The sequence below is a fragment of the Seriola dumerili genome, unplaced genomic scaffold (assembly GCF_002260705.1).
Source record: "Seriola dumerili isolate Sdu_G_001 unplaced genomic scaffold, Sdu_1.0 BDQW01008603.1, whole genome shotgun sequence".
NCBI lineage: Eukaryota > Metazoa > Chordata > Actinopteri > Carangiformes > Carangidae > Seriola > Seriola dumerili.
The window spans coordinates 2,481-135,659 of NW_019182858.1; the positions used below are offsets into that span (position 1 = coordinate 2,481).

A 133,179-nucleotide genomic window follows, 5' to 3' on the forward strand; every position below is an offset into this window, starting at 1 on the left:
ATAAAGCATAAAACCATCAGAAAAGGTCATAGTATGGCAAGGTATGAAGACGTCAGGAAATAATAAGGCCCTAAAGCAATAAAAACGACATAGTATGATAAAGCATAAAACCATCAGAAAAGGTCATAGTATGGCAAGGTATGAAGACGTCAGGAAATAATAAGGCCCTAAAGCAATAAAAACGACATAGTATGATAAAGCATAAAACCATCAGAAAAGGTCATAGTATGGCAAGGTATGAAGACGTCAGGAAATAATAAGGCCCTAAAGCAATAAAAACGACATAGTATGATAAAGCATAAAACCATCAGAAAAGGTCATAGTATGGCAAGGTATGAAGACGTCAGGAAATAATAAGGCCCTAAAGCAATAAAAACGACATAGTATGATAAAGCATAAAACCATCAGAAAAGGTCATAGTATGGCAAGGTATGAAGACGTCAGGAAATAATAAGGCCCTAAAGCAATAAAAACGACATAGTATGATAAAGCATAAAACCATCAGAAAAGGTCATAGTATGGCAAGGTATGAAGACGTCAGGAAATAATAAGGCCCTAAAGCAATAAAAACGACATAGTATGATAAAGCATAAAACCATCAGAAAAGGTCATAGTATGGCAAGGTATGAAGACGTCAGGAAATAATAAGGCCCTAAAGCAATAAAAACGACATAGTATGATAAAGCATAAAACCATCAGAAAAGGTCATAGTATGGCAAGGTATGAAGACGTCAGGAAATAATAAGGCCCTAAAGCAATAAAAACGACATAGTATGATAAAGCATAAAACCATCAGAAAAGGTCATAGTATGGCAAGGTATGAAGACGTCAGGAAATAATAAGGCCCTAAAGCAATAAAAACGACATAGTATGATAAAGCATAAAACCATCAGAAAAGGTCATAGTATGGCAAGGTATGAAGACGTCAGGAAATAATAAGGCCCTAAAGCAATAAAAACGACATAGTATGATAAAGCATAAAACCATCAGAAAAGGTCATAGTATGGCAAGGTATGAAGACGTCAGGAAATAATAAGGCCCTAAAGCAATAAAAACGACATAGTATGATAAAGCATAAAACCATCAGAAAAGGTCATAGTATGGCAAGGTATGAAGACGTCAGGAAATAATAAGGCCCTAAAGCAATAAAAACGACATAGTATGATAAAGCATAAAACCATCAGAAAAGGTCATAGTATGGCAAGGTATGAAGACGTCAGGAAATAATAAGGCCCTAAAGCAATAAAAACGACATAGTATGATAAAGCATAAAACCATCAGAAAAGGTCATAGTATGGCAAGGTATGAAGACGTCAGGAAATAATAAGGCCCTAAAGCAATAAAAACGACATAGTATGATAAAGCATAAAACCATCAGAAAAGGTCATAGTATGGCAAGGTATGAAGACGTCAGGAAATAATAAGGCCCTAAAGCAATAAAAACGACATAGTATGATAAAGCATAAAACCATCAGAAAAGGTCATAGTATGGCAAGGTATGAAGACGTCAGGAAATAATAAGGCCCTAAAGCAATAAAAACGACATAGTATGATAAAGCATAAAACCATCAGAAAAGGTCATAGTATGGCAAGGTATGAAGACGTCAGGAAATAATAAGGCCCTAAAGCAATAAAAACGACATAGTATGATAAAGCATAAAACCATCAGAAAAGGTCATAGTATGGCAAGGTATGAAGACGTCAGGAAATAATAAGGCCCTAAAGCAATAAAAACGACATAGTATGATAAAGCATAAAACCATCAGAAAAGGTCATAGTATGGCAAGGTATGAAGACGTCAGGAAATAATAAGGCCCTAAAGCAATAAAAACGACATAGTATGATAAAGCATAAAACCATCAGAAAAGGTCATAGTATGGCAAGGTATGAAGACGTCAGGAAATAATAAGGCCCTAAAGCAATAAAAACGACATAGTATGATAAAGCATAAAACCATCAGAAAAGGTCATAGTATGGCAAGGTATGAAGACGTCAGGAAATAATAAGGCCCTAAAGCAATAAAAACGACATAGTATGATAAAGCATAAAACCATCAGAAAAGGTCATAGTATGGCAAGGTATGAAGACGTCAGGAAATAATAAGGCCCTAAAAGCAATAAAAACGACATAGTATAGTGTGGCAGAAAACGACATAGTATAGTATGGCAAAAAACTTGAAAAAATTACAAAGTATAATAAAGCATAAAATCCTCAGAAAATGTCATAGTATGGCAAGGTATGAAGACGTCATGGTATAATAAGGCCCTAAAAGCAATAAAAATGACATAGTATAGTGTGGCAAAAAACGACATAGTATAGTATGGCAAAAAAATTTAAAAAATTACAAAGTATAATGAAGCATAAAACCATCAGAAAACGTCATAATATTGCAAGGTATGAAGACGTCATGGTATAATAAGGCCCTAAAAGCAATAAAAACGACATAGTATAGTGTGGCAAAAAACGACATAGTATAGTATGGCAAAAAAATTTAAAAAATTACAAAGTATAATAAAGCATAAAACTATCTGAAAACGTCATAGTATGGCAAAGTATGAAGACGTCATGGTATAATACGGCCCTAAAGGCAATAAAAATGCCATAGTATAGTATGGCAAAAAACGTAAAAAAACGACATAGTATAGTATGGCAAAAAAATTGAAAAAATTACAAAGTATAGTAAAGCATAAAACCATCAGAAAACTTCATAGTATGGCAAAGTATGAAGACGTCATGGTATAATACGGCCCTAGAAGCAATAAAAACACCATAGTATAGTATGGCAAAAAACGTGAAAAAAACGACATAGTATAATAAGTGTAGCAAGTAATTGTCATAGTGTATTAAAGTATAAAACCATCATAGTGTAGTCAGGCATCGAAGCCAGAGATAACTGAAATCTCATAAAGGGACAGAGAAATCATGATACCTATTACAATTTTATGAAGGTCAGCAAATAATACATAAAAGTTTAGGAAGTTGTTAAGGAAAGTGATATCAAGCAAACAACATAGCATAATAAGGCATAAAAACATTAAAAAACCTCAACGTATAGTAAGATATGAAGACATCATGGTATAATAAGATGTAATAAAAATAAAAATAATAAAAATGTCAAACTATAGTAAGGCATAAGAACTTCATAGTATAGTAAGGCCTGCGGGCAGAAGCTTGGACTTGGATTGAACCCTCGACCTACTCACTGAGAGGCAACAGTTGTAACCATTGCACCACAAAGCTTCCATACAATTAGGTCATAGTATAGTCATTCATAATAACGTCACAGTATAGTTGAGCGTAAAAACATAAAAAAACGTCATAGTACAGTAAGGGATGAAAATGTAAAAAATGTCACAGTATAGTAAGGCATAAATTGGTCTAAAAACATCATAGTATAGTAAAGCATAAAATTGTCTAAAAATGTCATAGTATATAGTATGGCATAAAATGTCAAAAAATGTCATCGTATAATGAGGCGTAAAAATGGCTAGAAAAAGACATAGTATAGCAAGGAATAAAAAGGTCAAAAAACAACATAGTATAGCAAGGAATAAAAAGGTCAAAAATCATCATAGTATAGTAAAGCATAAAAATGTCTAAAAATGTCATACTATAGTAAGTAGGGTTTTCACCAGAACCGATAATTCGGTACCAAGTCAATGCCACATGGCAAAACACAGGACAATACCCGTTTTTGCGTGCTGACACTTGACGAGATTGATAGTCACCCTCTTAGGAAGCAACATAAGATTGACATCCTAGTAAAGGAGGCAGCTGAGTGAGTGCTCATCACGCCTGCTTGCGCATCAGGTGTCATTGTGCACAAGCAGGATTTCATTAACTGTATGAGCAACTTATCTCATGGTGCAAAAGCGTCTTTCCTCAAAAGTGACAGTAATCTACCAAAAACATGAGTAAAAGAACATTAACACTAATTACTGCATCACTGGCAACATTTGAATCACTCATAACACATTTAAGCACAGTTTCTCGGCACATGCTCTGCCTCTGCCAAAGGGAGGATGAGGAGCGTCCACTACTTGGCTGCAGTTTAGCCCCAATAACAAATGGAAGATGGCAACAAGTTCAGGCACACAACTTGGTACTGCTGCAGCACTTCGGCTTGTCGAAAGAAAAAGCCAGAAGAGTCGCATATGGAAATATTTTGCTTTCGAGGATGATGATGAGGGCTTGATTATAGACGGTTTGTGAACGGTGCCTTCGCACTTTCCAAACCACAGTTGAAATGCGGTGCTATAAACAGTTTACTGCCTACATTTTAGCAAAGTATTGTTTACTTTAAATACTTGAAGGCTACATGCCACTGTTCTTTTTTACAGTGTCAAAATCTGTTTCATTTTATTATTATATCTATTATATGTCCATATTTTTTATGTCTCAGACTATTAAAATGCTCTGCAATAAAAAGTTGACTGACTGTATATTTTAACATAGTACTATTTACTTTAAATTCTTGAAGGCTACATTCCATTGTTCTTTGTTTTTTGTTTTTTTTAATTCATATTTTTCAATAAAGGAGTGAAAGAGAAAGTACATGGAATTTATTATGTGTGTTTTGGTTTTTTTGGGTTTTTTTTGCCGTGGTATCGAAATAGGTATTGAGAATCGTGGAATTTCACTGGTATTGGTATTGACTACTAAATTTCTGGTATCGTGATATCCCTAATAGTGAGGCATAAAACATCTAAAAATGTCATAGTATAGTGAGGCATAAAAATGTCAAAAAACGTCATAGTATAGTAAGGTATTAAAACATCAAAAAACATCATCCTACAATAAGGCATAAAAACGTCATAGTATAGTAAGGCTAAAAATGTAAAAAAACGACATAGTATAATAAGGCATTAAAACATTTAAAAACAACATAGTATAGTTAGGCGTGAAAACGTCAAAAACGTCACAGTATAGTAAGGCATAAAAAGCTCAAAAAACATCATAATATAGTATGGCATAAAAATGTCAAAAAAAAGTCACAGTATAGTTAGGCATAAAATCGTTATAGTATAGTAAGGTATAAAAACGTCATAGTGTAGTCAGGCATAAAATGACACAAAAACGTCACATTCTTGATCAAATGCTAACATGCCTAAATCGGTTGTCTTGGAGACGTAGCCTCTTGGCGGGCACATTGGAATGATCTAATATGACTTCACTCCAAACATAGTGCGAATGGGGATAGGGACAATTCTGTTCTTGCAAAATATTGGTAGGTCCATATGCAAACCTACGCCCTTGTGTCATTGATGTGATGTGCAAATTAGCGATAGAAAATGATTGCAAAAATGTAAGAATTTTTCTTTTTCTTTTTTTGTGAGCACCCTGCCACCCCCCAACAAGATGCCACCATGGGCGTCTGCCCATGTTGCCCCTATCTAAATCCGACATTGGACTCACCGTAGGAGCCTCTTCCAGCCATCTTATGGAACTGCTGCCAGGTGAGTGGACCTTGAACATGTTGAATGTTTTCCCAGGTCCGGCCCGTTCTCTTCTTCTGGATGGCATCCTGCAGGAAAGGCTGCAGAGACAGCAGCATGCGAACCATGTCCTGGGACGACAACATGCTCATGTCCACCACTGTGGCAGAGACACACACACACACACACACACACACACACACACACAAAAGGATGCATAAACTGGTGAACGCATGTTAACAAGATTCGATACACAAAAAGAAACAAACACACAAAACACATTAATACATAGTTTAGATAACACAAACACAGCTAAAGCATACATAAAATTTATATTCTCATCAAAGACTTAACAATGTGTAAAGTACAATTTGATTTATGGGAGTTTGTGACATATATCATTCAGATCCTTTCTTCAGCAGCTAAATCATGTTTCTCACCGTTAGTGTGAGGCCAGGAGTGAAGAGCTGTACTTCTGACAACAGCTGGATCTACTTTCCCTCCTGTGGGGTTATCCACATACTGCAGCCCCTGTTCCAAGGCATTGTAACACTCCATACAGGCATCACTCCCATCTGCCCACTGCTTTTCTGACATCCAGCTTTGCAGCAGTGCCCCCTTGCGGCCATGGCAGGAACAGCTGAGGGGGAGGTGCAGTGATGTCAGGGATGAAATCGGCTGGGAGCACTGTTCCTGCAGGAGGATCATGACCAACGGTGAAGCAGGGGCTGCGTCCTGAGGCCGCTTGGCCCTGGGGTCTCCCATAGTTGGGTCCCGCCGGCAAAGAGCCAGCCTCCTCTCTGCTGCCCGGCCCACTTCAGAAGTCCGACCATAAATATCCAGCTCATCCTCCAGGAAGAGGCCTGTTCCGTGGGCCAGCCGCCTGTTCACAATGGCACTGAATCCACACATACAGCGGTACTGATCTTCACAGGTAGAATCTGGGATATACACCCCCACATCTGCTCCTTTGACATTCATATTGCAGGCACAGATACAGCAGCTGTCAAAATTGCGATCCTTGAAGACGTTGAGGACGGAGTCTGAGAGGAGGAGGATAGCATACAGGCTGTGGGCCTCAGGCAGAGAGGGTCCTGGCCGAGCTAGGGGCTCCACAGAGCTGAGAGGCAGGCTGGTCGAGGGCGTAGAGGCTGGTGAGCTCAGCTCAGTACCATCCTGCTTCACCGAACCCTGCCCAGAACTTGCAGCATTAATACCCCTTGGTGTACGAGGGGTACGTGGAGTGGGCACAGAGAAGCGGGGAGTGGCAGGAGATGGGAGTATACCAACAGTGGTGCTCACAGAAGCAGCGTTGGCACTCATCTGGCCATATTCCTGATCTGTGAGAGTGTTGACACTGGGGATGTTTCTGGAAAAGAAACACATTAAAGGAAACAAAAACAAATAGTCAGATAGACAAACAAGATCATTCTAACTCTCTGGGGTGCAGCTCTCGAAGGTCACACTGCTCCTTACACCCAAACAGAGTAAAATCCTTTGAACTGACGGACATTATCATGGTTCGAGCGCTGCACTCTTTGTAGTAAGGCTAAAAAAATCAACCTCACATATTCCTCCCTCAGAAACCACATACTCCAGCACAACACTTTTAAAAGCTTGTGTAAAACTTTTAGAAATGTCTTATAAGCTCATCATAGCTGACTACTCACGTGTATCCATCCCTGATGAAAGTGGTATTTTGGGGATGCATGACTGCGGGGAAATGCTCCATTTTGGGCAAGAGGGCCCAGGATGGACGGTAGTAACACTGCTCAGGAATCTTGAGTGGTGGTAGACTCTGGCTGGGTAGGCAGGATAGTGGGGCAAACATGGAGGAGCCTATTTGTGGCTGGATTGGGAGGAAAAATGTAAGTTTGTCATTTATTAACATTGAGGCACATTTCATTGCACAGAGTATAGCTACAAGAACAGCCACACATAATTGGATGCATCTCCCCAGTACCAGGTAGGAATCCCTTTTGATTCTAAAACTGTAAGCACACATCCCAACACTGCAGGACATCTGAATTAACTAATGTTACTATAATGCTATTTAAGGATAAAACTGGCAATATCCTATATTTTTCTTATTGTCAGCAAATCCCATTAAAAGACTACACATTTTTGTCTATTTAGTGTTGACATTTTTCGGCAGCAGATTAATACACATTTAGCGCCGTCGTGAGTATCTACAGCAGCAGGGCATTGTAGGTGGAGTTGAACTACAACAGACTACACTAAAATAAACTAGAGTGTCCATGTTCATTGTAATGAAGGATCAAATCACCCAGTGCAACATTGTGGCTCATTGATACAATGGAGCTTTATGGCACAGAGCAATAAGCTATTCATGCCAGTAGGATAAAATCATTGTTGACGTAGTGTTTAAATCATAGTGTTTAGGTATATTATGTTCAAATTATGTACTGATCAAATCAAGAAGTCTAATATGTTCCACACACATTGTCCATAGGTTTAAACATTGCATGCTATATTTTAACTGCCAACTAAATATCACAAAAGAAAGCCAGACCTGCTGCACAAAACCAGATTTATAGACTCTTAAAGTATCCAGTGTTGGTGTTTATAAGCCCACTGGCAAACCTCCCCTGACCGCTCTCATTTACATAGTGATATTCCCCAAATCATGTTTCCTATTTACAGAATCTATAAAAGATAGAGGCAGCAGTACAACACAATGGAAATCTATTTCTGTAGCCACAGTTGTCATTAAGTTACCTGGATCCCATTAATTCTAATGTTAAACCTTTCAGTCCTGTTTGCATGTTTCACATATTGAGTTGTGCTAAAAATGCTTGTTGTTTGGAGGAGCTTGTTGTTTTGTGTTAACAAGCAGATGCCCCTAATAGTGGCCACTAAGTGCATTCTGCTATAATTAGCATTTCCCAGCTCACAGAGCCTGCAGTCAGTACAGATGTCTGACTCACAACATGGAGATAGTTAATTAGCAAGCTACAGGTATTAGTAAAACAATTCCGGCATGATATGTGAGCAAGAGCAGCTGCTCAGTAGCTAGCTGCAAGTCAGTCTGCACGTACTTGCAATTACTTGATTACCAGATTTATGTGGATTTAAGCAATTTGTGAAAGTAATTAAACAGCAAGTTATCCTTTTATTTTCCCGGTCCACACCTAAACATGTGATGTGTTTTTACTTTGGCATTGATTCCTCACCTTGATATCCTCCTGTCTGGGACTGGCCATGCTATCATCCATCTCCATCCTGTATTCAGTAAACTGAGTGGAGGCTAAAGGCGCCAGGTGGTCAGCTGCTCCACTGGGTGCGGGTGGCTCTTGACTCGGGGTGTCACGATACGTCATGATAGGAGAAAAAGCTGGGTGCTGCTCTAGAGAAGGTGGGGTGGGAAACATCCGCTGGAGGTCTGCTACTGCTGAAAGCAGACAGAAATGGAGAAAGAGATGAAGAGACAGGGCAGAGCGGAGACAAAAAATTGTACAATGGGATTAAGGAATAATCATCGCAATTGAATGCAGTGGCTATACATAAAAACTGTAGTCAGGTGCCTCTGAAATGTTTTTCATCAAGATTTTACAAGTAAATAAGCATCAAAGTGACTCACTTGATGGATAAGGTACTGCAACTCTCCCTTCCTTCCCGAGAGGCCGATCTTCTGTCGTCACCGGCAGCTTTGCTGAGTGCTGGTTGGGGTAAACAGTCTACAAATTATTACACATAAGATTAGAGGATCAGTTTTATTCAATGCAATATTCTGTGCTTCAGAATATTGAAACATAAAACATACAGGATAATGAGAAAATTATACTATCAGTGCCTGTGCTTCCACAAAATCTTTTAACTTGAAATATGTTACTTTTTTCCTGTGCCAATTACAGTATGTTTGCTAAAATGCAGCTGTGTAAGAGTTACTTTATATAGAACACACACACACAAAAATATAGTACATAAACCATGATGTCTCACCCCCAACTCTTCCTCATCTTCATCAAATATGTTGTCTAGATCAGAGATGTTGACCACCAGATCTTTTTCTCTGGTCAAGGAAGGATTGGCTTTGGCAGCTCCGTCATCTTGACCTGATTCATCTAAAACAGCACAAACCACTTTTGCTCAAATGCTCAATTCATTCACAATACTGTTGAATATGTATACGCTGTTGATGGCAGTGACGGTGTCCAACCTGATTTTGGAGCCGAGTTAAAAATGGACATAGCATCTTTCCCATCAGGCAGTGCTCCATTGCTGGTGATTTCTTCTCCCTGGTGGATCAATTAGAAGAAAATAAGAATATTCTGTTTTCAGTTCCAGTCTAATTTTTAAAAATAAAAAAAAACCCAGAGCCCCCTTTTAAAGAGCTACTGTCTGACATTCTGACATTTTGTGCCATCGATGATTTATTTGGAATTTCTTGCAAGCATAAATTGAAAACCTGCATTTGTGCATTTTGTGAAATGGGTATTTAAAAGTATAAGAGTATCTGTATTTATGTGTATTTTGTGATACATCATTTTTTGGCCAGTTGGGGGCAGCAGAAACCAGCTGTAAACACAACACTGACATATCATCACCATTTAAGTTGATATGGCTGATATTCGCAAACAGCTGTCAGTTTATACATCCAGCAGATATGAAGCAACATTAGCATTCATTTGCCGTGTCTTTGGCCTGCTGACATGTTTAATCCAATATTCACTCTCTTTGAGTTCTGTTTGTGGTTGATCACAAACTGTTGAGGGAAATATTTGTCTTTTTAGCTGCTAAATGCTCCATATGTTCATCAGCTAGTCGCTAACTCTGTCCGCTCTGGTTTGTCTTTGTCTTTTTCAATGAAAAAAGCTGCCTGTTGAAGCTGGAAACGAGATTGACGAGAGTGGTGAGAGTAAATCAAAACAGTTAAGTTGCAAGTCTGAAAAAAAACAAAAAACAAGCTGAAAGTCTTAGTAGGTGATAATTCTCTGTGTGTTCATTAGTGGTCATGTGATCCATATTAATATAAAAATGTTGTTTATTTTAAGTTTTTCCTTAACTATGACTTTAAACTGTATGTGTTGTTTTACCTTGGCCTTCTTGCTGGGTTCTCGTCCTTGACCCTTTAATCTCTTGGAAGTGGAGAAAGTGTACTCAATGTCTCCTTCCTTAAAGTCGTAGGGATCATCCCCAGGCTCCCGCAGTGCCTCCACGCCTGGCTGCTGGAACAGGCCCAAAGTGTGGATGTGGTCCCTCACCCTCTCCTCTGAGATTTTAAATCTCTTGTGAGTCTGTGTGTATAGTCTGGAGGAAACAAGGAGACAAATGCAATCAATTAATCTGTGGTAGCAGTAGTAGTTCATTCTCTGTCTTGTTTTCTTTTGTGTCCTCATATGTCATATCTAATCTCACATTTCCAGATTAAGTTAGACGCTTTCATTGCATGTATCATACATATTAGCTCCAGTGCTACCTGATAAATCCATGCTAAATCCCCATAAATCCCCCAGTTTTTATTGCTGATGTTTTGTGTCTGTGATTCTGGCTCAGGTAGCACTGCCCAGTGTTTCCAGAACCCTAGAATATCTGTCTATATTCTTCATTACTACACTCTTTGTTGTTCCTCTCCCAACTGTACCAAACAGCAAAATACCGTGACTGTGTATCTCTCCTACCTCTTTAGTGGAGCTCCTTCACTGGCTGTCTCTGTCTTCACTTCCTCTGATTTTTCAGAGGGGAGGTCAGGGGGTCTGTAGTCAGTCTTATCAGTTCTGGGAGTCCTGAAGCCTCTCCACCAGCCAGCCCCATTCTCCCTCTGCTTCAACAGAGCTGTATACACAGCTGTCTCGCTGGTGATCACCCCCAGCCCTGAAGCTCCATCTGGACAGACAGGCATATCCACAGGCCCCTCCAGAACCTCTGGGTCCTGCACCCGAGGGTGTGGGCTGAGTGTGGGCGGAAGTGGAGACATCGGCGAATGCAGAAGGGACTCAGGGGCTTTCCTGGAGAGCGGTTTGGGATACTTGCAACTTGGCAGAGCGGCCAGAGGCTCCAAGGGTGGTTCCAGTGCCACAAGACCCCCGAGCTGGGGCCCTCCTGGTGAGTCCTGTTCAAGTGGGGTTTCCTGTGTGACAGACAGCCGGTGGTGGAATGGGATCATGGCTGGCCTCTTGGACTGTTTGTCAGCCTTTTCTGTTTTGTCACTGGTCTTGTGTTTGGGCAGGGAAGGAGGGTATAATGACGGGCCAGAGGACTGAGTGGGGTTGGCACTAGTCTGGACATTGGCAGTGGATGTGGTGGCCAGATTCAGCTTCTGCTGCCTCAACCTGTAGCAAAGTCAAGGAAAACAAAGTTAAAAAAAACACTATACATGTATACCCAATATTAAAATAAAAAAAACACTAAAGGATCAGGTTTAAGATGTTTCTAATCTGAGCCTTAGAGGCAAAATATTAGCTAATTCAATTATTACAGAGGTGTTACTTTAATATGACAATAATGGGAGTCTTTAAATTGCAAAATCTGCATTCAGTTAATCTTTCTTTCCTAAGTCAGCCAGCAAGGCGTTTTCAGACAGCTGTCATGTATTGTTTTCAAAATAAAAGATTCTGACAAGTGACAAAGCATTATCTCTTTTCTGCAGCACAGCAGTAATTTTATTTGATCTTAGACTGTAATCTGGAACATAAGCAACATGTTCATACAAACAATAGGACATTAAAACTTTATCAATTATATTGATATCACAAATGTGATGAAACTTGACATGGATATCTTTTTGAAGACTGTGTGGTATGTTGACATACGTTTAAAAATTCCCTTAACAAAGTTTTAATTGGAGTACCCAGGTGTGCAAGAGGCCTGTGAAAAATGTGAGACAAGGCTCATATACTGTATATATACTGTAAGTACAATGCTGTCGAACAGCTTGGCTGGAGCTCTGGGGTACCTGGAGCAGCTGCAGGGCGCTCTCGCTCCCAGATCGTTGAAGTCCCACGTGGTAACTCCATTTGGCACTTCCTTCTTAGGCGTCACGTCAGATGGCGGATTCAGTCTGCAGGGAATAAACGGGTCCGTGAGGGCGCCAGCTCGACTGCATCACTGCACTTCAATAATAATCACACCAAACAGTGGAAACAAACTGACTTAAACTTACACATGCTGAGGCTGGTTGAGATAGCACTCCCTCCAGGCCTGATGGACCACCTGACAAGTAAGCTTCTTCCCAGAATGCTTTGGGCTGATGCTAGCGACCCCCATGCTGCTGTCTGGTGTGGGAACACTGGAGACGGAGGTCACAAAGCCACTGTCCGCTGAAAAGATGAAAGGTGTAGCAGATGTCATAAAACAGGACTGAGCACAGGATTTTCAACCATGACTTTTAATTCCAGTTTCCATCTCCTCCAAACACCAAGCACCATCTTTATTGTGTGTCCATGGATACGTAAATTAAAACTGTCACACAGAAGTTCAAGTAGAACTTAATGCTTAAGTCGACTGACAAGAGTTACTAAAAGTGTGAACAAGAATCATTTCATGGCGTATATATTTGTATGTTCAATCGTCAGTAAATACCATTTTTCAAGGATAAGGACTCTTTAACAGCAATTATTTGTCAAACATCAACTGTTCAAAAATAGCTTATTGTTGAAAAAACATTAACATGTCAACATGTATGTGTAATGTGGTATCTGATGTCCTGTGTGTGCATGTTTGTTACCTGAGCAGGGCTGCTCTGGTGACGTTGGCGGTGTGAGCGGCACGCTGCAGTGGTTCGGCTCCCTGTTGAGGCCCTGAGCTACAGGAACAGGTGGAGGCTGCTCCACTGGTAGGTCCCCCTGGGCAATCAGCACAAAAGCAGCTGGGTAGGTCATCCTCACACCACCTGGGAAGATACAAAAGGAGGACATTATTTACGGTTATGAAACGAGAGGGTGTCTGCTGCTCACTTTTAACTGCGGGTGGGTTGAAACTGTCAAAAATGGGTACCAGTTAAAGTGAGCAGTAGTTATTTTTTTATTATGCAACACCCACATATGAATTATTGTGCTTAAAGATAACATCCCCTTCATCAACTTCTATATTCATTAATATATTTTGCTGGGTAAAATTATATATGTAGCAGACATCCCTAATAATTGGTGGCAAGTACAGTGGCTATATAGTATATGCAATGCACTTGCTCCGTATCCACTGATGTGAGCATACACTTCCTCTCACTGCTCATATAAAACATCATCTTAAATCCCTTTACACTCACATCTTGACTTTAATTTCAGGCAGCAAAGACTAGACAGGCTTTCCTCTTTAGATGTAAAAGCCACCGGTATCCATGGGAGTTTTGATTATAATCAGGTCAAACCAATGCTGTGGGATCAGACTGATTAGACAAAGCTGTTAGAGTAACTCCCTGCGGCTTTTACTACCACTTCCCCCATCTTTCCTCTCTGTCTCTCTCCTCTCCTCCCTTCCTGTTATTTCCCCTTTACCACTCTGAGATGTGCTGAACGACCATGAGGATCTTTGCAGCGAAGGTACACTTCGACAGTACTCCCACCCACTAATAGCTCAGTTCAAAATGCCAGGGAGTCTACCTCGAGATCGAGGGTAGTCAATGTGAAGTTGATCCCTGTTTGCTTTAGCAACATCACTGTGGTCCAATGTATTTTTGTTGCTCATCTCTTGCTGAAAAGATCTCCAGTGTTTTTTATTATGTACTGCGTGTGATTATATAATATGCAGAACATGTATAAATATTGAAAATGTCCATAAAACAGTAAATCCTGCTACTGGAGATGCATTTTTCACCTTCCACACTGTTTCAAATCCACCAAACTTTTTTCCATACCTACGATGACCTCAACTGCCACGTGACAGTTGCGATCGTAGGCCTGGCTTGCTTCTTCTTTTTCCTTCTCTCCACTTCCCTCTTTTTGCTGGAGCACCATAGGGTAGAAGTAGCTCCAGTCCTCCATTAGCTTCCGTACCGCTGGCTCACTCATCTTGTAGGCCTGACCCGTTAGAGTGCCACTCAGACCGTACGGACTCAGGATCACTGCAGACGGATAAAACAGATTGGAAGGAGAGAAGATGTGAAACATGCTGCAACCTTAAATCGTTTCAGTAAGTTTGCTGTATTTTATTATATTGTGCAACAAAGATACACATTGAGGAGCTGAAAGGTAAATACAGTAAGTTTGTAGAAGGTTACCTTAACTTTGCCTATAATAACATTTTATTTAATCATTTCTGTTTTAGCCAATTACAAATACGAGATAAGCTCATATATTCTTTATGAACTTTTCTACTTTTCTACTTGGGATATAACTAAGAACACATACAATAGCACAATTTTGAGATACTTGTACCCCCTCATGTTCCATGCTGTTTTATACTTCTACTCCACTTCAGTTGAAAAGAACTACTTTACACATTATATTTATCCAACAGCTAGAGTCACTAGTTAGTTTGGAGAAAAGGATTTTAAACACTAAACATATGAGCTTATAAAATATGGAGCACTGTAATAAATTAAACAAAAGTTTCTAAAACTCAAAAGTATATCAAAGTTTACTAGACTATATTTTTTACATATTGATGCATAAGTAATAATAATAATAGTAAGTTATACTTTCAAAGCAAAACTTCTACCTGTAATGGAGTATTTATATAATCTATATGATCTGATTCAGCCTCCACTGCTGCTAATTTGCATGTTGTGTTTTGTGCAATACAACACATTTGCATTATACATGTTCACCAGCAGTGTAATCCATTTCTGGCCGTGCTTCATTGCAGTGCGTTCGTACTGAACATCACTCTTGTTTTGTTCTGTGTACATAAACCATCGAAGAAAACAATGGGTTTGTGGTATTACCTTGCACTGGTGTGATGGAGGTCTGTGCGAGACGGATGTGGTTTTCTGTGATGTGGTACGCAGGCTGGTGCTGGGCGATCTCCACGCTTGTGCACACGTTGCTCTCCCCGTGGAGGAAGAAGGAGAAGGAACATGATAGGTGTTCACTGGGGACAGAAAACAAGCAAAGGTTTAAATCATGAGACCACAGATAGACAGACACAGTACAGGGATGTGGTGGTGTACTTCCCCTGTTGCGTGTGCCGTGAGCTGAGCAGAGAGCAATGTGAACAGATCCCTCTGAGCTCGAGCTCGTGCACAACATAAAAACAAATTAAATGGCAGCATGAGCTTGCACTGTCAAACAGACAAACCCTCTTTGTCCATTTTAATTGCATGTGAATTAACCTACACGACTATAAACATAATTGAACTGCGATTTGAATTGAATTGAAATTACATTTAATTATGTTCAACTTCAGATTAAATAAACCCATGAATCAAATCTATTGAAAAACAAATGCACGATGCGAATGCGCCAGTCTTTCAGGCAGCAGCGTGACAAATGACGAGTGCTTTTCTCCAAATAGCAATTTAGAGAGCATCCTCAGAATGTGTCTTTGTAAAAGCCTCGCAGATCTCTACCTACATTGATCATCTTCATCATTTCCCACATAGGCTCCTTATTGCAGGTATAAATCCTCATTTGCTTATGACTGATTGTGGTGACTACATGTTTACATATGCAGCGCTCTCTTTATTACACAGCCCCTGCACAGTTCATCATGCATTGCTCTTTTTTTAATCACGGAGGAGTAATTGTCCTGGCCTTATTGCAATCTATATACCAGTGGGCGGGCTGGACATCATTAACTATCATCGGCTACTCTGATGTATATTTTTAATCTATAAAGCTCCTTACCACCTTGGTTTATATATATCAGACTGACAATAAAGTCAGCAGGTACTGTAATCGCCTTGTGATTACCCTGCTGCCTATGCAATATCTCCTTTGCCCTGAGGGAGCTGGACCTCCATTTGAGCCGTAATGGATCATCAAATTCAATAAAATGGCCAGTTCCACAGTCACTCATGGGCAGAACTGAACACAGTCATGAGGGAGCCAAATATCATGCGGCGTTAAGCGTGACGGCCTCCAGGTGGCGCTGAGCTCACCCAAAGAGAAAGAGGCCAATTTCTCTGCCTCATAAACATTCCTGATGCTCCCAGAGAAAAAAAACGTACCCTCATAACAGCAGGTGGTTTGAACACAGGTCTGCACAATCACAGGAGGAAGAGCAGAGCTAAAGCACATACATATGCATGCACAAGCCTGCGAGAAAACAGGGACACGAGCGCATGTCGCCTTCACACCTACAGGCACGCGCATGCACGCACACACACACACACACAGATACACAGCACTAGTCCATCATCTCACCAGTTCGCATCTCTACAAAACATGAGTCAAAATGCTTTCAATGTCACCGCCCTCCATCCTTGTCCTCAGTGCATCATTACACCATAAGAAGAGCTATATATAGCTGCATAGGGAGGCTCAGGGGAGCAGCTGCAAGTCAAGAGTACTGGTCCAACTAACTGCCATGCACATTATGCACACACAACCACGATTTACATAAGGATCTCAATTGCAAAATGCTCCAATTATCTTCTGAGGGTAAAGTCATGACCCTGCACGGATAGATGCAACTTCAAGGTACTTAAGATATGTAGGTGAGTAAGTCATAACTGTTTTTTTTTGTTATTATTATTATTTCCCATCTGTTTGTTTGACTGATTGATTTTCTGTATTTCACTATATTATAATTTCTGTTCTGCTTGCACTTACAGCCTGACAGCCTTGCACAGATTACACAAAGCTGTGAAATGAAGCATCCATTAGTATTTATTTCCCTCTCATGTTGATAGTTCCTGTTTATATTGTTATTATATATTTTTTATGAGTTGTGCGTGTACTGATTGGGACTGATGTGTCTACAAAAACACTATACCCTCAAGACCCCTCATAAAACCGCAGCCCTGGCCAAATAGCAGGGAATCACTGTTGGAAATCCTCTCTGCTCTCTTTGTATCTTTATCTTATCTTTCTCAGTTTTAAAATCAGGCAGCAATCCAACAGAATTCCCTGGATCCCTCAGTATTTCAGCTGAACTGACTGCATGCTGATAAAGAACTGTTCGCATTGGTAGTACTTATCAATTTTACCTCATACATAAAGTATATGTTGTAACAAAGCAAAGCCCAACAAACGCTACAGATTAAAATGATTAAAAGTCAATTAACATTGTGTCGAGACGAAAAGTTTAGTTAGGTAAACAATCACATTTGATAACCTATACAAGCAATCAATCTAACCAATAATTAATGTGCAACAATTACGACCTAAGATCTATTATGACTGCAATAAAGCGCAATTAAATGTGAGTCAGGGAAAAGCAGAACTACAAAAAGAGCATCAAACTGTAGGCTGACGCAGCTGGGAGATTGATGCTCCCTGTCCTTTTACAAAGGGCATTTTCCTGCACAGTAAGCGGGTGTGAGTGTGTGGACACACTGGGCTTCTTGCATCCTCCGGGACATTTGTGCAGACAGCAAGCGTGTGTGTGTGTGTGTGTGTGTGTGTGTGTGTGTGTGTGTGTGTGTGTGTGTGTGTGTGTGTGTGTGTGTGTGTGTGTGTGTGTGTGAGAACAGCGGACATAGATGTGAGGCAGCTGTGTGTGCTGGGCTGTATGAGTACAGGTATTAATAAATGAAGAGGAGTGATGGCTGAGACTCGCCTCAGGGCTGACAGTCCTGTTGAGAGATAGAGAGAGGAGAGGAGAGAAGGAAGAGTGGGGGGAGGTGGGGGGGGGGTTGAGAAAAAGAAGTGAGAGTGAGAGGAGGAAAAAAGAGGATGAGCAGAGTAGAAAAAAAAGACAGGGATGAAGACAGAGTGAGCTATAGAGGTAGAAAAATTAAGGGAATGCTGGAATAAGACTGAGACGAAAAGGGAAAATAGAAGGATAGAGAGGAAATTAGGAGGACAAGGAAAGAAAGATACAGTATAAAATGAAGAGTGAGAGCAAAACGAGTATGAGAGAAAGAGGAGGAGGTGAATAATTCAGTGCCACGCACTGCAATTGCTGCACACATATCGATGAGATCAGAGTTTTAATGGGTGGCTACTGAGCACAATTTTATGGCGAAATCAATCAGGGGATGTAGAGCCAGAGAACACAGACACATCACATGCTATCCTTGTGTGTGTGTGTGTGTGTGTGTGTGTGTGTGTGTGTGTGTGTGTGTGTGTGTGTGTGTGTGTGTGTGTGTGTGTGTGTGTGCATATGTGTGTGTGTGCATATGTGTGTGTGTGTGTGTCTACTTCATTTGGCTTCATATGTAAGGTACGTGCCTGCACTTATATGCAGCACAAATTCAGCAAATGTGCAAACACCTTATGTACGTGAGTGTATGCATGTAGAGGGAGACACAGTGCATGCACATAAACCCACATTTATGATGAACACACATATGTAGTACATCATATGCACATCTGAATGCCACTGAAAAAAGTGAAAATGGACTGATTGTTCAGTTCATGGGACAATATGTATCCTTTCACCCCATCACTATGCCACCAGCCAGCCAGCAGGGGAGCTGGTTAATGTCTGACATGCACCATGGACTTGACACACGCGCATGTGTCACACACTAAAAAACAATTGTTATCTTGGTTGTCGTTGCTGCTCTCGTGCCTAACCCAGTGGGAAAAAAGATAAAGAAAGATTAGATTAAAAGAGATGGAAAGGAATAAACAGTAAAACAGCTGTGTGCAAAACATACAGATCTTCTGTTCTCACTGTTATAGGCATCTAAAGCCCATGATCTGATAACTGTGTTTAGAAATCATTAACTGAAGTCATATGCACTAAGCAGGCATGATAGCATTTTCTTAGATTCTCTCAGATCTGGAGGATTAATCTGCTTAATTTGCACCTTAAAATCTCTGCCTGCCACCACAGTAGCACTATTATGAGATATCTTCATCCTTCTAGCTGCCTAACCCTTCCTACACAATCTGAGCACATCTCCTGGAAACACAAGAATGTAGACACTGCTCTGGTGTATGCGGACCGATGCAGAGGATGTTTATCCTCTTGTAAGCTCTTGTGAGCAGCGTGTATACACATGCTCCAAAGTCCTTCCAGTGCATTGGCACAATAACTTTATTCCATACAAACAAATCCTAAGATACACACTCAGGCTTATGCAGGTGGGTGCAGGAGCGTGCATATGCTTCTGCATGCACGCAGTCACACACCACTATTAACAGGAGCATAAGGGGGAGTCAGTCAGCTTGATGTATTATTCAGTGGCCCCCAGTGGCTGGCTTTAGCCAGTGTTGCTATCTCAATGTTTGTGCTCAAACACGGCTCCATTTATATGGATTCACAATGGAAAGGTGCCATGACTCCAAGACATGTGCAAGTGCACACTCATTGCCCTTTCTATTGACTGAAAAAGAAGCACAGGAAAAGTCTACTGCCGTTGAAATTAGATTTGTTGTCAACTATGAAAATTTTGTTACTGGGCTATTCCCACACAAATGCTGCCAAGAGGAAAAGCTTAAGTTGCTCACCTCAGTAAGAGCATCGCTGCGTGCTACTGCATGCTCTTACCTTCATATCTGTGGTCCTAATTAAAAGCGAGGAAAAGGATCTGTTGGAAGGCTGTTGCTGTGATGTATCACCGTCCTCTCTATTGATCTGTGTGCCCCCCCCCTCACTCTCAGTGGTTTTACCTGGTAATATTAGAAATCTGAGGTTCTCTGCTTTTTGTCTCGAAGGACGCTCAATACACATGTAGAACAACACGTTTTAAAGGAGAAAATGCAAATATTTCAGTAAACCAAATATTTAACAAGGTACTTTTAAATGAAAGCGTGGTCGCCCCGGATTTTATCTCATTCCTCTGTAGTATGTTAATATTTTTATGGCTCACAGTGCATGTAGTCAATTAATGAGCCACTGTATAGACCTAGGCTGCTGTATTTAAAGACAGTGCTTATTCCTGTGATGTCTCTATAAAGGTCTTTTTACTACTGATGGACTAAAGCACGTATAATTATAATATTCAGATTTATCAATGACTGCAAAAATGGTATTATGATTTTTAATGTTATATTTTCCTTCAAACATTTACTTTATTTTTCAATGTCATTTACATAACAGCGGCTTTAAGATGGACATCTGAGATTATACAAAATTTTACTGTAGGAGCCAGCAAATCTCTGAAACTGCAGTAGTATGGTGAACAATCCAAATTACTCAACTGCCCTAGTCTAGTGAGGGGTATTACATACAAGAGATGTCTTCTCCTCAATGGTGGTCAGGAAGTACTGAAGTACTGAAAGAAAACAAAATGAAACTAACATAAACTAATTCACTAGACTAAACAAAAAAAAAATCAAACAGCTCTAAATACAAACCCATTAACTTTTATTACAGTGTTTTTAACAACTGGTCTTCAAGCCAATCACAAAGTACTCCAGTCATCCACAAGTCTAGCTGAATTCAGTCAGCAAGTTTCCATCTGCCATTTTTCTTCTCAGTCACTTTTATAACCAGTCGAATAATCAGCTATCTCCTAATTTAAAGAGTAAACGATGTTCATACCCACGATGGGTGGGATCTTACACCATTCACCCACTGACTATTTTGAATATTCACACATAAAACACTGATTTGATGCTGTGTGTGCATATATATTATGGTTAAGATTATAAAAAAAAAAAACTTTTGACTTATCTTTTTTTTTTTTTAAATCTATTAAACTGTTCACGTCAGCATTAGCAGCATACTTCACACAACATATATTGCATGTGATCTTTCACTCATTACAACTTTTTTTTCAAGGCCCTGGAAGCCCTGGGGGAAAAACATTTAACCAAACAAACCAATATGAAAAAATATTAGATCTGTGGGCAATTTTTTTAATTACATATATTTTTTCTTTCTTATTTGCTTGTTATTCTTCAGTTAGTTTCTGTCTAATGTTTATGATTAAACATGGTTGAATTGAAGATTTTTGTAGGCATCTAGCTTCCCTCCTCCCCTGCACACATCCAGTTACTGTAACATGACATTTTAATTGTGAAAACGAATAAAAATAAACAGATGATCTTGGCATCAGTAAATCTATCACACAGGTCTGATGCAGAGGATAGAGGAAGAGGGGTGAGAAAAACAGGGGATGCTTTTCATATTTTTTGTTATTTTTATTTCTGGAGATTCTGTGACCTTGTTCATGTGGCCTAACACCAAATGTCTGTTGCCTAGGAGATGGCTAATATCTCAATGTCACTGCTCCCTGAGGAGAGGAGAGGAGAGGAGAGGAGAGAAGAGGAGAGGAGAGGACTTGGAGTGTATTAAAAAAGCTATTCTGTCAGATCAACTAAGGATTTCTGAGATTTTGAAGTAGTTTAAACAGGCAGTGCAAGTTGTTTTTGTTTCATGGTCAAGCACCAGAGGACATCTCTCTTACGCTGTAAAATATGAACATTATTTATGCATATGGCCATGAATGCAAATGCGAGCACCTAGATTAACAAATATACTGTGTACTGTACTTGGCATGCATAGAATTGACTGAACTAATGAGAGAGACAGGCTCTAATACCTCCATTCACCCGTCTATCGTAATGATTAATTTATGACCCCCCACCTTCGCTGATCCCCACCTCCCTACCACACACACTGAGCCTCCTCCCTGCTTGTCCTCTCTCTCATGCCTCTTCTCTCACACTCTCTCTGTATCCCTGTAACTCTCTCTCTCTCTCTCGCTCTCTCGCTCCCCTCAGCGTCTGATGCAATCCGTTACCAACCCAGAGTGCTTTCCTCCCATTCAGACACAAAGAGAGCAGGAGTGCTGGATTGAGGGGGGGTGGGGGTGGCGGGTGGGGGGGTGAGCAGAGGAGGTTGGTTGGTTGGTTTGGGAATCTTCTCCTGGATGTGCCAAGCCTCGCCATGCCCGGGGACACATACAAGATAAACACCAGATAAGCCTGACAAAGGCAGCAGCGCCAAGGAGCAGGAATTGGCACGAGTGAGGGGGCATGGCATGGATATTAGTGCTGAAGCGCCCCCTGTTGGGGATGAAAGGCACAGTGTGGGAGTGAAGAAGAGACAAAGGAACTGGTTACAGCTGAGGCAGGAGGTCAGTGTATGCCTAACTGAGCAATGTTCCCTCATGGCATGAAAACACTGACGGCCAGGGATCTGCAGGGGTTCTTAGGTCTCACACTGTCAATTGTAGGGCAACACTCCTATTCTGGGAACAAGGGGTGGTGTGTGTGTGTGTGTGTGTGTGTGTGTGGGGAGGGGGGGGGTATTTAGGATTGTATGTGTGTTTGCATGTGTGCTGGAAGCAAGCAGTGGAGATATGAGAAAACAAAAACTGCCATGCTTCACTTACATGCTGTGACACATGCAACAGCTGCAGAGTTACACCAAAAAAAACACACCACACAGTGCAGCCGTCTACACAAAGATTTGCGTTTGCTAGTGTGTGCGTGTTGAAGAATATTTCTCTCTGTTTCTCTTTCTCCTTCTCATGCCTTTCCTTCCAGGATGTTCAATAATTCACAGACAGTACAAGTCAGGATTGGCTCAGCAGGGGGCGTTCCAGCTGGCAACATATTAATACAGCGCAGTCGAAGTGATAAGGAATTACATGATGTACGAAAGGGGCGCACGCATGCAAATCACTGCACACGCTCAGACACTGGGTGTAATTTCAGATGCAGAAGCTCTATACCCACCATATGTCTGTATGCATACAGTATGTACGCAGACACACACACTGAGGGACTGTAGTGTCTTCACACGTTCCTACATCGACCATACGTTATTATTCTCTGCCACTTTTCTCGAATCATTCTCCATGGCTCTGTCTCTGCCAGTGACTCCCCCGTTTAGCAATGTTGGTTCTATTTGGTCATATTTGCAAATGTTTTTTTCTTTATTCTTATAAAAGAAAATTCATAGCCTTTTAAATGGACTATATTAATGAGCAACCTCCACTTGTCAAACAGGATAATGTGTCCGATAAAGGCACAAAGAGACACGGAGAATCTGTAAAAGATGTCACAACCTCTAAAATAAAAGACAAAAAGAAGAAGAGAAATGGTGTAAAGTATTTATAGGACACAAACTTTACACTCACATTTAGTTACTGTAAGCTAATGTACAAGCTATTATAGTTTATATTGCATGTGGTTGCTAAGTGTGTTAGTAAAGATTTGAGCCTCCATGAGGCAGCAGAACAATCTTCAGCGCTCCTTGATATAGATTCTACAAGTCAATTGAACTCTATCGGAGGGATGAACACATTTCTGCTAAAAGAACATTCCCTCGTTGGGTGTTTTTCTGATGGCGGTGGAGAGCGCTGTCGAACACTGAACTCAGAAATCTCCTATGGTTGTTAATCTGGGTTGAGATCTGGTGACTGTTAAGGCCATGACATATGATTCACATCCTTTTTCATACCCATTAAAACATTCAATGCACGCTGTAAGAAAGCGACCGCATTCATTATGTTTCTCCACTCATTATGTTTTCACGCGTGTCTCTTTGTTTTGTTGGTTGGTTCGTTTGTTTGTGTGTTCTTTTGTTTGTCAGCAGGATTATGCAAAGTACTGAACTGATCTGCGCTGAACTTGATGGAGGAACGGGTCACGGGCCAGAGAAGAAGCCATTACATTCTGGGGCAGATCTGGATCATTTGCTATGAATTTGAATTTTTTTTCTCTGAAGTCTGGTGTGTGTTGTTTGACAATGGCCTTGGCAGAGGTCTGCGCTCTATGAGTGCCCCTCTAGTTTATTCAGGTTTTTTCCTTTCATCTGTCACCTGCATGAACCAGTGTATTTCACATTAGACTGCTTTTAGGTACGAGAAAGTTCAGGCTTCTCAGAGCACTAAAAGTATGCAATACAAGTGACACGCACACTCTCGAGATGTCACGCAGTGTGCCTCACTGAGGGACTTCTCTGAACCACCTGCTCTGAGCAGCTAAACCTGAGTTTGCTACAGCACATCACAGCAGACTGCACTTGTGTCAGCAACTTTTCCTAGAGCGAGGGTTTCCTGTGCATCACTTAATTTACAGCGCATTTGAATGACAACGCAATTTACAGCTCTCCACTTCAAAAACTACAAAGTAAATGTAAATACATGGATGATTTTTTTTTGTGTGTGTTTGCTGCCTCTAAGCAATATTCAAACAGATTTCTAAAATGAGCCATTTGACAGTTAAGTGGTTTCCTTGGAGCCATTTACTAGAATACTTAGCATTTTGAGCCTCGCTATGTTAGAGATGTGAGGAATGCTGCATCCTCAGCAGCTGGAGAAGCTGAAGTGGGCACACTGAGCTGTGAGAGGGAACTATAATGGCTGAAGCAACAAGTTGAGCTGCTGTCATCACGCCCACCTCTCTGTCTGTCTCCCACATTGCCTACACAGTTACACAGTGTGACTCCGACACACACACATACACGACCACCCTCCCCTCACCCAGAGGGGGAGAGAGAGAGAGAGAAAGACAGAGAGAGAGAAAGAGAGAAAGAGAGAGAGAGAGAGAGAGAGAGAGAGAGAGAGAGAGAGCTGTGAGAGCTCGACCCAGCTCAGCTCTCACCTCTCACCACCATTCACCGCCCTGGTTTTTAATAGTCTCACACCATGAGCCAGCCGCTGGAACACCGAGGAGAGGAGACACTGCAAATACTGAATCACATGAAAGCCATTCAAACCGCGCAGCTGTGTCACACTTTGACATGCGCACACACACACCCGGTCACACACACGGACTACTGTAGTGTATACACCAATCAGCCGCAACATTACAACAGGTAACTGGTTTTAATGCTGTGGCTGATGGGTGTATTTCTCACGGTCTAACACACACGAAACCTCACGGGCTCAGAGGCATTAAACATGCTGAAGGAGCTCAGTGACAATATCTCAGCGGCGCGTGTGTGTGTGTGTGTGTGTGTGTGTGTGTTGAATGTTCACTTACCTGTTGCCCAAAGACTTTTCTTCCAGTTCGTGTGGCTTGAAGAACCATTTCCCGAGCCGCACAAACCCTTTATCCATCAAACATCTGCAGCAGTAAAGAGAAGTAAAAAAATTTTAAAAAAGAAGAAAAGAGCAAGAGAAAAAGAAAATCATTCACGATACAAAAAAAAAAGACAACAGACGGAGTATGGTTTAACATCTCTCTCTTCTCCTCTCTCTCATCATAAACAGGACGATGGCTGATTAAGAGCAACACCTGAACAAGAATCACGCAACAAGCATTATTCTTGTGAAGCTCGAAGAGCTTTTGATTCAGCTCGGTGGTGATTTTTGAAGCTCGTGGCTCAGTGTTGTATTTCATTACACTGCAGATTGTTTCTCAACAACAGCCTCCATAATATCATTTTCTGGCCTTGATATGAATTTCAAAGCTTCTATGAGCAGAAACAGTTTGATGTGTTTTTATATTTAGTTGACCTTGTGAAAACTGAATCACTTTTTTTTGTATCCTTTCTATCAAAAGCTAAATTGAGCAGCAAGAAATGCAAACAGAATAATATTGACTCTAACTTTGGCTCTTTTGACTGTTAAAACGGTTGTATGATTTTACTTATTCCACATAAACTGCAGCAGGGACTGTCCCTCAGACGCACTTCTGAGTGAAGTGCGAAATGTGAAGTTTATGACGAGCGCACAGGAAAAGTAAAGGTAATCTTCCGCTAATCTGCCTGCCCCCAAAGTGGTGCACGCGTTTTACACATAGCTTTCCAAAACCTGTTCTTTCATCAGATCAAACTCCGATCACATCAAACAGTTCAGTCATCGTCGTGCTCCCTATTTGGCTATTCCACCATCTGTGCACTTCTTCACCTCGTTTCAGCCTCCTTTCACAGACAAAACTCAGCGCCCTCAGAAGTTTGACTTGTCTCTGTGTGCAGGTGCCAGAGACTTCCCTGCTAGATCCTCTGACCCGGGTCGAGGAATTACAAAATGATTTTATGGACTCTTCTCCACTCACACTCCAGCCAGCTATCCAAAGCTGTCAGCCTCTCGCTCTACCATCTTTGGTGCATTCTTGCCACTGTTTTCTTCTCTAACCATGGCTGCTCACTGCCACATATGATCTCTCTATCTCTCTCTCTCTCTCTTGGAAACAATTCATTTTTATAACAACATTAACAAACCAGTTGTATTTAATGCGGATGACGTGGTCACATCACGGGCCAATACAAAACCACATTATAAGGTCAGGATTGATCCCTGTACCGATCCATCATATCAGATCACACTGTGAGAGTGTTAACAGTGCATTATATCAGTGGAGCAACCACAGAGAAATATCTGACGGTTTAGTTGCTAAATGCTTCACTGTTCACTGAACATCAGCTGGTCGCTAACCTTGTCTGTAGCATATAGTGGCTTTAACAAAGCTGAAAGATGAAAAATGCATCTGGGAATGAGCCATAATACCAAAACATGGAGCTGAGACTGAACGACCACACTGAAATATTGATATAAAAACAATGATTAGGGCAGCTTTGAAGAGAGGTATGTTCGGAAGCATGTTTGCTTGATTGACAGGTGTCTCAAGCTATCACACCTGACTGTGTTTGTGTTTGTGTCCTGCTCATCCCGCCTCAGCTCCATCCTGGCACCACCTTGTTACCAAAATGTCAATGTCAATTATCTGCCCACAGTAACTGTCAAAAGTTGCATTGTGCACAAAAATCTAAACACCAGCCTTCAACACACACTTCTCATAAACCTATCTGCAGAGTAGCACGTCTGTTTTTCTTTCCATCTAATTATATCCTATAGTAAGGCACTGTTCATAATACTGGCAATGTATATTATTCAGGGTCATTTGACTAGTGCATTTATTTTGTTAAATATTGTATACATCTTTTGTTGTGTTCACATTGGAAGCAAGCATTACATTACACTGTCATATGCAGACTTCTGAGCTGACTAAGTCTTGCGGCATTGGGTTTCTATAAATCTAACCTCGGCACGAATGGCAGATGTCCAACTTACTTATCTAAACAAACATCAGTCTGTCCAACTGATTACTCTGAGACTTCAACCAACCACAAAGCCCTCACCTGCGCACTGTTATTCCAGCCTTATTCTGAAAAATTGAAAAATAATGAACCATACAACAGTGCTCTCCTGACCATTGCAAATTCAACAACATCCTATGAAATCCACAGTTTATACATTAAGTATTCCACGTAATATTTTGTAATTGAGTCTGAACATTCGTCTTTATTAAGAGTCATTTTGTGTTACTGAAATATTCACAACTGCTTAATTATTTGGCCTTAAAATCTATGGTTGTTCTAAGTACTGATAACCATTTAAAAAAACCAGCCTGTGACAGAGGTCAGTTTCACCTGTACGATATGAAAGAGAGAGTGGTGATCCCTCCTTAGCTGAAACAGTGAGCTATAAAAGGAGTTAGCTTCAAGGTAATAGGAAGGTTAATTCAGCCTGCCCCCTATGATGATCACTGATGCTTAACTTAATAGAGAGCAAATATGTGCTGCTTCATTTAACAGATGGCTCTGACTCAGATAGGAGAGCTTTGGGTACTTGAGCAAGTGATTCCGCACTCAGGTTATAATTTCATTAAGGTGAAGCTTCTGGAAGAAAACTAAAGCCGTCCATCAATTAGACTTAAAGTCCTTTTGTTTGGAGATTTTTTGTGTAAAATCCAAAAACCTCATTCTCGTTTATTTACAAGAGTAAGATAACATTTAATGCAGTATTCTTAATGACTGCTAAAAGTTAAAGCGTTATTTTATCATACTATATATATAAAGTCAAAATCAATTTCAATCGAATAAATCTTTTATTTCTTTAAAGAAAAAAGTTAAATTTAAATTTAATATAGAAGCTATTCTGGTTTAATCATGTGGGTGCATTTTCACTGGGAGAAAAATTCAAATCACTTACTTAAGTCAAAGTAGCAATACCACACTAATTATAAGTCCTGCACTCAAATTAAATGTTACTTATAAAAGTGTATAATTAACAAGTATTAACAACTAAATATACTTAAAAGTAGGACTTTATTTGAAGTAAAAAAGTAAAAGCCCCATCAATGTATATTATATTATTACATCATTGCTGCCTTAGTATGTAAACTGTGTTTAATGTTGTACTTGGATGCAGAGGAACTAATTTGAACTGTTTCATACATCATTCATGAACTGTTAGGTAGTTTAATATAATGGTACTTTATATTTTAAAAACTGGTCATGTTTTGCATGTTTAAAATCTTAATTTGAGGAAGTAACTTAATCTGTCACACAAATGTAGTGGAGTAAGTACAATTCCCTCTGAAATGGAGAGGAGTGGAAGTATAAAGTAGCATAAAATGAAAAGTACCTGAAACTTCTTCTTGATTAAATGTATTTTGTTACATTCCACATCTGCTTTAGTGCAAAAACTCAAAATTTCACCACATTGTGAGTTATATTCTCCATTAAATATGTATTACGTTGTACATTACATCACTATGTAACTATGCCTGTTATGTAACATGTTTTGATATTCTATGTATGTCATTCACATCCTGACTGCAGTCCTCACTGTGCAGCTACTGAAGTGTGACTGGAGAACGACGACGGTTTTACCTCTCCAGGAGGTTGTGTATGGCCTTGAACAGGAGAGTCCTGCATTCGTAGGACAGTCCGCACTCCCAGAGTCCCTCCTCAGCCACTGCAAGACAGGAGGACAAAAAAACACAAGGTGATCAAATTATAAATCTTAATATTTTATCATCTCAATAATGAAAATTTGAATGATATTTTCAGTGACAGCAAAACATCTGCACACACCAGCTTGAGGATAATAAACAACACATGATTCAGTGCGGTGCGTTTATGGCTCACTCAGTCAAAACATGCCGCATGTGCTGATGAGAAAACCTGCACATCATATCAGAAATTACACTTGAAGTCGTGTGTGCAAGTCCGTATTTGTGTGTGTGTGTGTGTGTGTGTGTGTGTGTGTGTGTGTGTGTGTGGAGGACACTTGGCTGTACAGCTGTCAGGTTGGCTGCAGCGACAGCCCAGTCAAACCCCATGCAGTTGTCAAGCTCAGTTAGCTGGAGAGTGAAAGTGTGCCTGTATCTGCGCAGGCTGACACACATGCTTGTGTGCTCAGGTTTGTACATGCATACAGAATTTTACTTCGACACTCGTTTTTCCCTCTTCCCTTTGAAATCTAAGAAATCAGCTGCACTTTGCCCGAGCGTCTGACATGTCAGCAGCCGGTTCACGTGCGTGTCAAACGTGTTGTGAAACAATTCTGCACCCCTCTGATTTCTTTAACCCCCTGACCCTACACCCCATCACCAACCCCCACTGCCCTCCTCCCAAAAAGAAAGAACACACACACACACACACACACACACACACACACACACACACACACACACACACAAGAGTGGCGAGTTAACAGTGTTTCTCTTTGTTCTTTGCCATATACCTGCAGGGCTGCTGGAAGAACTGGAGGATTGTGGGTGGGTGTTGTGTTTGCTTATAGGGTGGTGGCAAACAAACCAAGCATCACAGAAATACACAAGGAAAAAAGAATGAGAGACAGAGGCAGATCGCCTGGGGGATGGGTGGCATAAACCCGGGTAGAGGTTTTCTCTTTCCTCTTCTTTCTCCTCCTTCTCTTATTTCTCTTCCCTGTTTTTTTTTTGTTTTTGTTTTTGGCTGTATATTCCTTTCTCCTCCTCGGTTGCTTTGTTGATATTTCCCTCCTGTGTGTGTGTTTTTTTCCCTTCTTCTTCTTCTTCTTCTTCTTCATACCACAGAGAATGAAATTTCCTTACTCGCCAGAATTACCCTGTAACCATGGAAACGCTGGCGGTGAGAACATGGCGCCCTGGCATTCAATTTCAACACTGGTCCCTCCCGCCCCTCACCCTCCTCCTTCTCCTCCTTCCTCTGTTCTATTGCTTCCAACACCCCTCCACCACCACCACCAACCCCCCCCCCCCCCCCCCCCCCCCAACCTCCCCTCCTCATTTACTCCTGCTTCAGGGCTCAGACAGGAAGCTCGCTCTAGCCAGCTCTTCTACAGAGGAGAGAGATAGAGCGAGCACCATGAGCAGAATGCCAAGTCTCCAGCAAATCCAGCTCATTAGCTCTGACTGTCTCTATATCTCCCCCTCTCTCCCGCTCTTCCCCAACTTTTCTTCTCCCCCCATTCTGCCAATCCTCCACAAGCCCATCTTCATTTACTCTCCTCATGACCAGCTCCACAGTTGGCTCCTGACCCTTATTACTCCAAAACTGTGTCACCGACTCCTCAACCTCACATCCTCCCAACACTCCCATTCAAAAGTTGACACAACAGAACCACACATCCCTGAGCAGACGCGACGGAAACTTTTCCACATTTGCTCTCCTAATGATTTTGTAGCTCCTAAAGGAGCAGGTGAAGCGCATTTTACAAACCCCAACAGTGGGAGCAACACACACTTAGACGCCTGGAAACATGCACTCCACGTTAGATGCTCCTGTTTATATTGTAGTTGTCAAAGAGCCAGCTCACTGCACCATATCAACACAAGGTGTGACAAATCACTCTTGCAAGCAAACAAGGTCAGGCATCTACACGCAGCGCGCACACACAGCCACACACAAACGTTATAAATATAGAAAAAGGAGTGCGAAATAAAACAATGATCTGATGTATTAAAGCAGTGATACCCTGTGGGGATGTAGGAGGCATATACTTGGAGGAAACGCCATGAAACTGTCATTTCACCAACAGTCAGTCAGTAACCACTGCAATTTGAGTTTTTACTGCCAGTTAATCAGAGGAAGAACACAGATGGCCCAAGGGAGAAGCGTGCTGGAGACACTAAATGCACAGCTAAGTGCAATAGGGCTTTAAAGCATCATGATCCATCATTCATCACAGCCTGAGCTACAGGGAACTGCATCATGCCTGAAAGATTTTAAAAGGAACTGGATGTAATCAACCTCGGTCTCAATTAGATTAAACTGAAGGCTCATCATTTTTGGGTTTTTACTGAGCCGCACTGATAAATAGCCAGATTTTAAAAAATTAAAAAAAATAAAAAAAAGGCAGATGCATTTAAAATTTATTTTCACCAAGATTTCCTGCCCTACATAGACCGAAATATGATGTTTGATTCCAGCAAAAGAAAGTAAATGGACTGCCTGATTAAGCACCAGACTCCCTCTAAATAAGTTTCAAAAAATATTTAGTTTGAGGGCTGCAACTAATGATGGTTTTCATTATTAATTAATCAATTCATCTTTTAGACTGACATTTTCAGTTTGCTTGTTTTGTCCGACCAACAGCTCAAAACATGACGATATTCAATTTACCGTCGTATCTGTCAAAGCATATATCCTCACATTTGAGAAGCAGATTCCATGTGATACTTTTATCATGTATAGTAAAACAAAAAATACAAAAAAAAAAAAAAAAAGAAAAATACCACAGGCTAAAATATCCTGGGCTTATATCTGTGGTGGTTCACTCAAAAAAAACAGTGTGTACAGATGCGCATGAATGCAGTGTATTTGTGTATGTGCTGTGTCCATGGGTGCTATCAACATGTCAGCGTGAGAGGAACATCAGCAGGTATCAAAACTATCAGGATCGTGACAACCCGTGTTGCAGTGTGAGTAAGTAGTGGTTCCCAAAGTGCCTTAGTGCACATAGGCAAGCCTGACTCTGCATGTGTGTGAGTGTGTACAGTGAGGTAATGGCCTTACAAATGCATGTTTATTTCACGCAACCTTCCTTCCCCCCTCCATCCCCCGTGCCACAATGCTCTTAACTGCTGCGCCACCCCAAACACAAACAAGCAGTGATGGAACTGGGTCGCCACTACCACTCTCTGTATATTTCCACCTCTCTCTCTCTCCGATCCTCTGTGTCTAACCCTGTCCCTCCACCTCTATCCGTTTCTCTCTCTTGTGTCTTCCTCTTTCCCTCTCTCTCATTTTCTCATCCGTCTTTCAATTCCTCTCCCACCTCTTTCTCCTACTGTGCCGGTCTCACACCACTAGGGGGAGTGACCCACTACAATGCTGTGCTAACAAACACAAAGATAGTATTGATCTGAGAGGGAGAGAAGGCGGGAGTTGAGGTGTGACAACACTCTGTCTCGCACACGATGACACCTCTCCACACTTCTCCTTCCTCTTCTTTCTCTCTCCCTCTTTCTTTCTCTCTCTCCCTCTCATTTCTTCATTTGTCCTGGATCGATAGCACCAGCAGACTTGGCGTCCAGTGGTGTCTCTGCAGTGTGCAGGGTATGAGCTCTCACTGGGCAGTGTGTGTGTTTATGTAACATTGTGTGTATGTGTGTGTGACTTCACACAAAACCCCAGTGCCACTTTACTAATTAGCAGCCCTGCTGCATGTCTGAACAGAGGTTGGTCTCTGTTTGCTGTGTGTGTGTGTGTGTGTGTGTGTGTGTGTGTGTGTGCGCGCGCGCATGGAAACATGCCTTAGTAGATTTATGTGCTTTAACTAATAAGAGAGAGCGAGAAAATGATTACAAGGCCGCACAGATGGATAGAAAGGGGAAGCGAAAGAAAGAGGGACCAGGGATAACGATGATGACGATGGTGACATGTCTCCCAATGTGTTGCCGTGTCCGTGGAAGTGGGAGGAGTTATGAGCAAAATTTATATTGTGATAATCATCTGAGCATCATCCTGATTTCAAAATGTTGCATATACATATAAGTTTCAAAATGAAAAAGTCCCTACATGAAAATTTTTCTGAAACATGATCACATGGTAAGACAATAAAATAAATACTGGGGTTGGGACATTTGACCATTCGCGTGCTGGAGCACTCGACACAGACAACACACATAACCAAGTGTGCACACGTCTGTAAATATGCTAGTGTCAGGTAATGCTCTTGCTTCATTTTTACGTGAAGCCGACATGAGTGTGTTAGTGGTTTATGAACAGCCTCAGATGCTGAACGAGGTTTAAAGATGCTGCACAAGAAAATTAAAGAGCCATAAAAGCTGACTCTTTTAAAAACCAAGAACAGGCTGGGCAGTGAGTTTTAGATCAGCACAAAGAAAAGTAATTGTTGCGTCATTGATATTGATCAACGATGCTATCAAACCCTGCATTTATATTATTTTGATTCAATGCCACAGTTCAGTAGGAACGTTACTCGTCAAGCCTTAAAGAAAGGTTCACTTTTGTTTTTAAATTCATTTATTGATTGGCATATTTAGAGAGTGGAGTGGTTCGACTGTTATTAGCTGATCATTCTGATGTTTTGTATCTCATGACATTCGGCAAATATAAAGAGGGAAAATCCCACGGAGAACAGTGTGATATGAAGCGGTCAGGTCGGCTGTAATAAGCAAACTTCTAACAAGGCCAGTTTCTCACTTAACACTCACACGGACATTCGAATCACAAAAAGACCAGCATGGATGGAGACACAAGAAGCCCAGAAGGGGCTACTTATAGACTTTACATATATATAATTAACACTGTTAATACAGCAATAATATGCTGTATTACCCTGGCACTGGGCCAGAGTTAATGCAGCTAGGCCAGAAAACAGGTAGTACTGTTTATCTGAAGTTCATTCATGGAAAGAAGGGGAACAAAAACCATTTGAGCGTGTAGGAAGTTTTGAGGAAGTTTTTGAAATCAGGATGTTAGGAGAACTCTTGTGAGGAGCTTATTATTCAGGAACTTTACTTCCATTCCTGCTTCCAATTTGGCCGTAGCTCTAGTTTGAGGTGTGGCAGGTAAGCACGAGCATGTCAAATCTTTTGTAGTTCCTGAACTTTGTAGATAATAAACTTTCAAGTTCATCAGTTATTGAATCTTTTTGGTCAAAGAATGGAATCGGATTAGCATCAAGTGCTAATGAAGCTGAAAACACACACCTGCAGTGTTACAGTAAGACAAAGTGTAGGAGCTGTCACTCTATAAGAGATTAAAATGCTGACACCTTTAGCATCACCTTTCCCAGCTAATCCTGGTTTGAGGGCAGGGCAGAGAGAGCACCCTGACCTGTGCTCCATGCAGCTGATTACTTTTATCATACCATGGTTGACCAAGCTTAGGGACTTTTCCCATGTTAGACACCGTCTCAACCTCAGTTCCTGATTAGATCCAAACTGTACTCAGATTATTATCTTCTGGGGTGAAGCAAGGCTTCATTACTCAGTAATTGCTACCATAACTGAATATGGATGCTTCCAACATCTGTACTGAAAAATAAGCTTGTTTGTCATCAGACGTGCATTTCCATGGAACCTATTACCGTCTCCGTCTATTAGCCTCACTAATTCTTCAACGATTAAAAGATCAAAGTGGCTTTTACGTATAGCTACCCCATTTGTTCAATTTCTCTTGAGTATCAATTTGAAACAGCATGACAGTCTTACGTAACAGTATGAGTTTTGTGCTCTGGAACAGCACTTAATTATTTGCATGAGCCCACTCTTTCTGGCTGTCGAAGGATACTGTGGAGTTTAAGTAGAAAGAAAAACTGGTCCGTGGTACATCATGGAGAAGAACTGCTCTACAGGCTAAGGTGGTTTTTTATTACTCACAAGAGCTGACGTGAACGATTGCCTCCACACACAAGAACAAGTTACCGGATCAGGCGAGGTCAATTAAACATCTGATACTTGTGGAAAGGACAAGGCATCTGACTGTGCCGTTTATCCACCCATATGTAAATACTGTGCATTCATACAAACCTTGGCCATTGGCCACGCAGTTAACATTGTGAATACGCGTGTAATACTCAGTTCAATCACGCCAGTATTCAAAGTCTTTACTGTATGCTTTGAACACACAGGGGTAATATACTTGTTGGAACACAATGCATGACATGTTATGGGTTTTCAGTTGAGAGGGATAGACTTTCTAACCTTATTCCTATCTGCTCCTCAGATCATTAAACAGCAAACACCCAGCACCCTCTGCCCCCGTCTGTGTGACAGTCGCCCACACGTTCTCATGCTCTAGTGACACCATTTCCTAAAGTTTTCAGCAACACCTCTCAGCTCAACGCAACAGAGTGTCTGCCATGCCTCTAAACACACCAGCAACGCTCTGCGAAACTCAGAGGGCAGTAAACAGGAAGCTCTGCGGGCTTTTGAATTTAACAGATTACAAATTTTTATAACCTTTAAACTGGAAGCACATTGTTGTCTATTGCTTTTATTTCAGCCTAGAACAGGTTAGATTTACAACTTCTGGTTAATGTCATGAATGCTGGCAGTGTGCTTATCAAATCCCTATAGACCTCCCTCAGCTATAAACACTGCAGACACCCTAATGTGAACTTAAACTTGCTCTCTTATCGAGTCATCTCATCCGATGTTGTTAATCATATTTCAATAAAGATGGAATTCAAAGGATGTAAGAAAAAAAATGATCCAGTCTGTACCAGAAATATTACGTGAAAGGAATTAAGATGAGGAAATAACAAAAGGGAACCTGTTAACATGCACACATTTTTGGGTTAATATAGGCTATGTAATGGCGAACAAGCTGAATGCACACATGGCAGGCACAGAGACCTGAAGAGGCCAAACAGATGGACAGAACAAGGGGCAGCAGTGACAGCGAGGAGGAGGAGGAGGAGGAGGAGGAGGTGATTCAGAGAGACTGAAGGGATGAGGGGGAAATCTGGAATCAATTAGGTGACTGAGATGGAGTTGCTTGCATAGTTGTGGGAGTGAGTCAGGCAGAAAAGCAAGAGAAGGGTGTGAGTGTTGTGCCATGAGTGTATGTATTAATATAAACACGAGCTCACAAGAGCAACTACACCATATCCCAGTTAAGCATTCGTTAAGCAACTGTCCACGAGCATATTCTGTCTATCTACATGTTTTTGTTCACAACCCCCCCCCCACCCCCACCCCACCCCCAACCCTGGACAGCACTACTTGGACAAGCGGAGTCGAGTTGCAGCCAGAAAAGCCCCACCTCTACCGAGCTGAGGTCAAAGTGGAGGGTAAGAATGGGTGGCTGGCACCGACCCAGGCCATGTCAACACAGCAGCTCTCAATATTCCCTTACACAACTTCCCCTCATTACTGCTTTGCACACCAAATTCACAGCACTTTTGTTTTCTATCGCTGGCTCTGACGATAGGGGAATTTGACTGCAAAAAAAAAAAAATTATGAATAAAGCACAAACAGGAACTGTGAGAGCACATGTTGTAGAAAACTGGCTTAAATGTCACTGTGCGTGCAGCTGAGGTTTGCAGAACAAATCTGAATTTGCAGACATATGCACAGAATATATCATGTTACAAATTTAAGTAACACAGATTGCAGTTCATTCACATGGGCTCTGCTATTATTGCTACACAGCATGTCGCTCTGCCTCCAGCGATGACCTGGTGTGAATATTTGGAGCCTGGAGCACCTCTGCTGGCATGCATGAGGAATACTGAAGAGGAGGAGGCGAGGGCAGCGAGGTGCAAACAAGAAGTGAAAACATAAAGCGTGAGTGTTACTGTATATGTGTCAGCTTGTGTAAAACAGCAAGATTAAGAGGAGATAGAGAAGAAAGAAGGCACAAAGACAGAGGTATAAAGTGACCAGTAGGTGTAATTCGCAGAGGGGTCAGCCTCTCCATGTGCAAACGGGGATCTATTTCACAGACAAAGCTGCACATTTTACACACTCCCGGGAGGGCGCGGGGGGTGGGGGGGTGCAGGAAATAGGGAGGGAAATAAATGACTGAACAACAGAAGTGGAATCATTACATCCACAATGTTGCACCACTATGCTAACACAAGAAAACACCAGTCACTTACAGCTCAAATTTTCTCATCATGTCAACAGGACAGGCAGCACATATCACTCCAGGCCCTTGTTCAAATTTAATTTGTGGTGTTACACTCATTAGAGATTAAATACTTTTTTTTTCTCTGTATTTCCACAAAATATTTTTCATTTATTTTTAATTTAGTAAACAGAAATGACACATAAGCTGCTTTATTTAGCATCTCACCAGTCAGCCCAGTGCTGATGCCGAGTGATACCATGTGTGATTCCAGAGATTGTCATTAGTAAGAGCATGCTGACAGTGTAATTTATAATTTACAGGATGTTTATGGTACTAATACAGAGTCAATGGTGTAATTAGAGTGACTGGAGAGGATCTAGCTGGAGCTATTATACCAACATCAAGAGCAAAATGAGATTATTCTCTAATTTAACCTGCTATAATGTGTGTGAATGTGTGTTTAGAGGTTTGAGTTGTGTGCTAGTGCAGAGGGCAGTCATAAAGAGATGAACAAGCGGGAATAGTTAGTGTAAAAGAGGGAAAAAAGAGTAGTAGCAAAGTCATGACAGATAGGGTAAGGAGACAAAAACCGGCTCTGTATGATGCTGAAAGTAAAAAAAAGGAGTGTCTGTGGGTGTGGGTGTGGGTGTGTGTGTGGGTGTGTGTGTGTGTGTGTCTGTGTTGTGTTTTGGCCATGTGCCAACCCTGACAATCAAAAAAGAGCCAACTGTGCAGAGAAAAGCCAGCAGAATTATCCCACACCCTTACGTAATTTGACAGTCACTTAGCTCATTCAACCCAACACACACATACATACACACACGCACGCACGCACACACACACACACACACACACACACACACACACACACACACACACACACAATACACCACACACAAATCTTTTGATGTTTGGCATGCTGCGGATGGATGGATGCTAAGTGCTAAGTGCCAAGTGTTTTCCCATAAGTCAGTGGGAAATAAATAAATGAATGGGACGTGGTGTCTGAACTGTTTTACACACATTGTCATGAAAACACACTTTGTCTCTGTGGTCTCATATAATCACAATTAGCTTCTTGGATTTCAGCACAGAATTAAAAGTAAAAAAAAAAGGAAATTAAACTAAAATTTGTAAGCATCCATTCCCCTGCTGAACAAGATTAAATGGATATAAACCAAGAGAGAAAAATGCTTATTTTGCAAAACAATGAAATATTCCTTTATATTCTAGTGTTGACTTCGACCTTGTGATCTTGCATTCGTAATTTTATAGAACGGAAGATCTATTATAAGATATATAATACTCATTGTAACATTAGAATTGGTATTACTGTGTTTGTTTTCGTATTTTTACATGTCCTTTGTGCTCCTTTAGACATCTTCTGCATAAAGAGCAACTTAAAGTGACTCTCTCAAAGAACTGTGTATTCAAAGGCACATGCATATGTAACCTTTAACCAATAAAATAATTATGAGTCCGCTGCATTGTTATAATATGTATTCCCTGTCTTATTTTGAGTTTTATGGGTCCCAAACGTCAGCCTGAATATACTATCAAACTATCATGTTTTCCTGAATTTTCCTCAGCAGTCACTGTCCACCGTTTCCTCTCAGAATTAATTGTGTTTGTCTAAATACACAGGAATTAACAGCAGCTGTTTATTTCTGTTTACATAGCTGAATGGGGCAAGTACAACTTGTATTTATAGTTTGCTATTTATGTAACCAGATGTTTCTGAGTGACTCCAGTGGTGGTCTGCATGACGGCATCATCCATGTATGTTTGGTCTTTTAATACCTGGATCTAATGTTTTTTTTTTGCTTCTTCTTTAATAAAATCAAATGACTCTGGATGGATGTTATTGTCAGATACACTGTAAATGTGAGTGCAGGAGAGGAGAGGAGAGGAGAGGAGAGGAGAGGAACTACAATATGTCCATTCCTATCCACCTGCTTGTATGTGCATTTTAAATTTTGGCATAAAAAAGTAGAAATGCCAAAAATTCAAAAAGGTTTCAGCACCCCAACTGTTTATTTCTATGAGCACCAACTCCTAATACTTGCATTACAGCAGCAGATGGAAACATGCATTAATTCGCGTTTTTCTTTCACCGATTTTCAGGGAACTTAGCTCATGAAAGAACAACAACCAGATGATTGAGGCATATAGTCACAGTGGGAAATGCAGACTGGATATAAACCGTCAAAGATAGCTGTAGAGTTAAACATAGGGATGAATGAACGCACAATTACCGGAGCTGTACAGCAGCAAAACAGCTGCACTAAATCGAAAACGATACAGTTGGAAAATATTAAATAACATCAAAAGGGAAAAAGACCTTAAACCTTCACCTCTCCACATAAAAGAAAACACACCTCCTCCTCTTCTCTTCTCACTTTTACCTTCTCATAAGTTGTTTCTTCTCCTTCTCACCAGCCATGACATCAACTTAACACTGAACTCTGCCCGTGCCTGTTCATAAAGTATCCATGTAATTAAAGCAAGGTGGACATTATTTTCTCTGGCACTGTAACCGGTGTAACCATGCCTGTACTCGGTTCACATCAACGCGTCATCAGGGAAGGTCGTTAACAGTCGATCAAAAACAAAAAAAATAAAAAAAAGTGTTTGACTCATCATTCGAGAGGAGGAAGCGTTTGTAAAGTGGGAGAATAGAGAGTGACAGCAACTAAAGTGGCTTTTGTTTGTTGTCTGCAACGCTGTCTCAAGTGTGCGAGACCTCTGTTGGGGATCTTGATATTTTGAGTGTTGCTCAGGTGGAGTGAAGTGATGCGTCCTTTGATGCCCATTCATTTGGTTTGTCTGCAGCTGTCAAAATAATGTGTCGAGTGTCAAGCAGCTAGTGGCGCCGGGACATGCACGTAGCGAATTACAGCGCTGGAGTAAAAGAAAATAGTTTACCTTTTTGATTTTAGAGAGCCACCTGAAAGTTTAATATATGGAAATATTCTGAATCTAAAACCATGTAAGCAAGCAACAGAAAAAGATCATGAATATTCATGACGACGTTGTCTGACAAGCATTTTAACTGATGCACATTAAAATGAAACACTAACAGATTAAATTAAAATATAAGAGCATGATATCATTAATCACTTTAGCATTTTCCAGAGTGGCTGGAGCTAGCGGTGTAAAAGGGCCCATTTCTGTGGTGTTGACCCTCATGTTAAGCCACAGACACTTGAGCACCTCATTAGAAGTGAATGGGCCTCGAGGTGGGAGGCAGGGCAGCTATTGAGAGGCTTAGCGGGACTCCACAGGGCTTCCTAACTGCCACTAGAGGGGAGAGGAGAGAGAGTGAGAGAGAGAGATTGACAGCAAAGCTCCCTCTCTTAAGGATGAGGGAGAGATGGAGAGCTCTCCTCTCTCTCCAGGCAGACCGAGCAGCATTTCATTCATGGCAGTGCCTGGCGTGTCTGTGTTGGTCCCTAATCTGGTCCCTCAGAGCACTCATAGTATGAGGACACATTTTTTAGTCAAGTCTTGCACAGCACTGCAGAGATCAATAGTTAGAAGCAATGAAAAAAAACAGCCAATCAACAGAGATGTCTCGCATCACCTATAAGTATGTGTTGAATTTAATCTCTCAGAGCAGCCACATGTGTTTCAAATGAATACCTGGCTCTGAAGCACCGGTCCTTTTATCTTCCAAGGGAATTCACCTCCGCTATGTTTGTCAATGTTTATCTTCCAGCGCAGGCCGGCACCGATACAGCACTCACAATTCTGCACAAGGACATCTGCTCGTTTCAGGCGGCTAATCCAGAGGCTGCACTGAGCATCACAGGGACTTTAACAAAGCAAATCTAAAAAAAAAGTTTTACCAGACTTTTTCCAACACATCACTTGTAGCACTGGGGGTGGTAGTGGTGGTGGGGGGGCGGACCTTGGATCACTGCTACACAGACTCATATAAAAGGCGTCTCCACACCAGCACTTGGAAAGCAGACCATGTTGTCGTTTTCTAATGCCAACATATAAACAAAAGCTGAAGACGGAAGACCCGGAAGAGCCAGTCAGTCACTGGACTGCCCAATCAGAGCCCGGGCTGCAGGTCTCTCTGGATGATGCGGACTGGGAGACATTCTGGCGCAGCTCTGATGACATCAATCTCTTAGAAGCAGTTCTCAGCTACGCGCAGTTCCCAATAGGGGAGACTGTACCTACCGCCAGAGTCAGAGCTTTCCCTAACCAGAAGCTGTGGGTGGATCGTTCCACTCGCCAGGCTGTTAACGCACACGCTGCTTCCTACAACACAGGGCTAATGACCGGAGACATGGAGTATTATAAGGCGTCTTCCTGCAAACATACGTAATGCAGTGTAGGAAGTAAAGAGGAAGTACAAAAGGAAAGATGGAAGCCCAGTTTCAGCAGTCGGATACCAGACGTCTGTGGCAGAGTATATGCAGACTTTTATAGATTATAAGGGGAAACCCCTACCCACAGCAGACGCTGATGTCTCCATGGCGGGCAAGCTAAATTCATTTTATGCTCATTTTGAGGCTAATCCCACCACCACAAGCCCCCAAACAGCATGAATGGTGATCCTGCTTGGGAGGCAAGCATGCTCACTATCACCCAGCATTACGTCAAGAGGGTGTTTAAAGGAGTAAATCCAGAAGGCATCCCAGGGCATGCCCTAAGATCATGTGCCAACCAGCTCGCGCCAGTTTTCACCAACCATTCAACCTCTCCCACACAAAACCCACAATCCCCACCTGCCTGACCTGGGGCTGAACTCCTCCATCTTGAGCTGGGTTCAAGACTTCCTGACACTTTCGGACAATCTTGAGTAGGAAACCCAACATCCTCCTCAATCACAACTCAACAGTGGAGCCCCTCAGGGCTGCGTCCTCAGCCCCCTGCTATACTCCCTGTATACTAGCGACTCTGTGGCTCCCAGCAGCTCCAACAGGCTGGTAAAGTTTAATGACAACACAGCAGCAGCAACAACTGCTGCTGCAGCAACAACAAGAGGCCCTTCCTGCATGATGTGGAGAACCTTGCCTCATGATGTCAGGCCAACAACCTCTCCCTGAATGTTGAAAAGACAGAGGAGCTGATTGTAGACTTCAGCAGGGTGCAGACCAGGGACTACAGCCCGCTCATCATCAGCACCAGTGGAGAGGATGAGGAGCTTCAAGTACCTTGGTGTCCAGGTCTCAGAGGTCCTCTCATGGACAAACCACATAGACAATCTGACAGTGAAAGCACAGTAGCACCTCTACTTCCTGCTCTAGCTGGAATGGTTAAGGGTGTAGAATATCTACACACAGTGGTGTAGAACCAGGGCAAGGGGGGTAATTAAGGGCCCCTGTCACCTGGACCAGGGCCTGTTATCAGGGCTGAGGTCAGGCAAAAGATACCACAGCTTGAGGAGGAGCTTCTTCCCTCAGGTGATTCGGGTGCTAAACGAGGATAGTCCTCAGGACCTGAACCCCTCAAATTACTTCAAACACCTGATAGACAAACACAGGCTGTCCATATGCTTATTTGTTTACGTTTATAGTTGTACGGCTTATATAAAGTCACATCACACTATCTAACAAATACATAATAACATATACAGATACATAGCATATATATAATACTTAATACACTTATATTTATACTAAATAACATTTCACTGCCATTGTCTTGATGTTGTTTTTGTGATGACTAAAAACTTTAAAATTAGAACTTGCTGAGGGAGCAGCAGAAATGTAAACACAATAGTTTAACAACAAAGCTATTTACAGCACTGATGTTGCATTTTGTGGTCACAGTTCAAAGCATTAACCAAATTTGCACCACAGTGGAGTCTTGCCTTACCGCACATTTGTTTACTGCTGCAGAAACAAAATGTTCAAGCCACCAATTGCATGTAAAGAGCATGCCACATAAAGCAGAACTCAATCATAATTCAGTTTTTTTTAATCATGTTTTTCTACATTATTTAACTACACTAATATAGTTTGTATGTAGGCTACAACTTTATAATAAAATCTTGCTCATATAATTTAAATGTACTTATCATTGTAGCTAAGATATGAATGAAAATGTGTCCAGTCCAAGAGGAGAAACAATCCAGAGGTAAAGTTTTTACAGTCTTGTGCAGGAATCGCTCAGAAATGATCAGTTCTGCTTTTGGCTACACAGGGTCTCATTATCCCAGTTTTTATGACAAAATTCTTCAGCCTTCTGCCATTTGAGCCAGAACTGTGGTTACAGAAGATTAAAGATAAAAAGATACAGATGATGAAAGCACTGCCCATTGTAAAAAAAAAAAGAGTGTGGGAATTTAGATTTCACTGGCATCACCAAGCAGTGATTTTACTCCCAAATGGTTACAACAGTGGAGAGCAATGCAAAAGAAAACAGTTACTTTTTTTTTTCTTTCAAAAAAGTAAAGCTCCACTGAATAAACCAGATGACTACGAGCATATTCACTACTCTGGCCTGTGTTTAAGTACAGACTGTTACTGCTTTAAGTGAAAAAATGTGACTGAACACATTCCTGATAGATAGGAAGAGGTTACATGTCAACATGTGGAGGCTTTCAGTATCCAAAAATGTAATTCTCATAATTGCTAATTGTTTTAACAAACAGCAGTAGCCCCTGTAGGAGAATAGCTGGCTATTGTGGAGACATTGATTGTGTGGTTACTGCAACAAAATCAGCATTTCTATGCTGGTGATAAAAACGCCAGGGGAAAAAATCAATTTGGCCGTTGTAGTCACTTGATGCAGGCTGAGAGGCCTCACAAACTGCAGATATCAAAGGCAGCTGGCTCGTCTTCAAAAAGGAGGATGGAAGGAGACAACAACAGTATTCAATCCATTTAATCCTCTATCATTTATTTAAAAATATATGTATATATAGCTTCATTTCTTGAGTCATTTTTGATGTTAAACAAATTTGGCTTTAGTCTGCGCATCATAATTCTTATGTCCTGAAGCAAAATAAACCCAATCTTAAAGTCAGACTGAAATAAGACGTGGAAGAAGAGAGAAGGCTATTTTTACTTAGAGCCAATATGTTTTTTTTTGTTTGTTTGTTTGTTCTTGTTTTTAAGCTCAAAGTGTTCTTTTGTCTTTGATGTTTTTTTTTTTTTGACACGCACTTTAAACTGCTGAAAGCTACATCCAAAAAGTGCTGCATACTTAACTAATGCTGGATAGTATCACATGATGACATATAGTCAAGCCAAGTCAATTTTATGCATGTAGCTCAAAATAAAAAAATTTTAAAAAAAGAAATCACAAAACTGCCTCAAAGGGGCTCTACAGTCTCAGCATGACACCTCCTGTGCTTAGACAAGGAAACCAAATCAAATAAATATTTGCCCGTATATACAGTGTAGGTTCTATGTTTCTTATACTGTGATCACAGTCGACTGTCGGGCTGCTTTGGTGCTCTCAACTCCTTGTGCTCGGATGCTCTTAAATTTTCATTGCACATTAGGTTATTGTGGGCTACAGTGTCAGATGAATAACTAAAATGTACTTGCACTTGCACTGGAAATGTAAAATGGAAGAGTACTGTGGGTGTCAGCCTTAGGCAGCGTTAATATCAGCCCACAATCACCTGTATGTGTGGAACATTAATCCGTCATGCATGCAGACATATCAAAGGCAAGAGTTGAGTGATTTCCTGTAAGCACAAGCACATTTCTGTTTGTTGTGCTTCCAAATCATCCCATACAAGGGCTGTTATAGTTCAGGACTCCTTTTTTCTAACTTAAACATGAAACACAGCAGCTGAACAAAGCTGCCTTTGTAAGGAGCTGCAGAGGCAAAATACACAAGGAAAATACATAAACAGAGTCTATTTGTATTTAGGGTTTCCCATAAACCTATATTCCACATAAGCACTAGATTGTTAATGTTCTCGAAGGCAAAACAGAAGTGTCATACTTTTTCTTTCATTTCCCTTTCCTTCCTCATTCTTCCCTCCACCCTCCATCTCACAGTTTGCCCCACCCCTCAACTATGTTTCCCACATTTTCAGAGTCGCACACTTCCATACTCACACAGATTTAATTCCCTCACAACCTCTCTCCTTTCTATCCTCATCTTCTGCACTCTTTCCCTCTCTGTCCCTCATTTTGTCTCTCCATCTCTTTCTGTCTCTCTAAGTCACACACACACACACACACACACACACACACACACACACACACACACACACACACACACACACACACAAAGCTCTCATTCTTTCAGTTTGTGGCTTTTCTTTCAAAACTGAAAGCTTGCGAAGGAAAAACGTACACCCCCACCCCTTCTCCGTGCAGCTGGGAAACTTCACCCCTACCATCTCATCTCTCTCTCTCCCTCTCTGTAACACACACACACACACACACACAAACACGGTAAAGGGTCAGGAGGTCACAGGCCACGCCCTGACAGCCCACAAGGGGTGGAGAGAAGGAGGAGGAGGGAAGGTAATCAGAGATTCTCCGTCCTTCCCCACAAATTTACAGACAAGTAAACATGACTGAGGCAATTTTTTCCTCACTTCTCAGTCTGCTTCCTTCATTCCTTGTTTCCTAGCTCACTTTTCCTCCCCTCTCCGTGGATTTCTGCCCCTGTCTGTCAAGGCAAAAGGTTTATTTCCCTCCACACACACACAAGCTTTTTTTTATCTTTGCACTGTGAATTGGAAAGCGAATATGTGACAGCGCACTCTACATTTGTCCATCCCGTCAAACAGTCATAGCTGAAGAACAGGCTGATACTTTCTCACAGATATGAGATGAGAAAGATGTGAACTGGAGGTGTGAAGTGACCAATTTTTCAAAATAAGTGTTGTTTTTTTTCTGGCAGGAAGGCAAATAAGAAAGTAAAAGAAACATGTGCAGAACACCACACCAGCGGCATATCCAAGTGCCCAAAGAGAAATCGCAGATGTTCGTCTCTCCCTCCAAACAAACCACTTCTTTTCTTCTTTTTGAAGCATGAATTCCCATCACACACACACACACACACACACACACACACACACACCCCTCCCTTTCTCCCTCTCTCTCTCTCACTACATGTATCTCTCCCTTGTCCTTCCCCTCCCTCTTCTTCTTCCCACTCTTCCCGCCCCTCCTCCCCTTCATGTTTTCTTTTTTTTTTTTTTTTTTTTTTTTTTTTTTTGCTATCATGGAATCGCCGCTTTCCACATGTGACTCACTTTTTCACTAGCCAAAGCCAGACAGGAAAAAAGTCAAATGCTTGTGTCTTCTCTCTCTGCCTCTCTGACTCTGTGTGTCCTTCTCAGTGGGTGAAGCAGCATTCCTTCAGGGGGCTCTTATAACCTCCATAGGTCCCCCTCTTTCAGCGAGGTTGTTCCCTATTGAGACATGTGTCAGCCAGCGACCTAGTTCCCGATTCAAGCAAAAATTGGGAGGCTAATTATTCATTCCCTCTGTTTGAGTTTTGCTTCGGAGAGCTATTCCTAAGACAAACCCTGGAGGAATAAAGAGAAGGAGTAGGCCTTGATTGGCAACCGCACCCCCCACCCCCCTTTCCCTTCCCCACCTTTTATTTGCCAAGGAACTGAGCGTGCTCGCAGGCATTCACCACCCTAACATCACAGAGAGCAACCCCAAAAACAAGGGAGGAGAGAAAAAAAATAATAAAGCACCACAAAGCCTGAAAAGAGGAGGAGTAGCAGGAGGAGGGGGAAGGAGAGGATGGAGAGAGGGCTGGAAGAGGCGAGCGTCAGAGGAAAGAATGAGTGCCAAGTAAAACTTGTTGACACAGAAAAGGGGCTTGAGAGTCATTTTAGATCAGGGCTATGTTTTTTTTTGTTCATTAAAAATCTGATTAATAGAAAAAGCTCTTCTAACATTTCTGTTAAAAAAAAAAAAGTGTCATCATTGCTCACCTCACCTCACTGCAGTCTTTGTCTTTTCACTTTTTATTCCTTTACATTTCAGTTCAACACACAATACAACGACATTAATGCATCTGTGGAGAAGGCCATAGATGAAGACTATGATCTTTGCACTCTATGAAAAAATATTACTCACAGGTTGTTGTTCTTAACGATGGATATTTCTCTTTGAAACGCCTCTCTAATTCACAGAGAAGCCTCTCACTTTCATTGAGTCTCTTTTACTCACTTCCTGCCTGCTTTATTTTTACCCTAATTGACCCGCGTGGTCCTTGTCTTGTTAATCTTTAATGCCTTTCATCCAGTTTCTATTCTCCAATTTATGACTACAACTCATACCCTTAAGAGGCTTTCTAATGAAACCTGTGTGGAAAGAAATTGCCGCTTTAACCCACATCATCAGGTCAGAAACACACTTTTCCTGTCTGCGCGCCGGCACCTGTTCTCACCGACAGCATTCGACATGCATCCTGGGAGGATCGGTTCGACGTGTTTGCACACCGCTCAACACTTCTGCTGTGCACGCAGGGATCGTATTGGCACAGAGCAGAGCAGGGGGGAGCAATGCTGTAAGCTCTTGTAACATGGCCTGTGACAACTTCTCCTCTTCACTTGTTAATTTGCCACTGTACAGTATCATTATGATGATGTTAGTAACAATGGCTGGGTAGGTGGGGTATTGACAGAAGAAGAATGGGGTGAAAAAAAGAACAGAAAGAGAAGTTAAAGGGGAGGGTAAAGAAGGATTATGAAACACACCCTCAGATCTTAAATTTTTTTTTTTTTCTTATTGTGATGGACCTGAGAAGAATAAAACCTCAAAAGGCTAGATTTCACAGGGTAGTATATTTAGCTACTCACTCTCATCATCAAAATGATCAGGTGGTTAAACTGCTCACAGTAAATCATGAAGAGCTAGCCACTTTAGGATCACCAGTTGGAATCCGGCCTGCGGTAATCACAGAGGTGAAATGGACACCGGTGTCCATTCACTTAACAACTGCTGCTGAGATGCACTTCAGCAAAAACACTTAATCCGTCACTGATTCATGGAGGGCCATAAGTAGAGAAGTGTGGCTGCACTGCACAGGAGATGATAACGCTATTAGGTGGATAGGTGTAAATATCTGTCACTGTATGGGCTGGCTTCTATAAGCTGCACACCTACACTGAAAATCTGCACTACAAAAAAAAAAAGAAAAAAAAAAAAAAAAAGACATTATTATGTTGGGATATACACGTATTTGTTTTCTTTCATTTTGGTAATTGCAGCTAGCAGCAGGTTAGCCTAGCTTAGCATATAGACTGGTGAACCTCTAAAGCTCATAAACATGTTATAACTGTAGTCCTACCAGATTGTTGAGGGCAATACTGTTATATGAGAGCTTTTAAAAATAATTTAATAATATATCAACCAATAGTATTTTTTTTCAATAAACACATAACATAAACAAAAGCTCTTGATACACATCACTTAGATCTTTTTGGTTTTTTTTTTTAGTTATTGTGACCAGAATACATGCTGAGCCAAACATTTCACTCCGTTTACTTTATTCCTTTGTGAAACAGAAGAGTAACAACCACAAACGTTTTTAGCTGATGCCTTCCTCTGTGTGCACGCTCAGTGGCAGTCACAGTCCAGCCTCTTTGAAACATGGGAGCAGCACATAATTTGAACAAATCAAGCACAAGCACTTATCTGATGCAGGCAAAGCACTTTCTCAATGAGGTACATGAAACACTCGTCGTGTCAGGAAGTCACGCTGCTCCTGCACACACAGTGGGAAGTACCCTCAGTGACACCACCAGCTACATGCTCCAAGTGTAAAATGCAAATGTGAAATAACACTGGTGTTTGATCCTGTTTTAAATAGTAAAGAGTCAGGTAAGGTCCCTAAAATAAACAGGGAATTATATGTACAGCACATTAATATCTGAGCATCCTCCCCAGCAGATTCATAACAGCAATAACCTCAATCTAACCTGTATTTCTGAAGCAGGTGGCAAGTGGTGAAGAGGGTTTGTCTCCACAGGCCAGATTATGAGTTCACAGCCAGACGTGGACAGATGGAGGCAGAGGTTAGCCCTCCCTCCTACGCTCTGCTACACGCACGCACACACACACACACACACACACACACAGACACACAGACACACACACACACACACATTTGGCAACCATTTTTTCACAGGACAATTACCTTGCGACCTCTGCCAGGTCTCTCTCTCTCTCTCCCACACACACACACACATACTTGGCCAATTATGGACACACACAAGAAATGATAACAGTCACAGCAAAGCCACACACAAACCTGTCATAGTGTGTATATACACACTCCACAACCCCTCCAGTTCCACAAAATATGGCAACCAGCTCTGTTTCTGAAGGGCACAGCACCCAGCTGCAGCTTTCAAACACAGAAGACAGACAAACTGAGACTCTCCCCACACATTTGGCAGAGATTTTTTTTTTTTTCGCCTTGTTTAAACCCAGCGCCTGAAGTCATGTCCAATTCGCTCTCTCTCTCTCTGTTCTGTTAATTCCATTATCTCTGATTATTTTCTCATAAGCATTGCTGCTCTAATCCACTTGTTGGTCACATATCTTTGTTGCACCAGCCAACCATTGAGCTGATAATGGATATGCACAACCCAGGTTTTTAATTCACGCCTATCTCACTTTGCTCTTACATCCACTGGTAACTGTGATGACAGCACAAATACACTGGATGACGCTGAAAATCATTTCAAAGTAAGATAATGGCAAAAAAAAAAAAGAGCTTTGCAGGTGAATTTGTTATGGGAATGTAAAACAATGCATTCACAATATGGTGTTTACTCATCTCTCAACTGCCGTGTATGCCCGTGATATTTAGTTTGCAGTCTTTAAGATCATTTTTCAAATTAAATATGCACATAATTTCTCTGAGACAGTGTGGTTAAGACTCCCATCTCTGGAACAACATTCACCCCCAGCTAGGATTGATTCCAGTCAGAAATTTTTTCTGCTGGATTTCCCCTACTTTGTATTCCTCTCAGTTTTACTACAGTTTCAAGAAAGGAAAGGAAAACTCAGGGTGGTGGAAGGCTCGCTCTTCCTACAAAAAAAAAAAACCCATAAAAAACATATAGATATTTTGTGTATTAACTTCCGATGGAGGCTTTAATATGAGCACAACACAAACATCTTAAATGCTTTAAAAAGCATTTATGTGGCACGGATCTGATTGGGATGCACATGATAAATATTACAGCAACCTTAGATGAAATTATTCTGATCTTCCAGCATAGATACATGCTGCTACACGTCGTTAAGTGGAGGGCCCTCTAACTCTTCCTCCTCCTCCTGCTCCTGCGTTCACCTTGACCAGTGTCTGTTTTGGTGGCACACAGGAGCACCGCCTATGGTGTTATCAAAGTCATCAGCCCTTAGTTTTCTGCTGTAGGAAACTCCTTCTATCTAGATACTGCTACACCCACACACTCATCAGCGAATCCAAAAATCAACCTTATTATGGTCTTCTCTTGTCATTGAGCATGTTTGTGGGCTGACAAAACAAACTGACATTTCCATTTTACTGATCCAGCTCATTTTGTTCAGAGTAATATGTGATTAGTGCAACACCAGAATAACTTGAAATTCTTAAATCACAAACCCACAGTAAAGACTGCAAGGTTCAATGGCCACACAGCACGTGTTACAGTTATCACTGAGTCCTCATTTTGTGATAAAGGGCATCTGCAAATTTAATGAAAGCTATGTTTGAGATTTTAACACATTTTTGTGCTATTGGAATGGAAAATAATATAAAAACAAAACTCTCTGAAAAAGAATCACAGAGCATCTAACCACTACAGCTGCATATTTCACTGACTGAAGGTTTTTTTTATAATATAAGAATCTCTAGAAATCCTGAAATAAAGACTGGATGAAGGGATGGGAAAGGTAAGAGGTTTATTTAAATAAAGAAGCAGATAGATAGAGACTGAGATATGACTCAGATGTGTGTTTTGAAGTTGTTATGGAGGAGAAATAATGGTTCATCTAACTCAGGTGGGAAAGTCACTCCTCCACAGGGAAGAAAGGAGACTGCAAGGCCACTGCAGGGAAAGGGGGTAAATAATTGGACAATTGTACCAGAACAGAAAGAGCATGGACAGGAGTCTAGGTCATGACATGAAAGTATGAGTTTTGTTTCAGTCAGTCAGTGTGTAGAGCCATGCGCACAGTGCAGGAGCAATTTGACAGGAGACATTTAGGAACACTTAAGACTTTAAACTATTCTGGCCAAAGCTTCTGATGTTGGTAGTTTGTGGCTATTTGGGAGATGTGGTGAGTTCACATTATCGTTGTGAGATGGGGCTCCCGTAGCAGTTTGTTATCTAAGTCAGTGCAGTGTTGTCAGTATTGATGGGGAGGTCTTGCACTGGGTTTGCCAAAAGAAAAACAGCAGCATAGCCTTGTCAAGTTTGAGCTTAAGGTGGTGGACAAGCATTCGACTGGAGATGTTAGGGAGGCAAGAACAGATGAAAACCGCTCGGCTGAGATGAAACTCTATCAGTGCCCATGTGTCATATTCCCAGCTGTCAGGGAACAGAGTGTAAAGGCAGAGGGTTGCTGGTCTCAGAGCAGCCGAAAAAAAATGGTGGTATGAAGACAGGTCCAATGACTGTAGAGTCTAGAAAGAGAAGCGGGGGAGCCCCAGTAGTAAACCCTGGGGAATCCCAGTGGAGACAGTGTGCATTAAAAATAGAGAACCTCTCTGCAGTCTATCAGGTTTCCATCAATAATTTGGAAATAAACACCTAAAGCATAAAATAAGAAAGACAGGAGGCAATGAAGAAAAAAACATTTTTTCTTACAGTCTATCCAGCAATGTTTGTACATATACTGCTTATGTTTGTCTAAAGAGGTAGCAATATATTTCATAAATTCTTCCAATTTCCATAAATTTTCATATGTTAAAACACCTTCATGTGTCCCAGATGAAGCCTTGCACACCAGCAAATGCACACTGAGGTAGTTTTGGTACTTTCCAAAATCATGTTGTCGGAGTCCACTCCTCATTTCAGACTCTCTACATTGTCCTATGTGATCTGTTAGCAGTGATGTTACCACAGTGTCATCGAATTTCCATTTGTAATAGGTTAACTACAAATTATAAACAAACCCAAACCTTGTCTCTGCCCACACTCCACTATTTTTTTTTCAAACTGGAAAAAATACATTTTTACTTTGAAGGGCTCAGTGGACTATCATTTGGCCTTATTGTGCCAGCCTTTGGTCGGTATGATGTGGCTGCTGACTGTGTGTCTGTACGCATCCAGCTGTGACTAAAGCCTTGTTTACAGCGGATGCGACTCAGACATATTTTTAGTCATTCGTCTCCCAGAACAGAAACACCTTAACTTTGACCAATGGTGCTGTCTGCAGCAGCCCTTCACAGGTTCCTGCTGCATCACCCTTACAAACACACCACACTGACATGTGCAGATGTAATAACATTAATAATGGCTGCAGAGCCAGAGCTGTGGTACAAAAGACTGACTGGGTCGTTTCAATGGAACAAAGCCGTCATTAATGTTACTGCTGACACCTGTGCTTTTCCTGCTGTGACAAGTCAAAACTATCTGGCGTGAAAAAGACCTACACACCTACTTCGACAAGCCAATAAATAATTTACCTCTTTCTTACACCGATGTTGTCATGGCGACAAAGCAATGAATGGCACTTTGTGTAAAATGTTGTGCTTCCAGTATAGCTGCTACTGTCGATAATTACATCAAGACATAATTCTGAAAGGCAGTTGTGAGAATTAGAAAAACTTAAATAATCCCTGCAGGGAAATTGCTTTCTTACAATTGCTCAAAACTCAGTTTGAAAACAGGAACAGTAAGATAGTTAAAGCTACTATGTAAAATAGTAAGAATAATAGCAAACACAAAGTAAGTGAACAGAAAAAATGTGCAAATGCAAATGTGCAAATAGTAAAGAGTAATGCAAGATAGAATAACACAAAACCAGTAAATTACCTGTAATTTAGTAGGTCCAATGACACTGAATACTGTGCACAGGTCTATCCATGCTTATTGATGAATTATAGAACTTGTGCACACACACTCATCAGTACATTAACTCAAATCAGTCGGGTATATTCTCTTCCATGAAGCGGGAATATAGTAGTGATGATGCATTTTACATGATATATATAATATATATAATTAGTTAATTGTACTGTTTAAATACTCAATTAATTGATGCAATCTTTCAATGTATGTGTGCGTGTGTGTGTACATGCTGTGATGACACTGCAATGGATGACTATACAGTCTGTGTATGTCTCTGTATGTCAATAAATCTGCTGCATGGTATGTGAGTCACACTTTAACCATTTTGTGTGTGTGTGTATGTACTTCATGTGCATGTGTGTTTATGCATTTCTACATGACAACTTGCATACGTGCTTGTGTGTGTGTGTGTGTGTGTGTGTGTGTGTGTGTGTGTGTGTGTGTGTGTGTGTGTATGTACTTCATGTGCATGTATGTTTATGCGTCTCTACATGACAACCTGCATACGTGCTTGTGTGTGTGTGTGTGTGTGTGTGTGTGTGTGTGTGTGTGTGTGTGTGTGTGTGTGTGTGTGTGTGCATTCATATTTATGAGTCATGTCCAAAATATGTCACTTTTTTCCGGCTGTGCTGGCAACATGCTGATGATTCAGCCCATTCAACACATGAATCCTGTTTCCTCGCAAATTGCGCTCAACCCAGACTCTGATTTAATATGCTGTATACATTACAGGTCAACGTCATTTCAGTTTAAGAAAGCACACTACCATGTGTTGGACATGATGCTTAACCACTTGTCATTGAACCAAAGACAATATCAGGGAGAGCTGGAGTACAATGAGAGAGCAGCAGAGAGGTTACACTAGATCATAGCTGCTCATGCCGCTGGCGCTATCTCAAAGGCATGATTTATTTAGACTAAACCTCTGGTGCAAAGATTCATCACCTTCAAACAATATCAAGACGTTCACAATCAACATTTGTACAGCCCGGTCACACTGTAGCATTCATGGATTCTTCATGACAATCACCACCACGCTCAATAGATTTTTTCACAAAATTTGTTTTTTTGCAAAAGCTTTTGTGCTCGTTATACAAAAACGAATGCCCTTAGCAAAGTCAGCCAAATCTCCCCCATCACCTTAGATCAAATGGGGATCAAATGGGCCGCTTGGTGGCACTGAAAAGTGAGTAGTTAGCGGGACAGTCGCATCAAGAGAGGCATTTGTCTCTATAACAGGATGAGCTTGTAGTGGTGGCCAGCAACGGGCCAAGCCACTGCAAATGCAGTCCGGTCAAACACTTATCCTCCTCTCTTGTCTGACTGTGTAAACATGTTAATCTGTTTGCATGAATAATAACCAACCAAATATGTTACCACATCTGATGTTTTCATTTTCTAGCACCACTGACAGCCGCTGCAGTGTAGCAGAGCTACCACACTGCGCACAGCCTTCATGTGTAACCTAAGTGCAGCTCATTTAAATCATATCTTAAAAATTTTTATGAAACTTGAATGGGGAAGTTGTTAAAAGTGGTTACCCAACACTTTGTTTGACTGACAGACTAAGTGCCCTATGAGGTTGTGGGTCATTTCTGAGCAGCTTTTGTGTAATGCTGGGTAAAAACATCTGTCAGTGCACTTTTGTTATTGTTGTAGGAAAATACCTCAATGGCAATTTTGGAGTTCTACATAAGTAAGAAAAGGGAAATGCTGGATAACTTTTGAAGGCTTTAAAAAGGGTAGCTCAACATTCTGGGAAAATACCTTCATTTCCTAGAAGTCAAATGAGATGTCTGCTCGGCACATAACTTCCCATAAAGCCATAACCTGTTGCTTTTACAGAGCAGCAGGAATAAAGGGTAAAAACAGTCACCGTGGATTAATTATTACATTATGTCAGGTTTTCTAATATATAATTTCTTAACAATGATCTTTACTCGGGTCCCAGGTTGATATCTGCACCCTCCTCATGCAGCTAAACTGACTCCCACCTGTTGGAGTGCAGGCTCTGTGGGTAAATATCTCTCAGCTTCACAGGTCACAACAGTTTTTATTGTTTATGTCTCTCTAATAGCTGCCAGCGGGTATACTGGAAAATAATGAATGTAGTCTAAATATAATTAAGCTTGATTTTTCTACATTATTTCACTTAAAAAAAAAAAACATAAACAACAGTTTAATGAGGTGATTTCCTGAGCCAATGTATTTGTTTAGTGCAAATCACCATCCAGGTTTCAGTTTAACCTCACTGTGTATTTTGTAACATTGATCAGAAACTGTGATTAAAGCTGTTTTGTTTTTCTACTGGATGTGACTGAAAAATTGTATACGGAGTCTTTTACTTATTGTTGTGTAAGGGATGTTAAGCAACATCCTCTTCTTAACTATTACATAGCAAACGTACCTTCAGAAAATTCATCCATTCACTGGCAGGCAGATAATGTAACACACGCCAATACACATACTGCATATTTTCAGTATGACTCAAAACATAATTAACCTGCTGATTATTCACACTAAATGTGCCTGACAAGCTGACAGCTTTAGCTGTTCAGTCAAATGTGTGTAAATCAGCATTTCTGAACGGATGAGTGTCTCCATTGGCAGAATAAAAACATGTTTTGTTTTTTTTCTTACTACATGGCTCTGGCATGTAAAGGCTTCTTGGTATATCAAATCAACAAACGTTCTGACGTGATGAACAGACTACAATAAAAAGCAACTGCTTGTCACATACCCTACCGTATATTACTATATTACTATAAGACTGTGACTATGCAGGAGAGCAGCATTGGTGTACAGCTGTTGGTGTATTTAGGGGATTTTTTGAATGTAAATGTTGGAAAATTTGAAAACTTTTTAGCAAGTAAAACTAATTTGTTTCTTCTACTGAAGTCCTCCTTATTTATTTTCACACATAGTTTAGAAATATAAGTAACTACAATATTTACAGTATTGCATGTTGAGAAAAAGAGAGAAAAGAGAGGGACAACATGAGGGAGAGATCTACAGGGGAGAGAAATCTAACGCATGAATCATTCCCACAGTGGACAGAAACCCAGGTGAGCAGGTCTTTAACACTTGGAAAAACACTGATCTTCCCTGTGTTACAACTGATTCTAATTTGCAGGAACTCCAGTGTCACTTTAATTACAATTATCAAGTGCTATTTTAAGTCCTGAATAGGAATTGTACAGGGAGACCTGTGAGATTTTGCAGAAGTAAAGAAGTCTTATTATCATAATTGTATGCATGGTGTGTGTGTGTGTGTGTGTGTGTGTGTGTGTACGTCTGTTGAGCTGTAGAATATTCCTCCGCAAGAGTCCTTCCACACTAACGCAGTATGTATGATGCCAGTATGATGTTAAATTAGTGATAATACTGACGGCAAAAGACATCCAACCAGTTGAATTTTTAAAAAAAACTGGACCAAAAATTGCTGTTAACTTCTTATTGTGAGCCAGGCAGACAGTTAGGTAACGGATTAGTTGTAGCTTGAGGTATCAATTCATTGTTTATGATATTTTTCAAGCAAAAATGTCAAATATTTGATGCTCCCAGCTTCTGCAACGTAAGAATTTGCTGCTTTTCTTCATCTTAACATGATAGTGAATTAAATATCTTTGGGCTTTGGACTGTTGGTCTGACAAAACAAGAGAAGAAGGTGAGTGAGGAATGAAAAAGAAGCATCACCTTAAGATCGTGATACTTTTTCACAGTTTTCTGATATTTCAGAAACCAATTCATGACTTGATTGTGAAAATTGAAGGAAAATGGAAGGAAAATGATCACTGGTTACATCTCTAAATCGGACAAATAAAGAATCCCAACAGCAATAATGGCAAAGACCAAACAATTTCTAATAAAATGTAAAAATGTAGTTTGGTCTGAGCAGTCACAATTGATTGTTTTGTTTGTCGTGTGTTTTTTCTGTTAAACTTTATTCCCCAAAGATACCGACTTCACTTTGATTAACTGACAATTTTCCCATTTTACATGTATTAAATCGAGACTTGAAGACAAATATCTGGTTAACAGTCATTAGCAGACTACATCTCCATGGTGTGAGTGGATATCCAGCATAGACAAATGGTCTTTCACACTACAAGCAATCCTGCGTAATCAATACTCTAGCTATAAAATGTAATTAAATGAGCTAAGATTATTATTAACTTAATTAGAGCTCAATGTGCTACACAAAGGGAGTCATAATTGATGGTTAAGGTTGTCATTAGCAGCTTACAAACGGGTGAGGTAATGCTAATATGTCACACAGCTACATATTTGTTATAAGGCCTCAGGTGATACATTATTGTTCTGAACGCCACTCTCCCCGTGAGCACCTCAATATAAAAGTACATGGCGAAGACCTCGTCACATGAATCGTGTAAATAAAGTATATATACATGTAAATTACCATTAGAACACACAGTGCAGATGAATGTAGGTATGTATCAGCTCGAAAAAAATGCTCATGAGATGCAGCGAAAAAGGTTCTCTCAGCCAGTGTTTATGATGGAAAACACAACTCAATTGAACTGTACAGTGTATTTTTCTCCATTACAAATGCTTGAGCAGTCTGAGTAAAGGACGGCCTCCAGCCCATGCCCAACCCCCCCCCCCCAACAGCAGGAAGAACATCTGTCAGATATCTACCGCAGTGCCTGAAAGGCCTTTTCACGTCAAGTCGGCTTTAACAGGTAACTGAAGACTGAAATTCTCTCTATCGCTTCAACCTCTCCATCCAATTTTCCTGCTTTTTTTTCCCCCCTCCTGACTGTTGTTCTGCTAAACCAAACCTGATATAATCCCTCTCCTGTTTCCTCCTCTCGCCGTCTTCCCGAGGCTTAGTCGATATGTTAGACTTCTACACACGTGCGCAGCGAGATAATGCAAATGTTTCTATAAATAGGGACAATAGTGCTGACAGTAGCACTCTCTCAAGTGAGATATCTCAGTGTAATTTTCACTAACATACACACACACACACTCACGCACACACAGTAAATCCTGGCAAGAAAAATCTACCCTATTGCTGTGTGCTTCATCAACAGCGATAGTCCTGAAGCAGCATATAAACACGAGTTGTTTTTTTTTTTTACAGGAAAACAGATTTCAGATATGTTCTATATGAGGCTCAAATATAAGACGACTCCACACCAAACAGATCAATGTTCCCTACACATCTCAAACAAACAGCACACGGCTGGAATCTGCAGCCGACTAAACAGCTTGAATTTACATATTACTGAACCCTGCTCTATCTTAGACAATACAGCTCATGTACAACACACATCGCGCTCTGCTTCACTGTACAACTCCCATTTATCTGCCACTTGTACAACTCAAATTGATGTTGTACATCGAGTTGTAACACACAACACATATTTCACTAACTCTCAGTCTGTTTTACATAAAATCCGCTAAAACCATACAACAACTGCAGTCATTCCCCAGTCTCTATAATCCAGTGCAACATAAAAAGCGGCCATAAAAATGACACAGTCTGTAGAAGCCTCTAACCTGAACTTTCAGCGCATAAACAGAAGCTAAGGTGAAGTGGAAAAATAATTGAGATTGATAGAACAGAGAAGCCACACTCATCCTTCATGTCAATTTGTTGTCCTTCTCTCCTCCTCACCTTCAAGCTCATGATGGATGACGTCGGAGAGGTTGGGCTCTTCGCCCCACCAGAAGATCCACAGCTCCTTGGCATCGGGCTTGATCTTGCGTCGCCACACGCACAGCAGGTTGGCCTGCACGCAGCGCATGAAGCTGCGCAGGACCGGGTCGTCCTGGGCCGGGGCCGAGATCACGGGCCCGTACTCCCCGCCACTGCGGAAGCTGTAGCAACGCCATTTAATGCCCGTCAGCTCCGCCTGGGAGAGAAGAGAGTAATGATGAAAAGATTGTAGCTGTAAGCAGCCCATTTAACAACCTAAAAATTAGCAACACAGCATTGTTATTATGTGCACTGATTAATAAAGTAATTTCACTCTCTGTCTTCAGTTGAAACATGATTAAATTTAACGTAAATGCTTAAACACTTAGTTGATTCACTGATTCAAGTCAGTTCAATAATCTGCAATCATTTTTCAAACCAAAAAACACTTAATTTTTTTTTTTTTTTTGCTTCTCCAATGTGAGAATTTGGATCTTTTTTTTCTGTTTTACATCATTGTAAATTTAACATCTTTGGGTTTTCATCGTCTGGGACTCTGACAACTGGTGACATTTATAGACCAAATAAATTTCATTCATTCATAATCCATTAGCCAAGAAAATAATCAGCAGATTAATTGATAATAAAAATAATCATCAGTTGTGACCATGAATATCATTCAGCATTGTATTTTTTCTAATAATTGTTTTTCAAGGAGCACGTGAAGCATTTGTAATTGTATTTTAGCAGGTTATTATTTAATAGCATATCCTATACCTTTATATTTGAAGGACATGGATATTTAAAAAAATATCTATCTCATATGTACGTAGGTGAAATTGAACAACTATTACGCATAAAATCCATGATGCGACTGCACTGTTAGTGCAGTGTTAATCATGAAACACTGCACTACAGCGTACATAGATATTGTGTTTCACATAAAAGACCATCAGACGATGCTGATATGATCAATAACTGCACAGACAGTGTCCAATTATGTTATATTTTCACCAGCTTCCTGTTTACGCTGCTTTGATCCTTGTGTTAATGTTTAAGTACATTTAATGCCTCCCCGTTGCGTCGTTACAGCCGTATATAACTTATACCTTCACTCGTTGCCACTGTAAAGATACGATAAAGTGTGTGTGTGTGTAACTACTGCGGAGAGAAGAAGTGGAGAATGACAGCGAGACATAAAGGATGGCCTTGAGTGAAATACAGGGAATGAACTACTACAGGAGAGACAGCATTGAAATATAGAGGGAGCTACAAAGAGCGAGAGAGAGACATGAGAAGAGGAAATAGCGCCGGGGTCAGTGGTTGGAGCCCGGCCCAGCAACTGACATCTTCTCCATTTAATCTAATGGGATGATACGCGTTTATGTTGCTTATTGCAGACTTGAGCGTGGAGGCTCTGTGCCATGATACATTTAGCGATGAGAAAAAGAGGCTCATATATGCTTTGGAAACTTTTTTTTTTTTTTTTTTAAATGTTTCTTTGTGTCCTTGTGTTTGTATTTGTGCATGAATGAGAGGAGTTCACAAAGGCACTGTTGAACAGGACGAGGAGATTCTCTCAGTGAGTCTTTGCTACCCTTCTCTCCTGCGTTCACCCAGCTGTGAGGATCATGTTTGGCACACTGGCCCAGGCTCCAAGCCATCCAAGACCAGCTGAGAGAAGAAAAAAAAAACACAGAGGCAGGTAGAGAGGAGCTGCTCGCAGCAAATTAAAGCCTGCAGTGTCTTTAAGTGGACGAAGAAAAGGAGGCTCCGCAGCTTTGATGATGGTGGAGAGAGGAGCCAAGGATGCTTGTGTGGGTTTTCAGCAGGTGTATGGAAGTGTAGCAGGGATGTGTCCATGTCAGAACTAAACTCAAGCCAAATGCATGCGTCTCAGGGAGCCTGTGCGCGCACTAAAAAGATATGTTATGATCAACACATACACCGTAGCATCTTATAAGCGAGTGCAGACTGAGGTATGAACATGACCCCCAGGAACATCCTGACTTCGGAATGCACCCATAATTACAAGCATGTCCCTCCTGTAATGACAGTGTGTGTAATGGGAGATATAAACATTGGCGCTGTGATAAGCCAAGCCCTAAAATTAGCCATGACAAGGTCAAGGATGCCGTTTCTCCCAAAGCAAAGAGGAAGACATCTGCTTGCACTGCCTCGTCACTCCCAGTCAATGTCAAAAGTTCCCTCACTGTTTGACACAGCTGTCTGCTGCTACTGAATCAGGAGCGGAGAGGAGGAGATGAGGAGTAGTGAAATGTCAGAAAATATATTCACAATAGAGGCACACCAGTTGTTTGCTTTACACGCCTTACACAAGATCCCCTACAGACATGTTTTAAGACATATAAAAATACTCTGGTTGGAATAATAATTTGTCTGATATGGTTTTTAAATAAATAGTTTACGAGTCTACAGCTATGTTAGCAGCTCTGTGAGGCTGTATTGCTCACATCAGCATGCTACCATGCTGACAGTGACAATGCTAACACGCTGATGTTTAGCAGGTGTAATGTTCACATTATTCACCCTCTAATAGCATGTTAGCATGCTAAAATTCAGCTCATTAGTTATGCAGGTTTTTGATCGCAAATTAAAGTAGCTGATGATGCTGCTAGAGAAAATGTCAGGGGAAATCGCCAAATCATCCGGTGGGGGCTATAAAGGCAACTGCATGTTCCACCAATGACATAATAAAGTCTGATTGGCTGATATTGCTATCCATAGATCCATGATGCTAGTGTGGCTAAAAATTCTTCAACATACATCCACTCTCTCTCCTTCGTTGAAAAACTACCAAGATGCAAAAAAATAAATTCCTGTTTGTCCACATTCTAAATTCAGATTTAAGATGACAACACGGGAATTTTCAGCTTCGACAACTGAATTTGAAAACGGTGTCCTGGTGTCAGACTCTGCACATACATCATTCTGCATAGTGAAGTTAAACACTGAGAGCAAGTAAAATGTGCACAATTTCTAGTGCAGAAATAAGGCTTAAGATGTCTTTGATAAGTTGTATTTAATGCTGAAATCCTGCACTAAACAACCCCCCCCCCCCACTAGCCGAACACCCTGGTGAACTCCTGTGGAGGATTAGCTGTGGCACAGTTGCAGGACGAGGCACAGGACCACAGTCACATGCTCGCAAGCAGATCCAAACACATGCCTGCACACACACACATCACACATGGCAGTTGTGATGATGTGCAGACCAGACGTGCTCTCAAACACTGACATGCATCAGGAGTCAGACATATTTTCAGGCTGATGTCCAGTTATTTTTCAGCAATGACAGCTAAGATCTGCCTCTCTCTCTCTCTATCTGTATTTTGGTGGTTGTCTCTGCGCTGTATGTGCACATGCATCCATATGTATGTGTGTGTGTGTGTGTGTGTGTGTGTGTGTGTGTGTGTGTGTGTGTGTGTGTGTGTGTGCTGGCCTGTATATTAGGGCTGCACTCTTACTGATTGTGCACTGGATGGCTTCAATTTCTCAGCGCACTTCACCTTCACTATCAGCCCACTGAGGTCAAAGTAATACCAGTGCTAACAAACAGCCAGCTCTCAACTTTATATGAATATGTTATCGCTCGTAACAGGGAAGAGGGAGCAGAGAAAAGCTGTCAAGCGTGTTGAGCAACTGCAACTTTGGTGACAAATCAGTGTCGTGAATGAAATCCTGCCATAAAAACTTAAGCTATTATTGTATCCTGGTTAGTCTAAAAAGAAACGAGAAGTGTTTGGTGGGACAAATCTATATTTGTCAAGATAGCAGGTAAGGAGCAGAGCAGTGATGCATCCGAAGCGGCAAGTTCTTCGCCATCCACAAAAGTATGAAAAAGCAAAGCAACGATTATTCTAGGCAGCAGTCTGCGTCTCTTTTAAAAACTACCACAGGGGTAAAAAGGCGAAGGGGTCAACGAAAAGATGGGGGATTTTGTTTCACTGTCAATAAAACCTGCACTCCTCCAAGCCCCTTGTTCTCCAGGTTGGCTGGTTCAATTTCTGATGGAGCGCAGGACCAAAAACAAGAGTTTTTCCTTCCCTTGCTAAGACGGACCAAAGCTTTGACCTTACTCTCACCTCTATTATCTTTCTTGTCTCCACTCTCCCTCTCATCTCTCAGCACTCTCTCACTGTCACGGATGCCTATTGAATACACCCAGGACTATCTCACGCTCTCCCTCTCACTTTTTTTTTTTTTTATTCCTCTCTTTATGTCTTTTTGTCTAGTAAACAGGGGAAAGATAACAGCTAACCATATGTTTCCAGAATAGTACTGTGTCAGCACAGGGGAGGTGGAAGATTGCGCTCTATTTCTGGTATTCCATTAAAATACCTCTTCTCAGCCTGCGTGAAAATCTGTGTTTCCTCCACTGGGATTGATTAGTTTTTTTGTTTCTTTAAAACATGTTTATGTATTTTTGATAATTGATTTTTAAAGAGAAACCTAACTTAAAAGCGGAGAGTTAAAAATAATTTCCTGACTATAAGGTGAACTGAGCCCAGGCTTGGAAAACACAATCTGTATCTCAACCAAAGGTCAACCTTGGTGCACCAGACATGTGCTTGTAATCAAAAAAAAAAATATGGAAGTCAGGACTTTAATCTTTAGCATGCAGTGCTCGAAACAGAAAGTAGTGGATAAAGTCTGAACCATGTGACTTATGTAGAAAAGAGGATCCCATTTCCAGGATTTGAAAAGGTTTGTCATACCACAAGTCTCACAGACGGACGCATTTGCACAGTATATGATGGATATTGTTAAAAGCTCAGGGGGCTTTACAATGCAGAGGAAACCTTCGTTACTTAGATAGTAGAACTGAGAGGAAAACATACTTGACATGCACTTTGCAGGAATGCTTCTGCAGACTGAAAATATTTTGCTGCTCCTGTTCTTTCTCAAAAACTTGCGGGACCTTTTAAGCGGACCTCTTGAACTTCCCAACATGCAGCTGAATGTGTGTTTGTGTTGTACTTCAATGTAGGAAAACACACACTGACACGCACACTACTTCTACATACTTTTTCCAAACATGAAGTCGGACAAGGCTTTTTGCTCCTGCCTGGAACAGAGAAACGTGTGTATTAACAACGTATTCAAATATATCTTGCAGAGCACTTCTTTTCTCACTTTCATGACAAAATGAGCGGCGATTAAAAATGCATGCATTTACAGAAGAAGAAACAGGAAAAATAACATTTAGCCTGGTTATATTAAGATGCTTGATTTTTACTAAGGACACCTTTCTATCAGAATTGCAGCTGATGTGAACACTTGAGCCTGCACCTAAGTGGATAGGTGGCTGGTGCTCTATCAAAGCTGACAGAACGCGCATGAGGAGCGTCATCTAAGAGAGATGCCGCTTCTTTAGGAATCTCACAACAACGTAAGAGCCTCACAGTCTGATAGTCTGACAAAGGAGGCACTTTAAGCAATTGAGAGACGGCTTGTATCAGCAGTTTTACCTACTCTGGCACAAGTGAAACACTTATTCTGTTAAGAGTGGCATGGCTTTCTCATCAACGTCAAATCTGTTTAGACACTTGACAAGCTGCCAATATTTGGGGTGTGTTCAGAACGCTTGTGATGCCTGTGAGTCTTTAGATAAGACTCGTCTTTATCAGACACATGCAACACTATCTATCTCTCTTTGATTCAGTGTCAAAGAACGGGGAGGAAATTTAATTATTTCTAACAGACACTGTGAAGTATGACTTATGTGAAGTTCCAGCAGAAACACTCTTCATGTAAGTTATAATCCCTTATATTGTAATGAAATAAAACTCTATTTTTGTACTATTTGTGATCATCATTTTTCACCAATTGACATTTAATGTATTTACATTCTGTATATGCCACTCTATATAGCAATTTTCATTGTTAGTGGCCCCCATTCCCACACTCAACTCGAATTGCATACCTACACGCAGGAAACAATGCATGTATGTAATCAAGCATTTTTGTAATTCCATCTCATTGATATAAGCCTCACTGTTTACTGCTCACTCTCTCACAGTCGTATCAGAGCTAGTTCACATTAAAAGCATTCAACTGGCAAAGCACAGGGTGGCTTTGATCATGAAGCAGTCACAGAAAATTAAATGCATTTGTCACCATGGTTAGTGCTGATCGTTCGACGGAAATGCCTCTACAAAGCAAGAAAACAGTCATTTTGAGTATTTTTTTGGCAGCGGATGAGTTTTAAATAACCAATTAACACCTTTTACCGTACTCTGCTGTTGTGTGGAAAACCACTCATGCTGTACGCCGCATGAATTCATGGTGCATGCTACTGTTCATGGCATGAAAGGAAAAGGCGAAATATTGACTGAGTTCTTTATTTAAACGACATGAGTTTGTTTGGCTGCACTGTAAACAGACTAGTTGATCTTGTGTTGTAATTCTGACAAGGTAGCTGCTCAGCAAGTGTTTGTTGCAATATTAAACCACACTTGATGTTGCCACAGTAACCACGGTATCATCACATCAACCAGGAATGAAATCTTAAGAGTTACAACTTTAACTTTAATTAATTTTCCTTGAACGTATCAGAGCTGCAACGTTGAAGCAGTTTGATGAAAAATCGTATTAGTGTAAGAAATAAATATGGACAAAGACAATGTAGATTAAGTGGCTGTGCTACTAAGTCAGCAGTAAGAAGTCACCATTTAGAAGAGCCAGTGGCAGAAATCAGAACAGGCAACGACTCCCCCTTCATCAATTAACCCACTGAAATCAAATTAACCCACAAGGAGTAGCGCTCCCCTCTGGCATTTTACACCACAAATGAAGAGCGATGCACATTACTGCACTTGTGAGGAAGCGAAAGCGACACAAAAGCACCAAACAGGTGTAGAGAGAAGGCCTCTGGGGCTGCAGACACAAAACAGATGCTTTTCCTCTGCCTTCTGCCGCCACCTTTACAAGTCCCTACAAAACAAGGGACCGTCATTTGATCTGTGTTCTGCTGTAGCATCCGGCCCTGGGAGGTGAGCAAGCCAAGCGACCTAATTAGAGCAGCGAGAGTCCCCAGGGCTGAGTGACGGATAGACCTGCCAATCACACCGCGGAAAGCCTCCATCAAGCCATGACTCCTCACCTGACACAAAGAGAGGCAGGAGGCGACAGCAGTGGAAGACCAATAAGGACATTGAGACATTGTGTACAGTCGCACTGCCGCATCGAAAAGGGCTGACAAGATCCTCGGCCTTTTGGCAAAGAAAACAACACAAAGCTGCAGCGTCAGGCTGCTTTTAAAGCATTAAGGGACAGGCTAAAGCAGTGGCCCAGCTTAGCCTAAATTATTAACATGCAAATAAATAAACCAGTCTGTGCTTTACTGGTGTCTCTGGTGTAACTTAATTAAACTGTGACAGGCCACAGGAATGGAGAAATGAGAAAGACACAGACAAAGACAGAAAAACTGAGACTCACAAAGAAGGGAAAAACAGAAAACACAGAGAGAAGTAAAAACAGTTGCTAGGCAACATACAACATCTGTAGGAATTCAGCGAGGTATTCCATTTTTGAGATTTCTGTCTCCAGGGTTACAGTGGAAATATAACATTTCAAGCACCTCTGTGTCCCTTGCTTTACTCTAAAAATCACAAAGGAGTGTAACTCTATGTCTGTGTGTCCCCTTGCAGCTGGAATCCATGAGCTCAAATTTGGCTTAAGATATTATCAAGCATGTCATACATGCATCACCAAAGTCTGAGGATTACCAGAAGCAACACATTAACATTGCGGTATAAGATTACTCAGTGAGTTTCTTTACTGAGAGAATGATTTGAATTGTATTTTTAAATTATTCAGCCCAGTAAATGTACAATTAGCACTGCATGGAGGCTTCTGAAATGCCTACAAGTAGTTAATAGTCTGATTGTTCCTAAAATTGGGCAAATGGAGCATAAGCAGTATGAAAAATATCTCATTTGGCTTGTAATTTCCTGCATTGATTTTTTTTCCACAGGGATGCTATTTCAGATAAAATGACAGGGCTGCATAAGTCAGCATGACTTTTCCTTGTTTCGTTACACAGCAGATAACCAAAGTATAAGGGAGGAAAACTGGAGAGCAGCAATACCTTTGTGTTTGTGCATGTGTGTGTGTGCAAGATGCAGGCAGGGCCGGACAATTAGTTATCATAGGTCACACCTGGACAGGTTTCAACCTGCAACTCACCTGGCTGCTATCTCTAATCTATTATTTGCTTACAAAGTGGGAGTGGCAGCCAATCAGCGCTTTAACACTAGAAGTCTTCTCCACCTCTGCTAACACGTTCTACACACACACACACACACACACACACACACACACACACATGTAACCCCACTGGAGTCCAAGTCCTCCTCTCCTGTCCATTCACTCTTTTCAACAGATACAATGGTACCATGGCATGTTCGTATCTTTCTTAACACCACCCTGCCTAAACACTTGCTCACTCAGTCATGTCTGGTAAACACTCACTGTTATACAGCAGAGGCCATTTATTCTATGAAGCAAGCCAGGACTGAAATTGAGCTGTACAAATTTTCATTAGCATCTGAAAAATCATGGGTGTCTGCCTAATTCAAGATGAGAGGGAGCGTCGTTTGGCAGCGCAGGGCGAATCAATGCACCACAACCGGCTGTGAATCAACAGTCTGCGCATAATGTGTTTGTTCTCATCAAGTACCCGTCTGATTGGTCACAGATAATCTCTCAATGGAACATGAACACATGATAATTAGAATTTGCAACAGCACAGCAGACAACATTAATGTTTTCCCTCTCTCCCCTTGTTTTGCAGCTCTAAAAGGCACCCTTTAACCTAAGTGTGCTCTAACTGCAATTGAATCCCAGCCAACCATGATATTGGCAAAGCTGTCTGGCTTGCAGAAAATATTTGCCCAGTTACAAGCAGGGCAATATCTCCCTTTAAAGAAATTCTCTTTGTCAAGGCGTCTGCAGTCAGGTGAAGAGACCGCAAACAGATCTCCCCCGCGAGACGAAGCCCAGGGACTCCCGTGTGATGGCACGGGGACCTGTAGCATTACATTTATCTGTTTCAGGGATTTATCTACCAATCAGACAACGGGCCTCACAATCTTTAGTTTGAACCAGAGGATCTGTGGTGACACACATCCAAAATATAATAGTTTATAGGAAAGTGGTGTTAATCTGTAGGGAAAAACAGCCGCATTAGGGGGAAACATGTCTGAGCCAGGTGGAGTGTCTGTTGAAGATAACAAGAATACCTTCAAAACAACTCAACACATTCACTTGAATAGTAAACTGAACCACAATTTTAAGGCACTTCCACTTGAACATTTTCACTTATACTCCACATTTCAGAGGGAAATATTGTACTTCTACTCCATTCATTTAACTATAGCTTTAGCTATATTACATCTTTACATACAGCACACACACACTGCAAAAGTCTCTGCCTTTCCAAATAGTTCCTGTCTGTTCCTTGATTCTAGCCATCATCTCTCTTATTCTGCATTCTTTCAAGATTCTCACAGATTTCTAGTAAATTCCTGAAACAAGTTCATTTCTATTGAAAAAAAGAAATGATATTTAATAATATTTTTTTTCCAAAATATGGTGGAAAAAAAGGACTCAATAACTAATAAATATATCCATCCACCCATTTTCTTCCGTTTATCCGGGGTCGGGTCATGGTGGCAGCAGGCTAAGCAGGAGGTACGCTTAATGAATATAAATAACTAACAAATATATCCTGTTAGGATGATTTTTTTTGTAGCACAAAACATATAAATGATCATCACTTAACTGTATGTGTAAAGTAGATACAATTAGCTCCACCTGAACCAGCTACAACATTAAAATGCTGCTGATGGCTGATGCATAGGTAATAATAATCAAAAATGTATCATATGTAACAAAGGAACCATTCTGCACAATGAGTCTATCTATCTATCTATCTATCTATCTAGCTATCTATCTATCTAGCTATCACAAGCACTTGATGGTACCAGCTACTACCCATTCCTGCCAATCCTCCTATCCCACTCAGCCTTCTGTCGCCCTGCACACATGCAGGAACACCAGTGGGCGCTAAGAATAGAACACAGCTGGCACTGCAGGGCTTACATATTTCACACTCAAGCCACCGTGCTCCAAAATACTCCTGCCCATCCCATCCCATTTCCAGCTCCAGGACCAGCGGTGGTTCCCTCCCTCCCTCCCTTCCCTCCCTCCCCTCCCTCCCCTCCCGTCTTTGAACTGTTCTTCACCTCTGTGGCAGGGCCCTGACAAGCCAACTGCTCAGATAAGATACATGACTACACTCGGGAAAATTTACCAGAGAAAAGAGATGTGTCGCTCCCCTCCCTCCCCTCCCTCCCCGCCCGTCTTTGAACTGTTCTTCACCTCTGTGGCAGGGCCCTGACAAGCCAACTGCTCAGATAAGATACATGACTACACTCGGGAAAATTTACCAGAGAAAAGAGATGTGTCGTAAAAACAGGAGCACGAGAGAGGAGAGTCCCGTCTTCCTGTTCCCAGCCCGTTCACCGCCCTATTTCTGTCAGCGGCTAACCCGTGCTTATTCACAAGTCGTTGTGTTATGGCAGAAAACTATTTGACAAACCTGTATGTGTGTCACTTACATACAGAATGCCATGTTCACACCGGTGGGCCACTGCCTGGTCGAGTCCTATTGCGATGACAAGGGATTCCCACAGCAGTGACAGGGGCAGATTAGTGGGAGGCGCCGCACACAGACTCAAGGTGAAGCCAGTGCTAGCTGTCAAAATTGCGAGCGAGCGGAGCCAAAAGCACAGGTTGGGCGTAGGGGGTGGACTGTTTAGTGAGAAGTAACCAGATGGAGCTGCTGCATAGGGCATGCAGCAGAAGACTGGGGCTGCTGCCTTGGAAACCTGGACTGATCCTCTCCTTGTGTAAGAGGACACTGCCGTGGCTTCAGTGTCATCCTTAGATATCTCAATATGAGCGACACTGTCATAGATTTACACAGAGTTAAAAGACCGTGGAGTATCAAGGGCTGACATCAAACCGCTGCATTCATAGTCCTGCTTACTCATTCTTCATTAGTTTCCGATTTAAAGGATGAGTCTAGTGATGATCTATATTTTTCTTGTTGTCAACAAATCCCATGAAAACAAAAAAAACAACAATAAATTGATCCAACTATCAAGAACTGTATGTGCAGCCCAAACCTGAAATCTCTCTGTGCCATAGAGCTTCACTGTAAACTACTAAATTACACAGAATACAGGCACTATCATTTATTTTGAGTCAATGCTACTTGCACCACTCTGAGTATTTATGGCAACTAAATCCACACATGAAAATACTCAACAACAAATTCTCTATTTAGTACTGTTTGTATAACATTTGCTAAAAAAGCTACAGTGTCCTGCTTCCTAGTAAATTATTGAGCCTTTTTTTAAATGAAAATTTATATTTTTCATCTCTGGTCTTTTTATGGGAATTGCTGACAATAATAACAATCACTAGCTTTATCCTTTTAAATAAAGTTTGACTAATTGTAGACTATTTTTGTACGACCTTAAGTTTAAAGCTGGACAGACTGTCATGGCAACGGTGTTTTATATATATATATATCAGCTGATATTAACTTAGCCTCAAGTTACCATTGAGGTTTTAGTTTAGACAACATTTAGGATTTGAGAACTTCAGTTGAGAACTGGCTTTGTAAAAGGAAAAATGTTTATTTCTCCAATTCAGGTAAGAAAAACAGAGTTGTTTTGTTATCACCACCAACACTCAGGTATCATATGAACACTAACACTGAAAAAAAAAAATCAAGCGATACACAGCCCTATTAAACTCCGACTCGGCCAATTCCTCAGCTCAGCAGCTCATGACACACACTTCATCCAGCCACTGCCTCTTTTTCATCCCTAAGCACTCCTGCAATATCCACTACCATTAATAATGAGGAAATGCAAACAGCCTATATTAAAAAGGCACCATTCCTGATTACCTGCTTCTTCTTACAAGCCTCGGCCACTCACCTGCCATAAATCAAGACACTGCTGTTAATGGTATTCCCTCAGCCACATCTCTTAGCACTTTATTTCCGTGCCAGGCAGTGGCATCATTATTATACATGCAAGATCTCTATTGGAATACAGTTTGGCTAATGAGCACCTCTTAGTTGATCACATTAGACCTTCACTTGAGGACACTTAATTACCAGTGTTGCACGCCACACGCCTCTGTGGAGGGGACAGGAGAAGTCCTTTAATTAAGGCCTCTGCAATCTACCTGTGTTTGTACAAGTCTGCATCCTTGGGATATAGGTTGCAATCGCAGCCCTTATAAAGGCGATAAAGCATGTGGTGTGTATGTGCATGTGCATGTGAGTGAGCGTGGGTGGAGGATTTAGTGTGTGCATGTATTTGTTGCATTTGCAAGACATATGTTTGTGTGGGTATGTGGGTGTTTATTTTTTTAATTTTTTTTTCCTGTCTCCACGTCGATGCTTGTGTTTGTGAATGCACCTGTGTGTTTGTCTGTGTGTGTGTGTGTGTGTGTGTGTGTGTGTGTGTGTGTGTGTATGTGTGTGTGTATAATATGACGAGTGTTTGAAGTTTGTCTCCTGGGTCTGGATGGTTTACAATGTGCACAGGACACACACACACACACAGACACACAGACACACACACACACACTCACACACACACACACACACACACACACACACACACTCGCACGCGCTCTGAGGCTTCCTGTGTCGTGAGGCTCTTAACTGTCTCCTCCTTGCATTTCATAATCAGGCTGGGACTCATTGTTATAAGAACCTGCCCAGTCCACAGAAAGATGACTGTTCTCTCTCTCTCTCTCTCTCTCTGTCTGTCTCTGTCTCTCTCTCTCTCTCATTGCGTTCCTCCCTCTTTAATTTTCTCTCTTGCTCTGTCTCACTCTTTCACTCTTGGTCTCTCAAACAGGCTGAGGCTAGCAGTCAGGAAATGCACATCAGTCATAATACTTTCCTAAAATGAAAACAGATTCCGCTGCAGTCCTTCAGCCGCTCTCACTCTCTCTTTCTCTCTCTCTCTAACTCACTCCTTCAGCTGAAAACATTCTTCTGTTTCTCCTCTCGTCCTCCACCCCTTCTCCTCCTCCATCGCTACTTCAACTTAAACTCACCCGCTCGGGTCTCGTCTCCCACTTACAAGGGTCTCGTTTGCTTCCTGTCACAGATGGATGATCACCGGCACACAAGACAGTTGTTTTGTGGGTTGTGTGATCGCAGGCAATTTCGAGTGTCTGACACCGGGGCCTCACAGAAGGCATGACAGTAATCTGCCGTGCCCCCATAAAGTCCCACAGTATGGGCACTTACGCCTTCTAAAGGTACTTTCTATTGATGCAGGTTGCTGTAACAGCCAGTAAATCAGTGCGAGGGACGAGGTTAGTGCATGTTGGAATGCTGTTTAACAGGCTGTCAGACCAGAGCGCTCACTAGTTTACCCACAAGACCTTTATGTAAGCACAGAGCCAATATGACCTGGAGGAAAAGGTTAGGAAACATCCCACCTTAAAGGCTGTGCTGCTCATTACTGGGATTGTAAACGGCCAAGTTAGAGTAATGAATATTATCATTAGCAGATTTTTTTAGTCTATAAAATAATTCCGATCATAGTTTCCCATTAAACAAAGCTCACATCTCCATATTGCTGCAACAACAGTCAAAAGGTTTTCCATTTACAGTAATAACACAGAGACAATTCTCACCTTTGATAAGAAAGAACTAGTGAATGTTTGGCAGTTTTCCTTGACAAAACTCTGCAATTATTGATAGATAATCAAACCTGTTGTTTTCTCTGTCAATCAACCAACTGTTTAAGCACTAAAGGAAGTGAAAAAAAAAAAGTGGGAAAATGCAGGAAATCATATGATATTTTTTCATATAATCTTTTTGCTGGATGAACAGTCATCTGATTTGATTCCTTCACTTCCAGTGGTAATAAAAGTGCCTTCTTTGGCCGCCACTTGTTAAGCTTGTGGCACACATCTGTCTCATTCTCAACATCAGGATGCAATCTGCATCCCTGTGTCTGTCTCCTCTGTCTCTTTGTCTCAGTCGTACCCTCTAACCAGGACACTCGGTGTGTCATTAGTGTTTCGCTCTGTCTTGGATTTCTCTGTCGGAGACCTGCCAGCGAGTAACCGCTGTGGCACCAGCCAGTCATAAATATTCTCAACAAGCCAGCTGATGGATGCTCTCTTTCTCCCGCACTTTGAAAGGGATGTTCACAGGGCCAGCACGACAGCCAACAAACGCCACGGCGAGTGAATGAAAGCTTTTTTTTTTTTCCTCTCCCTCTCCCTCTCTCCCCTCTCTCCCTCTCTCTCTCTCTCCCCTCTCTCCCTCTCTCTCTCTCTCCCCTCTCTTTCTCTCTCTCCCCTCTCTTTCTCCCCTCCCTCCCTCCCTCTCTCTTTCTCTCTCTCTCTCCACAAGGGAATAACCTCAACTGAGACACTGATAGAGACGTAATCTCTGTTTTCAGCTGTAAGGTGACACACTGAGAGAATTTCAGACGTCTGATACTGGGGTGCTGGTTATTTTGGTGTTAGTCCACAGCAATTCAAACATCATGCTTTTGAATAGCTTGAGATACTATTTTAATTTCCTTACTCCCTTCAGTCACAAAATGACTGGGATTCTTGAGAAGGAAGAACTTCAAGTGCATGTGTTTGAAATTTAAGAGATTTCTGCAATCTCATAAATCCACACCATGTGACACTTGTTTATTTGGCTTTGGTGTTAATGTGTAATTCAAGAAGGTCTGGCTGCTGTTGCTGATGGACAACCTGCATGATCACCTTTATGGAGAGAAAAAAAAAAAAAAAAAAGCCCTCAGGATTCCTGTGTTGTTGTGGTTCTCAGCAGCCTATGCCTGACTTCAGTCGACCGCATGCCTTTCCACTTGGCTGCCTGTTGTAGTAGGACAGTTAACTCGCTGATTGCAGGATGAGAACTGTGAAAAAGCGCTGCTCAGTCTTTTCCACCCTCAAAACCAGTGACTTCTGCAAAAAATGACACTGCCTGCGGAGTCAAAAAACACCTTTTTCAGACAAACTGAGTGTGAAAGTGCTGTTTCCGCTGTGTGCTTGATACATGTTGCCTTCTGTCAGAATCTTATTAACCTGCTTTTCTCTGTGTGACACAATCATATTATCAATTTTTTATTGCTGAAAAAAAAAAAAAAAGAATGTTCCTCAGTTTCACATACACACAAATATTTCTCCTCCACTCATCCAATTTATAACCTCGTGAGCAATTAGCTCAACACATTACACTACTGTTTGCTGAAGATCAGAAAATCTCTTTCTCTGTTCTCTGGCTGCAGAAGTATCTGACAGAGGCAGCAGTACGCCTTCTTTCCAAGTTAGTTGCTTGGCAATGCAACAGAGTTCCAGCTACATTTCCAGTGAAATGATTATTTAAAAAGGGGAGGAGGATAATGGCCATGATGGCGAAAATGAGTGTTTACCTGTTGTTCATCAGCTAAACCCATGCCAAAACTGCAAATACATGCCAAAATAATGGGGCAGTTTGCTTTGGGAGCATTTGCTACTTGTATTTTAATCATTATGGGAGATGTTTTGGATTGAAATCAGACAATAAAGTCTTGTTATTCATGTGGATTTAAGCCTCTGGGCTGAGATATTTTATTATAACATGCTTAGTAGTGGAAAAATGGTGCTTTTTCCCCGGACCACTAACCCGTGTTAATGATTGCCTAATAACAACACCAGCAATTGGTTCACCTTTGTACAGCAGACACATTTAAAGCGTGCCTCCCACGGTCTTATGTCGATCACAACTGGCTGGCGTGACTGTGATTGGAGCATGATTTATAGATACTGTACCAGAGAGAAGATGTTGGAGTGGCAGTCCTCAAGGCTTGCCCCGTTAGCCACCCAATTCGCTGTTGTAGTCATAATCGTCCGCCGTTGGGGTCGTCAGCGCTGGGCATGTCGAAATCCTACATCGGTATCCAACACCGAGCAGGGGGGGGGGGTAGGGGGGGGGCTGACAAATCGGTTCCCTTACGAGTCTGCCAAAACAATCAGGCTTATAACCTCACAAGAGCTCCACATAATAGATTTGTCGGGGAGAGGGAGGGAGGGGGGGCAGAGGAATGGGCGTATTCAAAAAGAAGTGCAGAATGCATCCATAAAGCCCCCAGCAGATCTATAATGTTGTGATGTTGTAAATCCAAGCGTGTGCGGGGATCAAAACATTGTTACAATCCAGGTCAGGCGGTTCCAAATCTGATCATTGTCAAAGACGGAGAAATGCACTATATCCATTTCAATCCACACACGGAGGAAGATCAGTCTGTTTCCATATCAGTCTTTCGGCTGATAGTTTCATCACTAAATGAGCATAATCCATGAGAAAATCACTCCTTTCTTCCGCGCAGAGGAACAGCCCCAGAAGAAGAAGAAGAAAATGGGAAATCAGAGTCAAAACTTCTTCTTTTTCTTCCAAAAAAAAAAAAGATATATTACACGTTTGCCGCTCTGCAAAACAATCAAGTTAGAGCCGAGACATTACACGCAGGATATCTGATTCCGTCTGCTCCACAAGCTGATGCACCACTTGTGATAGTTTTCGAGAATTGCATGAGCTATTTATAGCCTTCTTTCTTACCACAACCGTTCCTCTCACAATGTAGCCCCGTACTGCCTCACACAAACAGGCGCTGCGAGCAGGAATGTTTAATCCCTCTGTTGCTCTTGAATTAAACGGACCGCAGAAGAGGGGGATCTCTTAAAAAAAGAAAAGAAAAGAAAAGAAAAGAAAAGAAAAGGAAAGGAAAGAAAAAACCCCCAGTGCTCCTGCTCCGTGGCAGGGCGGACGAAGTCGAGCGGGTTCCCTTGTAAAAAAAAAAAAAAAAAGAAAAAGCCCAAATCATGAGTCAAAGCGTTCAGGCAAGAAAAACTATTCTTATACTCCACCGCCAGGAAAACGACAAGCAGGCTTCTGTAGACGGAGGTTTGAAAAAATCCTTCCTTCCTTTCAGTTTTATACCATTACGAAACGTCCTCTCGCGGCCACAGCAGCGTCAATCTTGCACAAAAAAAAACAGATCTCATGTGATTTTTTTTTTTTTTTTTTTTTTTTTCAAATGCTCAGTTCAAGCATAAGTGACAGTCCTTGTCTGGCGCCGATGTTTGACATAAAGACTGTGTTGCATGCCGCAGAATCTTTCTTTACAAACCACCTCGACATTTAAAAGCGTGTCCTCCTCCTTCTCGAGAAATGGTTTGATTATTGAATTAAATCCTCAATGTGTGCATGGTGTCCTCCGCGGCGACTCCTTCCTCATTGTTTATCTCTCAGGTCAGCGTTATTATATTGGTAAATAAGTGGAAGTGTGCGTGTAACCTGCCTGTGTCATTCTCAGCCTCTTGTGTCTGTTTGCTTTACGCGAAGCGCCGCTGTAGCATTTTTTTTTCTCTTCGCACACGATCGTCCAGCCCACCGCGCATTGTAATGTAATGGCGGTCGGAAGCGTACTACCGAGACTCGCCTTCCCATTTGGCCAAGTTTGTGCTCACGTGATCAAAGTCTGGGATTACAGTACTGTTTAGTGTCTTTGATATGAGACTGGATGCGACGCTGGAGACGTCGTGCCAGTCGCGCGCGCTGGCAGTCGTAGTGATTTCTTTATTGTTACACTCTTTGTTATTATAAATGTAGCCTGCCCTCGCTGTTTCTGGTCATCTGTCCGTTAAAGTGCTTGAAGAAAGATTGTGTTTATATGATGTTTTTTTTTTTTCATCACTGCAGGGTGTCATTCTGTGATGCATTGGTTACATAATGTAACTGTGTTCTCACAACAGAGGATGTGACAGACTAGAGGTCAGAATGACTTACTGGGCTCATACTGTTTCATAAGAGACATCTATGTAGGTTAGTCTTACACTCCCTGACTGTGTCACATAATAACACTTGGTGGTCTTTATTGTATGAAAAAAATATATATATTTGATGAATCAGTCTGAATCTTATTTAAATCAAGTATTGTTTGCAGTTATCCATATGCAGGGCTGTAGTCAGGATTTTTGAGATACTGAGGTCATGGTAAGGTGAAGTCCCCCTAACAACCCCGCACCACCCTAGACACCAAAAAGAAGGTCTCTAATGTTTTTTTTATTATGTTTATAAAAATAAAAAAGTAGGAGTAGGCTGTCAAATTATATTATATTTATGCAAGTTTTATTTAAAGCTGCACATTTCAATATTTTAATAATAAAACATGGGAAAAAAATATGTTTCACATGAATAGGGTCACTCAGAGCAACAAATGTACAAAGAATTATCACCCACTCTGAAGCTTTGTGGAGCTTTTTAACAGTTTTCAGCTCGTTGTTTTGTTTTAGTGGCCCACAGCTTTACTGTTTTGGTTTATTCTCTTGGCTCTCATCAGCTTTGTTTCCAGCAACAACTGGCTGCTGTTTTCTGTTTGCAAAAACGCTCTGGTAAACCCACTGTATGCTCACTATACCGACAAGCGCCAAACAACAACGAAAGACAACGTTAGAGACTGGCCTGTTGAACATGTTGTTGCTTTTAGCAGCTAAAGAGCCAGACATTTACCTCAGGTGTCAGTAGAGAGCAAAGCAAGAGGGTGAATTTTGGATTTACTTTACAAATGAATGAAAGTTGACTTTATGTCAGTGTTGTGGTGTTATCTCAGATTTTTGCCCCCAAGTGGCCAAAAAAAGAAAGCTATGCAGGTTTGAACTGAGCATTTCTTCCAAGAAGTCTAATTCACCTGTCCCAGAACTGTGTTCAGATTTTCCCTGTAATTATTACCAGATGACTAAATTCTTTCCAGCACGTTATTAGGAAATTACAGGCTGTAAAATACACCATTACAGTCATTTCTGCTGGAGAAATACTGAATTATATTGTTGGCCTATAGGTAATGAAATTTAAATGTACTGGAATCAGCCTTTAAAAAGAGCAGCGTGTGAGGTTTTAACTGCAGAATATAAACTTCCCACAAGCTTGCTAAAGCACCCAAATACTCAGAAAAAAATAATGAGGTAGGCTATGACCTCAGTGAACTCTATTGTAGCCATTTAACTTTATTTGATCTCAATTACATTTTGAAATATCCAGTAAAAATATTGTTACATCCTTCCTACTTTCCAGTCATATAATGCACACCAGCTTTGTTATATCTGCATTAGCTATAGGTATATGGTAGGCTACTGTTGGAGGTCTTGCTTACACCATCTATAAAAGTTGTTCTTTCTGTTCTCCAGTATTGCGGTTGGTGCTGTTTGAAGCTGAAGAGCAAAGGATTATTATTTTAACCACAGTTTCCACAGAAGAGACCACACAGGAGTCAGTGCATGAAATATTTGTGTTCATGTATCAATCATTTATCAGACACTGTATGCTATATATGCACTATACTGTATGTGCTTGTATTTTCTTTGTTTGGGTTAGAACGGTAACTGGATTATCTCTTTTTGGTTTTAGCTTCAAAGCTTACTGTACATTTCCTTGCATTTGCTACCTTGATTCTCTTCTGACCAATAAGGGAACATTTTCTTTTCACTTGGACTCATCTTGCAAACCAAACTACAGTGACTATGAAGCTACAGCTCAGAATGCTTCACCACCAATATAATTTTAGTCATGAATAAACAGCAAAATGAATAGTCAATAACTACAGACCTTTGTACATGGTTTCCCAGAGGTCTTTAAAAAGATTCAATAGTTTATTCAATCTTTTTACTTTATATTTATCAGTCAATAAGCTTTTTATCCCTCAATCACATTGTCCCTTGCAGAGAAATAAAATGTATCACATTGAACTGAATAAGTCTTTTCATTTGAAGCCATAAAGCAACAATTTTTTAATGCCCAACACTCCGTGAAAAAGACCCAACCATTTATCCCATTATCAGGCTCTCTTTGTAAGGATTTATTCTCCATGTCAGTGTATCGGCATGAAGATTCAGCAGAGACTATGTTTAAAACTTAATTACTAACCGACAGTGACAAATGAAGTTCAGTCATAGCCTGTGCAAATAATAACACTGCTCTTTTGAAGTGAGATGTTGTCTTTGGAGCAGCAGCAGCAGCTGCAGCAGGTAAGAAGAAGTGTCATCAAATGAAGAGCTCCTGTGTCAAGAGCTCCTGCACAAGCTAAGGATGCAGCCCAAATGTAACTGCAGTTTACAGGAGAAGAAAGAAATGATGTCAAAATTGTTCTGTACAACGCTATTTGTAAGATGCAAATAGTTGCTAATTAATGACAACACAGATAGTGAGGTATTTGACTGTCATTGTTTAGCTGACTGATATTTTTTTCCAAATAATTAAATGGCATTTGAGTGAGTACAAGAGGCATGACAGTGAGGTAAATGATGTCAGAGGACGTTTATTTTCATGTTGCAGCACTGGGAGTTGTACATTTTCTCAGGGAGACGTTTGAACGTCAACCCACCATCATGTGAAGTGTAAACGCGGATGCACAATGGCAGTGGTTTGATTACTGTTTTATAATTTATAGGTTGTTCCAGCCTGAATGCAAAATCATTTCTAGATATAGCCCATGATATGCTACCTCTAATTGTAAATCTAAAAGTGAGCTATTTACAGACAACTGTATTTTCCTTTTGCAGCTATATATCCATAGAAAAGATCATCATACACTGACACATCCAGTCACATTATGATATAAGCACAACTCTTACATTAATCACTTCATACAGCTTTATGTATGTGAGGAAAGAGCTTGCAGCTGGTACATCTTGCCACAGAGAAGGAGCCTTCAGTCCGGTGATTCCTCTTATATCTGAGAAGCTGGAGGGAAGGATATGAATCAGATGGATGAGCGAGGGCTTAGCCCGGCGGTTATTGATCCCTTTGCTCCAGGAATGATCCAGGCCTCATTTGAAAACTCCCCCACCCCCTTTTGTTCAATACATCCTTAACGGCTTTGAAAAGACTCTCACACACAGTTTGGCACACTTGGTGTGGAGCTGATAGGATGAGATGCTATCAGTTTGAATAAATCTATTTCAATATGCCACACATTTCCCCTCATCAAGCCCCCACTGGCTTGATCTGTGTGTGAGGAGAAAAGATGCATTACTGCTCTGATTGGAGATAATATGTTTGTCTAGACAATGTATTTAGACTTGTTCAGGATGGAGTGGATGGATATTTGTGTGTGTCATGGTGGGGTGATTATGTACATTCATATATTCAGGCCTTTTTGTGACACATAAAACATGTTATTCACAGTTTTAATAGTTGTTTTGTAAAGTTTTCACCATGTTGAAATGTTGGTTTGTGTTGTCTGCTGGTTTTTTAAAGCCCCTGAAAACTTTGTGACAAATCCTAAATATTTCTCTTTATTATTAAATATATCTGATTAAAGAAACAATAAAAGTCAAAGTTTGGAAAAAAGAAAAAAATGTCCATGGCTATTTTACTCTAAAAAATGAATCTCCTTCATTAGGACAAGCTGATGTTGCATAGCTATCTGACAAAGCTAAGATTAGCATGATAACAGATTACCCATTTAGAGTCAAGAGTAAAATACACATCAGAACTGACACTGGATTGAAATGCTGTTTATTACAGATGTAAACAGGGAATATTTTAAATAACATTTCACAAAAACAACACAACATACCTCAAATTAAAAAAACATTACACCTATAACAAATGATTAGATGTTTCCCATCTACTCTAAATTATATGAATACATATACATATTTCTCCATATATGAATAAAACAAATACCAAACGACTGACTCAAGTTCAATGTGGCTTCTTAAAAGTTTTTTTTTTATGTTACAGCTTGTAATGCTAATATGACTTCCTGTTTACATAGTTGATCACTTTTGATTTTACAGTGCTACAGATGTCTATTAGAAAGCAATTTACACTTTAACTCAGTCACGACACACTTTGAGTTCTAATGGTGCAACCAGATTTAATCACTTCACGTCTGAACTTGCCAGTAGCTACTAAGGAACTTAGGAAGGACTTTTCGCACAAACTATGCACCAGCTATTACAAACGGCTATATTACAAACGGCTGGTGCAACCCACTCCAGGACACAGGGGGTCAGGTTCGACTAGATTTGGAGTCTGGCAACATAAGCAAGCAACCCCACAACTGTCATCATCACCAACCCTGACTGGTGTGGGAGCGAATGTGATGGTACCTTTTTCTAACTGAGCACCGTCCACTTCAAACTGAGAAAAGGCAAACATATAAAAAGAATAAAATAAAATGTAAAATAACGTGAGCTGTTCCACATTTTGCAGAAAATAGAACATTCTTGTCGGGTCCCATCACTCATAGTCAGAATTTGATTTCAGGGCCTTTAAAACATTACAAATAGGCCATGAGGACAAACACTGTTTCTACATGTTTCTCTAAATGTTTTGCATTCAGCTAACTGTTGGAGTGCTCATTATTAATTCAGGATGAGCATGTTGCACGGGATTATGCTTGCACAGACATCGAAGTGTGTTTATTGTTCACACCCAGAGAGGAATGTGTCTCTTTCAAGAACAAGCAGTGGCCTCACAGTATCTTCATTAGTGATTGATGGATCACCGTGCACTAAGTTAACACACACCTAGCAGCAAATTCTCTCCATAAAATCAGATGAGAGTTTCTCCTCTCTCTTCGCGGCTCCAATACCTCTCTGGCATTTCCTGGAGCGCGGAGAGTCTGGCTGAGAAGAATAGATGGTGTGCATTGTAATGAACATGGGCTGACACCGCCTCATCCATCATTCCACCCAGGAAAATTATAGCAGTGCCAGAGAGAGAGAGGGCGAGAGAGACTTTAAATCACAGAAAGTCTACAGGTCCAACTCCTCTTAGACTGTCATCAGCTCATTGTTGTTTTTTAACTGCCCAGTCCACTTCTGGTTTTGCTCTCAGAAAGCTACTGTCTGAGTGTTTGTCTCCCTGTCAGTTTACTGTAGCTCTACTCTAACTCTCTTAGTGTATGCTACCTCGAATATGCTTTTATCTGTTTACAATTGCATGCTTGTTTTTGTGCCTATCTGCTTGTCAGCCAGACTGCATTCTTTTCTTTTCCTGAAGTTGAAGCTGCGACTAACAGTTATATACATTATTGAGTCATTTGTTAAAGGAGCTATTTGTAAGTTTTATTGCTACAGCATTAACATCTGTTTACGTACCAGTCTTGGCGAGCGCTTCAGCCCATTGTTGTGTTTACAAGAAGTTATGATCATACGTCTTCCGAGGAGCTACTTCTTCAGGGCAGACTGGACGCTGCAGTGACTTGGTAACGGAAAGTGACGAGACAGTCCAACGGGGCCGGGGTTGGTTGGTTAGCATATTAACTGAAGTACAAGAAAAGAAATAGAGGCAGAGCAAGAGGGTTTCTTTCCACGACTGGAGACAGGTCTTGGAGGGTAAAGGAGTGTCTGATGAAGTTTGATGAAGAACACGCAATGTTTCGTCTAGACTGGTAAGTAAACAGCTGTAAATGCTAACGTTGGGTATGTAGCAATAGCAAAACTTTCAAATAGATTCTTTAATTACAATTAATCAGTGAGTCTATGTAATGGCTGGAGGCTGGGAAATTCCTAGTTCCCAGAGCTCAAGTTGACATCTTTAAAATGCTTCTTTTCGCCAACAGTCAACAGACGCAGGTAGAAAGGATCTTGGGTGTTTCCAGCAATGACCATGTCTCTCTCTCTCTCTTGGTTGGTTCACACCTTTGGTCCAGACTGAAATATCTAAACAACTATCAGATGGATTGGCAAAATTTTGTACAGACACTCATGGTCCCCAGAGGACGAATCTTACTGACTTTGGTGATCCCCTGACTTTTCCTTTAGTGCCATCATGACATCTCCACGACTACTGGATGGATTTATGTCAAGTTTCATACATTCTGTGATTATACTCTGTCTGTTGGCCAAGGATACACTCCACTGACCATGATCCTCCCTCCCCTGTGAGCCCACTACACCCAGTATAATTCATCCTGATACTGGTTTTGCTCTTGTGTGAGTTTATGCACATTTCTCAGTGTGCCAAAGGTTTGTCTCCAGGCACTGAAGCATAATTTAATTACACTGAGTACTCTTGTGCTTTTTGGGCTTTTGAATAAGTCTTGCTACAACAAAGGTCATACTGGAGGTGACAGTGTGTTTCTGCATACCTTTATGTGTGAGTCTCTGCCTGTGTATTTGGGTTTGTGTGTGTGCACATTCGTCTGTAATTTGGAGTGATTCACTCCAGCAGTGTGAGGACTGTTGCAATGGTGTTTCCACAGAATATTGATTTCACAATGAGCAGATGATGTCTTTGTAAGATGGCTTGAGAGATGGGAAATTAGATGTTATCTCATAACAACAGAGGATGAGGAATCATGTGGTGTGTTATCTGATTTTGGAATTATGTCAAGCTGTCAAACTCACTGATACACAGATGACGTGTCCTGCAAGCGTCCTCTAATGCTGCAGACGAGGATGATTACCACAGATAGACTGAGACTAGTGAATCAAGTGCAAGAAGGTAAACAAAATATAGATTTTAATTTAAATTGCAAATAGCAGCGTAAAGTTATGCAGGGTAGGAGACAGCCCGAAGGTGAGAGCAAGGCCTTTAATCCCCTGTTGCCCCAGTAAACCTCCTCTGTGGCTACTATAGAAACCTGGTTGTATTGCATATTTCAACCTGCAAGTAGGAGAATATAGACCAAGCCGTGTGCGGCGCTTTCATGTAGAAAGATTACCACAGATAGTGTGCTTTAAGTGACCAGCCAGCATTTCCACTTGGCTGCACCCTCTGATGCCACCTGAACAGAATTCACTAGGAGCCTTCAAGCTCCTCATGCATAATGTATTGCTGAAGGTCTGCTCAGTTTTCATGTTCTCCTAATTCATTTCACAAAGAGAGAGAGAGCTCTGCCAGCATTCAGAGCACACAGCCTGAATCACTGTACACTGTCAAATCAAGAATCACCACGTCACTGTTGACAGTTTCTTTGTTGAGACAAACGCTGTCGTGTTGCTTTTTGTTAGCCTTTAATCTTTAGAGAGGGATATTAAGCCAATACATATTGATCCACATGAATCAGAATCCTTCCATTATTTTGTCAATATAAAAGGCTGTTATATCCTACTATATAACTGTGGGTGTTGGTTTTCTATTCTGTATATTAGTTATATTATCAGTCATTTTATTAAACTTAATTGTATGTATCTCCTGAGTTGATTACCACACTGCTTGATTCTGAATTTTTACCTTAAATGCTGTATTTATCATCCTTTTGTTTTGACAAGTTTTGATTTATTGAATTAATGGAACGCTTGCCTTTATTTTCTAGGATTTCAGAATAAATCACAAGCTGTACAATGGCGATAATGTGCTAATTTTACCCCCTTCAAGAGTAAAGACCTTGATCAAATCAACATAACAGCCTAATCCAGCAGAATTCTCCATGCTCTTTGTCCTCATGTTACAGAAACTGATATTTATTAGTTTAATGCTCAGTGACACAGCTCTAGCCTTGCCCCTCATTTTTTTTTGTTTCCTTCCCTTATTTCTTTTGTGCCGTGATTTGATGTGCTGTGATTGTCTTTTGTTTCTCTTCTGCTCACAGCATAAAATCATTCATGAAAATCAATCCAAACACAGCCCGCTCTTCTGTTTCTCAAAACGTAGCCTTCTGCTGACCTCAATAAATCGACCAGTGAGCGTTAAACATTTCAGTTAGTGCCCTTAAAGTGGCCTTTCCACAAACATAGTCCTTCACTAAAGCGGGGGGAATGAGAGCTGTGAGAGAGAGTTAGAGAGAGAGAGAGCAGCATAGTAACCACTTGTGTAGTATAATAAGATTATGGCCCATTACTAATGATTGTGGCTGATCATTTCAGTTTATATGATTTTAAGGGAAAGGTTCCTGCCCAGTCTGCTTTTTTCTTTTATCTGTTAGTCAAAGAAAGAACAGAGTCAAGTCCAGATTTTTAACTGGAGCTCACAGGCTTACAGACCAACAGCTACAATCTCTGTTTTGTGGCATTTATTCACAGGTAGTTAAATTACAACTAGTTACCGATGCTTCTACAGTAGTTGTGAGTAATAATAATAATAATAATAATAATAGGCTAATGATAGTAACTTTATTTATATAGCAACCCTTAAAAATACAGTTTACAAAGTGGTTTGACAACAAATCAAAAGCAATAACAAGAAATAGGCTCAGGAGGTAAAGTTATAGATAAAAGACATACATATGAATAAAAACAAATGCAGAGAGTAGACATATTAAAAAAGCAATAAAAAAACATTAAAAAGACAATAAAAGCATAAAAGCAAGTCTATAAAAATGGGTTTTAAGGAGTGATTTAAAAGAAGTCACTATTTCTGCCAGCCTTCTCTCCTCTGGCAGGTCGTTCCTGAGCTGTGGGGCCCTGATGGCAAAACATGGTCACCTTTGGATTTAAGCCTCGACTTTGGAACGGCCACAGGGTCCCCACCCGAGGATCCAATTGTGAACTACTTGGAGGCGGTTACAGGAGTTAAGTCTTGAGTAGATAAATGCGTGCATAACTTTTTCCAGATCATATGTTCAAAATTCAGATTTCAGTTAAACAGTACTCCTAGATTTCTATCAACAGATTTCACATTAGCAGACCCGGGTCCAAGGGCACTCTGAATGGGAATGATGGGGTTTGGTGGACTGAACAATACTATTTCTGATTTTGGGGTTGTTGAGTTTTAAGACATTTTTGTGCTATCCAACAGTTAATATTATATAGCTCAGACAATCTAAAACAACAGATATGCTTTCTGGGTCACCTGGTCTTATGGGAAGGTATATCTGTGTGCGGTCCACATAGCAATGAAAAGAGATATCGCGGCCGCCAGTGACTCGGCCAAGTGGAAGCATGTAGATGGAAAATAAACCAACTGAGTGCAGTATCTTTCATGCCAATCCAGGCTTTAAAACGGTGGGTTAAAATGGCATGATCTACAGGGTTATATCTAAAAGAATTAAAATTGCGCTCTCTAACCTGTCGGCTGTTGAAAGGTGGTCACTGGTTACCTCCAGGAGGGAAGTTGCTGTGTTATGTAAAGCTCTAAAACCAGACTGAAACTTCTCAAAGGTGTCACAATGACACATAAAAGCTAAAGGTTGTGTTGAAACCACTTTTTCGAAAACCTTTGATAAAAAGGGAAGTTTAGAGATTATCCTAAAATTGCTAAGAACAGGTTTCTTTAACAGAAGTTGGAACAGTGTTTAAATATGGATGAAAATGTCATGGTTTGCTATTGCAGACACCTTTTGTTATTTTTGTTTGGACTTTTTGCACTTCCTGTTTTATTTTGTAATTGGTTTCCTTGTGTGTCAGTGTTTTTGCTTCCTGTCTTGGTCCTGTGTCTGTGTGGTGATTGTCTGCCCCGCCCTAATGTGTTTCACCTGTGTTCAATCATCCTTGCCTCCCTTGTCTATACAGTCTTTGTGCTCCCCTTTGTCTGGGTCGGTTCGTCTGTTGTCTCACTGTTGTCATTGTTGTCTCTGGGTTTGTCCTTAGCCTGTTCGTGTCTGTTGATTTCTGGATCTTCCTCAAGTTGTTCAAGTCTGGTTTGTCTTCAGTCCGTTCATGTTACCTGTTGTCATCCCCTGTGGTTCCCTGTGCGCGTGTTAGTTTATAAACCTGTCTGCACCGTCTCCCATGTGTTGGCTGCATTTGGGTCCAGCCCTTACCCCTCAAACCCTGACAAACCCTGACAGTTGTGACAGAAAAGGTTCCTTCTGTATAAAAGCTATTAATAATCAATAAAACACTCTGCCCAACTGTGTCAATAACATCTTTGTAGTGGGAATAAATGTCAAGGTTGCATATAGTTGATTTTATTAGGGATATGATTTTGGATTTAAAAAAGAACATAATGATGAATTATATCCCAGCATGCACTTTAAGCCAATGGCCCACATCAGTCCAGCATATGCACACCTCACCTCCAGTATTTATTCACCAGGACGCCTGCTATTTGCTCCTGTTCACCTGCTCAACTTTTCACAAAGTCATCTCCAGTATTGTGCACTCTCAGGCAGCAGGTATTATGTAGTTACTAAGTAGATCCCATTTTGTAATCAACACACAGCACAGAAGCAGCAAAGAAATCAGAGCTCTGTCTTCTCCATTGAATTGCCTTTTAGCACCTGTTTCTTCAGTGGGTCGGGTGCCTTTGAAGGGGCAGGTGCTTGAGAGAAACAATGGAGACCAAAGACTCAAAACCAAGAGCGTGCCCTGCTCCAACTTACAGGTTTACAAGCTTTAAACACCAGGTTCTGTAAGAGGACACAGAAAAGTTGTCAGACAGTGCGGCGTTCCTCATTGCCAGTACTGAAATTACATTTTTGTTTGTTATTATGAGATGCTGAGCAGCATAGCAGGCCTTACATGTTAATCTATGACTGAAAACACAGGGTTAAATGAAATATAATATTTGCTAGAATCAAGCCCAAACAAGGCAACTCAAATCAGAGGTCTATTTAAAAGCCAGGCTCCTCTGCTTTGTACTTATATGGGCTTCACAGTTAAGGCAAGAAAAGAGGATTACAGCAGACATTATGAAAATAAATTAAGGGATGACATGACTTTCTCTGTGTTGTGAATTATTTTGTTATTTTAATGTAATAGAGTAATACATATTAGCTCAAATAATTTCAATTTAACCTCATAGCAAAACCGAATATGAATATGGACAATAAAATATGTACTTTTCTGAACATTTTTATTGGACTCACTATGTTATTATCAGCAATAGATAAAATTCAGTTTTGTGTTGCCTCATGGAAAGAAAACATCATTACATTTTATTGTATTATGGCAAATATAGGACTCATTTTTAATTTTTTTTAAATTATATTATGTTTTGTAATGTAATCACACACCTTTTGCAAAATTTTAGTTGCTCCAATGTGCTCACAGTAGTTTAGGGAAATGCTTGTAAGCCTGCATGCAGTCATGTTGACATAACACAGGATTGTGTATCTAAATCCTATCTGAAATGCAAACATTAAAAGTTACAATGCAGCCCAACAAACTGTATATAAAACAAGGAAACAGTGACAGATATTTATGTTTGCTTGTCCTGACTGAAGGCTTGTTTTTCTGCATCTAGCTGTATGGATATCACTGAGGGCTGTGGGGGTGGAGGCAATTGAATGGCTGGGAATTCCTAAAAAAAAAAAAAAAAAGCAGTGAGAAGAGTGAGAAGGAGAGAGGGAGGTCTTTTGGCCACTTGTGGCCTTCACAACCCAGGCACAAATCATAGAGGGACATGGCAATCGGAGTGACAGATGAACAATACTCCCATTTTCCAACCCCCTGTGAACAGGCCCATCCATCACGGGAGGGGAGATTAATTCAATTCATCAGCTTTTTGTCTCCTTGGGCCCCCTAATGCCACCTGATATTGCTCAAGGGGGACTTATAAATGTTTGTGGATTTGATCTGAGCCTGCTTGCTTGACTTTGAATTAAAACATTACTCTTTACTCTTAGCTGTACACTGGTTTTGCCAACAGCCTGACGGCCAGTTCTGCCATAATTCTGATCAAGATGAATTCTTATGAAAAGGAAAATGTTTGCCGAAGGCAGCGAACAAGAACACATACTTGAGTTTGCAAAGTGAGGAGAGCTTTGGTGAGAAGGGGCACTGGTGGTTTCAGAGGAGAATAGCGGTCCTGTAAATCTTTCATAGGAAAAGCTTTAATGAAAAAGCTGAATCATCACTGAAGGGATTCAAATTTTATTTAAATTCTAGCAATGCACAGAAGATGTATAGCACCTTTAGGCATGTTAGCATATTGTCAGACTATTTACACAATGAGCACTTTATATAGCCATGTTGAACAAGTTTGGGCAGTTTATCTCCAACAACAGAATGTGCCGTTTCTAAAAATCTACACAAACATGGCAGCAATATTACTGCTCTGGTAGTTGGCCAGAGATCTGCTTATTATCTCAAATGATTAATCCCAAGTTATCATTTTCAAAGTTATGCTCTAGAATAGAGAAAAAAAAAAAATAAAAAAATAAAAACCATAAACCTACTGTATAGTGCAATATAAGGCCCTCAATCGTGCATAGATGTGGTCCTGTTAAGCTGGATAGGCAGAGCACGGTACAAACACAATGCTAGTAATGACCTCTAGTGGTCATTACAATAACTGACTAAAGGATTTGTCTGAAAGACTGGAACGAAAGCCGTGAAGAGCAGGTCAAACAAAGGCGACATCCACCTCCATTTATCCATTTTAAAAAACACAAAACATTCGGTTTTGCAGTGAATTGTGTTCAAAGCCTCCAGAGCAGCTTGATTTGTGAATATGATGAACCACTGCCTTTGCCAAGATTAACATTCACATATACTGAGGGGCTGTGAAGCAGAGGAGAGTAGCTACTTTTTTCAAAACTTTTTTTTTTTTTTTTTTAAAAAACAAAAAAAAAACAAAAAAAAAAAAAAAAAAAAAAAAAAAAAAAAAAATATATACCACTATTTTGGTTCCCAAAAGATGCAAGAAAACAGGTTAAGCAAATCTTAAGTACAGCTTTTAATACATTAAGTACAACTTACTGTTATTCTACACTAGCATATGTAGACTACCGAGTAAACAGTACACATACAGCCCTTATTTTCTTAAGCATAAAGGAAGCTTCTGACACCATTGCAGAAGCTTTGGGAAGAGAACAGTATCTTATCAGGAATAGTGTGTGAACGACAGTCCCATTAATACCCAGAACAACAAATACTTTGCCTAAACCAGTCAGTAACAACCCCAACTGGGGAAAGAGAAAAAAAAAAAGTTAGGGTAGTTCCAACTTGACACACACACACACACACACACACACACACACACACACAGTGTTAGGCCATAGTTCAGGTCATAATTTCAGGACATGCTCATGCAGGTTAGGTCATGTGATTTCAAGTGCAGATACAATGACAAAGTAGTGAAGGACTTTGCTGCATTAAACTTACAGGCCTCAACAACTGACTTTTATGACTAAGCGAAAAACTGTCCCATTATTTTCACTTCCGACTTTTCACACCACCACCACCCACTTCCTGATGAACTCCTTTGTCAGATATGAGAGCAAATGAGAACATTTTTCATTCGACACGAGACAGCCTCACGTTAAACAATCCATTTTAACTTTCAAAACAATTGAGGAATGAGACCTTGGAAGTTTGCTTCTACACAAAGTTCACTTTATTTGTATTTAAGCATAAACCTGCTTCTGAGGCTGATAGTGAATCCTGCCTCCTCTCCAGACACACAGGTAATAGGCCGTGCTCAGAGATCCCACTATGGACACCAGCAGGACGGCTGCCACCAGGGCAATTTTCCACACTGCCGATTCTTCTTGTTCTTCATCTGAGGAGAAAAAAAAAAAAAAAAAAACAAGCACTCATTGAATATATATAGTCTGGAACAGGTAGCTCTAACAAAGAAAAGACGATGAGTTCTCTTGATGATCATGTCACTGACATAGATGTACTACTGTCAACAGCCCACCTTGTTCCTTCATAACATATGGCTCCGGAGTAGTCAGCAAGTTCTGCTCCTCCACTGTCACCTGGGCAAACACTTCTGGTGGGATGTCAGGCCATACGCTCTCCTCTGCTCCTAGAGAATGTCCATCCATGTCTTCATACTGTAGACTCTCATCGGTGATAAGCCACTGGCCGTGGATGTATCGAGGAATTCCTGTAAAAGGTTAATATGTCAGGAGGATGACACAGAGGATTGTGTGTGTATGTGTGTGTGGGGGGACAGGTGCAGTGTTTTCAGCTCAGATCCTTCACAAATGAAATTCAACCACACTGATCAAACCTTCAGCTACCAACACAAGATAAATGTCACACATCTTTTCTTACCATGCTGCCCAGTGGATGCAGCCAAAACAGCCAAAAACACAAGATTAAGAACAAACATGGCTGTATCTACCGGTGGTTGGCTGTGCTTTTATGCCTTTTATGTGGGCACCTCGTCTGTAGAAGTGGCATCAGCTGTGATCTCCTCACTCAATCAAGGTAAATTACTGCAACCGGGCTCTCAGATCGCCCGGTCTGATGCGCTTTTGAGTGCTTCCATGTCATTGGTTAAACCATCTCTTGAATTACACCCCTTTCATCTTAAAGTGCCGGTACGTTGCTCAGGAAGTGGAAACTGTGCCCCCACAAAGAGCAAGTTGTAATGCTGCCATTTGAAATCACACCGTATAGTGAGGTGTTCTTAAGGGAAGCCCTTCATGCAAGACTGTGTTTAGACAAGGCTTCAAAAAATTCTCCCGAAATGGAGCCGTCAGTCAAGGTTCCCCAAAGCTACAAAGTGGTTCTGACTTACTTGTTGTCAATATAAAAGATGATAAAAGCAGAGGAAAATACTTCAGAAGGACTTGACAATTGTATCACTACTGATTCATGAAACGCACAACAAAAAAAAAATCAAGACATTTCTGTCATCGTATAATTTATTTCTCTACAGATCTTTCTTTCTCCAGTGTTTCAGAAGTTATTACAGAACAAGAGGATCATTGAATATTCACTGTCCATTGTAATGAATGGAGCTTCAGCTTTCAACAGTTACTTTCACATAAAAAATTATCTCCACCTTGTGAACTTCAGACAGAACAGAACAAAGTTTTTTATTCAGTTAAGGCTGAAAATGTGACTCATAGAACCCACTTCCAAACACACTGCCACTAAAGAAAACATCAAAGAAATGTTCAAGTAGGTAAACCATTCCTTTCCTTTTGCAGCATGTGATGATAAAAACACAGTGAAGTTATGTGTCAAATCTGAAATGTAAAATTGAACATAAATACACACATACACATATGTGTATATATATATATATATATATATATATATATATATATAATGTAGATTTTCACTAGAGATGCACCAATATGCTTTTTTTCGGTGCAGACATGTCATAGCAGGAAAAAAAGGTGTAATTTATAATTAATAATCAATTAGGGTGTCAATACTTGAGCTTTATTATATACAAATGTGCTTTTCCTGCTCTGACAAATCAAATGGTCTGACATGAAAAAGGTTTATTCCCTTATATTTACGTAAAGGTAAAAGTCTGTGCTTAAGTGGATGAAAATATCCAATACTACACACACACTGGAGCCCTGAGCACACATGCTTCAATCATTTAACAAGCCAAAAGAAAAAATTCACTGTTTAAATGGCCTCGTGACCCGATCTGTTTATCAAATACTACTGAATAGGCTGCATCGGTACCAGCATGTAAAAACATGGTAATTGGTGCATCCCAAGTTTTCACAATCTTCCCTTTCAGCATATCTCTCTCCATGACAAAGTCAACCACATCCTTCATAGCAAAGAGAATATGGTGTGACACATTAAACCATGAAACACAAGTTATTCTAAAATGGTACACTGGTGTATACTGACAAACAAACTGGCAATGATAACCATTCCCAGTATAGTAGTTCTTGTATTTGTCTTAAAGTGACTGCTCATCTGAAGCAAAAGCTACATTTTGTATCAGATTTCACTTTTTTTTTAATTTTTCTATATTTTTTATTTAGAATATTTAACATTATATAACCACTTATACCTTTTCCCTGTAATTTGCAAAGCTCATGTATGTACACAATGCCTAATTTCCCTTGCATAGTTTAGCATGAGATACAGTATATAACGTGGCTTCTCAAAGAAACGCCTTGGCAATAATATACAGACAGTAACTGTTTATTTCTAAATGAATCCCTTAAACCATTCCCTGCATAGACACACTGACCTTCACAGGTATTTGAGAAGTGCTGTACTGTCTCAATAATCTAAAGCCAATAATCTAAAGGATGAACAGCTTGTTGTGTCTAATATTTCCAGATGTTACAGTATTGTAAACTAATAATATCTGACTACAAACTCCGTAACCAACAGTTTTGATACTGGTGAGAAATCATTAAAATGCTTGTGAGGTCCACAGCACAAGTGCTACCCAATGTTCCTACAAGTACTCTTAGTTTAATAGAACTATGTACCACACTATACAGTATAGTGTAGGTAGAATCATACAGATTGCAGCTAGGATGTATAAAATGCTCCCGCTGCAAATCCTGGCTCCAATGACCAACAGTAAGGTAGAATGAAACAATGGAAAAGTGCATTAGACGCTCCTGAAACAGCTTTTCCAAGTAACAGATATTTTTGTTTTCAGAGAGAAGCAAAAAAAAAAAAAAAAACAGTCTAAGACAAACTTAAAGGAAGTAATGAATAAGTGGGACATCATGGCAAACTGGCTCTTTAGCCTGTACAGTACCACTGAATATGGCTGATTTGGAATTAATCTCTTGACATCTAGAAATGAGGTGAGGCTCTGCAGGCCAGAGAAATGGCTCACAACTCTACCCCATGAGGGCAACCCTGGAGGCTTTCTTTGTACTCACTATCACTAGAATGTAACAGTAGACTGTATCTCTGCCGAAGAATACTTAACAAAGCAGCAATACAGTTTTCATACTGTTACATTCCTATTTAAACTATTTTTTTGGTGTTGCTACCCAGGTTGCCCTGAGAGGTTACAGTTAAGGATCCCCAAGGGGATATTTCACAAAGTAGGATTTCACTTTTAACAACTAAACCTACCATTAAACATTTTATCATTTAGATATAAAATAATTGTATTACGTGTGTCTTTGACTAACTGTGAAATCTTGCTGCATGAAATCCTTCTGTACGCATGTTTAGTGCTTCACAGTGGTGGATAAACAGCACAGGTCTACGTAGACTGGACTCCTCTCTACCCAGGAGGGGACAGTGTCCAGCATGGTCCCTCTTCATTCGTGCTTCTCTCCCTCATTGTAGACTTTCCGAAGGCTCGAGTCAAGCAGGAAATCCACTGACCTACGGGGTACAGAGAGTGGAAACATTGTGATGACACATAATGTCTATGAAGCACTTCTGACAAAACTTGTGTCTCTGGTACATACAGTATTGAAAAGCCCTGATATCTTTAAATTAAGTGGCATTAAGTTGCTAAACATAAGTGTGTACGAGTTTTTCTTAAGCTTTAATATTATGTAGTTTATACAGCAGATAAATCAGTGTTTTGAGTTTGCTGTCTGCACTGACTTTGCACCCACTGCACCCACTGAGTGGTGAGTGCAGCTGAAACTGCTCATCATGTACGAGCAGCCTAACCCTTAAAATCAAAGCTTACATAATTGGCAACTTACATAATCCATGTACAGTATACGAGCACATATAGAAACACAGACACAAACGTGTGCCAACCTGTCTATAGGAGTGATGATGAAGGGGATGGTGGAGAGGCCGATAGCTGTAGTGGTCCACTTGCGGACAGGCAGAGGCCACTTTGTAGTTCTGCCCAGCAGGTAGAGTGACGCGGCGCACACACGGTTAATGGTGAAGCCTGGGATGATCACAGAGGCGAGGGCTTGCCACACAAACGTGTCCACCACTGCTACCGCTACCCGTGTCGTCTTCCCTGGGTTGTCCCCGTGGGCCTTTAGGAACAGATGGAGGATCAAAAAAATTGAAAATAATACCCTGAAAATTATATATCCCAATGTATTCCCAGTGTTTTTGGATTGTGACCCGGGCTTATAACTACGTTGTAACCAGTTTGACCAAAGAGTGAATTTTCTTACTTTATTTTAATAATTCCTAGACCTGAAGCAGTACAAGTGTAATAGTGTAACAGGGAAAAAAGCAAAGCTTAGATGAAAGCCTGAAAAATAAACACATGGCATAAATATTCATCTCTCTCTCTGATCGCTCAGATTTCTCTTATTACTTGGGCTGCATGTAACAGTTATCAATCATTTTTATTATTAATTACTCTCTCAATTATTTCCTCAACCAACTATTCAGTGTATAGAATTATCAGAAATTTGTTTTACAATGCGTATTATACATTCCCACAGTCCAAGGAAATACATACAAATGTCTTATTCTATTCGACCAACAGTCCAAAGATCTGTTCAAGATCAGTTTACTGTCATACACGACAAAGAAAACCATTCAATTCTGACATTTAAGAAGCTGGAACCAGCAGAAGTTTGGTATTCTTGCTTTTTAAAATTACCAAAATGATAAATCGATAATCTAAATAGCTCCCAATTAATTTCATAAATCGATTGTTGCAGCTCAGATGATGTTGAAGATTTATTTATAACCCTCTATGATTACATAGGAAAGAAAATTTGATCATATGGTAAATAATGAAGACAAAACATACTAACGGTCATGTCTTACCACAGCTGCCTTCTTCCCTTTGTCCACAGCATCAGCAGTAACGTACGCAGTGGCCACAGCATAGCTGCCCCAGACCAAACTCACTGGCACCAGAGCACGAAAGGCCTCCCCGACCTCATTGGCATAGCCTGTGGGCGTACACCAGGAAGAACCCGTTAAATTGTGGGGCAGATCCAGATCATTTACTATGAATGTTTTTTGTTTTTTTTTACTGTGAAATCTGGCGTATGTTGTTTGACATTGGCCTTGGCGGAGGTCTGCGCTCTCCCAGTACTGTTTCAGTTTGAGGTGAAATATGTTCTGTCTGTATTTTTAGCATTACATTCTCCAGTTTCCAACACATATATCCCGAAACATACAAGAGGTCAATAAATCTCAATCTCATCTGACATTGTCCTGGTGAAAATGCAGAGCAACATTTTGAAAAATTATTCAATATCCATTCCATGAGGATGAAATGGCTGAAATGTCCTTGATCTCTTATTAAGAAGTTACCTGCGGCGTACGCCACAGTGCATGTAAATCACTGGTAAAATTAACTCCAGTCACACACGGAGCATTATCTTTGGTTCAATGACAATAGAACCATCAGAGCGTGGTGGAGTCAAATTCTGCTGCTTCTGCTGTATGTCTCTATCACTGGCACTGCTGACAAAACTGAGGCTACTATGCAAACACTGCACTTTACTGTGCTACCTGCGCTGAAGGAAACACTTATGTTACGAGCGATAATACTGCAGCCAATGAAACACAGCTTGCTAACAATTTATCATCTCCCCAATAATGGTCTTTGGCTAAATAAATAAGACACAATCACTAGAAGTCATTGTAGTTCACTCTTCTCAGTTCTGAGAGAGAATAAGCTGGATCAGCGCATCCCAACAAGATGCATATTTCATATGTTCATATGTTAAATTACTGTCATTTCATGCATTATTTGTGGGGTACAATGGACTCCATCAGGGGCGTACAGGAAACATGGGTTTTAACATAAACACACAAGTACTCTGTACAATTTCTCTGTATTTCGACACATTATAAAGTTTGCTCAACAGTTTTTCCTTGTCTGCTTTAAGAATTTAATTGAAATCTAGGAATGTGTGAATCATGCATCCCGAGCTTCAGTGAATGAGCAAATCGCATGACTTTGCATTGTTTATTTTCCAACTGCCTCTAAGCAACAGCCCAAGATTACATCAAGCTCTTTAAACTCAAAAATTAGTTGTTGTCAACCATGTTTAGGGCTGAGCAACACACCCGACAGTGATAATGAAATCCATATTAGGGACATACCGTATTCAGGCAACTTAAAGTGCTCATAATTTCAAATTTGAGTTTTATTGCATCAAATCCAACATCCTGATCAAGAAAATATGTGTACCACAGATAGAGGCACTGTAACCCTTATGTTCTTGCTTCACAATTCTTCACAAGAGAATAAGGACTAGAAGTTGATGCTTACATCGCACAAAGTGATAAAAAAAAACCTGGAAAGTGAACAGGTATAGTAAAAATATCTATTTAGATATGCTGTACTCAAAACAATAAAAAAACAATAAAATCTTACAGAATAAATCTTTAAAAATGGAAAGTTAAAACACAATTTAGAAGGAAAAATATGATATTAACTGTTGTTCATATCCCTAAATGCTGAAATTTACTGAAAGCTGGCAAAGGATTTAATACTATACTACTTTAATGCAGTGAAATTCACAGTAAAGTTAAATATTGATCTGGAGCTGCAGAAGCACTTGTGAGTACAAGGTGATAAGAGCTCCATTTGTATAATAAAGTTTGATAGCAAGGGGAGCCTAGATAAGATTATGTTCCAGCAGGGCATTTAGTTAATAATAAAATATGCTTTGCCCTGCAAAATACACTGTTGCTAGTGAGTGTAGGGTTCAGATTACTCTTTGTGATTCACTATTTACTCAGTGCCCAGCAAGGCGTGAAGGTCTGTTAGGAGAGTGTGTTCACAAGATGTTGATAGTAGGAGATTCAGAAAGAGCAGAGGTAAGGAATGAAAAAAAGAGCAGGGTTAGGTGATGAAATACAGAGAAGCCAGAAAAGAAGAAACATAAAGACAAACTATGATCAACAATGATATCCATTCTCTGATCTACAGATCACCACTTGTGCTGTAGTAATTACCAACAGGGGATTTTAAGAGTAACCTGACATACTATATCACTATAAGAAACAGTCATCTACTAGAACATCAGGCTCTAATGTTATTCACCTCCAATTACCATGCCACTAAAACACTTTGATCTAAAATGGTTACACCAATTAAGCTGTTGGGCCCACTAATATATTAAGTTAGGGTGCTAAAAATTCCTATGTCAATGACCTGTGCCCTAACATGAGAGGTAGTAAACTCTTCAGGATGGCTGCCCAAATTTTACACAAAGCAAAGCAGCCATGTTTCAGGATAAACCCAGTCTTTGTTGCATAACCACGATTACAGTTTCTCCAGAGGAGTGAAAAATAAATAAATAAATGGTAGAGATCTGGGGAATCCAATGTATCCAAAATATGCATACTGAGAATTATTATAAAATATTAATATCTAAAAATGACATGTATACACTGATGTATAATCTGTATCCAACTCTCTATGTAGTCCTACATTGTTTTAAAAAATGGTTCACAACAAAAATCATACAAATATCAGAAACGATTGTAGGACCATGTTTTTCATTTCAGAGATATAGATATGTGACTGCATGCACAGGCAGGATTAAAGATGGGAGCACACAGATTATGATTTTATGAAGGGGATAAAGTGATTCACATAACATTAAGTGGTCACTGCTAGGGGAAAGAGCAGTGGATTAAGGCATGGAGACCAGGGGGGCAGCCTGCACAGTCAGGACTGCTGCAGTGTGGGTGCCCTTCACACTGGCTGCTGTAAAGCCAGCAGCTCATTGGGTAATCAATGACCCTGATGTTTCAATGAGAGGAAGGCAACACTGAAAACAGGCACCGATACTAAGTTGTATCTGGTTGTATCATCCACACAGTCATAGTGTTTCAGTTTTCAATCTAGTCCTGCCTACGGGCGTTTCTCCGTGGTTTAGTGAGTCACTGCCTCGACTTGCTTAACAACTACCTTTACTGAGACAGGACTGACTGAGCTACACAGACAACTCTACCAAACTAAAACGTTATGGAAACATGGCATGAACAATGCTTTTGTAGTACAGTCTTGGACGTCCATTACGTCCTGTGGTAACAAAATGACCTTCAACAGCCAAGTTTTCTATAAATAGATGTTTAAAAACATTGGTTAGCTAGCATTAGCTACAGCTAGCTAGCGCTCAGCTCCGGGGTCATGTCGGCTACAGTCTGTTCAGTATGAGCCACCGCAAGTGCTAAATGTAACAGTACGTACCAAGGAAGCGGACCCACGTATCGCGATAAATGTCGACCGCTTTGCTCGGCTTTTCTTCGGTGGTATCCATGCTTTTCCTTGCTTTCCCTTTACTCCATCCCCCGATGCTATACTAGCGTATATGCTCGGCGGTAGAGTGTAGGAAACTGACACTCAGGAGGGACAGTGAAGGGGGCGTGATTTCAACTACAGCACCCAACTAGCTGCAGGAACGTATCCCCCCTCCCTCATCAGTCACTTGATTGAAGATTTGTATTTTCAAGTAGGCCTAAAACAAAATATATTACTGTGAGGATTCCGTTTCCTATATGCTATTATCATTTGTGTCCTTCAGTTTTATGTGGCTTATTCAATTAGCAAAATGATAATTAAAAAAAAAAATCACTGCCATGTTTAGTCTACTGTGTGTTCTGTAACTGAAAGGTATTTTAGGCAATACAGTGCCTACATAAACAATGCAAAGAGAGTGGCAGGCTACAGTTCAATTTTGCCATAGGGCCCCATTTGGGTCTTCTGGAGTCATGCTGTATTTGTAGATGCAGTGTAGGTTAGGCAGCAGCTGATAAAACCATTCGGAGAAAAACAGGTTAGATCCTAAATGAAAGACATACAAGTTGGCTCTCCAGGGTTTAGGCCAGTATCACACCTTACACCCATACCAACAATTGAGCCCCAAATTTTTCATACCCCTTCAATTTTGTTGTGTTGTAGCCTTATTCCAAAATTTTAAAAAAAAATCCCATTTCCCTCATCAATCTTCACTCAATACATCATAATGACAAAGTGAAAACAGAATTTTATAGGGGCCATGTGATACAGTTATCTTGTGTCAGGTAGGCCTGCTCATAACTGTCTTGTTACTGAATTGTACAAAACTAAAGGTGTTTTGTGCAAGCCGTTTCCTATAAACTTTTAAACTGAATGAGCGAATTGGGATTTACAGTGTAGGCTTCGCATGAAGCAATGCAGCTCAGTTTTTGTGTGTGTAACTCAACTCACTCATACAATATGAATCACATTTAAACTTTTGTCACTGCTTACACTACAGTTTGAATTCTTCATCCCTTCTCCTTTTTGTTCATCTCTTAATAGTAATTTCTTTATACAAATTCAAGCCAACAACACAGTTTAGCCTCAGAGGCAGCAATCCTACTGCGATTTCTTGCATTGCTAAATTGGTGCGTGGTACTCTAAACCAGTAGTTCTCAAACCTCCTCACATCAGGGACTCCTAAACTAGCACAAATTAGTCCAATAAATTAGATCCCCCCTCCCCCCTTCAAGATCTTGTCCCAGGCTCCCCCATTTCATGAGATTTTTGCTTATAGATGTTTTATTACAGAACATCTTTAAAACCCATGACCAAAATATTCATACTTTCCATTATTGGTTTACTTATGGATGGAATTATGGTGAAAATAAAGTATCCCCTTTCTTGCTTGGGACCCCGAGAAGCCTCCTAAAGGACCCCTAGAGGTCCCTGGACCCCGCTTTGAGAACCACTGCTCTTAACCCACAAATAAGGGCTGCTTTGTTCTGGTGTCCTGAAGAATACCCAGATTAGTGTTAGGATTATTAAGATTTCATAATACAGCCCATTACAGCTCTGCTATAGTTGCACACTTCCAATTGAACTGCTTAATTTTCATTCTAGCCATTAACCAAAATAACCAATAAAAAGCGTGCATCCTAATTGACAGTCAAACAGACCAATGGTGACGAGCCATGCAACACAGCGGCCCAATGAGAGGGAAGCTGACAATTCTGTGAGGTGAATATTGCTCTACGATGGCCGCCGCCAGCAGCAGCAGCAAACACCACAGAGACTTCGAATCACCGTTCAGTCTCATTTCCAGAGGGAAGATAATGCCTTTTAAATCACACTGGACTTTCGCTTTCCTTATCCTTGCTGTGAGCCGCTGTTTTGCCGACGATGATCACGAAATGGAAGAGTTTCTGAAGCGGGAGTATTCCCTCTCCAAGCCTTATCAAGGTATCTCACCCGTTACAGGGACACGCCGAGGGGCGAGGGACAGATGTTTCCAGAATAACGTATTTAGCGATCAAATAGTAACATGTGCGCTTGAGCTCTGTCTCTTCTAATAAGTGTTTATTTGAACGTTTGCATGCCTCAGATAAATCCTACTGCAGCCAAACAAGGCGTTACTGTGTCATATAGAGTGTATATGTGTGTATATATGCTACTCTACTTATTGCCGCACATTGTGCTTCACTAAAGACCTTTATTGTGTCTACGTTTTCTTTGACTCAAATAGATGTTTTGTTTTTAGACAAAGCACAGCCGTTTGGTCGCCAGCCTCATTCAGCCGTATTGTGCTGTGTCAGCTGTGTCATGATGATGGTATTGTTTGTGTGCTCAGGTGTGGGATCCTCAGGCTCCTCCCACTGGGAGCTGATGGGGGATGCCATGGTAACCACCGAACAGGTGCGCCTCACACCTGACATGCAGAGCAGGCAGGGGGCAGTATGGAGCCGCATTGTGAGTATATGCTGTACATCTCCTGGTACAGGTAGAACTACAGTGCACTGCATCCTGAGCATTGGAGTGTTGTCTTCAGTGCTGCAACTAACGATTATTATCATTATCCGTTAATCTTTCGATTATTTACACGATTCATCATTCATTGTTTCATCTATTGAATGTCAGAAAATTGTGAAAAAATGCCAAGTATAATTCCCCAGAGCACAAGGTGGTCTTCATATTACTTTTGTCTGACCCACAGTCCAAAACGCAGAGATACTCAGCAACACAGAAGAGCAGCAAATCCTCAAATTTGAGAAGCTGAGTGTGTGTCATTTTGGCATTAGAAAAATGGCCAAAATATCAATTGATTATCAAAATAATAGGTGATTAATATTCTGTTGGTCGTGTACAGGATCAACTGCCTAATTACTTCAGCTCTACTTGTGATATCCCAGTTTGCTATTTCACAAATGGGAGCTTCGAGTATACCAAGCACACTATACGTGTTAGAAGAAATACGAGCTGTGCAGCAGCCTGATGGTAATGGTGGGTGCATTTCTAATGATTGTACCTCTCAGAAGCGGATAATAACAGCACTCTTTGGAAATGTGCTGGTTATATTTAGTCTTGAGAGGGGATGCTATATTAAAGTATGGGTTCGGTGTGGTGGAGCACAGTGAGAGGAACTATTTCTTGTTTCAGACGGAGCCTTGCTGCCACTCAGCAGCTCAGCTCTGTGTGTCTGTGATTTGTGTTCTCTTTTAACCATTAACTGTCAACCTGGCATCAGCCCTAACCCCAGTCTGTCGTCTCTGTAAAATAACCTCTAATGCCAAATGAAGCAGGGAAACCAGAAGACTAGTCTAGGTGTGGTCAGGTCCTGGTGAGATTGGGTTTGCCTCTTATTATCCTCTTATATGTTTATTGGCTAGTTATTGCAGTAAACACTATATATTTCACTGGCTTTTATTAGGTTTTTTTTGTGTTTCCAGCCCTGCCATCTGAAGGACTGGGAGATGCAGGTACATTTTAAGATTCATGGGCAAGGAAAGAAGAACCTGAATGGTGACGGGCTGGCCATTTGGTACACTAAGGAACGCATGCAGAAAGGTAAGAGCCGTATTTACCCAACCGTACTTTTTTTTTTATCTCAGAAGGAAACTCATTTTTATACGTCATTATCACCCTGTCTTCAAATTCTTTTACAGGTCCTGTATTTGGAAATGTGGACAACTTCACTGGCTTGGGTGTGTTTGTGGACACGTATCCCAATGAGGAGAAACACATAGAGGTATGCTGCAGTAGCACGGCTTGGATCTCACCTGTTCCGTGAAAAGTAAAGTGAAGGGTTTAATGGACAAGTGCTCTTGCAGATTTGTGTAAAGGGGCTGTGTTTGTGTTCTTTTGTGCAACCATTTGGAGACAGGCGCAGAAGAAGAGATACACTCCTCGCACACAGGTAACCATTCCACCCAACCCTATTTCTAATCTCATTGTACAGTCTCCAATGGCCCCCGAGCATGCTTCTCTTTTTCTTTGTCCCTGCATGGTTGCTGTGTGGTTGTTTTGGGGTCTTAGTCAGAGTAATGTAAAATTCAAAATGGTTATAAAATTAAACAGCAAAAGAAAAAATCTAATATTGCCTGAGTATATTTGATATGAATAATACTACAAAAAGGCATCAGTGAAACAGTCAATGCATGTTTGTAAATAGGAATAATGAACAGCATTGCGTCTTTATGCCTTTTTATCTTTGTGTCTTTTAGAAAACCTTCATGTTCTAATTGCAAAGCATCATTGTCCTCTATTTCGTTTTTTAAATAAACAGCAGGGCCTCCTCTACAGCCTGGTTCTAGTTGTCTGAATTGTCAAGGAAGTGGTCTGAATTTTTTTCAGCAAATCAAACAGTGGCTTGAAAATAAAAGGGCAATTATCAGGCTACTTCTATGTATCTCAGTATCTGCTTTTTTCATAAATGATGCTGGCATGTCTGCACTATATGTTTTGACATACAAAAGCCACATAAGGTTTTGAATAGAAACGTCCTCTGTTTACATGACAGCATAATGTGAAAATGTAATTCCTGTTAAAAAACGTTTCTGCATGTGTTTATGTGGCTTAGCTGCAAAGTGTGAGCAATCACCATCACCTCTCAGTGCTATAACAGTACATGATAACTGACTAATTTCATTTCCTTATTTCTCTCCTTTCCCACTGTGACCATAAGAGGATTTTCCCCTTCGTTCTGGCCATGGTGGGAAACGGCAGCATCAGCTACGACCACGAGCGAGATGGTCGTCCCACAGAGCTGGGTGGCTGTAATGCCATGGTGCGAAACCTCAAACATGACACCTTCCTCTTCATCCGATACATCCGCCGCAGGCTCACGGTGAGAGAGACGCGCACGAATAACACTGCTGGCCACATGCAGACACTTTTTCACGTCCTCAATAGATAAATACCACAAATTATTACTTTGTCATATAAATGCAGTATTGAATTATGTAATATCTTCTATTAGTGAACTTAAGATCAGAATGAATGGAAGCTGAAGGGCTCAAGAGTTTGGGCAGCAGCATGTTTATACTGTAAATTGCAACCTCAGTTGTCTACATAACCTTACACATAAAAAGTGTTTATACTCAAATCCAGTCCTAGGTTTTACTTGCAAAACAAATTCAGAGAACTCAGTAAACCTGCTCCCGGAAAAACAGATATTTTTACTCTGTGACCTTCTGAAAGTCACCGCAGCTTCCTGATTGCGTCTGTTCCTCAGGTGATGATAGATATCGACGGGCAGCATGAGTGGAGGGACTGCCTGGACATACCTGGGGTGCGGCTGCCCCAAGGCTATTATTTTGGAGCTACAGCCATCACTGGAGATCTCTCAGGTAAACAGCTGTCACCATCCCAAACAGCTCCCGCGTAATGGTGACTGTTGCACCTCAAGCACCACTCGGACTATTTTTAGCCCTGCCTCTGTGACCTCGTCACACAACACTGGGTGCCTGGCATACTGTGAAACTGTATGTATTTCTTTGACTTTGATGAATCTGATGTTGTACAGATGTGACGAGACAGTTATTACAAATATATTATTTTGCATAAGCAAGTACCTTGTATATGCAGCATAACACAGTTAGAGTCTGTCATCTTTCCTACTTTCAAAGTCTGTTTTATCTAAATCTGAAACAGCTCGGCTGTGTTTGCGTCATTGATTTAGGGTAGACAAACAGCTTTTCACAAGATACAGCGATCACTGACACGAGTATTGGTGTATGGCTGTATACTGTAGGTCATCATACTATGACCAATAGTTAGAGATGGGATTAAAATTTGGGGAAATTGATCCTTTAAGTAATCCGACTGGATACACTGTGATAAATGCAGAATGTAGAATATAACTCATGTCAGCTGAACGTCTTTTACGAGCACACATAAGAATGGTGACAGCGCATTCATTAGAATAAAATGTTTTATGTTGCTGACAGTAGCACTTCAGTCACTTCATACCATTCATAGGAAATGGTTATACAGTTTTTTTTCTCAGTTTCTCTTGTTCTCTAAATGTAATTGTATTTCCTGGTTCTCGGTTTACAGATAACCATGACATAATTTCCCTGAAACTCTACCAACTCACTGTGTTGCGGAGTCCAAAGGAAGAGGAAGAGGAGGAGGAAGACGAAATAACCATACCCAGTGTAGATAACATGGAGCTCCTCAGAAGTAAGACACACACACATATTACTGCTGCTTGTCACTTCTCTTTCCTCCATCTCTTCTCTCCATAACACCCTCAGTATTACCTCACTCCCTTTACTCTGCCTTGTCCCTCTGTTTCTTCTCCTCCAGTGGGCGAGAGCGAAGAAGGGATGAGTGGAATAGCTATTTTCTTCACCGTGCTCTTCTCCATGCTGGGCTGCATCTTCCTCATCGTCATTGGCCTGGTTGTGTACAGCCACTGGAACGAGAGCCGACGCAAGCGCTTCTACTGAGGAAGAGGAAGACGGAGAAAGGGGGATGGTGATCGTGGTAACTACTGAGGTCCGCGGACCCAGCTGCACAAAAGTGAGACACTGCTGTCGGCCAGTAGAGCGCAGTAGCTTCTTTTATCCTGACAGGAGGTGGAGTAGATGTATCACCTGCGACACAAAGCCATTCTCCAACTCTGCCATTGGTAGTCATGAAGCAGTAGGAGGACTTTATTTTACCCTTCGTCCTCAGCCCCTGCCTGACACTCACCAACTCGGCCTTACCATCTCCACCTCTGTACTCGTTACACAGCAGACGTGCAGTACAGTGTATTACATGACTTCTTGTGAGCAGCTGCTTTTTATTTTTTGTTACCTTTCGCCACATTTGACGAATATGGGAAAAAAAAAAAGTTTAGTTCACTGATGTTGATTTTATTGCTTAGAGAAATATAAATACGTAAGTATCTGATTGTTCCTACTCAAGACTCATGAACCAAACAACACTAAAAACCACTGATGCCATCTTTACTGAACAAAGATGCATCTCTACTCTTCGCATTAGAAAAACCTCTCAGTGCTCTGTACTCAATCATTTTGACTTTGTGTACTATTTAACGTACTATATATTATTATCCTGTAGTTGCTGTAGTATGCATGACATCCGTTGAGGTCATCCCACTGTTTTTTTGTTTTTACATTATGCTTTACTGCTTGATGTGTTTGTGTGCAGCATATGAAAAACTGACCTCTGCCTCATTGGTGCATGTGCTGATAGCAAAGATTTGGGTGTTTCAGGGATTAATTTAGTGTAAAATTAAATGGAATTTTTTATTTTTTATCAGTATTGGTTTCCCACAAAATGTTTATTTATACTTTAACAGTGTGCATTTCCCCTAATTTGAATAATAATAACGTATTTGAGGAAGTGGATCAAATTTCTTGATCAGTTTACAGCAAATTCCTCTAAAGAGATTTTAAATATGATACATTTAAATTTTAGAAATGAACCTTTGCACTGAAGGGAGGGCTGAGGGTGGTTAAATAGAATTTTAATGACTACTCATTTATCACTTTTTTGTTTGTGTTTCTTGTAACATGTAAACACATTACCTGTTTTTCTGTTAAATGTGTCACACAATGTATGTTTTTGCAGTGAACTCACGTGAACAAACGTGCTGGTTGGGCCTCTGGTGTTGGCCAGCTGTTGTTGACTCATCTTCATCTTCCTCTATATGTTCTTCCTCATGTCAACATCATAGATCTTTTATGTAGTGCTTTGTTTTTGACTGTGCAATTTATGAGGACACCCTCGTTTCCTCATTTCCTGTAGCCACTTTTACAGCCGCCCTACCTTATTTATACTCTGTTGTTTGTTTCGTATGAAAACTGTGCCTCATTATTCATTCAGTGGCCCACAAATGATGTTTTATAACCATTTTATCTCGTTTCTTCCTTCAAACCTATTTGAATTGCCTCATCAGATCTACATAGATATTGTTTATGACCTCTGGGTTCTACAGTGGGTTATGTACATAACAGTAACACACAGAGTACTTCAAGTAACCTTAGTTGTTCTACATTTATGAATGAAATACTCATGTTTCTAGCTGAAGCACAGAGAAAAAGGTTTAGGAATAGACCGCCTTTTTCATATATATTCTTACAAACTGCAATACAGAAACCTCATGATCAGACTTTTTGAACTTTTAGTGAGTTAGGACAAGAGGTTGTGTGTTATCGTAATTATTGGATGACACAACATCCCGTCATTAATTAAGACCAACTGCCTGAGGTGCTTCTCCCAGCCGTGTGACAGTCCTCCAGATCAATTTTTCAGCTTTGTCACATGCTGAGGTGGGGCACCATTTTCACTCTGAAGTCCATAAAGTCCATCACTCTTTGAGCACGAGATATGACGAAGCTTTTTTTTCTCAAGTTTTAAAAATGTTTAAGACAAAATACAAGGATCCTGCAAATGGCTACTTGTAGTTAAATGCATGAATTCAGAACATTTTATGGCAAGAAATAGCAAAAGTCAGTCAGTTGAGTGTCAATGTTTGTTTTATTAAAAAAATAAAATACAAATGATGACCCAAAGAGTACACAGCAGACTTCTTACTAAAACCAAAGCATTTTATGTGTATTTCAGTGCTTTAATTTTTTTTTTCTTCTCTTTTTCCACTTTACTCATTTTGGCTTTTTTTTTTTTTTTTAATTAGGATAACAATGTAGAAAGAGACTGGTGTGTGTTAGTAGATACCTGCTTCCTTCTCAAACTATGATGTTCCTCATTTTGGCATTAAAAAAACCCACATAGCTCAATCGCGGCACCTCTATCTGTTTGGTATTATCTATGGTTGAGGATAAAGTAGTTTCCAGGTTGCTTGACAGAAACGATCACACTCATAATGAGGACATTTTTTCTCATACAAGTTCAGAGTTGAGGGTTCCACAAGTCATTTCTGTATCAGCCTAATGTGTGCTGGTCTAATGCGAGCTGACTGTGTTCCATGTTGAGGTCTTTCATATGCATAATATATAAAAATTCAGAAACTGATGGTGTCATAGTAACTGTGGATTAAAAGGCAACAGTTAAATATTAAGTCAGTGAATATTTATGAAGATGGAAAAAGAAGAACACTGTTGTTTAAACTGAGAAACCCAACACACTGAATTATTGCAACAAACAAGAGGGATGGAAAAGTTTGAAAAGAGACCATAACATATCAAATAAGAATTCATCCAACAAAAACAATATATTCAACTTTCCTTCGGCTTGTACAACTTTATAATGTGGTTTATTCATACATCAGGAGTAAGAAGTGTTAGTGGTTGAGGAGGCAAACAAGAAAAAGCCAACAAGAGGGAAAAAAAAGAATACATAAACTAGAATGGCTTTTTAACTCAAAGCCCCTCAGCTGACACTGAAGCACACATACTCACCACATCACTGTAGTAGCATTACAAGTATATATATATATATATATGTATATATATATATTTTACAAGTTTTTTTGTTTTGTTTTTTTTACATGTACACAGACCAACCGATGTAGATTACAGTACAGTGCAGTGCCACAAGTACTGAGAGTTATATTGCTTGTACTGGTGCCCACAGATAAATGACGGAGAAAGTGAGAGAGGGGTCGCAGCATATAACAGTAGGTTTATGTTGTTGCATAGCCTAGTTGAGTAAAGTACAATACACTACAGAGATGCGTGATGCAGAAACTAAGACAGGCAATAACCATGAAACGACTGCTTTGGCTTTATGAGACTGGTGGGTCAAAAATGTGTTAATTTATAACTCTAGCACTGCTCGTTAAAGACGACCCTGAGAGTGGGAAACCAAACAGACCATCGTCATGCCAACAACCGCACACACACAGACACACACATACATACACACACACACACACACACACACACAGAGCGGTGAAAACAGCGATGATCCGTGTAGCGTGGAGATATCAGCGACTTTGGTAGATTATTCTGTCGACACTTCTGCATAGGCGGATGTGCCCTCCTGTTTCCAGGGGTCCGCATGCAGAGCGGTGCAGATGAGAAAAAAAAAACACACAACAACAAACAGCTACAGCATTTGCTACCGTTTCTGTTACCAAGACAGAGCCCGGGTGGAGGGTGGAGTCACGGTCCACAAAGACCTGACGGAGCAACGCAAAAACATGCAACTAGTTACATAAGGAAGAATTGTTCTCCCTGGGCGGGGAGGGAGGCTGGGGGGATGGGGGGATGGAGGGATGTCGCATCACGCACCTCCGTTGAGGTTGACAAAATCAAAAAGGCAAAGTTAGAGCCTATAAAACAAACATTTACAATCAGCTATTGTTAAATATGAGCTCTGCCTGAACATTAAAGAACATCCACATCCAAACACTGACCATGTTCACATTGCAAATTTCTGACCATGTTCAGATGGTGGATCTCGGCAACTGTGGCTTTAAATGAACAGCAAAGAGCAGACGAATCTCTCAATGAAATGGATGGATGGATGTTTGTCCACAGTTGATGACTGATATAGCCCTTAATCTCAGTAAACATGTGAAACCCAGGGAGGCGTAGTTGTTTGGCAATGGGAAAACTATGCACCTCCAGTTCATTCATGCAAAAAGTCATTCTCTCATTCCTCAACACCCTCCATTTTGTCTACATATGTATACAAATAAGCAAAACTGCACCTTAGTAAAAAGGTTATACAGCAATCTCTTGTTGGGAGTTCATTTTTGTTCTCCTACCACAAAACACAAATTGGATGAATCAAAACCAGAGCATAGAAAACTAAAATGAGACTTTTTTTTCTTTTCTTTTTTTTTTTTAAACTTATTTTCCTCATGCTTTTGAGTCAGTTAATTTCACAAACTAATTGCAACCAGATCCACGGAACAAAAACAAAGTGAGAACAAACTCAACAATCTGATCTTCACAAATTCCATCAGTGCCACTACTAACTAAGATACACAGTATTTTAAAATTCAACACAACCACCCCTCACATACAAAAGCATTCTAAGTTAAACTACGGAACATCTGAATCGTGTGGCTTTAAAAGGTTTATAAACCACATCCTTTTCTCACAAAGCGAGCACACTTTCTCGGAACAGGCTCAGATGCTTTTCTCTGTTGATACAAGAGCACTGCCCCTGCTCTGAAGCAATCATGCTTGGAACAACACATGTAATACCATTCAAAAGAAATCCAGAACAAACCCACTTAACTACATCTACTCTAGTAAGGCAGTAGCACATCTGTTCCCGCATACAGAAGCTATATTTTATTGTGCAATTACATAATCAAGACATTTGCTCTCTAGGGGTGCAGCAAGGCAGCTTGAGGTGTGTTGGTCAAAAAAAAAAATGTCCTCTATTACTTCTGCTAATGGGTGTGCAGTCATGCTCACAGTGTAACAGCTCCTCTGAAAAGGTCATTGTCATGTTAGTATGGCTTCATATTTAAACACCTGCTGAACTACGCAACACAAGGACTGCAAACCTAACACTAGTGCAGCGCAACTGGCTAACAGCATGTTTGATTGACTAGGCCTATTTAACGAACATGAGACAAAATCTCTCATCTTTCAATTTAAGCCTCATTTGGTTTCACTTTATATGTAGACATTAGGTGCACTGTACCTCTTGTACTGGTTTTCCACAACAGTAAGTACTCTAGCTCAAATGGTAGAGCACAGACACAAAATAACACAACCACAACCAGAACAGAGCTCTGGGCTGGTAGTTGGAGGAAAGATGAAATGCTTTCATGTGCCACTGAGCTGCATGGGTCCCAGAACATTTATGTGTCATGTCTTGTTAAGAGGCCAAGAATTTCCTAAATGTGTCCTTGTCAGAGTTCAATCAGTGCTGAAAATAAAGACATGCCAGGCAATTTTAATGTCTGAATAAATATATCCAACAAGCATGAATCATTCGCATTAACTCCCCACTTAGCAAGCTTGAAATTTATGATCTTTATGAGTCTGTAAAGTGACAACTGGAAGTTTAAAATGCTAATTCAACCAGGAGACTGTTTGGGGCATTCTTACTTTTGATGAAGTAATCTAGATCATAAAATAGTAGGAGCAGTACTTTGTGAGCGTGCATGTTTTTGTGAAGCAGATTGACTGACCTGAGTCTTTACACTGTGCCCACTTCGTCACACAGTATGAGAGCAGACAAATAAAACGTTGTTGTTCCGAACTAAATTCCCAATGAAACATTAACTGACTTATCAGTCACTGCTGGTCTTGCACACAGACTTTTATCTTGTGATGAATAACAGTTTTGCTTTGCGGCTGTTTTCCTCTATGACAACACCCAGTTCAACTTCTATGCCTTGAATTCATACTACAGTATACTGGGCAGGCAACATGCAAGGCAGAGCAGCATGCAGTTAATCACAATAGATTCTGCATCTGTGCCATCACTGACTAGACTGCAGAGCACAGCCTGCATTCACCTCAACTTTCTAATGCACCCACCCTCTGCCTCCAATGGAAAATACCACTGCAAATCCCTCACACTGCCAAGAGCTACAGGGGCCACAGAGAACCGAGACAACACCAGCTAACTAGCTACCAGTTCAGCATAACAGCAAAGAGCAGCTCACATGGTCGTAACAACACAAGGAAACCGGATCCAGGGCATCTGAACTTAAACCTCAGTCCATTTCTTTATCCTAACATCTGGGTATGGAGTTGCCACTGTAGCCCACTGTCATTTTGACAAATAGATGAGCAAAGCAAGTAGCACAACCGCTAGAAAATGTTAATTAACTCAAATATAAACATAGAAATTCATGCCTCATGCAAAAAACCAGTGCTTCAATTGTTAACCCACCTCAGTACTGAGTAAGTATTTCAACCAGGTACTACAGCACTAAAGATATACACACACAAACCTTTCCTACTGCACTAAAACACCCAACTCACTAGTTACACACTTTAGCAGCCCGTCAGGAGCTTTGTTGCGATTAATGGTGACACCTGTGGCATTTACTGAAGCACAGCTGGTTATGAAATGAAAAAGAAAAGCAAGTACATCCTTCATTATTAACATCAACAACTATATACTGAGCAATACAATCGCTCTGACATAATCCTAACATAGAGCCACCACAAAGCTTTTTATTGATTACAAAATTGGTGCTATAGCCCTCCTGGCTATTTCTATCAATTAAATGCAGTCAGAAACCGGAGTGGGGAGATCACTTGCACACAATCAATAAATCACAAAGAGCTGATCACTCTTTACCTACAGTCATGCTAATTGGTGACCACAGAGCTGTGGAGACCCCAGTATGGATATCAAAAAGGAAAAAGTGCTGGAGGGAGGATGTATGTCTTTTAAAACCCAGAGACCAAATGAAAAAACTCAACTCTTTCCTGCCCCTGCCTCTGCTATTTGTGGGTGTTTAGTCTCCCCCCCAAATCTAGATGCGAAACATCCCACACAACAGAGGACACCAGATGCTGGTTGCCATGACCTCAGAGCTGACATCACCATGCAGCTGTTCCCTAGATTTCACAGCACACACACAAACTCTCATCAACATACAGCTCCGGGCAAAACAAAATGTGTGCTCATGTCAAATTCATCCAGTATCGTCTTAAGTTTTCAAGAGGTTTGTTTTTGACTCCTCTGCTTCGTCGTAGTGGGGACGGGGGAGAAATGTTGTTGACCGTGTCGGTATGCTCCAAGCTGACCATCCCACCGGAGGTAAAATGTCAGATGGAAGGATGGCCGGAAATGTTTTGACCAAGGAGAGTGGCGAGACAGAAACGGAAACATGACGGCAGTGCTCAAGGATAGGGTAGGAGCAAGGGAAACAGTCAATTCTGATTTCAGTCACAATCAAATGCTGCCTTCTCACTACCCGATGACATTCTCTCACTATTCACTAAGAAAAAACATACCAAATGGAGCATCAACATGTGTTTGCTGGTTTCCCCACTAAGGACAAGCAAAGCAAAAAAAAAAAAAAAAAAAAAAAAAGAGGCCAGGAGTTTGTACACGTAATGTGTTATTCATCTTTCCTAATCGGGAGCCATTAAAGATTAGTTATGATCATCATCTTATAGTCATGCCTTTGTTACGCTGTGAATCACACCATGTGGTCTCCAGTGCTGGTGCTGGTGCTGGCGGTCTGGCTGGGCAGATCAGAGGTATGCTCCTTGGGTCTGAAGGCTTGCTGCTGATGCCCGGAACAGCAGTCTCCGCCGGTGACCTTGCACATCCTGTGCTCTTCATCGCTTTCCTCCTCAAGCCCCGAGCCCTCGTCTACATCCAGCTGGCAAACACACACCTCAATCCCTGAGTCGCCGGTCACATGCCGACGCCGAGTGACAAGCTCCTCATCCTCCTCTGCTGGCATCAACGAAGCCTCCACGTTCTCCGCTTCCAGACACTGTGCTTGGATCGGCATTGACACTGCTTCCTGAACTGATGATGAGCCTGAGGCCTGACTGTCCGCCCTCGGGTCTGCCTCGGCCAGGGGTTGTGGCACTGAGGCTGCGTCTGGCTGGCGCAGTTGTGGAGGGAGTGCTGGAGCAGTCTCAGGAGGGTTTTCAGAGTAAGGGGGGGGTGGTGTCGGTGGGTGGCCTACCACCTCTTCATAGTCAGGAAGCTTACAGTCGTTCCAGAACCCTGAAAGTCAGCAGATACACAAGCTTTAGCTTTCCAACCATCATCCATGGCTGCAACAATTAGTCATTTAATCAATTAAATGATCAACAGAAAACAGAAGACTATTCTGATAATCATTTAAGTCATTTCTTTATAGCTAAAATGTCAAAAAACAATTTCAGCAATTACCACCAAAACACACTTAAAACTTTTGGTGAGTGAAGCTTCGGTAGTCCCCAGACACAGTGTGTTATTTTCTCTCAAATAAAGAGGACAGATAGTAATTACAACAACATCAACAACATCATCAACAACAACAACAACAACAACAACTAGCCACTGACATATTTTGCAACTGAGTTCAGTTGCAAAATATGTCAGTGGCTAGTTAATTTGTTATCTTTCCATAAAAACAAAATGAATACATTGTTTTGCTCCTGAATTAATCTGTACAGTGGGGATCTCTTGTTTTGTACAAATTCCTAGAAAAGTGCTTCAGGTAAATATCTAAAATGTATTTTGCAAATGACATGATTTCCTTTGCTGGGGACTTCTAACACTACACAAGTAGACCAGAGGGATGGAGGTTGTGCAATGGCTTCATTAATGGCCAATCTAATATATCATGGCCTACATTTTTGTGTTAGCACTAAGGATCACCTTTCTCATATCTCAAAACCTAATCTAACCACCCATGAGAGCACCCATTGGGATTCAAAGTGAAACCTTGAGTAAACCGGTCGGCCCCACAGAAAATCACACTGTGATTTGTTGACGAATTTCTGAACATACTGTATTTTTCTCTGTTGTCTATTTCACAAAATTACACTTCATACTAATACATTAACAGAAATGAGTAGAAGACTAGAAAATATGCTGTCTCGGGACTCAGTGAGACATGAATACTATCTATGAAGACACATTTAAAATAAAGATAAATTTAGGGTTAACACGTACACATCAGGGTTGCAGGTTTAAAGCTGCAATGTTGGAGGATATGCCTAAGAAAGCTAAAAAAAAAAACAAAAAAACACAACTTACCCACAGAGTAAAAGGGTAGAGTATAATAAATGTCTTATCATATCCAGTAGAAAGAGCTACAAGAGTACATGTAGCCAGGGTATCTGTGTGAGTCACTGTCTGTGTACGCTCCCAGTCAGAGTTGTGTTCGCATTCTTGACATTAAGTCAAGCATGTTCGCTGTGGGCCTCAGACTCTGTGTGCACCTTGTCCCACTCCTGTTTGTGATATTACTGGACACGATATCAAATTTCAGCGAGGGTCCAGAGTGACCACTGACATTAGGGACATCTCCACTGGTTGCTGTTCTTCTTGCAACATCAGATCATGATCTCCAATATACATTCCGATAATTTACAGCTGAGTATGACAAGAATGTGACAGGGATCAGCACCTCCATTTCTAAGGTAACAACTCTTTCACTGAAAGAGCTGCTCTGAGGAGAGTTCAGGTATCTTGTGAGTCTGAAGACAAATCTTCTGGGTCAGAGTACTGCAATAAAGATGTTGTATAGAACCTTTGTGGTGGAGAGAGCAAAGTTCAAAGACCTGACCCTTACCTATGGACGTGCACTTTGAGTAGTGCCCAAAAGAGGCTGCCAAAATGAAGCACGCAGGATGGCTAGTCTCAATTTTTCTAATAGGTCCAGCAGAAACTGAATCTCTCACCAGGTTCAGGAGCACATGAGGAGCCCATAAGAGCAGCTAGAGGATGTTACTGGGGAAAAAGATTATCTGGGCTTCTATACTTGCACCACCACAACCCTGTTTTTAGATCGTAGTCTGTATTCAGGATACAGATATCCATCTGAGAGTGCCTTCTCCATCTGATGGAGTGCGTGCAAAACAACTATCAAGGTTTTTGAGAAACTTGCAGGCCACATAATGCTGTAAGATAACATAGAATATTGAACTGCAAATAAACAGAAAACTGAAATTAAGAGTATATTCACTGTTGAATTCTGGAAGGCATCTTTAATGTCCCCATAGCGAACAAAAAGACTACTCACTTAGATTGAGTGGTGGAGGGGAAATGAAGGAGCTAGACGCTCCTTGGTAGGCCATGAGGCTGATCTCACGCTGACGTTGCTCTTGCTGCAGGCGCATCTTAACCCTCCGGTGTCGGTACGCACAGCAGCAACTCAGCATGATGATCAGGGTCCATACTAACCAGAACCCTAGGAGGGAGGGACAGACTCAATGTAATCATTTTATCATCATAACCAATCTAACTAATCAGCACTTTGCCTGACTGTAAACCGGTTAAAGGTGATAACTCCATGATGAGGAGTTAGGTATTCAATTTTACTGCAAAATTAAGGTGGCGTCATAAAATAAATATTAGTTTAAGAATAAGCATTACTAAAATATGCATTAATATAAAACCATCCCCTTTCTGTACTTAAATTAGTATTGGGCTTCAAATGTCATAACAAATCAGTTTTAGTTGAAGGCTTTCCAGGACATGTTGGTGCATTTTAATTTGACAACTACACAGTATTGAACTTTTGAAACTTGTGAACAGTGAAAGTGAAACCAATTAGAGAATAAAACGAAACACATCAAACAAAACCAATCTTAAGAGTTAGATCTCCAAAATTGGAAACAAATGGACAAACATACAGTATGAGATTTATATGAATCAAAAGTTGGAGAAAAAATAAAAACAATCAACTGTACTTACACCAGAGCTCGTAGTAATAGGTGCAACACTCTGTCTCTCCACAGCAGTACCCCATCTCACAGCGGTACTGTTCATTGTTTACCCCAAAACAGAACTCCTTTGCCTTAAATACACACAAGAGGTACACAAGTGACTGTCTGAGTCAATACTCAATCACACAAGTAAATAACAAAATGGATAGCAAGCTCTTGATAGGCTGACCTATTTAGCCTTTGTCACTTCAGTGTCACAGTGTTTGCACATTTCAGTGCCAATGTTCTGTACATTAACACTTTTATTAATTCAAGTTAGTTAAAATCTGATTTTAACACGTTAACATACCTGGGCAAGGCCACAACTGAAAGTTACCAACCGTACAGTACAATCAAAACACGCAACAAAACAATATAGCAGTATATAGTATAGTACGTATAATGGGGTCCAACCAGTGACCAAAACAAGGAAGAGCCCAGTGGCATTTAAAAAATATATTAAAATGTCTAAGCTGGGGCATTTCATTTTAAGACATTTTGTCATGTTTAAGATAATTCTAACAGCAACACTAATTAAAGGGATGACGCTACAGTTACACTGTCGAACAATGTCAATGTAATTGTGTACATAAGCTGCTTTATTAGCATTGCAAGGGTTCATATCGCTCTCTCTTTTTTGACGAAGGTTAAATTAGTGATTTTATCTGGAAAGCAAACTGGACAAACTGAGGCTGACTGGCCTGTCTGGCTAGCCAATAACAACAACTATGTATACACACGTCAATTTGCCGGGTACCAGTTAGCGACGGCTAACGTTAATCTTGAAAGCCTCGATTCAAACTGTAAAATGATGGTAGTAAAACAAACCAGTGTATCTTTTCGGTTTACAGCCTAAATCTTTTAGCAAGTGATCTGTCGAAATATAAATAAAAACTTTGACCAACTGACGTCATCCCCTGTATACAGTAGCAAACCGTCCCGAGTTTCCTTTGTGGAGGAGACAAAAGGGATCGACAGAAGGCCTTCACCCAGCCCAGGAACCGCGGCCTCGGCTAGAGCGGTCCACCGACCCCGGGAGCGCTTGCGGTGGCTTACCTGCACCAGACAGGTCCCGGTACAAAGAAGACCTACAATGGATCCCAGTGCTTTATGCGGCATCTTTCTGGGTTGACGGCCGTTAACACGACGGGAATCATATAGCAGTCGGTCGAATCGACGACTTGTCGAGGTGACTGCAGGTGGCTATTGCTAGTTAACGGTTCAGCCTGTCGCACTCAGACGTGTTTTTGCTGTTCCTTGACTCAGAAACAGCCCTGGCAGTAATACGAAACGGAGACTTCTGCTGGACTCTAGGGGGCGCTGTGCATGCGCCTTTGAAAAGCACATGATTTCACATAATACAGGTTCAAGTTCAAAGTAAAATGACCACTTATTTCATAGTAAATAAATTCTTTATTCTTTATTTAATTATGAGGTGACGTTATCACTCAGTTGGAGCAGCAGTTCTCACCTTTATTAATTTATAACAATCAAAATGTAATGATCTCAATTAAATTCTAAGTACTTTAAAACATAAAAGGTCAGTGTAGGTTTTAACAGTTTGTGGCAACTAAACTTGGAACAACATAATAGGGAAATGCAGTAGTTATATGTATTTCAACACGCACTAGAAATGACATTAGAATTAAATTACATCAGTAAATTGCACAGTCAAAAACTTCCATTTTGCTTATTATAATAATATTATATCAGTGAAAGTGAATTTAGCCTATAACACTATATCACAGTGTACAGTGCACCATATATCAGTGATAAAGTGCTTTACAAAAGGCAAATAGTAAAGAACGGAACGTTCGCTGACTACCGTCAGTAGAAGAAGCCTACTTTTAAATTTTTCTCAAAGTTTATTTTTGTACGTTCCTGGAACATTTGTTAAAGGTTATTTTTGTGGAACCCTTCTCAGAAAGTTTCTCTCTGTATTTGCGTGGAAATCATTAAAATCATTTTGGGCTCACTTTTTCTATGGTGCATTTGTGGACCTCCGTTTTTTCCGGCGTTGTGTCAGAGTTGTTTACGCTGACGTCACTGTTTCCATGGCAACAGAACTTGACAGCTGTTCACCCAAGAAACAGGGGCAGGAGATGTTAATCCATTCAGCCTGACCAAGTGCCACAACACCAACACCTGAGGGAAACATGGTGAGTCATCACAGTTAGCATAGTAGCTTTGGAATTACAAGATGAAACTATAGATAATTGCTGTTTCTGGAAATGTGTGTGATACTGGAAACTTTTGGCTAAGTCTGGCTAAAAGTAAATGCCAGTGAATGGAGAACCTAGTTAGGAGAGATAACATACTGCTTTAGGTTTTGGAAAGTTGTTTGTGTATGAAAATGTCAACAACAGGTTGATACTGAGGGTGACGATGATAATATGGGCTGTCACTTAAAATGTCAAATTGTCTTGTTTGGCAAGTTGTAGTTTTAATATAACAATTAAGACATCCTTTTCGTGTGGGGAAGCAAGCAGATTTATAGTGCTTTTGAAAATAGAAGTTACAAAGTGCATTACAGTCCAAGAAAAAAGAAAGAAAGCGAGATAAAGAGAATACATAAGACAAGAAGTGATAAGTGTACAATCCACAAATGATAACGTTAAAAAAATCCAGAAAAAGACAAAGAGAGCAAGATGTTTTTTTTTAAAGATGTGCACTGAAATGTTCTGAAAATATTACGATATGTAATGATTTGCCTATCGACAGGAAATCTGTTGAAAATCATTTGATTCCAGTTATGAAGGTAGGACATATGTTACAGGTTACAGAGTGCAGTGACAGCTTTTACATCTTATCAGAACACACTGCAAGGTAAATAGCTTGAGCCAAAGCCTTCCTTACCAGCTTTTGGACACAAGCCACTAATTGTGCACATGCTTAATCTTGGCTGAACAATGAGAGCTTTTGGCCCGCTTCATGTGTAGGTCATGGCAAGCGGCTAACAGCTAAATCCTCATGCTCAGGATGATTCTTGCTATACCATGAGGGTTTAACCTCCTGTACGCACTCAGATTCGTTCATCTGCCAGACCTTGCGACCAGGCTGGCCTCTGTTGACTGGTGCAGACTGCATAGGGTGCCAGCCAGCTTCTTAAATTCCAGCCTTTACCTGATACAGCTAAGATTATGACTCTGTGACAAAACAGTGAGAAAATGCTCCCTATATGTTATGCCATCCTGGAACCTGCCATTGAAGCTCATCACCTCTAACTTGTACTCTGATCCACCTGCAGGGCCTGTTGTCCATTCTTCGGAGGCTGAAACAGTCTCCAGAACAGGAGGTGCGCTTACTGTTGTTAGGTCTGGACAACGCTGGCAAGACCACTCTGCTGAAACAGATGGCAGCTGAAGATATCAGCCACATCACCCCTACTCAAGTAAAAAAAAAAAACACACTCTTACAAATCTAGTATTTCAGGTATTAAAAAAAAGCATTAAGCATCCATGTTATCTTTGAACAGGGCTTCAATATAAAGAGTGTTCAGTCTTCTGGCTTCAAGTTGAATGTTTGGGACATTGGAGGTCAGCGCAAGATCCGCCCCTACTGGAGGAACTATTTTGAGAACACAGATGTACTGGTAGGTTCTGTTTGATGTATTTGACCTGCTTGTTACGATAATCAATAACCAAATAGATTCAATATACACAGATAGTAGTCCTATCAGTATTATCAGTTTGTTAATATCTATGACTGTATTCTTTGCAGATCTATGTGATTGACAGCTCAGACAGGAAAAGGTTTGAGGAGACAAGTCTGGTGAGATTCAATAAAAGATTGTGATACTAAAACATTTTTAGTGTGATTACTTGTCATATACAATTACCACAGAACATTTTGAAGGTTACAAAATATTTTCATTGTTATATGCATTCTAAAAGTTCTCCTTTTACCAGTGTTTTCTGATCATATTAGATGCAATTAAAGCCAAAAGTCACTAGAATCATTCAATTTTCTGACTTAGACAAATGAATATGTTGCCAACGTGTGTGTCTGTTCCTCCAGGAGCTGGCTGAATTGCTGGAGGAGGAGAAGCTTGCTGCCGTGCCACTGCTAATCTTTGCCAACAAGCAGGACCTGATGACAGCCACCCCGGCCTCTGAGCTGGCAGAAAGTCTCAGTCTGCACACTATCCGGGATCGCATGTGGCAGGTCCAGGCCTGCTCAGCACTCACTGCTGAAGGAGTTCAGGTGAGTCCATTACACACAGTCAAACACACAACACGCATTCACTGGTAGTGAGGGTTGAGGCTGCAGAGTGGCACTGGCTCTGGAGTCAGTTTGAGAAATCACAGAATATTTTCATTGACTACTTTATTCAGATTTAAATAGTGACACTTCCATCAAATTGACTAAAGGGAGGATTTAACCTACAGTGACAAAAGCCCTTTTACTGTATTTAGGACAGGCCAAGGGATCAATTATTTCTGTTTATCATCTATAGTGTGTGAATTTGCAATACCATATGGGAATTAATGAAAATTCAGGTAAATACATTTAACCCTAAACACACATGATCATATATTTTGTAACCAGTGGCAGAAGTATTGAGCAACACTGTTTATACATATAAAATCAGCAGCAAATGATAATACCATAATCACCATAATTTGTACATGACGCATTAAAGCTCACTGACTAACTAGTTCTTTACAAATATTTACTTATGCGCAACCCTGCAGTTATTTTCTTTTGTAATCAGCCGACTGAAGGTGTAGAGTAAATTAAACTTTGTCATACACACAGAAGTATAATGTGTTGAAGCAGAGAACTCCTCTTATAGTTCAAGTAAAACATGTTATTATCTATCTTAAGAGGCTTTGCTGCTATTCAGCCTCGTATGACCATGTCATCACCAGCCTTGATTCCTACTGCCTGTCAACATATTATATGTCATCATTTTGCATTGATTTCATGCCTAATTTTACTAGTAGGTATTAATTAGAGGTAAAAGACACTGAGTGCAGAGAGGCTATAATACAGTTGTCTTCTTCCTGTCTTAAATGCATAATCAAATTACCAGTGGGCTGCAGTAAAAGAGGATATTCAAACAGCAACAAAATATCACTTTTAGACATGTTTTTCTTTAGGCTCACATCAATTTCATCTCACTAATTTTTACAGCACAATCACGTTGTCTGTGTTTTTTTTTTCCAGGATGGCATGACCTGGGTTTGCAGAAATATAACATTTCGGAAGAAATAATTCAGGAAGCAAAATATCCGTGAAGAATTGCAGTTGCACTTTACATTTGACCCATCCAGTCATTTTATGTCCAGGACAAGGAGGTGACAGATTGTGTTATTTTTCTAATGACTATCACCTCGAATATTCTGTCTTTACTTGAAAACATTACATAGAGATTGTCGATAGAGTGACGTTAACTTCCTGATGATGTGAATGCATATCTTGAAATGTAAATACTGTATAAAGGCTGTTTTATTCAAAGTGCTATTTCTGAATGCATGTTTTTGTAATGTGGCACTTTTAATACCTGGGTATGTAGACAATGTCTGTCTAAATAAACATTCTTGTGTGGTGGATTTATGACTGATAGGTGTTGGATGCCTGTGAGTGTCCCTAGTCATGGCTAGAGGGCGACCTTGCACTAGCATTGTCTCTCACAACCTAATGCACAATTATTAAATTCTTTACTTTCCATCAGTGAGGTGGCATCCTGTGCCATATTTGATTTGTTCATTCATAATCACCTTCTTTTTTTGTACTCAATACTCAAGACAAGATTCTAAGCCATACACAGAGCAGACATTAATCAAGAGTAATTAGTTTAGTGTTGCGTCAACTATTTGCTCATTCGTTTTTTTAGTGACTAATATTTTCTTGATTTCACTTCTACAAAGGAACAAACAATAAGGAAAAAAACAAAAGAAAAAGAGAAAAACACAGAGCTGCTTATGGCCACACTCTGTTCTGCTCAGGTAAAAAATCTGTATCATGCACAAATTGACCATAAAACATGAACACTTGCACATGCACACAGGAAACATACCTCACGTGCATGCACAACAAACCATACAGAAACACCTTGGCCATTCAATTACTCAACTTCTCACCTTGTTCACCATGATTTACCACAAGGCAATTGCATTTTCTGCCTGTTTTTCTATTTTGTCTTTTGCAGCACATTTGCCACAAACCCCACTAATCTGAACTGGCCGAGTGCTCCGCAGTGCTCCTATAGGGCATTTACATACAAACCTTTTCCAGGACTAATAGCTCTCCAATACAATTTGCATTTATATAGCCCCCTTCATACTAACATGATTTGGAGCCTTTACCCATGATAAAAATAAACCTCCTGCTTTGGCCTTGAGTTACTGCCCTGCTGCTGCTGCCGGTGTGTGTGTCCCTGTCCATATGTAGGGTTGGCTGATTTTAATATGTCAGAGTTGCTTGATCCTCCGATAGAGGCTGAAACAAGTGCAGAAAGCCTCAAAATGGACCTCATAATGATTCAGCTGTCAGTGTGGGCTTTGGTCTCATGCAGGAGTGTGTTTTCTGCTATACAGGACATTTGAATATTGTTGATACAGCAGTATGGGCCACTTGACCAGGGCAAAGAGTCACAAGGAAAATAATAAGCCATAACAGATCTTCTTAAACGAACTGAAAAAGGAGACCTACATTTTTTCCATTAAAGCTGCTTTCAATTTGCTCATGCAAATGCTTTTACAAGGCTCTGTGGAGCATACATCAAAAAAGAAGAAAGTAATGAATGAAGAAATGAAAGTCTACCATGTGAGACAGACAATAAAAGGCCTCCTCTCTCCCTCTGGATTGCTTAATCATTAACATCTAATCCACGTGATAATCACCCAACCCGTAAAAAATATAAGCAATTACACATAGAAGTAGTCCGATAAATCTTTCCAATTGTATCTACCAACAGCAAGTGAATCAGATGGCGAAGGCTGTGAAGTGCTTTTCAATCCCAAATGAATAAAATTGGATTTGCCAAATAGAAGAGAAGGTTGGAGCAACCACTCCTCGTTACCTCTGGCTCTATAATCGCTGAGGTGAAAGGCAGTCAGGCCTGCAAAAGGCCATAAATCATGGGACTTTCCCAGCTACTCAGGCCAGCATACCGGCCTCCCACACAGGGGAAACGAAGGGCAGAGTCTGATTGACTCACAGAGGCAGAGAGAGAAAAAAGGGCGGAGAGAGATCCTGTGACTTAATTAAAGTGTTGTGTATCTCACACACTGTAACTACGCTTCACTCACTTTAGTGCTAGAGCAGTGGTGAGGGATGCATTGGTGTTTCAACTCAGATGGTAACTGATATAAAGAAATTATTCCGACATCAACCATTCCTTAAGAAAAAGACATTTATGGGATATGATATATTGCAAGGCAGACATCTACAAATAGTAATGTATCTGTGTAACTGAGGAGGAAAACATACCTAAAACATGAAATGGTTCAAAAACAGGAATCACTATATACTGTATTCGCTGCATTCATACTGCTGTGAATTGGGAAACAATTTTTAACAAAGTGCATCAGGTCTCCACAATGATTCAAATGTAAAACAGTAAAATAAAAAAGGTTGTAGTGCCAGAAATCAGAAGTGTTCCAGAAATAATGTCTCTCTAATGGAAGGAAGAATATCTGATTCCAGCTGCTCAAATATGAGAATTTGCTGATTTTGTTTAATTGAAAATTAAATATCTTTTGTTTTATACCTTTTCTCAGACCATACAAGCATCTGAAGACATCACCTCCTGCTAAGAGAATGTGTGATGGCAATATCTCCACTATTTTTTTTTTTTGGACAATTCATAAAGGATTAATTGATTCATCAAGAAAATAATTGGAAGATTACTCAAAAGTGAAAAAACATCAGTAGTTGCCGCCTTACTTTCAACCATATGTTTAATGGAAACAATGATACTTGGTGTATTGATGATGTATCATAATATTGTTAACCATGTATCAATAAAGTCTTCCAAGATAATATATTAACTGGTTATCTAATAGACCCCTATGCACCCCAACATAAAAGGAAAAGTGTATTCTAAACTAAGGATCATAAATAGTGCTCACTCAGGTGTGTCTTTAGTAACAGGAACAGTCCGTCCTTTGCCAGGACTTAATGTTAAAGTAAACATTGGCCTCTCTCTGTTCTGTTCTTCTGCTCTCTCTTCACATAAAACTCCCATGTACCTTGTAAGCTGCTGTAAGCACATTGAATCTGGCACTTCCCTCTATTACAGTGTTGGGGATAGTTTGTTTGGCCAGCACAGCGTCCCTCCTGCCTCATTCCCAGGCCAATCCTTTATGATTAAGCAGATAAGTGCTGGTACTGGATGATAAAACAAACAACAAATGTCCACATTCCTCTCATAGCTCCTTTGATGCATGTGTGTGTGTGTGTGTGTGTGTGTGTGTGTGTGTGTGTGTGTCTCCGGGGCTCTTACCTCTCCAAGCCCCCTTTGCTATAATCAAACTGCAGAGTCATAAACAGGGAGGGATGGGGACTGTTAAAATGATCGGGAGGCTCTATCAGCTGGGGGACAGAAGTTCGCACCTCAGAGCGGGTCAGTCTCAAAGCGTGGAGGGGGTCAGCGTGGGGGTCGGCCCGGTAGGGGGTCCGAGGCTCTGTTTGATGTTGACAGAAAGCAGAGAGGGAGAGATGGTGTCAGGATGAAATAAGAGGTGGCTGTGGTGATACAGTGGGATGCTACTAGACAAATTGACTGACTTTTCATGGGTATATTAGTGTTTCACCTAATTCTGAGCAAAGTCAAACTATAATATGTAAGGATCTGGGAGTGTGTACATTCTGTTTCAGACTATGATTCTTATTCAATCGGTACTGGGAGTTCATCACTTTACACCAGTTCTGGCCACCATGGTGTTACAATGATGGGAAACTCATTTCATTTAGGAAAACATTTCAGCTTTGGAACAAACTTGTAAATTTGCCAGAGTAGCAGCTCAATAAAAAGACATTTAACTGGGACAATTTCCATGGACATCCCTGCATAAGCAATCTTTATTTTGAGGGATTTATTAATTTTTTTCATTTTTCAAAACAGGTTACAGTGTACGGTGTCTGTTGATGTTTTTGACAGACCTGAATTAGGAACATATTGTCTCATGAGAAACAAGCGCAGTGAAGAATTTCACATAGGGCTTTTGGTATCTTATTAGCACTAAAATTATAAAAAAAAAATATCAGAACTGAATATTTTGGAAGTGCTTTTGATTGTGTGAGGTTGTGTGCTCTGAGGTGTTTGAATGGTTGTTTTCCATGTCTCTGGTACTCCATTGCTTGTTTTTACACGCTGATCAAGTCCTTGTCACTCCTTTGTGTTTAAGTACTTTCACTAAAAATCACTACAATTGAAAACCAATCATGTCCAGTAGATAATAACATGTGTAAATTGTGAAGACCATGAATCAATAACTGACTGACTGTTGTCTCACTCTTCACAAGCAAGAGGTCAGAGGTTATACTCTTGACCCCTTGCTGACCCTTGACTCCACACTGCACTGGGAGGAAATAACACTTTCCATCGTGCAAAACGTTCTCAGATTGACTGATTGCCCTTATCATTTGACGGATCTGGTCCAATTCTCTTTTCTCTGTCTCTGCTCCCCCACACTCTCTTGTCCCTCCCCAGCACTCATAATTTGACTTTTTATCACCTCTTGCTGAAAGAGAGACCCAGCACCATCCGTCATTACAGCACACTCTGACAGCTCCTCACACATGCATGGATTTTTACATTTGACTCAATCCAGGGGCTTACTTTACTGTAACCGATTCAATATTCCTCAAATGAGCGAACGCGATCTATACACACGCCACAGTGGATGGGATGATCTATAGCATCGCCTTAATAGATTTCCCAGGCCTCAGAGCCTGGCTAGTTTAGGGGAAAGGGCATAATTTGTGCAATAAAAACATAATTATTCATTTGACTTGCTTGATAATTTATGTTACTCACGTGATCTTCGGCATTACAGCTAATATGTGTGTGTGAATTTTGTGTGTGCGTGTGTGTGTGCGCGTGTGTGTGTATGTGTGTGTATCTGTGGGTGTTTTATTAAACCTCAATTAATTAATCCATGACTGTGTTTGTGCCTTCCTACATTCTTAGTAACTACTAGCTAGTTTCAGACTAGTAACTTAGAAAATCTGGTTGTACCATTAAAACTTAAGGCATGTCTTAGCACGTTAAGACTTTAGTCATGTGTAAATCAGTTGCTAGAAATCTACAATGTGAGGAGGCAGTGCCTGTAGTATCACAAGCTGTATCCTAACTAAAAAAACAGTTAAAAGACAGTTCTTTATAATAAAATAAATAATAAAATAATAATACAAAAAATACATAGGTTGTATAGGCGTTAGGGTCTTGTAGGCCTTAACCCTAAGGTTAAACATATCAGTAGTTTAAATGTTATGTTCAATCTCTTTCATTTAATTTTGTTTCTCTTCTAATTCCAATTTCATAAATATTATCTTCTAACTCTAATTTTAGCCTAATTTTTGATCAAATTGGTTCAGAAATGAAAGGGTTGCTGTTGTAAAATCAGAGATACACTGTAACAAAGATGACACATTACAAGTAGCGCCAATGATATGAAATGGTATACACTTCCTGTCTCTTAAGTGGGAGTGATTACTTGTTTATGTCAAAACATAACAACAATACAACACTATACAGTCATACACTGTATATAAAATTTGCATTATATTTTGCTGCTTGCTTTTATCCACTAGCTTAATATCTGATCAAACCAGGACAAGATCATATCAGTCTAATAATACTCTCTTTTTTCACCTCCAAAAACAGTTGAATAATAACAACAATAGGCCTAATATTATTATTAAGCAAAGAAACAAGTTTTCATGAAGTTTTAACGTTTAATTCATGGTTTCACGTGTAAGTCCCTTAGAAGTTTATGAGTTAGAGACAGTCCCTTTCACAACTTCCTCTGCTAAAACCACTAATGAGTTATCCAATTATTAGATTTTTCGAATATGTGCGCTCATTGTCCTCACTTGATGCTCCCGAGATGGGAGCTCATTGTGGGGACGCTTCCAGTTTGTAAGCAGTAATCATACAAAAATGAAAACAAGCATACCCAAGCCCCCCACCCAGAACTTGAAAAAATTGTTTCCTTGTTGGAAGAAGTGATGAGGAAGAAGTTGCTAGGCTGTCTGCAATGGATTCCCCATGTCAATATTCATAAATTGGAATACCTTTATGAAAACCCATTTTGATTCTTTTAATCTATGGACCCCTACAGACAAAAGGAATATTAATGATGAGAAATGGACAGACAATTGGACTTAATGACTGCTTCTTCGACAGAAGGGAGTCGAGTCGCCATGGTTTCACCGTCTTGCTGCTGGTAAATCTAAATGCATTATACTTTTGTTCTCATGGTTATTGTACAATGAACTGACTGGTTGAAATACAGAGAATGTATATATGTAGCATGTCAATATTGACAATTGCTTAAACTGGTCACCAGCGACCGGGTGGGTTTTAAATTTAAGTGTCAGGTCGACCACATTACCCATTTTACTCGTCAGTTTGAACGGGTAATATATTAGCAAGCTAACCTTAGCTTGTCAGTTGGATCTGTTAGCTATGCAACAGTTCCACATGGCAGCTACTGGACATAAATATTTAGTAACAACTAATGTCTATGTAGAACTAGTTTGTGTGGTGAAGCCCTTTTTAATTAGTGATGTGTAGATATCCACTTTGTAAACACTAACATTATAACTAGGCTAATTTATGAGCAGCTGGTGCAATCGGCTCCAGGACTAGATGAAATTAAACAAACAAACAAATTGAGTGATATCTCAGTACGCAACACAACCCGCTTTAATGTCTTAAACTACCAGAGATACCCTATCTTTAAATAAAATAATGTACATCTCCTGCAGCAGTATAAATGAAAATGTTTATGGTTATGATGTTGGCTTGATATTATAAATGCACTTCAGGAGAATGCATAAGAGAGGTGTGTATTTGTGCACAAATCCCTGCACTGCTCTGCACACTGAGTGTGTGCCAGAGAGGGAAAGGGAAATATTGTTTGTGTTTTTATTTTGTTGATATCTCCCTGCCTTTTATGGCCTGCGCTCGAGCTTTGTGAGTGCCAGAGAGTGTAAAAGAGAGGGAGAGAAAGAGAGTATTCTCAATTTCCTTCTAAAAAGAAAATTCATTTGCAGTTGCTAATGTAATGTCATCGTTGTGTTTACTGAGCGTGGATGATGTATAGGGGATGTTGCATTGAGTGAGACTGCTTAATGATGCATAGAATTAAGTCTGTGGCTTTCAGCTGAGCTCCCCTCTCTCTCTCTCTCTCTCTCTCTCTCTCTCTCTCTCATACACTCCTCTCCCTCTTCCTCCCTCCCCTTCTCTCTTTCACGCACACCCTCACTCTCCAACTCCCTGTTCCCTTCCTCTTTCCTTCCTTTCCTTTTACCTCTCTCTTCGTTTAATCCCCACCCTCCTCCTCCTCCTCCTCCTCCTCTCCACACCAACCTCTCTTTTTTCTCTGATGCAGGCTGTCTTGGACTGTTGGCCACACGTTGCTCTGTGCTCTGTTGCCTAACTCCATCAATCACTACGAAGGGAGAGAAGAGAGTGTGGGGAGGTGGAGGGCTGGGTGGCGATAAAAAGAATAAAAGTAAGATATGGTTGGAAAAAAATGAGTGGGATGAAAACACACACATTGGGTATAGACATCGCACAGGATCAGTTTTAGAAACCTGGAGGGAAGAGAGCAAATGAGTGGGAAGAACACCTCTTACATTTAATGATCCGCTATGCTCGGTGCCAGTCCAAATAACTGCCTGAATACTGTGTGAATATATGGAAGCAATTGTGTTATTTCTGGCTCTAGCTCTGATTGCAACTGTGCTGGGGCCAGAGACAATGATGATAACGACGATGATTATGATGATGTGATTTTAGCGCTTATCTTAACGGTTATTACCAGAGTGAGATGACTACTTGAGTGGGGAAAGAGCTGAGTGGGAGGATTGCAGCTGTGGATATGTTGAAAGACAAAGAGATAAAGATGATTTTTAGCTTACTAGGGAAACGCATCCCTTAATTCATCCACAAAGAGATTTTGAATTGTACCTGTTGTTTTTCTTCTGCTAATCAATGCAGCATCTATGTCTGTTTATTTTTTAAACTCACTGATGTGGGTGCTTGAGAAAATGATGAAATATTGATATTTCTGCCTTGGAAATAGCTCTTTTCTTGATTCAGAATTAGCTGCATTTTTTTAACAAGCATTAACAACCAAAAATATGTGATTAATGTGATTGTTAAATCCTGTAAGAAGATCCTGCAGACAGCTGTGATATTTTAAGCTTTTAATGAATACAAGAAATATCAGTAGTAATCGGACAAGTCAACTGTTACATAAAAAGGTTGATGGTTTTCACGGGACTTAGATTCAGCAGACGAGGGAAAATATAATAGATTTGTAAGGATAATATTTATGTTTGCAGTTCACCTGTCAGAATTTGTAGTGGTTGTGTTTACATTTTACGTTTAGTTGAATCTCACACATTTTGCCAGTGTGTTTCAGACTTAGCCTTGTAGGGATTGTATTACCAAAGCTGGTCTTGTTTAAATACTTTGTTGTGATACAAGTCAGTTGGAGATAAGCAATTTTGGAATTTCATTAGGTTGAATTATATGTCACACTCTTCATACTTTCTCTTGCAGTGGTAAGAGTGTACAGTTTTGAGGAGCACTTTAAATTCATCTCGAGGGGTTCTTAAAAATCTATTTAATTTGTAATGCATGCGATAATGATGTTGCATTAAATTAAACTAGATCATTTTCACAAATATACATAAAAGTGAGATACTTGGTGAGAAGCAGTATTTTGGTCATTTTAGCTCAAGTATCATAGTAAAAAAAAAAAAAATACAGCATTAAATTTTGATCAAGCTTCTCAGACATACTGTATATTCTAAACCTTTTGTCAACATTTTCTTCACTTGGCTGTCAAAGAATTGCTTCAATCATCTGCTTTTTATATCTGTGACCATTATGACCACCTAACTAAACTGTGTGGATGAGGATAAGTGAAGCAATTCATTTCTTTGTTTGCATAAAGTATCTTCAGCTCTAGGGACACCTGCTGGACTGCTGCTCTAAGCTTCACTCATCACACACTGTCCACTGAAGGCTGTGGTGATGATTTCCCAAAGGTGTTAGTAGTTTTTCTGGTCTGTTTATTTTGAATTCACAAAACTCTTGGAGAGCTTTAGAATTATGGATTAAAATTAAGAGAAAGTGCTGTTTTCTTGAAGCGAGAAATCATAGCATAGTTTAGTAGAAGAGCAGATACAGCAGTGCTTTATTTTGGGTAGTCCATAGTTGGCATTAAAATAACAGAAAGTAAGTAGCGCATTACCACATTACTATAATTATCCATAACAAACTTAGATGACTGAGATAAAAATTGAAGTACAAGTTCTCAAAGTCACATGACACAACATTTGCACATAATTCTTAGTCATAATTCTCTTAATCTAAATTGAATAACATCTTAAATTTTTTTTTTTTTATTTTTACAAAAAATCTTTTACCAGCTGCAAATGGTGATGCAAAAATAACAAAAACAGATCCTGTGGTTTTAAAGTATGTTATTTGATAATAATAGAAAGAAAGTAGTCGTTTAATGAATAAAAACAACAGGGCCACATTGTTGCAACAGTATGGGAAGGTCTTCTTCTCTTTCATTATGACAATATGCCTCTGCGCACAAAGCCAGGTCCATAAAGAGACAGTTGACTCAGTTTGGTGAGGAGGAACTTGACTGGCCTGCACAGAGTCATTGAGCTTGAGCTCAACCCCATCCAACAGCTATCTGTGTGCCACCCTCATAATACTCTTGTATATACTCTTGTTAAAGCAGCACAATAACGCCCAAGCTTTTGGAGTGAGATGTCCAACAATCACATATGTGTGATTTGGCCAGTTGAGACTGGGATTAGAGACGTGTCAACCCAGAGTTAGGCTTTTAAGAAACATACAGTGCAAAACCATTTCAGCTGTCTGACAGTGTTTTGTTTGCGTGTTGATTTTGCAGTTGCTCTCTCACATCCTACTCCTTCATCTCTCTCTCTCTCTCTCTCTCTCTCTCTCTCTCTCTTTCTCACTCACTCACTCACTCCATTGTGATCCAGCTGTCCACCCCATTCATCATCCCGCCACTCTTCTCCACACAGAATTATTATTTCTTTGATGTGTTACTAGTTGAAAACAAATCCATTTTTCTGGCCATCAATTTATCATTTGGAATGGGGGAGTCACACTTGAGTTGTAGGGGCGACCACATTTTCCCAATTCCAACTCGCACTAGGTACTGTGTGTGTGTGTGTGTGTGTGTGTGTGTGTACAAACGGCATGTGTTGGTGTGTATCTGGGAGAGGGTGTTCATGTGAAATGCATGTATCCTGTTGTGATCAGAGCTGGAATCTAAGATGCAGGATGAGAGAAATCAGACGTAAATGGAAATGATAGTAGGAGGAGATTTTTTAGGAAAGAGTGAGGATGAGAGAAAGGGGTGTGTGTGTTTGTGTGTGTTAGTCAGAGAGAGAGAGAGAGAGAGAGAGAGAGAGAGAGAGAGAGAGAGAGAGAGAGAGAGAGGGCTTTCCTCTTCTTCCAGTCACCCTCCTTCACCTAACGTCTGTGATAATTTATCACTCCTCCTAGCTTGGCTGACAAACTATTTGCAGGAAAATGAGTTTTTCCGCCACGGATTTGTCCTCTGGGAATAGAAAGGGGAGCTGCTGTGTTTTTATTCCATCACACACACACACACACACACATACAGATGCATGGTTGTACACATGCACCCACACGCGCGCGCACACACACATACACATGGACTGAGGTCTCCAGTATTTATTGGGGGGAGGGGGGGTTGGTTAAGATAAATGAGGTAAATTAATAGAGTCACTGAGGGAAAAGATCTGCTTCCGCACCAGCAGATCTGCAACTGACACACAAGAGATGAGCACATACACCCCCCTCCCACCCCCCACCCTTCTCTCATTCACTCTCTATCCCTCCCTCCTTCACCTGCCAGGCCATCCCTCCCTCACTCTCTCACTTTGCTCTCCAGTCCCCCTGATCCCTCGTTTGCCCTCCTACAGATGACAAATGTAACACTCAGACAAACAGCGATCAGGGCCATACAGCATAATGTCAGCTTAGATCAACACTGGGACAAAAGCAAATATCACAGCAGCAACACTGCATTACAAGCACTCTGCCTGTGCATGTGTGTGTGTGTGTGTGTGTGTTTCGTTATTACGGCGGCTGGCCCGGGTCACTGGATTCCAATCTCACTTTCAACCTCATCAACCAAGATATTGACAATGTGCTTGACGGAGAATTACACGACAGTAAAGGCCTAATTACATTGCTATTACCCTGGGCTATCCGTAATCGTCAAACACGACGCATCAGTGGGACATCACAGCAGTAAATCTGCAGGCACTCTCTCTGTCTCTCTTAATGCCTGTTAGCATTACAATGTTAACATTTCTTTCCACTTTATCGTCTGTTGACAACACAGGCAGCCGAGTACACTGACGTCAGTCACACCTACATTATATCAGAAATTTAAAATTGACTGTTTGAATATATATATATATATATATATATAGGCTGCAGGGCAAGCTGCAAACCTAACTGCTCTTTTACTCTTATACCTGACCGGTGTGTAGCGTCACAGTAAAAAACTGCCATTCAAAACAACTGTGCTGCTACTCCACTTCTAAATCTCTTATTTCAACATTGTTAGGCTGATGGGTTTATCTTATTTTTTGTTTGTCAAATAACCCTGTAACTGACTATTTGGGGTACAATACACAATTGCATAGTGTTACAAATGTCAATGTGGTCTCTGAGGCCAACGTCCGACATCACACCTCAAAAGCAAACTTTTTTTTGTTCTGTGTGTTAAAGGGTCTAAGGGGCTACTTCACTCTGGATAATCCACAGACCACATTGTGAACACTCTCACTGGAACTGCTTATACTGAAGTAACAGTCCCTTGACGTAAGTGAGAAAATTTGTTTGTTTTTTTGTAATCTTATGAAAATGACCCTTTAATTTTTGTCAATTATAGATGAGGATATTTTCTCAAAGACACTTATACATGACAAAATCTTCCTCTTGTGTAAAATGGCCCTGTTCTGAGTCTCTTTAGCAAGTTAATTAGAAACAAGACACTGATGCAGAAGATGACACTAAGTGTTTTGGTTTGCTTGCTGACATTCACTCCAGCTGATAACAGAGTTGTGCTTTTACATTTTC

General features: G+C 40.6%; 5 protein-coding genes across 6 annotated transcripts; 2 read left to right on the forward strand and 3 right to left on the reverse strand.

Annotated features, from left to right (window-relative positions):
- Nucleotides 1–5,415: 5,415 nt before the first annotated feature.
- LOC111240028 (mediator of RNA polymerase II transcription subunit 13-like) lies at nt 5,416–74,744 on the reverse strand (the record flags this gene model as incomplete). The annotated part of the gene is made up of 19 exons (XM_022769991.1): nt 74,667–74,744; nt 58,740–58,977; nt 28,968–29,052; nt 25,331–25,414; nt 15,280–15,425; nt 14,251–14,457; nt 13,123–13,287; nt 12,559–12,715; nt 12,352–12,456; nt 11,078–11,728; nt 10,493–10,706; nt 9,616–9,694; nt 9,399–9,520; nt 9,037–9,133; nt 8,630–8,847; nt 8,526–8,565; nt 7,106–7,289; nt 5,876–6,804; nt 5,416–5,595 (listed from the first exon to the last, which is right to left on the reverse strand). Coding segments are annotated over exons 1-19 (3,973 nt in total), but the record flags the coding sequence as incomplete, so codon positions are not given.
- Nucleotides 74,745–92,400: 17,656 nt separating this feature from the next.
- On the reverse strand, nt 92,401–98,662 carry mtfp1 (mitochondrial fission process 1). The gene is made up of 4 exons (XM_022770007.1): nt 98,512–98,662; nt 95,118–95,245; nt 94,134–94,366; nt 92,401–93,743 (listed from the first exon to the last, which is right to left on the reverse strand). The coding sequence occupies exons 1-4, from the start codon at nt 98,579–98,581 to the stop codon at nt 93,677–93,679; spliced, it is 498 nt and encodes a 165-aa protein (XP_022625728.1). The 5' UTR covers nt 98,582–98,662; the 3' UTR covers nt 92,401–93,676.
- Nucleotides 98,663–100,314: 1,652 nt separating this feature from the next.
- On the forward strand, nt 100,315–107,060 carry lman2l (lectin, mannose binding 2 like). 2 transcript variants are annotated; one of them, XM_022769981.1, is made up of 9 exons: nt 100,315–100,503; nt 100,892–101,010; nt 101,988–102,105; nt 102,204–102,286; nt 102,422–102,454; nt 103,223–103,384; nt 103,772–103,886; nt 104,596–104,721; nt 104,848–107,060. In XM_022769981.1, exons 1-9 carry the CDS (start codon nt 100,377–100,379, stop codon nt 104,988–104,990), a joined length of 1,026 nt encoding a protein of 341 aa, XP_022625702.1. In that variant the 5' UTR covers nt 100,315–100,376; the 3' UTR covers nt 104,991–107,060. The 2 variants fall into 2 exon arrangements, with proteins under 2 accessions (XP_022625702.1, XP_022625703.1); XM_022769982.1 differs by lacking the exon at nt 102,422–102,454.
- A 5,468-nt stretch (nt 107,061–112,528) lies between these two features.
- On the reverse strand, nt 112,529–117,072 carry LOC111240025 (WW domain-binding protein 1-like). Its single transcript, XM_022769984.1, has 4 exons — nt 116,877–117,072; nt 115,810–115,912; nt 115,136–115,303; nt 112,529–113,127 (listed from the first exon to the last, which is right to left on the reverse strand). The coding sequence occupies exons 1-4, from the start codon at nt 116,937–116,939 to the stop codon at nt 112,586–112,588; spliced, it is 876 nt and encodes a 291-aa protein (XP_022625705.1). The 5' UTR covers nt 116,940–117,072; the 3' UTR covers nt 112,529–112,585.
- An 846-nt stretch (nt 117,073–117,918) lies between these two features.
- Nucleotides 117,919–121,108, forward strand: LOC111240035 (ADP-ribosylation factor-like protein 3). Its single transcript, XM_022770003.1, has 6 exons — nt 117,919–117,979; nt 119,068–119,211; nt 119,296–119,412; nt 119,541–119,591; nt 119,838–120,023; nt 120,990–121,108. The coding sequence occupies exons 1-6, from the start codon at nt 117,977–117,979 to the stop codon at nt 121,035–121,037; spliced, it is 549 nt and encodes a 182-aa protein (XP_022625724.1). The 5' UTR covers nt 117,919–117,976; the 3' UTR covers nt 121,038–121,108.
- Nucleotides 121,109–133,179: the final 12,071 nt, after the last annotated feature.

Coding starts and splice junctions, on each gene's coding strand:
- lman2l (XM_022769981.1), top strand. CDS start 100,377: ATGCCTTTTAAATCACACTGGACTTTCGCTTTCCTTATCCTTGCTGTG. Junction 101,011..101,987: donor GGGCAGTATGGAGCCGCATT/GTGAGTATATGC, acceptor TTGTGTTTCCAG/CCCTGCCATCTGAAGGACTG. Junction 104,722..104,847: donor TAACATGGAGCTCCTCAGAA/GTAAGACACACA, acceptor CTTCTCCTCCAG/TGGGCGAGAGCGAAGAAGGG.
- LOC111240025 (XM_022769984.1), bottom strand. CDS start 116,939: ATGCCGCATAAAGCACTGGGATCCATTGTAGGTCTTCTTTGTACCGGG. Junction 115,913..116,876: donor CCGGGACCTGTCTGGTGCAG/GTAAGCCACCGC, acceptor TGTGTATTTAAG/GCAAAGGAGTTCTGTTTTGG. Junction 115,304..115,809: donor CTATTACTACGAGCTCTGGT/GTAAGTACAGTT, acceptor CCTCCCTCCTAG/GGTTCTGGTTAGTATGGACC.
- LOC111240035 (XM_022770003.1), top strand. Junction 119,212..119,295: donor GCCACATCACCCCTACTCAA/GTAAAAAAAAAA, acceptor ATCTTTGAACAG/GGCTTCAATATAAAGAGTGT. Junction 119,592..119,837: donor GGTTTGAGGAGACAAGTCTG/GTGAGATTCAAT, acceptor CTGTTCCTCCAG/GAGCTGGCTGAATTGCTGGA.
- mtfp1 (XM_022770007.1), bottom strand. CDS start 98,581: ATGGATACCACCGAAGAAAAGCCGAGCAAAGCGGTCGACATTTATCGC. Junction 95,246..98,511: donor TACGTGGGTCCGCTTCCTTG/GTACGTACTGTT, acceptor GTACGCCCACAG/GCTATGCCAATGAGGTCGGG. Junction 93,744..94,133: donor ATCATCACTCCTATAGACAG/GTTGGCACACGT, acceptor TGTACCCCGTAG/GTCAGTGGATTTCCTGCTTG.